The sequence below is a fragment of the Dendropsophus ebraccatus genome, chromosome 9 (genome assembly GCF_027789765.1).
Source record: "Dendropsophus ebraccatus isolate aDenEbr1 chromosome 9, aDenEbr1.pat, whole genome shotgun sequence".
In the NCBI taxonomy this organism is placed as follows: domain Eukaryota; kingdom Metazoa; phylum Chordata; class Amphibia; order Anura; family Hylidae; genus Dendropsophus; species Dendropsophus ebraccatus.
The window spans coordinates 53,402,315-53,507,675 of record NC_091462.1 but is presented as its reverse complement, the minus strand read 5'-3'; the positions used below and the strand labels follow the sequence as shown (position 1 = coordinate 53,507,675).

General features: G+C 43.5%; 3 protein-coding genes across 5 annotated transcripts in view; 1 reads left to right on the top strand and 2 right to left on the bottom strand.

Moving 5' to 3' along the window:
- Positions 1-18,122: 18,122 nt before the first annotated feature.
- TMEM237 (transmembrane protein 237) lies at positions 18,123-35,250 on the bottom strand. The gene is made up of 13 exons (XM_069984868.1): positions 35,218-35,250; positions 34,697-34,728; positions 34,567-34,577; positions 33,829-33,891; positions 30,809-30,901; positions 29,170-29,287; positions 28,375-28,535; positions 23,078-23,204; positions 22,804-22,995; positions 22,654-22,727; positions 20,388-20,481; positions 18,762-18,883; positions 18,123-18,327 (listed from the first exon to the last, which is right to left on the bottom strand). Exons 1-13 carry the CDS (start codon positions 35,233-35,235, stop codon positions 18,266-18,268), a joined length of 1,167 nt encoding a protein of 388 aa, XP_069840969.1. The 5' UTR covers positions 35,236-35,250; the 3' UTR covers positions 18,123-18,265.
- Positions 35,251-40,825: 5,575 nt separating this feature from the next.
- Positions 40,826-83,507, top strand: ICA1L (islet cell autoantigen 1 like). Of its 2 annotated transcripts, none has more exons than XM_069983308.1 (14): positions 40,826-40,844; positions 45,159-45,293; positions 55,950-56,118; positions 57,215-57,287; positions 58,061-58,184; positions 60,880-61,078; positions 62,846-62,971; positions 66,671-66,769; positions 69,613-69,692; positions 77,005-77,054; positions 77,191-77,247; positions 80,942-81,166; positions 81,903-81,983; positions 82,990-83,507. In XM_069983308.1, exons 3-14 carry the CDS (start codon positions 55,957-55,959, stop codon positions 83,103-83,105), a joined length of 1,392 nt encoding a protein of 463 aa, XP_069839409.1. In that variant the 5' UTR covers positions 40,826-40,844; positions 45,159-45,293; positions 55,950-55,956; the 3' UTR covers positions 83,106-83,507. The 2 variants fall into 2 exon arrangements, with proteins under 2 accessions (XP_069839409.1, XP_069839408.1); XM_069983307.1 differs by lacking the exon at positions 40,826-40,844 and adding an exon at positions 41,431-42,036.
- Positions 83,508-90,784: 7,277 nt separating this feature from the next.
- FAM117B (family with sequence similarity 117 member B) overlaps positions 90,785-105,361 on the bottom strand; it is a 42,008-nt gene continuing 27,431 nt past the window's right edge. Inside the window, exons 5-9 of one of the 2 annotated variants that reach the window (XM_069983305.1) lie at positions 101,451-101,597; positions 101,153-101,224; positions 96,764-96,974; positions 93,568-93,688; positions 90,785-92,799 (exon numbers count right to left, since the gene is read on the bottom strand). In XM_069983305.1, coding sequence (XP_069839406.1) covers positions 92,481-92,799; positions 93,568-93,688; positions 96,764-96,974; positions 101,153-101,224; positions 101,451-101,597 — 870 coding nt within the window. In that variant the 3' untranslated portion in view covers positions 90,785-92,480. The remainder of the gene's footprint in view (positions 92,800-93,567; positions 93,689-96,763; positions 96,975-101,152; positions 101,225-101,450; positions 101,598-105,361) is intronic. The other variant, XM_069983306.1, reaches the window with a different exon arrangement.

Genomic DNA, 105,361 nt, shown 5'->3' with positions numbered 1-105,361 from the left:
GCTTGGTGAAGCCTTACATGGGGTTACATGATGCTGAGATCCCGCAGGTGGAGTATAGTGACATGACACTGCTCAGTAGAGGCTCTTAGGTTATTTTAAAGGATACGCACAGGCCAGCAGAACCCTTTTGATCTTGTGAATACTATGACTTTAGTAGAGGAATCCATGTAGAACTGCTAAAAAAGAAAAAAACCTGCATATTTGTTTTCTGGATAAATGTGAATAACTTTATAAGTTTTGCTGGATTCAGTTCTGTTGTTTAGAAAGGGCCCAATGGTTGGGATTTTAGTTTCTGGTTATGAAAATCCCTTGTATTATCCCCTCTTTGTTCTTATTTGGACCCCCACCCCCTTTACTAGCTAAAGTCCAGCTCTGAGTTAGCACTGAGTATAGTCCCATAGAACTGAATGGAGAAGCAGCATATATCTCTGCCCCAATTCTGTTCAACCAAAGAGACACAGGATCCCCTTACCTGTCCCATTGATGACTTTAATAAGAAAAATCCTTTAAGCTCAGCTGCAGTTTACATCTAGTGATATCAGGGGTGTCTAGTTTATTACAGTGTTCCAACCTACATACAAGGAAAATTAGCATTAATATTCCTTTTTTTAAAGGAACAACAGTGGGTAGCCGAGCCCCCTTGCCCTTCAGCAGCAGGGCTCCTGTGAGCAGCATTTTTCGGGAAGAACTGACATTAAGGGTAGCTTCACACACACCGTATCGCAGCGGATTTTCTGCTGCAGATCTGCAGCTGATTTGATCTAAATAACTGAACACAGCATCAAATCTGCACCATCAAATCTGCTGCGGATCTGCTGCTGATTCGGTGTGTGTGAAGGCACCCTAAACTGGATATTTCTAACATACTATTTGCAAATATACAGATCTCAGGACCATAACCTGTGGTTGCTTGAGACTTCCATACAGACTCCTGGCTACATACCTCTGGATCAGAACTTATTGATTCAGTTTACAGATTATTAAAGGGATTGTCCAGTCTTCTGTAAATAAAAAATAGTCATTTTATAATGAACAGCTATGTACCTTTCCTGTATACTGTGTTTCTTTTTTCCGCTATTCACAAAATATCTATTGTCAGTGTAACTGGAAGCTGAAAATCAATTTAATCCTAATATCTTCTTTAGGCTATGTTCACACTGCGTATGATTCCATCCATAGTGCGAACTGCGAATATACGCAGGTAGTTTTGAGGTTGATGCGTTTGTTGAAAGTATACGATATACGCCCGCACAGTGCACACTACGTATGAGCTTACGGCCGGATCGTATACGGCGCAGTGAAAAAATGAACAAGACCATTGTTTGAGGACGGAAATTTTGAAACTCACGGCCGTGGATTTCCATGCGGTCCCGTACGAAGTACTTATTTCAGCCAAATCGAACTTGATTTTTCGATCCAAAAGGTTCTGTGAGTTTTATTGGGCTGGGCGAAGATTTCCAAGTAAATGACCTGTTTCAGATCGCTTCGAAACAAGCTAGGGAAGCATAACTGTACTACGGGCGTATGTTCGCGGTTCGTATGCATCCGGCCGCATGTCTATTTTTCCCACGCCCGTAGTTTCAGACACACATGTACGGCGGCGTACGAAATGCGGCCGGACTCATACGCAGTGTGAACATAGCCTAAAGGTGGGATTACCCAAAATCAAAAGGTAACCCTTGAATGAATGGAGCAACAGTGTGTATATGCAACTTCTGAACATTGCCCCATATAGAATTTATGAATTATTGGCCGCTCATACATGCTGCTGCTCTATTCATTTAATTAAAAGTCATTTAACACTAGAATTTTTATTACTCATCAGAGTCAGGTACTGGAATGTGTTATGTTTTTAAATCTGTTTCTAGTTTGTAATCATAATTTTTTGTACATTACATTACAGCAAGCCATAGACACAATAGACAGGACCTGAACAATTCATAGTTCTTTGTGCATGGGATCCTGGCCGAAGCGTATACAATGTGTATACGCTCCGTCCGGGATCCCATAGAACAAGAGGCAATGTTCCACACTTCATTAAGTACGCCCGTTGTTGCCAATGGCAACAAGGGCCGTACTTTTATGTAGTGGGAACTTAGTCATATACTAGATACAGTTGTGGCAGATCCTCAAAATTCTGGATACATGAAAAAATGTTTTCATGACTGCAAACAAGGTAAAAACTGATAGCGATTGTGACATTCTCAGTAGTCTTTATTATACATTTCCTACCATTTAGCTGCTATTCACAGAAAGAGAAGTCTGTCAGGGTTTCTGCTAACTCAGTATTAGAGATATAATTGGCTGTAGAAGATACTTACTCAAGTAAGGTACATACATAAGTAAACATTTTTAATGAAGCCACATGGAGGAAATGTTTTGTACTCCATTATAAGTACAAAGCAAAAGTTTCCAAGGTGTCAATGGCATTTAAGCATTATACTTTTAGGCCAGGTTTACACTGTGCATATTAGGCTACTGTATGTTCCTATTTCGTGAACATATCAGGGAAACGGGGCTGTCATGTTAAACAGATGGCTACTAAGGATGATCTTTATTAGCTGCCATCCTTTTTAAAAGAGAGCCACATTCCCCTGATATGTTACCAAAGTGGGAACATAGCCAAAGCATTTTCTGTTAAGTTAGTGAACTCCCATATCTCTTGAGTAGGGATGGTCGGAAACTGCCGAGGTTCGGGTTCATATAAATCCGAACGCTCGGCATCAGATTCCCGCTGTCTGCCCGCTCCGTGCAGCGGGTGGATACAGCAGGAGGACTGCCTGGAAAACTGGGATACAGCCTATGGCTATGGCTGTATCCCAGTTTTCCAGGCGGTCCTCCGGCTGTATCCACCCTCTCCACGGAGCGGGCAGACAGCAGGAATCATTGCCAAGAGTTTGGGTTTATATGAACCCGAACCGAACTCTGTTCGGACCATCCCCACTCTTGAGTTAAAACAAAAATGCAGATGGAACAGGGTTGAGAATTTGGTCAGAACTGATTAACTGGATAAATGAATGTGAAATGTGATACCAAAAAATAATGTGTTCTTGTTTGAAGTGAAGGGAAACCACTAGTCCTTTTGTGCCTTATATCCATAAGCTTTAAAAAAAATATGAACTATACTCCTGTTTGTAATGTGTTTTTTTTGTTTGTTTTATTGTACATCTGGTGTATTGTAATGAAAAGCATATGTATAGAAAATACTGGTTTTATTTGTATGCATGCTTGATCAGAAAATTAAATGTGATCCGAAGGTTGTTGTATGTTATTACTTTTCACACCTGAAAATACATTTAAAAACAGAAAACCATGAACTGCATCTCCCTAGTTATATTGTCTATAGATTATCCCAGGCAGCCTGAAATTCACATCCTGTTTAATCAAAGGCAGATTGTCTGTTTATAGTACTTTTTATATGACTTGATTACAGGGTACTAGGCATAGACACATTGAGAAACACTAATATATGACTTATTAACTAAAGATGGGAATCCCCTTTAAGGTCATAATTAAATACTTGCTGATTGTCTCCTGACATCACACTTAAAGTAACTCTGTACCCACAATCTGACCCCCCCCCCCCCCCTGCTGCTTTTAATCCAAGATCTGTCCTGGGGTCCGTTCGGAAGGTGATTCAGTTATTGTCCTAAAAAACAACAGATCTTGGATTGGAAGCAGCTATCTGAAGGTACAAGTGGTTTGGGGGGGGGGACAGATTGTGGGTACAGAGTTGCTTTAAGGCCCTACTGCACAGGTTCTGGAGGAGCAAACTCCAGTAAACTTCAGGAAAGGAGAGGCAGCCCCTCTTATAAATTGCATCTGTTATTATGTATGTTTTCCTAATCAGCGGGCAATCGCTCCTGTCAGAAGAAAACCTGATAACCATGGATACTTCCATACAGGGCGAGTTCAGTGTATGAGCCCTATTCTGATTCAGTAGGGCTCATGCATGGAACTCACCCAGCAAGCACATATTCGTGGCTTCCAGTGAGCGGCTGCACGACAGTCTGGAAAACCTGCATAATAACAGGTATGCTTTAAAAAAAACACTGATGGGGAAGGCACAGGAACTATGCCAGGTGTATCAGCTGTAAGTGCTAGCTTTATTATACAGGTATCACCACAATGTAAACCCTTCGATTTCCATGGCAGCCATAGGTCTCACCACAGACATAATACATTGCAATACAGAAGTCTTCCAATATATTATAGAAGTGATCAGAGAAGTACATTTACTGAAACTATAGAAAAAGGTTTTTATAAAAGCAAATCTGAAAACCCTATACATATCATTTTGCAAGATCATCTTAGAAAAACACCAATAAAAGCTACAAATTGTCCCTAAAAAATATGCCATCATGAAGCGTCATCATTATTTACAAAAAAGTTTTTATTATCTCAAAGTAACAAAACATAGAAGGAAACAATTTATTTGGTATTACAAAAATACAGTAGTAACAATATTAGCCTGTCATATACTGTACAGTCAATAAAACATGGCTTATAGAGAACAACATATTTAAAACTGAGAAACAAACATACCTCATTAAGCACAATAACAATATCAATCATTTATCACATGCATCTTCTATGATCTGAATTCAGTAAACGTTTAGTTATATTTCCAATGGTGCTAGGATCCTTTGGTTTCCCGCAAACACAAATATTGCACTGAGGGGTTTTTTTTTGGCTGCAAAAAACACCACAAAAAACTGCCAGCAGTTTTTCCGCATTTGGTGTATTTATTTTGCCATTATTTTTTCATTTTAGTGTAAACAACTATATGTGTTTATGTCATTTGATTCTTTATCATGTGATTCCAGGTTTTCTATTGAATCATTGGGGAAAAAAACTTGAATATGCCTATAGGCATGCTGTTTTTACCCCCTTATAGAAGTCTACAGGGGAAAAAAAACTGAAGTCCAGCTGCAATTTCACAAAACTTGAAAAACGTTACTGCACTAAAAAAATACATTAGCAAAAAACGACTTGTGGGTATTGCGTTTCGTTTTTACCCATTGATTCTCACCTAACCCCCGTAAGGACAGAGCCAACTTGCATTTTTGCACTTCCGTTTTTTCCGCCTTGTGCTTAAAAGGCCATAGCACTTGCATATTTCACCTAGAGACCCACATGAGCCCTTATTCTTTGCGCCACTAATTGTACTTTGCAATGACAGGCTGAATTTTTTTATACAGTACACTGCAAAACCAGAAAAAAAATTCAATGTGGTGAAATTGAAAAAAAAAAAAAAACGCGTTTTGTTTGGGGGGTATGTGTTTTTGCGCTGTTCGCCCTGGGGTAAAACTGATTTGTTATACATGTTCCTCAAGTCGTTACGTTTACAAAGATATGTAACATGTATAACTTTTATATTATGTGATGGCTTGTAAAAAATTCAAACCATTGTTAACAAAAATATGTTCCTTAAAATCGCTCTATTCCCAGGCTTATAGCGCTTTTATCCTTTGGTCTATGGGGCTGTGTGAGGTGTCATTTTTTGCGCCATGATGTGTTCTTTCTATCGGTACCTTGATTGCACATATGCGACTTTTTGATCGCTTTTTATTACAATTTTTCTGGATTTGATGTGACCAAAAATGCGCAAATTTGCACTTTGGGATTTTTTTGCGCTTATGCTGTGCGAGATTAGGAATGTGATTAATTAATAGTTCGGGCGATTACGCAGGCGGCGATACCAAACATGTTTATTTTTTTATATTATTTTTATTTATCACATGGGAAAAGGGGGGTGATTCAAACTTTTATTAGGGTAGGGTTTTTTTTTTTACTTTTAAAAATATACTAGAAGCCCCCCTGGGGGGGATATCATGGAGGTTTAGCAGAAACAAGGTGGGAGATTTAGTGAGATCATGCACATGGGGATTTAGAAGTCATACACCATTGGACACTGCAAAAATACATAAAGGTTTGTGCTTGGTTCACCGCTGCATCTCCATCAAAGAGGAAAAACAGCTGGCATCTTTTTTTTCTTTTTTTTTTTTTTTACAAAGGAGCATCTTGCACTATTTGTGTTCCTATTGTATCTCTCCCTGTTAAAAAATTTTCAAGTTACCCAATACATTTTCCATACCCCAATATTGATTCCCGCACATAGCGTTGGTCTATTACCGAGCACGGGTTTACAGAGAAAGCAGTAATGTGATTGATTGACACATTGACATTCTGACTTCATGTGTTTAGTCAACCAGCACAAGACTAAAAAGCTGCCTTTAGGAGCCTGGACCTGGATTTCTGATAAGTATAGCTTTGTTTTACAGCATGATAACGGAAAAAAAATAACAAATGTAAACTGCAACATGCATGCTGCTGATTTACAATGCACAAGCCTGGAGAACACAGAAATGGCTGCACATCGCACCCATGGTTCATACTAAAGCTTGTTCAGCTACATTAAAAACCAACATCAGAAGTTAGTATATAATTTGATCAAACCATATTGCCTTATGTACCACATGCAGGTCTTCTGATACACATGAGTCCTTACTCTAGCCATGCTGCAGCGTTCGCCAGCGACCACTACTGCTGCAAAGCCAGTGCCCACAGAGGGGAGCAGCCCAGTGGTCCAGCCACCCCAGTGTCACAGAACCAAGCCCCTGGGGCCAGAGCAGACACGGCCAATTAGTATATAATTTGATCAGACCATATTGCCTCGTGTACCATGTGGTACATAAGGCAATATGGTTTGATCAAATTATATACTAACTTCAGATGTTGGTTTTTAATGTAGCTGAACAAGCTTTAGTATCAACCGTGGGTGTGATGTGCAGCCATTTCTGTGTTCTCCAGGCTTGTGCATTTTATGTATTCTGTCCCTTTTTCTTGTGCTTTTGCACTCCTCCTACCCATAGGTGACCAATTAGTAGGAAGTGATGTGCATGGTAAGTACCTCCTCTTTCCCAGTCTAGCTGGGAGTGGGCTTTTAGATGCACACTAGGTGCTGGCTGCCAGCCATTGCCTCTGCAAGCCGTGCCTGCGGGGTGGAGCGGCTCTGGCCCCGGGGGCTTGCTTCTGCGACACTGGGGTGCTCCCTCCTTTAGGCACAGGCTTTGCGGCAGTGATGGTCGCCAGCAACTCATGTGTATCAGAGACCTGCACGTGGTACATGAAGCAATTATATTCTAACTTCTGATGTTGGTTTTTAATGTAGCTGAACAAGCTTTAGTATCAACCATGGGTGCCATGTGCTGTGTTCTCCAAACTTGTGTATGCTGCTGATTTAGATTTTGAAAGTTATAACGACAGTGACACTTTCAAGAGCTATCCAGCCTTACAAACAGGTCACCAATATTAGATGGTAGGGGTCTGAATTATTTGCTGGAGTGTCTTCAGCATTTACGTTACTTGTATTTACTATAGGTAGCAGCAATGTGATGTGTTGTCCTGCTCCTTTATTCAATCCACAGCCAAATATCCAGACCCTTTTCTTATGTTAAATTAGATATATATATATTGTAGGGATCTTCCCGGGGGATGGTGTGTTTGGACACAGTTCACAGCAGACTTGGACTTGTAAAATAACAGCTTGGCGTTTATTTGCAGCATAAACAGTCCAGAAAACATAAATACAGCAACCCCGTGCTTTTAAGAACAAAACAAAAAGGTCTTGCCCGTCTAGGCACTTACTAACTGTTGGAGCCAACATGGAAGATGCCCCATATAAGGATAATAAACTTAATTTAATATATGGTATCATGGACTGAGATTCTGGGGGAAAGCTACCATTCTACAGAGGGCTCCTGTCATAAACCTGGAGTAGCCCCTGGGTGTGTACGGAGCTGTTGTGGTTAAACGATTCCTATCAAGATGCTATTGAATGGACTGTTGTTTGTGGTTAAACAGATGCTATCGAATGGACTGTTGTTATAAACATCACACCCGGGGATAACCTGCAAGTCATCCTGGAGCTCTATTGTTACTGGGACCATTTACTGCCCCTGCGTAAGGCAGATAAACAGCCCTGCGGAGCTGGGAACAATGGATCAAAGGCAGCTGTTATCACCCCTGAGGGACAATGCAGCTTAGTCCCAGAGGATCAACAAGGACTGATTTAAAGAGCGAGAGCGCCATCTGCAGGAGGATGACAAGCAGCCCACCAGAATGTGGGAGATCGCATTACTGCCCGCTGATTGGAGAAACTGTCATAAAGAAGGACGGATGTTACCGGAGTCAGGGGTGGAACTGTGGGTGTGTGTTGGTGTGGATGTGGGTTCTTTCCATATAAATATAGGACCTTTTTGAATGGTGGATAGCACTTAGGGTTGTATGCTTTGTATTAATGCTTGTATTTTTCCAGTATAGGACATTGAAGGAAGGTTTTGCTATTAGCTATTCATTCTGTTTGTTATTGTGTATTTTACCTTTATTGTATTAAACCCTTATTCCTTTTAAAGCCTTGGCGCCTTATTGGCAAGAGATCATAGGCTAGGAGAGGTAGCAGAAACAGGATTCTACACTAACAAGCAGGTCACCTGTCTGACACTTCAATCAGCGGTATCGCACGGTGTGAATAAGCTTCAGCAGCGGCTGTATTCCCAAGCTCCCACCAAACACAGCATCCAGGCTGTTCACTCCTGGCTGAGAGCCCTCACCTGCATCTCTGTGGAGCTCTTACTTTCTCAGGCTGATTGCTCACCTGATGGCAAAACCCAAACTGGATCGGGGGGAGGGAATGGCAAGTCCCACTACCAAAACCTACCTGCCATTCCATGTAAATCCAGGCCCGGTAAAAATAAATAATAACTCAGCAGCATAGCACTGCTGAGCAACAGATCCCTCCTGGACTTACCATCTCACCGTGCGCATCAACCTAGGTGAGATGTACACCCCCTCGAACACATCTCCTGTGACCTGTCTACATATCCCCCCCTCTTTTTCAGACCGGAGGGCTGAGCGTATTGTCCCCACAGACAGTGTACCCTTGATAGGGCATCAGCATTCGCCTGTAATTTCCCTGGCCTGTGTTCCACAGTGAAATTGAAGTTTTGTAGGGACAGAAACCATCTAGTCACCCTTGCGTTTTTCTCCTTGTTTAGCTTCATCCACTTTAGGGGGGCATGGTCTGTCACTAACTTGAATCTCCTGCCTAGTAAGTAGTACCTCAGGGACTCTAGGGCCCACTTCACTGCCAGACATTCTCGCTCAACAATGGCGTAGTTTTTCTCGGCCGGGGATAGCTTTCTACTCAAGTACATCACCGGGTGCTCCTCGCCATGCACGACCTGTGAGAGGACAGCACCTAACCCTGTGTTAGAGGCATCTGTCGGTACTAGAAACTCTCGCCTAAAGTCAGGGGTAACTAGCACAGGCTGTTGGCACAGGGCAGACTTAAGGCTTTGAAAAGCCTTCTCGGCCTCTGGAGTCCATGTCACCATTGCGGACTTCGCACCCTTTGTCAGGTCAGTTAGTGGGGATGCAACTGAAGCAAAATTCGGCACAAACCTTCGGTAATAGCCCGTAATACCCAGGAAAGCTCTGACCTGTTTCTTTGTGAGGGGTTGAGGCCAATTCTGTATTGCCTCAATTTTATTTAGTTGTGGTTTCACTAACCCCCTCCCAATAATGTAGCCCAAGTATTTGGCCTCCTCTAAGGCTAGTGCACACTTCTCTGCATTGATGGTTAACCCCGCATCACTTATGGCATCTAACACCGCCTGGACCTTACAGAGGTGACTTTCCCAATCCGGGCTAAAAATGACCACATCATCGAGGTAGGCAGCGGAGTAATCACGATGTGGTCGCAAAATCAAGTCCATCAACCTCTGAAAAGTGGCAGGGGCTCCATGTAACCCGAATGGCATCACTACGTATTGGAAGAGCCCATCAGGGGTGGAGAATGCAGTCTTCTCTCTAGCCTCAGGAGTGAGGGGGATCTGCCAGTAGCTCTTAGTGAGATCGAGGGTAGTTATGTACCTGGCATTACCCATCCTTTCTATCAACTCATCTACCCTGGGCATGGGGTAGGCATCGAACTTGGAAATCTCATTTAACTTTCTAAAGTCATTACAGAACCTCCAAGTTCCATTGGGCTTTGGGATTAACACAATCGGGCTGGACCACTCGCTCTGGGACACCTCAATGACTCCTAGGTCAAGCATACGTTTTACCTCGGATGATACCGCCTCCCTCCGTGCTTCTGGTATCCTATAGGGCAGGGGTACTCAACAACTTTTAGTGAAGGTCCACTTACCGGGGTCTATTGTCAGGTGAAGGTCCGAGCTGAACATCAGTAGGAAACGTGTTTTGCTACTTTGTCACAAACGTTCAACTATTTATATACAGAATTGCTGCTTAGGCTAGGTTCACACTGCGTTTTCAGCATCCGTTTAACGGATCCGTTTTTTTTAACGTCCAGAAAAATAGGGTCAGCAACGTTTTTTGGTCCGTTTTGGTCCGCCAAAAAAAACAGATCCGTTTTTTTTTTTAATGGAAGTCAATGGAAAAACGGATGCACACAAATGAATCAGTTTTTTGCAATCCGTTTTTCATACGTTTTTTTTGCAAAAAACGGATGCGTTAAACTGATGCTGAAAATGCAGTGTGAACCTAGCCTTATTAGCGGGAAAACTGGCATTTTTTTCTCTCTCACCAGGCCTTTGATATTAGGTACAAAGGGGGTGACTGCCCTGGTAGTATATAGCCCCCCTGTTGCTCCCCCAGTAGTGTATAGCCCCCCCCTGTGCGCTCTCCCTCAGTAGTATATAGCCCCCTGTTGCTCCCCCAGTAGTATATAGCCCCCCTGTGCGCTCTCCCCCTGTAGTATATAGCCCCCTGTGAGCTCTCCCCAGTAGTATATAGCCTCCCCGTGCGCTCTCCCCCTGTAGAATATAGCCCCCTGTGAGCTCCCCCCAGTAGTATATAGCCCCCCTGTGCGCTTTCCCCCTGTAGTATATAGCCCCCTATGCACTGTCCCCCAGTAGTATATAGCCCCCTGTGAGCTCCCCCCAGTAGTATATAGTCCCCCTGTGCTCTCCCCCTGTAGTATATAGCCCCCTGTGAGCTCCCCCCAGTAGTATATAGCCCCCGTGAGCTCCCCCCAAGTAGTATATAGCCCCCCTGTGAGCTCCCCCTGTAGTATATAGCCCCCCCGTGCGCTGTCCCCCTGTAGTATATAGCCCCCTGTGAGCTCCCCCCAGTAGTATATAGCGCCCCTGTGCTCTCCCCCCAGTAGTATATAGCCCCCTGTGAGGTCCCCCCCAGTAGTATATAGCCCCCCTTGTGCTTTCCCCCTGTAGTATATAGCCCCTGTGAGGTCCCCCCTGTAGTATATAGCCCCCTGTGCGCTCCCCCCAGTAGTATATAGCCCCCTCAGTAGTATATAGCCCCCTGTGAGGTCCCCCCTGTAGTATATAGCCCCCTGTGCGCTCCCCCCAGTAGTATATAGCCCCCTCAGTAGTATATAGCCCCCTGTATGGTCCCCCCTGTAGTATATAGCCCCCTGTGCGCTCCCCCCAGTAGTATATAGCCCCCTCAGTAGTATATAGCCCCCTGTGAGGTCCCCCCTGTAGTATATAGCCCCCTGTGTGCTCCCCCCAGTAGTATATAGCCCCCTCAGTAGTATATAGCCCCCTGTGAAGTCCCCCCTGTAGTATATAGTCCACCTGTGCGCTCTCCCCTTGTAGATGCCCCCCAGACAGAAAAAAAAAAATAACAAAAACAACTCACCTAGCACCTCGTTCCCCGCTGCGGCTGTCTTCTTCTCTTCCCGTCGGTCCGGCCCCCGGCTGATACGCGCTCTGTAGGGATGTCCCGGGGATTCCCCAGCAGAGCGCGCATCAGTGACCTCAGCGTACGCCGCCGGCCTGCACTTCCGGGAAGGACAGGCCGGCAGCGTACACTGAGGTCTGTGGTGCGCGCTCTGCTGGGGAATCCCCGGGACATCCCCAGAGAGCGCGTATCAGCCGGGGGCCGGACCGACACTGCCCCCAGCCCCACAGGCGTACTGACATCTAAGGACAGTACGCCTATGGGACGGGAGGCAGTGCGGTGGGGAGCGGGACGGACCGGATCCGGGGCGCTTAGGAGGTCTGACCAGGGGTCCGGACAGCTGGCCTCCGCGGTCCGGGTTCGGACCGCGGTCCGCCAGTTGAGGACCCCTGCTATAGGGCTTAAGGTTTACTCTGCTTCTAGGCTCAGTTTCAATATGATGACTAATGAGATGCGTACGCCCTGGGAGGTCAGAAAACTTGTCTTTATTTTTCTGCAGGAACTCCTTAGCTTCCTGCTTCTGTGACACTGATAGGGTGTCACCAGTCTTGACCGGAGGGATTGGTGGTGACAGATGACCAACAGGCTTTGTCGCCACCAAGGATTCCCTGTCTTTCCAGGGCTTGATCAAGTTTATGTGATAAACTTGAAAAGGCTTCCTTCTACCTGGTTGGTGTATCTTGTAGTTGACCTCACTGACCTTCTCTACAATTTCATAGGGACCCTGCCACTTTGCTAAGAATTTGTTTTCTACTGTGGGAACAAGTATGAATACCCGGTCACCTGGGCTAAATGTCCTGATTCTTGCAGAACGATTGTAAATTCTGCTTTGGCCCTCTTGCGCCCTCTGGAGGTGTTCCCTTACTAGGGGCATTACAGTGGCTATACGGTCCTGCATTTGTGCTACATGCTCTATAACACTCTTGTATGGGGTGGACTCACTTTCCCATGTCTCTTTCGCTATATCCAATAAACCCCTAGGGTGACGACCATAGACCAATTCGAAGGGAGAGAACCCTGTGGATGATTGGGGCACTTCCCTAACAGAAAACATCAGGTAAGGTAGTAAGTGATCCCAATCACGACCATCCTTTTCCACCACTTTCTTTAACATATGTTTCAGGGTTTTATTAAACCTCTCCACTAACCTGTCTGTCTGTGGGTGATATACAGAGGTACGTAGGTGTGAGATTTTAAACAGTTTGCATAGCTCTTGCATGCATCACCTTTGACATAAATGGTGTACCTTGGTCAGTCAAGATTTCCTTGGGGATCCCCACCCTGGAAAACATATAAAACAATTCCCGTGCAATTGTTTTAGAGGCAGTGTTTCTTAGGGGTACAGCCTCAGGATAGCGGGTCGTGTAGTCTAATACAACTAGAATGTACTGGTGTCCCCTAGCCGACTTTACAATGGGACCCACCAAGTCCATTGCGATCCGGTCAAAAGGTACCTCTATGATGGGGAGTGGGACCAAAGGACTGCGGAAATGCGACACTGGAGCGCTAAGCTGACATGTGGGGCATGACTCACAGTATTTTTTTATGTCAGCATAAATCGCAGGCCAATAAAACCTCTGGAGGACTCTCTCCTGCGTTTTATCCATCCCCAAGTGGCCCCCAAGGACATGATTATGGGCCATGTCGAGTACCTGACGCCGGTACGACTTAGGCACCAGAAGCTGTTCCACAACCTCATCATTAATTTTAGTGACTCTATAGTAGAGATCGTTAGTCACAGAAAAATGTGGAAACTTTTTCTCAGCTTCTGGTTCCTGAGGTACCCCATTCATAACAGTGACCTGCTCTCTCGCATTTCTGAGAGTGGGGTCCTGTAATTGTGCAGTACCAAAATTATCCCTAGACGCCTCTAAGTCTGGAACATTCTGGTCAGTGGGAGGAGCCTCTTCCTCACCAGCCAGGACCTGCAAAGGAAAAGCATCATTTTCATCCTGTACATTTTTATCATTTACAGTGGGTAACTCAATAGACTTAGAGGTCTCCTCACTCCTTTCAGGGGATTGTTGTTTTCCCCATAGAGCCCAGAACAATGGAAAATCACGCCCCAATATTACATTATGAATAAGGTTTTTAACTACACCCACTTCATATTGTACAGCGCCTAGTTCAGTCCCGACATTAGCCAGTACTATAGGGTAAACCTTTGTATCACCATGTATGCACACCACACTCATATGTTTGTTGGACACAAAGTCCCCAGTCACCAGACTGGCATGCACCAAGGTGACAAGGCTTCCTGAGTCCAGCAACGCCTTAACAGGGAAGTCATTGACAGTTATGTGGCAGACTTGCGGTTCAGTCTCTAGTCCAGTGACCGCAACAAAAGACGGTTCCGCAAATAGCGACTGACGCCGGCTAGCGTCACACTCCATGGGCTCAGTGGTAAGAGGGCAATAGGCAGACATATGTCCCGTTTCATGGCATCTCCAGCACTGGATAGGGCCTGGTCTCCTTGGCAGGGAGTCCTTTTTAGGGCCACTTAGCCACCGGGGACCATCACCAGTCTTTTGCCCCTGAGACACCTCCTGAGCGCTCTTCCCTCTATAAGCACCCTTCCACACTCCCCCAATAGATGGAAGTCTTTTACCAGCTGACGGCACAGGTCTGGCACTCCGGGGAGGTGAAGGTGCTGCAGGAACATCACGGAGGTAGTCCTCAGTCGCCTGGAACCTCTCCACAAGGTTGACAAGTTCGTCGGCACTCTTAGGGTCGCCTTGTCCCACCAAGCGTTGCAGATCAGCAGGAAGTGCGCGGAGGTAGCGATCCATCACGACCCTCTCTAGGATCTGTGCAGGAGTAGAGGTGTCTGGCTCCAACCATTTTCTTGCCAGATGAATCAGGTCATACATCTGGGACCTCGCTGACTTGTCCAGACTGTAGCTCCAGTTGCGGACCCTCCGGGCACGGACAGCAGCAGTAACTCCTAGTCGGGCAAGTATCTCTGCTCTTAGCCGAGGGTAGTCCTTGACCTCTTGCTCACTAAGGTCATAGTAGGCCTTTTGAGGTTCGCCTGTTAAATAGGGAGCAATGACCTCTGCCCACTCAGTGGAGGGTAGCTTTTCTCGCTCAGCCACATGCTCAAAGACAGTTAAGTAGGCCTCAACATCGTCATCAGCAGTCATCTTTTGCAGCGCCCGTTGCACAGCTCTTCTCACAGACAAAGTCTCTGGCGCGGCTGCTGCCACCAGCTGGGGATTAGCACCTGCAGACGCCTCTTGCTTTGCTATCAGGTGCTCAATAAGTTTCTGTTGTTGAGCCATCGCTTGCTGATGTGCAGCCATTGCCTGTTCATGGCGCAGATTAGCCTCTGTCAGAGCCTGTTGTTGCTGCCGATTAGCCTGCTCATGGCGAAGGTTAGCGTCTGTCAGAGCCTGTTGTTGCTGCCGATTAGCCTGCTCATTGCGAAGGTTAGCGGCCGCCTGATCCTGTTTAGCAGCTGCCTGAGCCTGTTGTTGTTGCAAACTCACTTGCATTAGCTGCTTCATCATCTCCTCCATGTTGCTTGTCTGTTTTTGGAGTGAAGCAGCAGCCTTCACCCAGGACATAAGCAGCTGTAGCCAAGTTGATGCACACCGTTGCCCCTAGCAACCGTTTTGCCCGCTCCGCAGCACCAATTGTAGGGATCTTCCCGGGGGATGGTGTGTTTGGACACAGTTCACAGCAGACTTGGACTTAAAACGTAAAATAACAGCTTGGCGTTTATTTGCAGCATAAACAGTCCAGAAAACATAAATACAGCAACCCCGTGCTTTTAAGAACAAAACAAAAAGGTCTTGCCCGTCTAGGCACTTACTAACAAGCAGGTCACCTGTCTGACACTTCAATCAGCGGTATCGCACGGTGTGAATAAGCTTCAGCAGCGGCTGTATTCCCAAGCTCCCACCAAACACAGCATCCAGGCTGTTCACTCCTGGCTGAGAGCCCTCACCTGCATCTCTGTGGAGCTCTTACCTTCTCAGGCTGATTGCTCACCTGATGGCAAAACCCAAACTGGATCGGGGGGAGGGAATGGCAAGTCCCACTACCAAAACCTACCTGCCATTCCATGTAAATCCAGGCCCGGTAAAAATAAATAATAACTCAGCAGCATAGCACTGCTGAGCAACAGATCCCTCCTGGACTTACCATCTCACCGTGCGCCTCAACCTAGGTGAGATGTACACCCCCTCGAACACATCTCCTGTGACCTGTCTACAATATATATATATATATATATATTTATATTATCCTGTATATTAGCAATGGGATAACCATGTATGTATACAACAGCACAGGTAATAACCACCAAACCTGGCCCAAGGCTGGTAAAATCATCCAAAAATGAGGAGACAGCACATCCAAAGCAAGTGGGTGGTTTAATATCACACCAGTGCACAATGGGATATGTGCAGCAAAACTGAAAGTTGAAAAGGAACTGCACCTGCTTAGGAGTTGAGAGCAAGAAGAACAGAGTTAATAATATTACCTGTATTGGATTTGCAGAATCTACTTTTGGGTGAAGTTTGGAAACTTTCAAAACTTTTTGTTATGGAAAACACAGCACTTCCTGTGTTTAGACTTTTTTTTTTTTGAGAGTAAACACAGAAAGTCCCTGTGTCCCTGTCATCCACGCACACAGAGAAAGCAGGAATTTAATTGACTGACACACTGAGCCATGACACTGTACTGGCAGGTGTTAAAGCGACTCTGTACCCACAATCTGAACCCCCAAACCACTTGTACCTTCGGATAGCTGCTTTTAATTCAAGATCTGTCCTGGGGTCCGTTCGGCAGGTGATGCAGTTATTGTCCTAAAAAAATACTCTTAAACTCAAAGCGCGTACCAAACTGGAGTATCTGTGCCCTAACTTTGCACCACCCCTCCGTCCCTCCTCCCCACCCTCTTCATCATTAGGAATACTCCAGGCAGATTGCCTCCTTTTCCCCACCTGTGTCCGCCCAGCACATGGGCTGGATCGTTAAGGACCTGTGCAATGTTCAGCATGGAGAAAATGTTTCAGTGGCATTCCTTATGATGAAGAGGGTGGGGAGGAGGGACGGAGGGGTGGTGCAAAGTTAGGGCACAGATACTCCCGTTTGACACAGGGCTTTAAGTTTAAAAGTTGTTTTTTAGGACAATAACTGCATCACCTGCTGAACGGACCCCAGGACAGGTCTTGGATTAAAAGCAGCTATTCGAAGGTACAAGTGGTTTGGGGGGGGCGGGGTCAGATTGTGGGTACAGAGTCACCTTAAGTCTCTTTTTTTCAACCAGGACAAGACTAAAAAGCTGCCTTCAGGAGACTGGACCTGGATTTTAGATAAGTATAGCTTTGTTTTACAGCATGATAACTGGAAAGAAAAAAAAAATTATGACGAAACTGGGTAGCCTGTGTCCCATTTTTAAGAATCCCTGGCAGCCTTTCAACTTATCCTTTCTTAAACCAGACTGTGAGGTGTAGCCTCTTACTGCACTGGTAATACCAGCCCTGCGTTTTCTGTGTATTTTCCATGTTCAGAATAGGTAAAGGACTTGTGTTGATGCCATGGTCACATTAGGATGAGCTTACAGACTCTTCAACCACTCAGTACAGCTAATTGCAGAGAGTGCAGGAAAACTACAGAGTAGCTGCAGCAGAGGTGAGAAGAGCTCCTGTCCCCAATCCTTTACTTCCAGCGTCTTTCCTACTGTCCACCAAAGCTGCTTTTTGTGGGAGAGGGATAGGAAAGGGTGAAAACTGACAGGTGGGAATGGAGACAGGACTGCTACACTGTGATGTTGGTTTGTAGTTGATGAAGTATTTATTGCTGCCCTGTGGTGTGGCTTTGTTGCTGGTGGAGAAGTATGCTGTGCTGCACTGCAGTGTTGGTTTGGTGCTGCTACGGTATATTATGTCCACTGCGTGGTGGTATTTGGTTGAAGCTTGTTTAGAACAATGTAAGTGCTGCACAGCGTTATGTGTTTGTCAGTGAGGCTCCAGCATCAGCATGAATTGGCCAGTGGAACTCGAGTTGAGAAAGTCTGGTTTATATACAATACAATAGACTTGTTCACAGTTAATGGGTTAGCCAGTAAAATAGCAACATGCAGCCAACTTAAAGTGGACAAAAAACCGATACAACCTTGCTGCAACCTTCACTTTAAATGTTGAACTGGGATGCAGTGTTGTATTGTGATTCACATGTGTGCTATATAAGCATCATGATAGTCTAATAAAAAAACATGCAAGTTTATATGGTGAGTGCCGCCTATTCACTACTATGCATTTATATCTTAATGGATTCAAATACCTCTTTTACATTTTGGCAAATAAGAATTACTAACCTGTAGATTTATATTAAATGTATATGAATTTATATTAAAAACAACATCATTAAAGAAATATGTTTAATTTACAATTCTGAATGTACATTTGAAAAAAAATATATTATTTTCTAAAAGTATAAAATAATACAAACAGAATATAAAAGGTGTATAAAAGAGGTATACAAAAGATATAAAAACAAAGGCATCATTTGTGTGTCAGAACACAAGTCACGCTTGGATTTTCATCCCCTTCTCCATATCTGGGTAGTCTTCTGGGATAAACATGGATTCTAAGAATAAAAATGAAAATGCATTCAGTAAGAAACCAAAAACATATAGAAAATATGACATCATAATACTATATAATATGTTTTCTGGGCCTACAATCAATTAGCAAGATATGCTGTCACCTGCTGCTGGAATACCCCTTTCAAAAAGCCCTAAAATAGACTGAAAAACAATAACCATCACCCTCCTTCCCTCCCACTACACGGTTTCTGGATCTCTTGCTGCTCTATTATGAATGAACCTTTGCGACGAGCTACAGATATTATAAACACCCTTGGTGTGACCGATGCCATGACTCTATTCTAAATGAAGGTATGTTGCACAAGGTATGTTGCATTTCTCGTTACAGACCAGAAATGTTCTTGCCTTCATAAATGCAGCACAGAAACATCACAAGTAGATAACTTGTTCCTTAGATATATTAAAGAGACAGTACCTTCACTGTGATCTAGGTCTGGCCGGCATGATAAGAATAGCCAGGAAAGGCCAACCAGCAAAGTTACAACCAAATTGATAACAACCCAAGGCTGAAGAATCTGACTCTCTGTAGCTTCTTGCCTGGAAATATAAAGAAAATAATAGAGGCATTTTATCCATCCGTATTTATTTGTACTACAGACTACAAAAAAAATTAAAGATTGCAGCATTAGGTGGCTGTCGAACAGGTGCAATAGCAGGGTGCCAATTAGTTAATAAGGTGTTAGAGTGTGTACATATATTTTTGCACATAAATAGACTGGCGCCAACGTGGGGAAGGCGGTGCTGCAGTCCCTTTTTTGAGCCTTGGCCCGGTTACCCCGTACGGCGCTGGTCTATTACGGAGCACCGGCCTGGGCTGAAGCACTGGAGGCGGGCCGGCCTTCAGTGCTATAAGTGTGAAAATTTTATAGTTCGGACGATTCTGCTTGCGGCAGAATGGAAATGGGGGGGGGGGGTGTATTTAATATTTTATTATTGGATGGTATTTTTTTGGTTAATAAAAATACTTTTTTTTTTGTTAACTGTAATTTTAAATCCCCCTAGCGGACTTCTATGCTAACTACACTGATCTCTACTAGAGATCAATGCAGTACATATGTACTGTATTGATCTATGAGATCAGTGCTCAATTACTATGGGGCTGCTGGAGAACATACTAATTGAGCACTGAGTCAGGCTCAGGCACTGAGGCATAGCTGCTTTTAATCCAAGATCTGTCCTGGGGTCCTTTCGGCAGGGGATGCAGTTATTGTCAGAAAAACAACTTTTAATCCGGAAGCGCTGTGTCTAACGGCCGGGGCTTACATTAGTATATGCATTAGGCTGGCACAACCTCTCTGCCAGCCTAATGCATATACAAATGTAAGCCCCGGCCGTTAGACACAGCGCTGCAAGATTAAAAGTTGTTTGTAGGACAATAACTGCATACCCTGCCGAACGGACCCCAGGACAGATCTTGGATTAAAAGCAGCTATCCGAAGGTACAAGTGGTTTGCGGGGGTCAGATTGTGGGTACAGACTCGCTTTAAATGATTAATTAGCAAGGCACAGCGATCGGGCACAGCGGCTTATAGCAGCCAGGACTGGCGTAGCTCAGAGCTTTTTGTACATTGTTATGGGGACTGCCAACTTGACTGAGCTATTTTTAACGGCATTTAGTGACATGCTTTACAGCAAGACTCATGGACATAGATGACAATCTATTCATAGATGAGTCTGTTCCCTTGAGATGAATGTGAAACATTACTGAGCATACTCTGCGACTTTTGAAGACAACATTCCACAGGAAGCTGCTATTGTCTTGCATTGATGCTATCTATCTACTGGTGTCACATGTTGCTGCAATGCTGTACAGATCACACAACTGCAGCCATCACATATCACTACAGATCGACCAGGAAGTCTCAGCTTAATTTTATGCCCAGTGGTGGGAATGTAAACGGAAAGATTTTAGGATTATTTTATAATGTAGATAGAAAAATTGAAAATTCGGAAAAAAACACCAAAAATTCTTAAAAAATATGTTTAAAATAAAAACATTCCCTTTAGGGTTTACTTGTTATCAGAGTGAGAAGGATCTTACCACAAGCTGCCATTCTGGGTTGGAGGTGTGTAGAAGTTTATCCTGTCGCTTGTCATTTGCTGACTCAAGGCAAGAAAGAGAGCGACAAAATACACTGAAAAAAGAGAGTGTTTTATTTAGGAGGAAACCACAAAAACATCATAGCCATCATATAAAGTTACTGCATAAAAGGACAGTTACTGTTTTATTCTTTTACCAGTGTCTACTATAGGTTTACAAAAACAATGGAAAAGGCTAACTCAGAATAACAACTATCTGCAGATAATTACTGAAGGCTAAATTTGTTACAGATCCTTACTAGTAAGGATACTGCAAGTGTATTTAACCTCCTAATGTCAGCAATAGATATACTTTCCTGCTGCACATACCAAGTGCAGCAGGAACGTATATGCACACTCCTGACTGAAGGGGCTGTAGATGTGTGCAGGACTGCTGCACATCAGTGTCCGGGGATCCCAGCATAATGACAGGCAGCTGTGATCCTGCAGCTGCCTGTCATTAACCCCTTAAACGTCGCAATCTTTAGTGATCACGGCGTTTAAGGTACTCCGTAACAGGACATGCTCCTGTCACTGAGTGACGGGGACCCCTGCAACATGGTCCCTTATCGCTTGGACCGGCGGGCGGGGTAAGTTACTTACCTCCATCCTGTTGGATTGGCATTGATCGCCTATAACACTGATCTATGCTATGCTATGGCATAGCATAGATCAGTATATGCAATCTATTGATTGCGTGTTTTAAAGTGTTTAAGAGTGTTAAAAAAAAGTGTAATTAAAAAAAAAACCTTTTTAAAAGTTATAAAAACCCCTTATAATATAAACCCTCAATAAAAGTTTAAAATACCCCCTTGCCAATTATGAAAATAAAAATATTAAAAAAAATAAAAATAAAAAATTAACATATTATATATCGTAGCATGTGGAATTTTCTGATCTATTAAAATATAGCATTATTGTTCCTGTACAGTGAGCACGTAAAAGGAAAATAACACACACACCAGGATTGCTGATTTTTAAAAAAATTATATATCAGAACAAAATTAATAAAAAGCAATCAAAATTTTTCTTTTACACCAATATGATATTAATAAAAACTAGAGATCACGGCACAAAAAATGACACCCCAACCAGCCCTGTAGGTGGAAAAATAAAAGCGCTATGGCTCTTAGAAGGCGGGGAGGAACATTGCATTAATTCGACCCGAACATCTGTGCATCAATGGGCTCGGTCTTGAAGGGGTTAAAGTGATATTCCCATCTCATTAAGTAAGTCTCTTTCCTTGTGATAGAAGATAACACGCTATTCAGTGGAGGTCTGACTGCTGGGACCCCCACCAACGCCAATAATAGAAATATAATCATCCCCACACACATCCCCAGTGCATCACACATGTGCATTCATCGCTTCATTTGTTCTTAGTGCTGAACTCAGAAATGTTTGACGGTCCAATAGAGAATGAACGGAGTGGTGGCTTCTCATGTGCAGCGCAGTGCACTCCATCCATTGTAGGGCTTGATGAACTCACAGTGGTCAGACCCCCACCAATCAGCTTGTTATAACTTAGTAAGGGTATATGCACACAATTTTTCTCACGGGTTCAGCTGCTCTATAGTGCTCTGTTGCACTATGCTACAGAACTGACACAGCCGTGTCAGTTCAGTTCAGTAGCATACTGCGCTAGCCATTCGGGAGCTCACTGTATTAGAAAGAATTATGATGCTAGGAGTCCCTTACAGTTTTGTCCATGATATAGAATGAGCATATGGACTGTATATGTTCTAGGAGAGCCGACCAATTTTGTCCTTTTTTTCTGTGTTCCAGTTGGGTAAGTGGCTGCCTCTACTTGGTCGAGCACTCCACCTGTCCCACCCAGGTGGTGCAATTTTTTTGCAGGTATTACACAGATCTTGCATGCCCAGAGCATAGGCGTATTACACGCCATGGAGAGGTCATGGTACAGTGTAGGGTCTGCCTCGATATGAGTCCACCTTACTGTGGTGGGGCAGTTTACACTGTTTGCAAACAATAACCAAGAGACTCATTATTTTTGTGGGAGTTTTTTTTTGGCAGTTGGGGGGCTGCTTTTAACTATTTTCATGTCTATGGTGGGTCTGTATCCTGCTGTTGCGGTGAGCTGTTGCATTTTTCTGTGTTTTTTGAGTTTAAGCAAGATTGTGTGACCATTGGAGAGCGTAGGGGGTGTGGTTTTAGATGCATGTAGGAACACAGCCTTAAAAATGTACTTTATTCCAAATTTTACTTACAAAATGATGCCACAGCAGCTGGGTCCAATGTAACAAGACCACGAAACGCATTTGACACACTGGCCAGGTCAATCCTAGAAACAAGGAAAACTACTAAATCATTTGCAATATAAGTAAAGCTAACTACAAAGGATCTATTTAATAAAGTACCTGTCAAAGGCAGAAACTGTGCTAAGCGCCAACAGGAAGTACAAGAAACACTGAGATGGATATGCCAAAACTTTGTATATTTCAAGCAACGTCGGTAGAGTAGTAAATTGACTCCCGGCAAGAACATAAATCACCACAATGTTCCATACTGTGTATCCAGATAGGAATCCACTGCAGAACAGCCCTATCACCCTAAAAATAGAGGAGACTATTAGAAACGAATGGATAGTGAATCAAAAACATCTCCATGTTGTATACAAGCTTGTGTGCGTACCTAAAGCTGCGGTGCACAGTGAGTGACACATCCATACTGCTCCATGTAGGTTTAATATCTAGAAAATCATCCACATGTTCTGTGGTTTTGACGATACCAGAACGAAGATCAGCAGCTTGAAATTTTCCTGAAATTTAAAATAAAAGACAATAGAAAAAAGCCTCAAACACCGATAGAACTCACATCATCATTTACAAGTTTTGTCCCTGTACAGCAAAAGAATAAATATATGTGCCATGCATAGCTCTCAATGAACCCAGATCCAGCAAGACAGTCCCAAATTTCAGGTGCTGTTCTATGAGGTCTGCAGCATAACCCACTGCTGTCACCATGCCCATATTGCCTTATATTGAAACTGTGCTGCCACTGCAAGCAGGATGTGTTGTGCAGCACATATTCCCAGTAGCTGCCTGCTCCTGCATCTGACACCACCAGCAGTTTTGAGTTTAAAGGGGTATTCCCCCCAAGAGCAAAAAAAATGTAATTCTTCCAAACCTAGCTGGCCTTACTCACCAAGCCTCCCTGAGTATTTTGAGCAGTCTCCCGTCTTTCTAGCTTCTGCCGTTCCTGAGTTACAAGTTTTTCTAACAGCGATCTATATCCAAGAAAGGAAACTACATTTCCCATCATGCAATGCTTCTGCCTGATGATCCTTATGACAGTCTGTGGAACTACTGCTCCCAGCCATCCCATAAGTGTCTTCCACTCTGTCCTAGATTACAGGGGATGATGCAACACATAGGGCACAGTGGAAGACACTTATGGGATGGCTGGGAGCAGTAGTTCCACAGACTGGCATCACGCAAACATGATGTCCCCCGCTCTATCTCATCCCCCGGTGGCCGCCCGCGTCACATCCACCCCCTGCCCCCCCCTCCCAAATCCCAGCAGCAGATGAGATACAGCGGGGGGACGTCATATTAGTGTGATGCCAGTCTGTGGAACTACTGCTCCCAGCCATCCCATTAGTGTCTTCCACTTCCACAGGGGATGCCATATCATCCCCTGTAATCTAGGACAGAGTGGAAGACACTTATGGGATGGCTGGGAGCAGTAGTTCCACAGACTGGCATTACACGAACATGATGTCCCCTGCTGTATCTCATCCCCCCGGTGGCCGCCCGCGACACGTCCACCCCCCGCCCCCCTTGCATATCATCTCCCGGTGGCTGCCCGTGGCACCCGTCCCCCCCCCCCCTGCATGTCACCTCCCGGTGCCGGCAACGTCCACCACCCCCCGGATCTCACCTCAGGTACCGGCAACGTCCACCATCTCCCACCCCACAGATCTCACCTCCCGGTGCCGGCAACGTCCACCACCCGCCACCCCCCGGATCTCACCTCCCGGTGCCGGCAACATCCACCACCCGCCACCCCCCGGATCTCACCTCCTGGTGCCGGCAACGTCCACCACCCCCCAGATCTCACCTACTGGTGGCACGCCGCCGCATCTCAACAACCCCCCCCCCACCCCCATCCGCGGGCGGCCACCAAGAGGTAAGATACAGCGGGGGACATCATGTTCGTGTGAAGCCAGTCTGAGGAACTACTGCTCCCAGCCAAGTGTCTTCCACTCTGTCCTAGGATATGGCAGAGTGGAAGACACTTATGGGATGGCTGGGAGCGGTAGTTCCACAGACTGGCATCACACGAACATGATGTCCCCCCGCCATATCTCACCTGAGATCCGGGGGGTGGTGGACGTTGCCGGCACCGGGAGGTGACATCCGGGGGGTGGGAGGTGGTGGACGTTGCCGCGGCCGTCACGGTGAGATGCGGGGGGGTGGGGAGTGGCGGACGTTGCCGCGGGCGGCCCCAAGGAGGTGATATGCGAGGGGGGCGGTGGGTGGACGTGCCACGGGCGGCCACCGGGAGGTGAGATCTGGGGGTTGGGGGGTGGCGGGAGGTGATATGCGAGGGGGGCGGGGCAGTGAACGTTGCCGCAGGCGGCCACCGGGAGGTCATATGCGAGGGGGGCGGGGGGTGGACGTGCTGCGGGCGGCCACTGGGGGGGATGAGATGCGGGGTGGGCACAGCCGGCTCCGGGAGGTTAGATGTGAGGGGGGCGGGGGGTGGACATGCCGCGGGATGAGATGGGGGGCGGCCACCTGGAGGTGAATTCGGGATGGACGGCCACCGGGTTGTGAAATGCAGGGGGACGGGGGAGCTGCTGTCAGAGAGGGAGACAGTGATCATCATCAGCAGCAGTCACTGTCTCAGTGTCCTCCCTCCCTTCAGTGGACTGGGTGAGAAGCGCTAACCCGCCCATTGAAGAGATGGAGGACACGTGATGCCGTCTTGGAGGGTGCGGGCCAGGAGCAGGGAGCGTGTCGGTGTGGACTGAGGTCTGATGATTCTATGCATTTGGTGGGGGTGAATGCAGCTGGATAACAGCAAAACTGTGCAGAATCCATAATAGCTTTATATTGGAAAGATGGAAAGCTAGGGGTGGGCAATGTATTAATGCAAAAATAATTTTGGGGGGAATACCCCTTTAAGGGGTTATCCAGTGCTACAAAAACGTGGCTACTTTCCCCCTCTCTTGTCTCAAGATTGGGTGGGGTTTCAAACTCAGTTCCATTGAAGTAAATGGAGCTTAATTGCAAACCACACCTGAACTGGAGACAAGAGAGGGGGAAAGTAGCCATGTTTTTGTACCGCTGGATAACCCCTTTAAGGTCCGTACTAGATGGTGGCAGTGCTCTATATGGATGTTTTACATACGTATGTCCGAGGAGACTGGATAAGATTGAGTGTGTCTAGGTGGGGAGTGAACACTGCTTGGGGGCCCCTTTGACGGGCCAATTATAGGCAATGAGTGTTGCTAACAACGCTCATTCGGCCAATGATCAACCAGTGTAAAAGTGTCAGCCAAAGAGATAAACAACACACTCCCTTATCTACTACTATGACATCTCCACAGTCGACAACGACATCCTTAATCTTAAAAACAGGGCAACATACATGACACGGGATGACATGAACACCAATCCGAGACCGATCTTTTTGTATTGACAAGACTGTACTTTTTGTTACTAGTTACTTGTTAATGGTTACTTGTTATTTGTTATGTATTACTTGGTATTTGGTACTTGTTATGTTTAACAAAATGTGTACTAAGTGGAAGCCGAAGATTGTAGGCTTATTGTCTGTATGTAAATATATCTGAAAAAACTATTGAATAAAAATTTATAATCAAAAAAAAAAAAAAAAAGAGATAAACAACACCAGCTCATCAGCTGATCGCATCTTTTGATCAGGTGTATAAATCAATGATTACCAGCTGCACATGTGACTGTGTAAAAAGAGATGTGCGCGTAATAGTAATACATTTAAATGGCCGCATGAACAATACAGGGATCGTTTGTGCTGCCCGGCTGCTCTATAAGAAGTGCCACATAAAGGCACTGCAAACTAATGCCATTCTTGCTGATCAATGCAGGTTTGTGGCTGCAGACAGCTGGAAATCTTTACACGTTGAAGGACCTTATCTTTCTGCAGTACACACCAGGTAATGTGTTGATCTTTCCTATAAATGTTACAAGGCAGGACTAAAGGGGCACTCTGATCCAATTCTGCATTCTTATGCATTTTATATACTAATTTATATAATGTTGACATATTACGCACCACTGTTCAGAGATTATCATAATGGTCCAGTGCGGCTCACAACCTAACTTCACTGTCATTTTGGAGTGTGAAAAGAGAAATCCTAAGCAAACATGGACAGAACATACAGAACAGTGAAATCTCTCCAAAAGACCACCCTCTAGAACAGATTTTTTCTGACAGATTTAGTCACACCATTTTACATGTTAGCCATCTTCTTTGAGAAAACAGGTCTCTTAGAAGACGACTTTTCCTATTCACTTTTGGAGTGAACGAGATTTCACTGCTTATTATTTATGAAACTGCAAAGACATACAGGTAAGGAGGCCACATGCTGTATTTAAGGGGTAGTGTGGCGCTAAAAAATTATTCACAGAATAACACACATTACAAAGTTATACAACTTTGTAATGTATGTTATGTCTGTGAATCGCCCCCTTCCCTGTGTCCCACCACCCCTGCCCGTGTACCCGGAAGTGTGTGGTGCATTATACATTACCTGATTCGTGTCGAGCCCGTCCGCCATCTTGTGCCAAACGTCATCTTTGGACGGACGCGGCCGCGTCATCAGCTGCTCAGCCACGATTGGCTGAGCATAACTGTGCTCAGCCAATCGTGGCTGAGCACAGTTATGACGCGGCAGAGGGGGGACGGCGGCAGGGATTCGGCCTTCCGTCCGAAGATGACGTTTGGCACAAGATGGCGGACGGGCTCGACACGGATCAGGTAATGTATAATGCACCACACACTTCCGGGTACACGGGTGGGTGGGGGGGGGGACACGGGGAAGGGGGCGATTCACAGATATAACATACATTACAAAGTTGTATAACTTTGTAATGTGTGTTATTCTGTGAATAATTTTTTTAGCGCCGCACTACCCCTTTAAAGAGAAACTATCAGCAGTTAGAAGAATCTAACATGCTAATATGTCCCTACAGCGCAAGGGGCACTGAAGAAGAAGTGCTGTTTCCATGATATTAGCAGTTTATTACCTAAGCTAAGTCATTTTGGTGCACTGAGGATGGGACTACCACCCCTAGTGCACTGAACAACCCCGGCTGGCCTGCCCACTTTGCTGATATTCTTTAGATGGCAGTAGCCCAGCCCCCAATGCACCAAAATGCCCTATTAGCATAGGGAATAAACTAATATCACAAAAACAGCACTGAGGTTGAAGGTAAAAAGCACCCTATGCACTATAGGGACATATCAGCAGGTTAGCTGCTTCTAAACCTGCTGTTTCCCTTTAAGTTAAGTAATAATACTGGTCTCTACTGTCTATTAGATCACATGTAGGAGGCTATGCTACTTCTTATCCAGTGATTAGTTGATTGGTACAGTGGTAATGGACTTTTTTTAGACCTAAGAATCAGGAGGTATAGCTATTCCCCAAATCAAGAATGATATATAAAAAAAACTTATACTAGAGTCCTCCATTGTTGGTGTCTGTCCCTGGGAAAGTTACTGTGATATCTAAAATGTGTTTCTGTAAACAAAAGAAAAAATGAGTTTTGACAGTCAGAGATCCTGCAGTTTAGTAAAGCGCTGCAGTGTAAGATCAGAAATTGCCACATATAACAGGTTCTGGCTCACAGTGATATCAGAAGAGGATTTCAGAATATATTTCACATTTATTTCCCTAACAGATCTTCTTTCGAAGAAATGTACTTTTTAATATAACTTACTGTTTTTCTCTACAAATAATTTGCCCACAGGTTGGCTTGTTAAGGAGGGAACTATGAAAGCAGGATGCTGTTCTGGGAGTTTTATCTGCCCATCAGTAATGATGTCTTCTTCTTCTACGCCCAAGTCATTAGGAAATCCATGCTCTGCAGGCCTAGTTTTCCTAGTAGAAAAGTTTTATGAAGAAGAATTGAATGCAAATGGTTCAGAATGTATTTTATAGTTCAGCCGTAAAAGCCTTTTGCTAAATATGGTTCGGATGAGAAAATATTTTTTTTAGAAGATTTCATAACTTTAAAGGAGACCTGTCACCCCCCCGTGCCGGGGTGACAGGCTCCCGACCCCCCGTTACAGCCCCCTATACTCTCCGCCGGGTCCCGCTTTTGGATCCGGTCGGGTCACGGAGATATCAGCTCCCGAAGCCCGGCGCGCGTGCTGACAGGAGAGTCCGGCGCTCGTAGAGAATGAATGGGGAGTCCGATGCTCCGTCATTCTCTATGGGCATCGGACTCTCCTGTCAGTGCACGCGCCGGGCTTTGGACAGGAGAGTCCGATGCCCATAGAGAATGACAGAGCATCGGACTCCCCATTCATTCTCTACGAGCGCCGGACTCTCCTGTCAGCGCGCGCCGGGCTTCGGGAGCTGATATCTCCGTGACCCGACCGGATCCAAAAGCGGGACCCGGCGGGATCAGGAGCCTGTCACCCCGGCACAAGGGGTGGCAGGTCCTCTTTAAGCCCATCTACGTAGTATTTATATTTAGCCACATATTGTATTACACTACAGTAAACCTTACTTTGCTCTTCTACGAGGTTTACGGACAGTCCCCTCATCAGAAGGCTGGGAGTCTACATCATTACCATTCTGGATAACTGAAGTATTTAGGTTCTGCTGAGTGAAAGAAGTTTCAACTTCTACAATGAAAGGAAAAGCAATATTAAAAATCTGAATTGTAGGAAGAAGTTTAACAAATAGTAATAATGATAATAATACCAGTGTCAAATAATATATTCATATCAACAACGTTTGTAAATCTCGCTACAAGTAATGCTCTGTTTCTGAGTATAATGTGGCTCCTGACCATCATTCACAATTTGACATGGCTTAAAATTGTGGGGTTCTCTGACATAAGACATACACAAGGCATAAGGCACAATTGTCAACTAGATGTAGTCCAGTTCTAAATGGTCCCCCGCACCACAAGTCTGCTGATAGCCGCTGCTAAGAGACAGCCACTGTGGGAAAGGCCTGTGTACCCCTACTAATTTATAGCACATCCAATAGCTGAAATATCCAGCACTCCAGCACTTCTCCAGTACTTCTATTAAAAAAGTCTCCCAGTACTTATCAGTTGCTGTATGTCCTGCTGGAAGTGGTGTTTTCTTTCCAGTCTGGAGAGCAGGAGAGGTTTGCTACAACTCTGGACAGTTCCTGTCATGGACAGAGGTGGCAGCAGAGAGAACTGTGTCAGATTGGAAAGAATACACTACTACCTGGAGGACATACAGCAGCAAGTACTGGAAAGATCGAGATCTTTTTTAATAGAACTAAATTACAAATATCTGGTAACCAGTTGATTTGAAAGAAAAATGTTTTCATCTTTAACAAGATGTTGTTGGACAAGAGATTAAAATAAAAACCAATATAAAGGCCAGTTCACACCAGCACATCAGCGAGGAAAGTGTTCCGGACAAAACGTGTTCTTACGGTATTCCACAAGGAAAGCGTTCTGCCCATAATCACCTCTGGCGGAATTCCACACAAATTAATTTTTCATTTAATCAAATTAATTCTTTTTTCCCCAATTCTGCGTTGAAAAATTTTAGAGCAGCGACTCTTTACCCACAATCTGACCCCACCAAACCCTGTGTCAAATTGGCGTGGCCTAGAGTACCCGTGCTCTAGGATTGCGACACCTCTCCCTCCCTCCTGCCCGCCCTCTTCATTATTAGGAATGCCCCTAGAACAATTTCTCCTGTTCATCACCTGTGTGAACGCTGCACATGAGCTGTAGGCCACGCCAATAACTGCATCACCTGCCGAACGGACCCCAGGACAGATCTCGGATTAAAAGCAGCTGTCTGACGGTACAGTCGGTTTTGGGGGGGTCAGATTGTGGGTACAGAGTCACTTTAATTCATTTCAATGGGATTCTTCCAGTGGAATCCGCCAGAAGAATTGACATGTCAATTCTTCTGGCGGAAGGCGGATCAGCCGCAAAAAATTCAATGTGTAAATTCTACTGTGTGAATTGCAGAGCGCAAATTCCATTGAACTCAATGGAATTTGGCTCTGCACTATATTTTCCGGCGGAATTTTCAGTGAGGAATCAGCACTGATTCCTCAGTGTGAACTGGCCCTTAGCTAAAAGGTTTAAAATGGAAAATTCAAATGACATGTTCTGGTATCTGGTAACTTTATACAGTTCAGTTTACCTGCAGACTTCTTTTTTTTCCTTTTCCGCCTTTCTGGTGTAAGAGGTTCTTTACTTTCTGAGTTTTTAAAAACTGTGTCCTGTACAATATCCTCTACAAAAACAACAAACTATTAAAAACATTTCTCAAAATGAATATCTACTTGCAAAGCATGTCAATGCTGGATAATATAACTAAGCTGTTAGTAAGAGTAAAACACCTATAATAAAGCATTAGTAATTGCTAGATATACAGAATCAAGAAAAGTAACTATAAGGGTAGCTTCACACATACTGGATCCACAGCGGATTTCACGCTGCGATTTTTCAGTGAAATCCGCTGTGGATCCTGGTAGTATAAAGGTCTATGGGGTTACATATCCGCAGCAAAATTTTCATTGCACTGTGGATACGTAATCCGGCCCCTTTAACCCCCGCCGTCCACAGCCCCTGGCCCGGAGCACACATTAACTGCTTGGTGCCGCCGCTGTATGTGAGGCTTCCCTCGCTCCCCATCAGCCAATCAGTGCTGCCACTTAAGTAAATAGTATCTATACTGAGGTTTTACCAAAGAAAACTTAAAAAACCATATGGTGCAAGAAGGTAAGTTTCCCACGGAGTGCTGCGTGCAGGAAATAGATTTCATCATGACTGATATTGTTGTCCTAGGTGATGTGATCATATGTATCTGGCAGCGTTCACCTCTTTATGAAAGATATACACTCTCTAAGACAGTGCTTCTCAATTCCAGTCCTCAGGCCTCACCAACAGGTCATGTTTTGACGATATCCCATACAAAGAACACCTGTGATAATACCGGATGCACTGAGTATAAATTATATTACCTGTGCAATACTAAGGAAATCCTCAAAACATGACCTGTTGGTGAGGCCCGAGGACTGGAATTGAGATGCACTGCTCTAAGAGATGCTCTCTGTGCAGTCACAACTGATATTCTCCAAGGTTTTATGGGATCCCTGCACCATCAGCTCAATCTATATATTACAATTCATAAGATGCACTGATCATAAGAAAGCTTTGTTGTCTATAGCGTTCTTTCATAGCTTTCACCTTCTAAACACTTGAGGCACATTTTTATAAACCATTCATCTATGATGGGTCCCATGACAACTGATTTTAGTTTGGCTTTTAAAGCCATGTTAATTAAAATGAAAGGGTTTCTGTTTGGAGGATTACTGTGATTCTAGCAATAGAACATCCTGCTAATACCCACAAGCCGGGGTTCACATACGTTTTGAAAGTCAGAGATAAAAACTGCATTAAATCATCACATGAATTTTTTAAGTGCATGACAGCTGTGCTGCAATAAAGTTTTTAAAGCCGTAATCTTATCAGTTGAAAGATTTTTCTTAAAAAATAATGCATTTTACCTGTTAAACTGTAGTGTTACCAAACTACAACATCGAACTGCAAAGATTAATGGTAAAAGTGCATGCAATTTTTAAATGCATTATTTTTCCCCTTCAAATTTGATAAAGATGCACAAAAACAGAAGAACGTGAACCCAGTCTTATAGGTATTAACAGTGGTTTATTTTGCTAGGAAACACCAATATTTTTCCCTCATCTTTTTATCCTGACGTTATATTTTTGCCTGTCCATGCAAAGCTTAGTTAAAAGGCTCTCAGCTGCCCATGTACAGGCTACATAGACAGTGCACAGCCATGGCTCCACTCATGTCATTTTCCCCACCGCCCCTAGCTACACACTCTTCTGTGCAGGTGATGCAGTCACTGAACATGTCCCACGCATGCAGATACAGGTAGTAGAATGACATTTACAGTACATTTATGTACCTCTAAAAACAAGGTCTAAGGAACTATATTTATAAATCCTCTTTAATCTTGAAGGATACCACTACTTGGTCAGCTTTTCACAATTGGCGTGCTGTCACTCCAGCTACCAGAAGATCAGGTAACCTTTGATACAACCACGCTAGAGGAAGTTCTGTGCACAAGCCCTATTGGATCAGAATACGGCTCCTCCACAGAACTCTCCCGCTGTGGTCATTTCCACCGTTATCCAATCTTTGGTTGTGAGGAGCGACTGGACACTGATGGGGAAAAAGCTGTCTAATGACTATAATTCCTGTCATTATAAAAATTATTTTGCAATGTTGCAGAGACATGTCCAACATTTTAATAGGTAAAGGTCATAGTGTTCTGATCTTCATTAATATCTGAATATAGTCGGGAGAGACATGTGGCTGAGTGCTTCTCTCTCCAGTTCCCTGTGATCTCACTGCACAGAATGAGCTCCATTGTCTATGGAGCGTGTCTCATGCAGAAAAACAGATCACAGGAAACCAAAGAGAGAAGCACTCTGGCTACAGCTGGAGAATGGTGCTGGTCTGAACTGTGCAAGAAAGGGGTCCATGAAGCCTTAGGTGCAAGTCTCAAAACACAAGAATAGCCAGATATCCCTCTAATAAATTAAACCTGTTGCCAAGGGGTGCCTCCCAGTGGAGAATTCACCAAACCACCCTGATACATAACCCCTTAAGTCCCACTCGGTTGCGAGTATTGGGACACAAATAGGAACATACCAGGGTGGCCCCTTTTGCATCAAAGTCTAACTCAGTTGCGAGTATTGCGATGTGACAAGGGTTTACTAAGGTCAGGCATCTATCCACAGACAGTTGTTTCGGGGTATTGCCCCTCATCAGTGTGAAGTAGGATTCTGGCTAATTGGGGCAATAAAAAATAGCGGGCAATGTATCACTGGAGGCTCTTGAATAAGTACTCCATTAAATTTTTTTTTTGCTGATCTCCCTGAGCGTTTAGAGATTGTTGTGTTCTGTTAGTCTTCTGGCATGCAACTCTCTACCAAAGGCATAATGGACTATACTTGCTGGTGGTATCCTATATTGTAAGTGATTTTTCTGCAGCATGCCAAAATATTTTTACAATGTCAGGGACATGTAAGGATTCTGTAGCACGTAAACACACAGTAAAAATAAGTATTTCTATATACATGAAAATATTATCTGAAAAACTAGGCAGGAGTTAAACACTGCATTTACCTAATGCCCCACTGGATGGCTTGGACTTTTTCTTTTTTGGGCGGCTGATCGGAATTTCATTCTCTGGAAAAAAAAATGTCAGTTTAGGAATAGAGATGAGCGAACCTGGAGCATGCTCGAGACGATCCGAACCCGAACTTTCGGCATTTGATTAGCGGTGGCTGCTGAACTTGGATAAAGCTCTAAGGCTATGTGGAAATCATGGATATAGTCACTGGCTGTATCCATGTTTTCCAGACAACCTTAGAGCTTTATCCAAGTTCAGCAGCCCCAGATAATCAAATACCGAACGTTCGGGTTTGGATCGACTTGAACCCGAACCCGGTTCGCTCATCTCTATTTAGGAACAAACGTAATTAAACATATTTAGGCTGGGTTCACACTACGTATATTTCAGTCAGTATTGTGGTCCTCATATTGCAACCAAAACCAGGAGTGGATTGAAAACACAGAAAGGCTCTGTCCACACAATGTTGAAATTGAGCGGATGGCTGCCATATAACAGTAAATAACTGCCATTATTTTAATACAATGGCCGTTGTTTTAAAATAACAGCAAATATTTGCCATTAAATGACGGCCATCCACTTAATTTCAACATTGTGTGAACAGATCCTTTCTGTGTTTTTAATCCACCCCTGGTTTTGGTTGCAATATGAGGGCCACAATACTGACTGAAATATACGTAGTGTGAACCCAGCCTCATACTGTGTGTAAATTCAACAAATTATCTACATACCTTGATATGTGCTTAAATGCCAAAAGAATGTCCAAGAAAATGCATAAAAAAAATAAAAAATAAAATAAAGTTAAACAAAATCAGGGCCAATACATCAAGAGAGCATCAAGAGATATAAAATTCTATTTACCTTGGCATTGGTGGGAGAGCACGTGGTGGTGCCTAGAATAGGGGGGAAAAAATATTATATGTTAGGAGAAAGTATTTTATATGTACAAAAGCATACTGACATGGCTTCCCCACACTGCACACATAGTAAACTGAAGTTACTGGAGAGATTAAAAGGGCACTGAAAGATCACCAGTTGTGTGTCCATGCCCTGAACACAAAGGGATTCCCTACCGTCCCTGTCATATATCCAGTCTAATCTGCTACTGAATGTAAGTACGGCCTCAGTCACCACTGACATCTGATGTAAGACACTAATACACAAATCAATGCAATACTGTATTGTAGTCACACTATACAAGTACAATACCTGCCTTATCACACAACATATCATCAACCTCTGTGCTTTCAATGTGTGACAGTGACAGGTTTTACTTATACAACTATTATTTCACAACAACAAAGAATGTAATATCAGGATACTGGGAGTGCTGGGACTACCACATCTGTGTGATAGCTACCAGACAAAATATACATACTTACCACCTGCCTTTTTGCCATAGTCAAAAGTCAGTGTTCATGCAGGATGCCGGACAGGTCCTTTACACAACACCGCTAACGCAGATCTCCTTAATTCCCCCACAGAAATATCCCTCCAGATAAACTCTCGGATTATAAAGGTTAGAACCTTCTGTCCTTCGTGAACGGGTCACAGCCTTTATACAACGCAGAGACTTGGCTACAGGTGACACAACAGCATGTGGACCATATTAGACTGTAAGGGTATGTTACCTTATGCACATTACTAGGAAACTAATAGGTGTCTAAGCTCATTTGATACTTTCATCTTAATAAGACTTAATAAATGTCAATTGTAAAACAATTTACAGTAGTAGCTGCCAGACCTGACAGTGAGTGTAAGAAGCAATAAATACAATACAACACAAGAGCTACTAAAGGGCTGGGGACTATTCTAACCACTCCACTAATACATGGATTGTTCCTAAGCATAACAACAGGCAAACTGCAGGGAGGTGAGACACCTAGTGGCCAAGACTTGGAGGCTTATTTCTTAGGAAAGGATTCATTTTAAGTAAATAACGTGATTTACAATAGGTTATTACATGGAGGGAAGTTGTTGAAAATAACTCTAAGCTAAATGTATAAGAGAAGAAGCACCGTCACATCTATATAAAAGACATGCTGGTAGTGGCACTGCATCATGATATATTAGAAAAGTCTGGTTTATATACAGTGGTACCTTGGTTGAAGAATAACTTGGTTTAAGAGCTCAGAGTTTTTAAAAATTGTGACTTGGTTTAAGGGCATTGCTTTGGTTTAAGAGCTCCCTGTACTGGATGTACATGGCGTACATAGCGGGGTCTACAGCACTGTACTCTGACCCAGGAAGTCTTCCTCACCTTCCAAATAGGGATGGTCCGAACCCGCCGAGGTTCGGGTTCGGCTGAACCCGAACGCTCGGCATCGGATTACCGCTGTCTGGCCGCTCTGTGCAACGAGCGGATACAGCGGGAGGACCGCCTAGAAAACTGGGATACAGCCTATGGCTATATCCCAGTTTTCCAGGCGTTCCTCCCGCTGGATCCGCCCGCTGCACGGAGCGGGCAGACAGCGGTAATCATTGCGGATGGTTCGGGTTCATACGAACTCCGTACGAACTCGGTTCGGACCATCCCTACTTCCAAATCATAGCAGAGCCAGGGGACAGGACTGTGGAGTTAATCTCTTCATAGCTGTAACCCCTCTCTCCCCAGACAGAAAGCGATGCATGTATGTGCCCACATCTGCCCTGCTCATTCCTTCCTGCTCCCTGCAGTCTCTGTCAGCCCTTGTGTTTCCCATCCTCTCCATTACTGTATAGTAAATTATAATGTCACATATTACTGTGCAGTATAGCGTTGGTCTGTGCTGTCCTCTAGTGATTATACTGGGCACATTTCAATGAATAATGAGTATTGTAGGTAATTATTGGTGGGTGCTGGAACCAATAAAACACAATTACATTATTTCCTATGGGAAAACACTGCTTGGTTCTCCTGAACAAATTAAAGGGAAGTCACCTCCAACCCACCCTCCTCAAAACTCTCAACTACAGTCATCTGTTAGTAGGATAAACAATGCTGATTCCAAATCTGTAGTTTGTAGCTTTCTACTCCTTTGTATTTCACCGTTGTAAGCCTACAAACTGGGCATGCTGATGCCTAGAGAGGACTACTTAGCTCAAGAATATAATGTAGATATTACCTCTAAAGTAAGGAGACACAGCAGCTCCCACTCACACTCACAGCATCCTCCTTCCACTCAGATGGGCTTGACTGACAGCTTGAGTGCAGTAAGAAGCCCTGCGATCATGCAAGTGACAAAGCCTGACTAGTGTGAGGAGGCTGCGGCTGTACGACTGGGGCTGCCACGTCCACTCCCCCATGACTTGATAGTGGTCACTTGTATAAGCTATTCATGATAGTGGTCACTTGTATATGGTATTAAATGTTATTTTATGTCTATTTGAAGCATCACTTACAAAGGAGGAGAACCTGTCAGGTCGCTGGTGCCTCGCACATGGACCACAGGAACTGTCAGTTTCTCTTTAAAGGGAACCTGTCAGCCAGGATGCCGTGGCGGAGCCCGCCCAATACCCCGGTGAAGCCCGGTATACGTAACCCTCCCGAGGGTTACGTATTCCGGGCTCCACCGGGGGGTCGGGCGGGCTCCGCTACAACGTCCCAGCTAACAGGTCCTTTTCAAAGGGAAACTATCAGCAGTTTAGACAAATCTAACTGCTGATAGCCCCCTATAGACGAATCTAACCTGCTGATAGCCCCCGGCACACTGAGGAGGAAGGTATGTGTCATAATAATCAATGAAACAAGAAAGGCCGGATGACGGCAGTACTTCTAACAGTGCTCTGGGCTAAAGATTACGCCAACTAACAGCATGGGACCGACACTGAGGAGGAAAGTAAGAGGCAAACCTTCCTCCTCAGCGTCCCGGGCGCTATAGGGGGCTATCAGCAGGTTAGATTCGTCTAACCTGCTCATAGTTCCCTTTTAAATTTATACCTATTTGTCTACGGCACAGAGATGCTCTATAATATAGAATTTTAGCAGATCAGAAGCAGAAAAATGAGCAAGGAAACTCCTGTAAAAGTGCACAAAGCTGATCCTGGGAATGGTCTATAATGGTTTGCCTTCCTGATAGTTTTACATACTCTACTATCATTGTGACTTCTAGGTATTGGTTAGATCGATCAATCATTAGTGTTTTAAGACCAAATTTAAACTTGTGTAAGGTAATGCAAATTACCTTTAAAGGGCATTTTCCAATTAAAGATTCCCAGATTTTTAATTCATTACACAGCTAGTCAGCTAATATATATATATATATATATATATATATATATATATATTTATTTTTTTTTACTTAAAATTCCTAGAATCTTATCCTCCAGTTACATTATGTGATCTCAGGATGACCCCCCTCCCCTGTAGAAACTATATGTGCCCTGGGCACTTTATGGGTCACCATCTCAGCCAGCAGAACTTCCTATATGTAGGAAGCTGCATGAACCTGGCCAGAAATTCCCATCACTTTTACTGATGATGATTATACAGCCCCTGTCACACCGTTATATTTGATTGCAGTTCAGCCTCCCTGACTGTACACTCACCGGCAACTTTAATAGGTACACCATGCTAGTAATGGGTTAGAGCCCCTTTTGCCTTCAGAACTGCCTCAATTCTTTGTGGCATAGATACAACAAGGTGCTGGAAGCATTCCTCAGAGATTTTGGTCCATATTGACATGATGGCATCACACAGTTGCCGCAGATTTGTCGGCTGCACATCCATGATGCGAATCTCCCGTTCCACCACATCCCAAAGATGCTCTATTGGATTGAGATCTGGTGACTGTGGAGGCCATTTGAGTACAGTGAACTCATTGTCATGTTCAAGAAACCAGTCTGAGATGATTCTAGCTTTATGACATGGCGCATTATCCTGCTGAAAGTAGCCATCAGATGTTGGGTACATTGTGGTCATAAAGGGATGGACATGGTCAGCAACAATACTCAGGTAGGCTGTGGCGTTACAACGATGCTCAATTGGGACCAAGGGGCCCAAAGAGTGCCAAGAAAATATTCCCCACACCATGACACCACCACCAGCCTGAACCGTTGATACAAGGCAGCATGGATCCATGCTTTCATGTTGTTGACGCCAAATTCTGACCCTACCATCCAAATGTCGCAGCAGAAATCGAGACTCATCAGACCAGGCAACGTTTTTCCAATCTTCTACTGTCCAATTTCGATGAGCTTGTGCAAATTGTAGCCTCAGTTTCCTGTTCTTAGCTGAAAGGAGTGGCACCTGGTGTGGTCTTCTGCTGCTGTAGCCCATCTGCCTCAAAATTCGACGTACTGTGCGTTCAGAGATGCTCTTCTGCCTACCTTGGTTGTAACGGTTGGCTATTTGAGTCACTGTTGCCTTTCTATCAGCTTGAACTAGTCTGCCCATTCTCCTCTGACCTCTGGCATCAACAAGGCATTTCCGCCCACAGAACTGCCGCTCACTGGATGTTTTTTCTTTTTCGGACCATTCTCTGTAAACCCTAGAGATGGTTGTGCGTGAAAATCCCAGTAGATCAGCAGTTTCTGAAATACTCAGACCAGCCCTTCTGGCACCAACAACCATGCCTTGTTCAAAGGCACTCAAATCACCTTTCTTCCCCATACTGATGCTCGGTTTGAACTGCAGGAGATTGTCTTGACCATGTCTACATGCCTAAATGCACTGAGTTGCCGCCATGTGATTGGCTGATTAGAAATTAAGTGGTAACGTGCAGTTGGACAGGTGTACCTAATAAAGTGGCCGGTGAGTGTATATGGGCAGCCTCTTGGCATATTTAGAGATAAATATCGAGATGAGAATTATTACACTGTCCTCCCAGAAGGCAGAGATAGTACTATCTGTAGCTGCCCATGTAGTGCATTATGGGAATTACAGCAGATTTAAAAGGGAGAGAATGAAGTTTTAGGCTATGTTCCCACACAGTATTTTGCAACCAATACCAGGAGTGGATTGAAAACACAAACGACTGTTGAAATTGAGTGGATGGACTTTATTTAATGACAATTAAAAAAAAACAAACAAAAAAAAAAAACCGTCGTTATTTGCCTTTAAATGGCGTCCATCCTCTAAATTTCAACAGCATCGGAACATAGCCTTTCTGTGTTTTCAATCCACTCCTGGTTTTGGATGCAAAATACTGAGCATAAATACCCAGTGTGAACAAAGCCTGAAGATGGTGGCTGATCAGAAGTCACATGACCCTAATAGAGTATTACGCTATGTTCACACAACGTATTTGTTGTAGAAATCCCGGCTGTAGCAACAACGATCATGATTTATACAGCACACACGTTGTATGTGAAAGCATAGAATCCCAGCCAAAGTATATACTGACATGTCAATTTTCTGCAGAGTGTAAACTGACATGTCAATTTTCTGTGGCCGCTATTTAGTAAATAGCGTCCGCAGAAAACCCTGTCAGTTCACATAGTGGAGCCTGCGGCTCCAGTTGCAAGCTCCATTTTGAACAGGGGGGAATTCGGATGCGGGCATGCACGGATGCACCCGCCATCTTGTATACTGTCCATCTACCATGATCTAGTCTAGTGCTTCTCATTTGGACTTATTACATTACAGTAGATCAGAAGACTACAGTGATGTATGTAGTGATGGCCATGACACAGCTTTCTCTACAACAGAAGAGGAATTTTATTTAAAGGGATGTCATGGAACAGCATCCAGGTCAAGGAACATCCGGTGTCTTACACTGTGAGAACACTGTATGGATGCAACAGAGCTGGGATAAAACAAATGACACTGCAGCAATAGTGAATATGAGTGTAATAATACATATACTACAGCAAACTGGGTGAGCGCTCTGGTCCACCCTAATACCAGTGCTTGCTTACACTGATGCGGCACTGTCCCTGCCCCCCTGATGTTGTTCCACACCCACTGCGGCCAATCAGTGAAGATGCAAGCTGCTCAGAACCTCTTCAGATGAGCTGGAACATAATGTTATCAGGGGAAGTAAACAACGGGAATATGGTGGACCAGTGCACCAGTGCCGGACATGGGGAGGTAAGTATGCTCTGATTTATCATTTACAGCCCTAGCAGACTGCAGTATAGCTTTTAAATATACTAGGACATCCCTTTAGATAAAATTCCTCTTCTGTTTCAGAGAAAGCTGTGTCATGGCCATCACTGTATTCTTCTGATCTACTGTAACGTAATAAGTCCAGATGGGAAGCACTAGACCATGGTAGATGGACAGTATACAAGATGGCGGACACAATTACCATTGTCTTTTATGTATAGATTTCCTACAACCAGATATCAATAGGAAATACCTGACTGGAATTGCTCTAGTCTGGCAGGATCAATAAGGAGCTTCTATTATACTATTTTATAATGGGGGACTGTAACCAGCTGAGTGCCGGCTACTCCTGTACGGGCCCGCCCCCTACTATAGCAGTACAGAGAGCAGCCGCCGCTCTATGGGGCAGATATAGCGCTCACCCGGGGCCCGTCCATGGTGCGGCGTCTGCCCTATACCCGATCACACGCTGCAGCAGAGGAGCATTTATCCGGTTGTCATGAGAACCTAGGCTCGGCAGCTACTTCCGGCGGTATCACACGTGACTTCCGCTCACAGCTAGGAGGGAGTGTGATTGGTCGGCGTTGTATGTCATTGCTGGTAGCGTGTGCCTCACAGTTGTAGTAGAGATGGGGAACCTGCGCTCCTCCAGTTGTAGTGAAACTACAATTGTCGTTACACCACGATAACCAAAGCTTTGACTGGCCGGGCATGCTGGGAATTGTAGTCCTGCATCAGCTAGAGGGCTGCAGGGTTGACCGCTGCGCTATAGTAACGCCATTCCAGAACGTTTATTAGTGATGTGACAGGAATGGCGCTGCGTGACCGATCCACCCATATTAACTGCCTTGTAGTAGACCCACTAGAGGACACAACAAGCTAGCGTGGGCTTACTCCAGGGATGAGACCCATATGTACATATCAGACAGGTTTCCTCACTGTATGGAGACGATTTCATAGCCCTGAGGCCCCTTGGTTACCCGCCCTCCCTCACAGCTCCGGGTTGCTATGGACTAGAGCTCAGACACTTCCTGTTACTGGACGGTGGCCGACTGGGAACTGGGGCGCATGCGTACTCGGCTTCCCGGCGCTCTCCTTCATCCCGTATGACTGCTCTTGGACCGGTGTTGTGTTATCGCAGGAGCTCAGCCTCTCTCGCCTGGAGACCGCCCCGGTAAGATCCCTGTCGCCTGTTCCTCTGGACGTTTCATTGCTGCCAGTGCGCTGCCAACCATGTCCAAGGCTGGTACCCGGGATGGTTGTCATGGCAACTGAGGAGAGCTGCGGGCTGTGATGGAGGAAGGGTTCCCTTCCCCCCAACACACAGTCACCTTTATTGCAAGGACTCAGCTAGAAGTGAATATGGCTGTAGTGTGCATAGTCCTGGTGTGCAGACCTGTACAGTGTGAATACGACCCTGACCCCTCCTAGTTCTCTGCGTGTTCAGGATCCATATACTGGACCCATAGCAAACATGGCTTTTATTGCTGGAGCCCTCACAAAGCAGAGAGATGCCGAATACATGTATGCAGAGGCGTAACTACCATCATAGCAGCTATAGCAACTGCTATGGGGCCCGCTGCATCAGGGGGCCCCCTGGCCAGCTTCTGCAATACACTGGGCCCCCTGAGCTGTCATCATTTGCAGCACAAGGTGGCCAAGCGGTTCTGCAAATGTCCCTTTAACTGCAAGCACTCCTGATCAGCGCTTACAGCTACGAAGTTATGACTAGACTTGACGGCTTAGTGGTCAGTCTGGGGGGGGGCAATCAAAACTTAGCTATAGGAACAGTCCGCCCGAGGCGTACGCCAGGGAGAGGGTGCAGAATCACCCCTTCTCCCTAGCGTACGCCTGCTGTATGCCCCGCTCGCTCGATGGGCAGGCTGGGGAGCTTGAGGGGGTGTGACATGATCCAAATCTACACCTCTTAGTGAATTCTGCTGGTGAAAAGGGGGCGGGGCTGAATATAAGACCAACGTACTTGTACGCTGGTCTATATAAATTCCCCCCAAGGAGTACAGAATAGACCATGGGTAGTATGGCTCATCATTATAGATGTCTTTGCAGCCACTCATTATATTGTGGGTTTGTGATCAAGGGGGAAGATCCACAGTGATTCTGCAACAAATACCTCATGTAATGTATACAGTTTTTGCTGTGTATTTCTGAGAGATTTGATAAAAAATTTTTCAAGCAGGTGGGATGGCCCCGGCGTGTAATCAGTGTGAGTGGCTTGGGTAGCATCAGCTCTAAATACAACCACAGGTACTCAAGTTATCTGCAGGTAATTTCTGGGTATTGTCCCTTGGTTGAATCAGTCAGAGTGTTCAGGTTCTGTTCTGTTTTGTTTTGTATTTGCAATAAAAAACCTGATCACTCTGTTGATAGATACATCTGGTAACATCCTAGGTGCGGACACCTTTTTTAGGACCAGCTGTACACTAGGGAGCAGAAGTTTAATCTGCATGTCAAGACTTTTAGCTCTAGAGGAAACTGGACAGCAGCCATAGGGGATTTGACATCCCCAGAGCTTCTCCACTGGGGAAGTTGTGCATTTAGTTATGCAGGTATGTCACATACAGATATGCAAATGATTAGAGGTTTGGTTGGATTTCACACTAGGTCCTCCCACAAAGCTGTGTAAAGCCTAGTGGATGTAAGTCGAACAACTAGAAGAAGAGAGCACAGGGGTGTTGTAGGGAAGTGCTAGGATTTTCATGGCTTGGCTTTTGCATCCAGGGGGAGCATCCCCTGAACTTTTGGATCTAAGTTACATAATAATAAAAATAGAGTGACAGGTCTGCTTTAACCCTTTGAGGACCAGGCCCAAAATGACCCAGTGGACCGCGCAAATTTTGATCTTAGTGTTTTCGTTTTTCCCTCCCCCCCCTTCTAAGAGCTCTAGCATTCTTAGTTTTCTATCTACAAGCCATGTAAGTGCTTGTTTTTTACAGGAGTAGTTGTACTGTGTGATGGCGTCTTTCATTTTACCATAACATGTATGATGGAATTCCAAATAAATTATTTATGAAGATATAAATAGGTGAAATCGTAAAAAAGAATGCAATATGGTAACGTTTGGGGGGTTCCTGTGTCTGCGTAATACACTTCATGGTAACAGCGACATGATACTTTTATTCTATAGGTCAGTCCGAACACAACCATATGCAGGTTACACAGATTATCTAATGTTATATATATATATATTTTTTTTATGAAATCCTTTTTTTTTGCAATTAAATATTAATAAAATGGGCCTATTGTGACGCTTATAACAGTTTTATTTTTTCACCTACGGGGCTGTATGGGGTGTCATTTTTTCTGCCATGATCTCGTTTTTATTAATACCATATTTGTGAAGATCGGACGTTTTGATCACTTTTTATTGATTTTTTTTAAAATATATAATGTAACATAAAATCGGTAATCTGCGCATTTTTTCCCCTCTTTTCGTGTACGCCGTTCACCGATCACAATGACGCTTGTTATATTTTAATCGGACAATTACGCACGCTACGGTATATTATATGTTTATCTATTTATTTATTTTTATATGTTTTATTTATATAATAGGATAGGGGGGGTTATTTCAACTTTTATTGGGGGAGGGGTTTTGGGGTAGTGTAATAGTGTTTTGAACTTTTTTTTTTTTTTTTACACATTTGAAGTCCCTTTGGGGAATTGTACATACACTACTTTGATTTCTACACTGATGATTGCTATGCCATAGGCATAGCATTGATCAGTGTTATCGGCGATCTGCTCATTGAGCCTGCCTGTGCAGGCTTAGTGCAGCAGATCGCCGATCGGACCGCACGAAGGAAGGTGAGAGACCTCCGGCGGTCCGTTTCAACAATCGGGACCCCCGCAGTCACACTGCGGGGGTCCCGATCGGTAAGTGACAGGGGACTCCCCCTGTCACTTACACTTAAACGCCATGGTCGCGCCGCAATTGCGGCGTTTAAGGGGTTAATGACACGCGGCAGCGCGACCGCTTCAGCGTGTCATTACCGGTGAGGTCCCGGCTGCTCAGTGAGCAGCCGGCCCCCACCTCCTATGAAGCGCGCTCCGCTCCGGAGCGCGCTTCATAGCGGGAGAAACATCCAGGACGTAGAGTTACGTCCAGGGTCGTCTGGGGACAGACTTCCATGACGTAACTCTACGTCCTGGGTCGTCTAGGGGTTAAAGTTACTCTGTATGCTTTAAATAAGCCGGGTCCCTAAATTGTTCATAACTACCAATGTGTTGTAGGCTAAAAGCTATAAATCTAATTGAAAATATTTTTTGTGTCTGCAGCACTTTAAGGTGAATTCAGCAATATCAATTCAAGGACAAGCACAGTTACAAGGAATGTCAAGAAAAATATAAATAGTTAAATCCATTGTAACAGGATTTGTTGGACTTTGGAAATATATATATACACATATAAAGGTTTGTACTTCTAAGAATCTCATCCGTCTTGCACTCCACATGTCTCTGTAGATTTATGGGTCACTGCATCTGTTGTATGTCCTTCATCTACTTGTAGGAAATTTTTTGTGGCAGACTGCAACGAGCACAAGAATAATATTGTATAATTTATAGAGCAAAATGGGAGAGCGCGAGAGTAAGGGTACTATTACACTAAGTGATTTTTCAACAATTTACCATAAACAATCTCCAACAATCGCTATGGCAACTACCTGAAATCGTTCACCCAATTACATGATTGTTCTTGCGGTCGTCTTGTCGTCGCTATTGCGAACAACGTCTTATTCCATGCAAATGATAAAAAGAGGTCCAAATTCTCTCAAACGACCAACAATTTCTCGTTGGTCGTTTAATCATTGTCTGCTATTACACTAAACGATTATCACAAGACCAGGGTGTAGCTACATGTGTCTATTCTCATAAAAAAGGAGAGAGAAATTGAACTGCACTCACCGTAGAAAATGTCTTTATCTTTATTTTTCCATCATTGTTAAAAACACTGGACAAAAAGTGCTGGACAAGGTGCAGATAGTGCGGCGGCAGACGCCATGGAGGTAAGGTGACAGGCTGTTTCACGCCTCTTTTCCGGCGCTTCTACGGACCACCCTCCTTTCCACGTCATCACGTTATTTAAATATCTTAATTTACTACGACGTCAGAATCATGTGACAGTGATTAGTGAAAACAAACAAGTATACATAATATTTATAAAACCACAGATCCATTGTAGATATTGCACATCGATACTACAGGAGGTTACGATCTACTCTTTCATTTAGACCTCCGGGGCCCTCCGCCTCTGTACGTATGATCCACAGTAGTTCAGTTCTTAAAAGCGAGCGTTGTCTGTCTTGCCCTATCTTACCGGGGACTCTTTCTATGCCGGCCTATCTTAGAACTGAAAAATCATTATCATGGCTCTCCTTCATATGATTAATTAGTCTTGTAGCTCCTATACCCGTTTTCAGGGAGTAAATATGCTCCCTGAAACGGGTACACATGGCTCTTCTAGTTTGGCCGATGTAAAATCGGCCACACGGACAGAGGATACAGTATACCACAAAGGTGGTTTTGCAACAGATGAAGTCCTTTATGGTAATATCAACACCATTTAGGCAGAGGTATCTGCCTTTTATCATAGCTGGGCACCACTTACAGGAACCGCACTTATAGTTCCCTACTAAGTCATTTTTTAACCAGATATCTTTTTTAGAAGTAAATTTACTCCGGACTAGATTGTCCTTTAAATTTGTACTTCTTCTAAAGGTGACATACGGTTTTTTATTTACCCATTCCCCCAACGTGGGATCTCCTTCCAACATACCCCAATATTTATTTATTACGCTGCGGATTTGGGGGGCCATAGGTGATAATTTGAAAGAAAACGCAAATCTATCACTCTTCTCTTTCTTTTTTCTGTTAGTTGCTCCTTTTAACAATGTGAGTCTATTCTTTAATTTGGCTTTATTACATGCTTCATCTAACAGCGATTTAGGATATCCTCTCTGGAGCAGGCGTTGAGTAAGATCGTCCGCCTGCCGCAGAAAGGACTCCATATCGCTGTTGATGCGGCGCAATCTCAAGTATTGGCCGTAAGGGACTGCCTTCTTTGTAGACTCCGTATGATAGCTGTTGTAATGAAGTAATGTATTGGAGGATGTCGGTTTACGGTAGCCTTCTGTTTTAAGACCCCCGTTGTCCTTACGCACCAGAACATCCAGGAATTCTAATTGGTCAGTATCTGTTTTAGAAGTGAATAGCATGTTCATATCATTTGTGGTATTAAGCATTTCCACAAATAATTCAAAATCTTGTGCTGAACCCAACCAGATTATGAACACATCGTCCACATAGCGTACGTATTTGTATATATATTTACCAAACCTGTTAGTGGAAGAGAAAATATACTTAATTTCAAAAGCAGCCAAAAACAGATTTGCTACACTACAGGCCACCGGAGTGCCCATGGCAACTCCGGAGACCTGTAGGTACCACGTTCCGTCAAACTGGAAGACATTATTAGATAGAATAAGATCTAGTGCTTCACAGACAAATTGTATATACTCAATACTTTTATCCGTTTTTTCCAGTAACATTCGTATATTGTTTATTGCCAAGGCTTGGGGAATGCGAGTATATAGCGACTCGACATCTATCGAGGCTAAAAGAGAAGATTCCCCACATGCACAGTCCCCCAACACGTCCAAAAATTAGTGCCACCATGCCACCATGAACCTCTATTTTTTGATTTACTATTGACTTTATCTTTTTGGTTGAGCACACATTAATTATCCAGTGTACAAGAGCCCTATTTGGTTTATTAAACATGGAGATACAAGAAACTCCAATGGAGGAACCAGCAGCTGTTACCAATATGGACATAGTTTTAGGTGCAGGGCGAGCAGACGCCAATGATTTTTTTAAAACATGTGATCTCAGTGATCCATTGCAGCTTATGAGCACAAAACAACTAGAATACAAGATACAGACTCTGGCGGAGAAGGAGATACGTCTTTTTTGGACAATTCACTCCCTCAGGTCCTATATGGAATGTAACAGAGTCCCAAGAGGTTTGAGATGCTATAAAGAAGCCTCACAGTTCACAGAGGATTCAGAATTCATGGCTGAATGGACCAAATTACATCTGGAACATTCAATGAAAATTATGATACTGGTCAAAACAAGGAATGAGAAGGAGTACATCACAATAACCAATGATTTAAGTCGAGCAAAAATGGAATTAAAAACACGAATGACAGAGGAACAACAAAGTCTTTTTTACAAAACTGGAGAAACGGCTTATGACCCTGCAAGTCACTATAAAGGAACAAAAAAGAGACAAATATTTAAGAGACAAAACAGACTACGATATGGACAGAATATTTGAAAAGAAGAGGACCAATAGGAAACAACGGAGAAATAAATCCAATAACAAATCACGTAGTGAATTCTGGACAACAGACTCGGACTCTAGTGTCTCGGATCCAGGAACAACCCAACGCAACCCGCCATCAGGAGGAAACCATCAAAATTCCCAAAATCCCCCTTTAGGTGCAAAACCCGAAGGGGAGGAAGAAAGAAGAAAAAGACAGTATGGGGGACAAAGGGGGAAGAGAAAAAATGTGTCGTGGAGGAATTGACATATGAGTATAACCCCATTAATATTGTTAATTTAACCAATATTCCTTTGGACAATGCCATGACTGCCGTCCTATCAAAGGGCTTGAACTTTTGCGTTCCGGAGCCCTTTGATTTTACGGCATTTGAAAGAGATCTCTTTCAATCAATACGCAAACTTAACCTAAAAAAGTTTTTTTCTTGTAAAACAGGTACTCCTAGAGAGAATCTAGTGGGAGAGGTGCAGTCCACTATTGGCCCTTTGGGGTTTATTGCACCTGAAATAGAGAGCGAACAAGAGAAAGATTGTGTAATTATGTTGGCAGAGTTGGCAGGTGAAAATGTATCCAAAATTTCTGACGCACCAGATACCAATGAAGTATTCACACGAGGAGTCAAATCCACTTTCTCCCCCCCCCCTTGTTATCAGGTAGCACCTTAGATGTTTTCCATAAAAGAGTAATAGCAGATATAAAAGCTTTGATATACCCTGATATTCCACATAATCTAAACAGAGAGGAATGGAAAGCACTACAAGTTTTAAAAAAACGGGAGGATATAGTAATAAAAGGTGCAGACAAGGGGGGTGGGATTGTGTTGATGACAACGGAATATTATGTAAATGAAGCATTGCGACAATTAAGTAACACCACAAATTATCAACGTTTGTCTGCAGATCCCACCAGTAAGATTAGCGGTAAACTGCAAACATTTCTTAGGTTATATGTGGAGAGAAAGGTCATTTCGGAAGGTACAGCTCGTAAGTTGCTACCACCTGCTCCAAAACCCCCTTGTTGGTACTTTTTGCCTAAGATCCACAAAAGCATGCGCAGTCCCCCAGGACGTCCGATAGTGTCTGGGGTGGGCTCTATATTAGAGCCTTTGTCCCGTTATATTGATTGGCTACTTAGCCCCTTGCTAGAAAATGTTCCTTCCTTGGTTATAGACACAAATCAATTTTTGGACGTGTTGGGGGACTGTGCATGTGGGGAATCTTCTCTTTTAGCCTCGATAGATGTCGAGTCGCTATATACTCGCATTCCCCAAGCCTTGGCAATAAACAATATACGAATGTTACTGGAAAAAACGGATAAAAGTATTGAGTATATACAATTTGTCTGTGAAGCACTAGATCTTATTCTATCTAATAATGTCTTCCAGTTTGACGGAACGTGGTACCTACAGGTCTCCGGAGTTGCCATGGGCACTCCGGTGGCCTGTAGTGTAGCAAATCTGTTTTTGGCTGCTTTTGAAATGAAGTATATTTTCTCTTCCACTAACAGGTTTGGTAAATATATATACAAATACGTACGCTATGTGGACGATGTGTTCATAATCTGGTTGGGTTCAGCACAAGATTTTGAATTATTTGTGGAAATGCTTAATACCACAAATGATATGAACATGCTATTCACTTCTAAAACAGATACTGACCAATTAGAATTCCTGGATGTTCTGGTGCGTAAGGACAACGGGGGTCTTAAAACAGAAGGCTACCGTAAACCGACATCCTCCAATACATTACTTCATTACAACAGCTATCATACGGAGTCTACAAAGAAGGCAGTCCCTTACGGCCAATACTTGAGATTGCGCCGCATCAACAGCGATATGGAGTCCTTTCTGCGGCAGGCGGACGATCTTACTCAACGCCTGCTCCAGAGAGGATATCCTAAATCGCTGTTAGATGAAGCATGTAATAAAGCCAAATTAAAGAATAGACTCACATTGTTAAAAGGAGCAACTAACAGAAAAAAGAAAGAGAAGAGTGATAGATTTGCGTTTTCTTTCAAATTATCACCTATGGCCCCCCAAATCCGCAGCGTAATAAATAAATATTGGGGTATGTTGGAAGGAGATCCCACGTTGGGGGAATGGGTAAATAAAAAACCGTATGTCACCTTTAGAAGAAGTACAAATTTAAAGGACAATCTAGTCCGGAGTAAATTTACTTCTAAAAAAGATATCTGGTTAAAAAATGACTTAGTAGGGAACTATAAGTGCGGTTCCTGTAAGTGGTGCCCAGCTATGATAAAAGGCAGATACCTCTGCCTAAATGGTGTTGATATTACCATAAAGGACTTCATCTGTTGCAAAACCACCTTTGTGGTATACTGTATCCTCTGTCCGTGTGGCCGATTTTACATCGGCCAAACTAGAAGAGCCATGTGTACCCGTTTCAGGGAGCATATTTACTCCCTGAAAACGGGTATAGGAGCTACAAGACTAATTAATCATATGAAGGAGAGCCATGATAATGATTTTTCAGTTCTAAGATAGGCCGGCATAGAAAGAGTCCCCGGTAAGATAGGGCAAGACAGACAACGCTCGCTTTTAAGAACTGAACTACTGTGGATCATACGTACAGAGGCGGAGGGCCCCGGAGGTCTAAATGAAAGAGTAGATCGTAACCTCCTGTAGTATCGATGTGCAATATCTACAATGGATCTGTGGTTTTATAAATATTATGTATACTTGTTTGTTTTCACTAATCACTGTCACATGATTCTGACGTCGTAGTAAATTAAGATATTTAAATAACGTGATGACGTGGAAAGGAGGGTGGTCCGTAGAAGCGCCGGAAAAGAGGCGTGAAACAGCCTGTCACCTTACCTCCATGGCGTCTGCCGCCGCACTATCTGCACCTTGTCCAGCACTTTTTGTTCAGTGTTTTTAACAATGATGGAAAAATAAAGATAAAGACATTTTCTACGGTGAGTGCAGTTCAATTTCTCTCTCCTTTTTTATGATATTGCACTGTCTTATCTGATTTGAACTAGCACCGCCGTTTGATTGCTGCTCCACATTTGCCATTGTAGGGCTGGGATTAGTAGTGCCACCATGAACCTCTATTTTTTGATTTACATGTGTCTATTCTGTCTATTGAATTTCCAACTGCAACCAAGAGCCAAAGAGGAGTTGAAGTGAGGCGCTTGTGTCGCACTCCTTCCTCCTCCTTCTTCTCCACCAATGTTCTGAACTGCCCTGCCTCCTGCATGATCACTTCATCTTACTGGTCTGTACATGTACTGCATGGCTCAGCGGTGCATGCACAGACCAGAAGGATGGCGTAATCATGCAGGAGGCTGGGCAGTTCAGAATATTCATGGAGGAGGGAGTGGTGAGGCGTGCCAGCGTCTCACCACGGCTCCTCTTTGACTCTTGATTACAGTTGGAAAATCAAAATTATACAGCCACCCCTCCTACGACAGAATAGCCACAGGTAACCGGCTAACTGATGTTATACCACCTACAGCACACTGTCAGCACCTTGGTTTGGGTCAGAGTCGTGACAGATTCCCTGTTAAGTATTTTAATCAATGTGAAAGTAGCTTTGTGTTGGAAAAAGGAGTGCTTTGGATATTTTAAAAGATAGTTTAGATGAATGGGAGACATAGCTATTGACCAACAACAATTGAAGCTGTATGGGCTACTCTAGTATAAGATCTTTTAGGTTCTGTAAGTTGTGAGGGTGAACTTCATGGGTCAGTCATTTTGCTCAGTCGGATTAAGACAGTATGGATTAGTCAACACCTTCTCTTCTCATCTCTTTGTCATGTTTCTCCAACTATTTCTGATTTTTATATTGTTTTTTACAGCACTGCCGTTAGAGAATGTTGTTGCCCAGAAGGGGGTTGTACTTGGTCCATACAATGTTTAGGTAGGGTAGTACCTGTAAAAGTATTGTCCACATCAGTACTCAGACCTCAGGCGCCTGTTAACCTATCAGACTGCATCTAGAGTGTTAGAGTAAACCAGAGCACCCAGAGAACATACAAACTCATATGTTTTCCTTGAGGGTTCGTTATTTTCCTTATTTAATAACCATCTAGAATAGAAACCCAACTCTCCCAGGTTAATAAAGTAGCAGTGGGCATGCATGACTCCCTCTCCATTTATTATGGCAGACACCTAGGTTAGCCAAGTACAGCACTCTGCTATCTCCAACAGCACCCATAGAGAGAGGCAGTGGCCATGTATGACAGCTGTTCCATTCAGCTTTTAGAAATGCAAAAAAACGGGTTGCAAAAGCAAAAAGTGTGACTAATCCCTAATGGTTAGCGCTGCCCAAAGACCTCCAACTGTTGAAAACAGATAAAAAGTTTAAAGTTTTTACATTTACATGTTTCACAATTTACATGTTACACGGATCAGGTCATCTTCATCAGAATAGCAGTACATGTACTGTAAAAGTACCTGTAAACTTTTTATCTGTTTTCAACTGTTGGAGTTCTTTGGGCAGCGCTGACCGTTCTGGATTAGTCACACTTTTTGCTGTTGCACCCTGTTTTTTGCATTTCTCTATGGGCCCCTACCTGGGAGTATCCTGTTCAGACTTTCATAGTTGGCTTGCAGCCCCTAATTCTCCACTGGAAATATCAGCATCTTGCCATTTTAAAAATCTGATACCCACTTGGGTGATATGCATAAAGCCCAAGTGGCTTAAAGGTGAGCACCCCATGAGCTCTCTGCATAGTAATCTGACTTGTTTGTACACGAGGTGCTGCTGCCTTACTTTTTTCTCTCCCTCTCCTCTATTCATCTCGTAGAGTCATTTCCTTGTTCTCGAGATTGCTGGTTTCATGGATAGGGAGTAAATAACTTTTCATTGAACAATCACTTTAAGACTATAGTTTTTTTTATTATTCACTATGCAGCTAGTTAGCATAAAAAATTTCAGCTAGTATTACCTAATTTAGTTGTTTCCTTCTGTCTAAAAACTCCTTGAATCCTTCCTTTCATTTTGGTCATGTGATCTCATGGTGACCCATTGGAAATTACATGTGTTTCTGGACTCTCAATGGGGGTCACAATCTTATTCTGCAGAATTTCCTATATGACGGAGCAGCATGGACAATTACACACAAGCTCTTACTCATAGCAACCAATCACGGCTCAGATTCCTGGTTATGTCTCTTAGCTAATTTACAGGTATATAGAGATGAAAATTATTACAATGTCCTCCCAGCAGGAAGAAAGATTGTACTGGCTCTAGCTGTCCATGTGATGCTGTGCTGATGTGTCAGTAGATTGATAGGAGATTTGTAAAGGGAGAGGATGCAGTTTAAAATATAAAAGAAAAGATGGTGGCTAATCAGAAGTCACTTGACTTGGATACAGTAGTAAAATGTTGCAGCAGAGCTGGAATTAAACAGATAACACTGTAGGAATAGTGATGGTGAGTGTGCAATATATGGGCAAAAAAATCAATTATTATTATTATTTTTTTTAATCAAGGGGTATCTTTAAAAGCCATGTTCAGGTGGGATTCTCCTTTTTTTTTTTGCCTAACTTTGCTGTTTGATTTCTTTTGAGTAGAAACTTTAGATTTAGCTTGTATTTATATAGCATCAAAACCTTCAGTAATAATGTACACAGAATGTTTTGCAGATGAGGGACGGAAGAATGTATGAAACTGTTTCCACCAGTTTTATGGTGTAGAAAAGTCATTTGTAGAGCACAGCATGTTTCCCCTAGACATTGTGCCTTTTCTTACTTCTTTCTTCAGGGTTATCCAGGAGGAGGGGTCCAGCATCACTACAAGAAATCCATTATTACTTCAGACCGAAAATTACATGAATCTTACCACAGATCAATTTCATTTTTTGTCTGCAGATTTGTAGACGTGCCACATCTATTAATAGGTGCACTTTACTGTATGAAGCGCCAGTACTAGAATATCACTCCCATAGAGTTTTTTTCTGTTATGTCTGCAAAATCTGACAGAAAAATAAAATTGTGGCATGCTCCATTGTATGCTGTATTATAGAGCTGTTCTGTACTAGAAGCACTGTAATATGGTGCCGAATGTCTGCTCACCTTAACACGTGGCATATGCATGGAGGGATCAGAATGAACAAACATTTAGCTGTAAGATATCCTATGTGCAAGTGTGCCCTTAGGGTGGGCTCAAAGGACGCCTATCTTTTTTACAAACTTCTGACCTCCACCAATTGCCCAAATAGAATAGGCTGAGGTGCTTGGCTTAGGCTGGGTTCACACTACGTTTTTGCAATCCGTTTTTTTTCATCAGTTTTTTTGCAAAAAAAAAAAGGATAAAAAACGGATGCATGTGTGTGCATCCGTTTTGACCAGTTTTTCCATTGAATTCCATTATAAGAAAAAACAGATCAAAAGGGATCAGTTTTTTTTAACGTACACAAAAATGTAGTCAACCTCATTTTTGTGTCCGTTAATAAAAACGGATCCATTTTGATCTGTTTTTTTTTTTATCATGGAATTCAATGGAAAAATGGATCAAAACGGATGCACACACACAAATCAGTTTTTTCCATCCGTTTTTCATCCGTTTTTTGTAAAAACAGATGGAAAAAAACTGATTGCTAAAACGTAGTGTGAACCCAGCCTTAGAGTTACACTCTCTGTTTCTGCTCAACTCCTCTTGGAGATTAGAGTGAACATATTACAGTCATAGAAAGCTGTGGTGGCCTCAGCACCAGACTAACCCCAATCTAAACTGTGACTTGCCAGAAGTTTGCATTAGAGATGGGTATAATTTAGATGTATGTGGCAAAGAACTAAACAGCTATGTAGTGTATTTATTTATTGATATATGCCCATTCTTGAATTGTTTAATGGGGTTGTGTCATTAAAGCTTATATTCTGGATATTCCATATCTTACTCTATAAAAGATCTCTTGGTGGTCTCTCCGGTCAAAAATGTATGTGATCCTTGCTGAACAGTGCCATCTGGGCAAGGCTTTACGGCTTTCACGCCCGTAAAGCCCCGTCTACATCGGTGTCATGTTCCTCGCCCTCCCTGTGATGCCAATCTGGAGGGTTAGTCCCCGCTCCCTTCTGATGACGTCACAGAGGGGCCAGGGATTAGGCTTCTTTAAAGAGGTTGTGTAGTATAAACTATTAATTTATGCAGCTGCAGGGGGACATATATTAGTGCCGTATTCTTATCTGTCCCACTCTGCCGCTGCTGCTGTCCGGCCGCCCAGTGTCAGCTGCTCTATGTTGCAGTCGTCAATTTCACTGCATCCTCTGATGTGCTGTTCTGACAGGAAAGGGCCGCTAAGCATAGACAGTATAGTGATGTCTTCCCTTAATCCTCAGCGCCCCATGTGCTTTAAGGTGATATCAGCAGCTTAGATGCATCTTTCCCTTTAACAGGTATATGTATAGTGACTGGTAATCATATTTTACAGCTGTGTACTACAGATCATATTCTTATAAATACACTGAGCAATTATCTTTCATTGCCTTTCTCCCAGGTCATTTCTAGATATAATACCCATTTAGCAGAGCTTATTGTGGCTCCTGATCACATTGCATTACAAGAGTAAACTGTCACATGTTTTATTTATTTGCCTCTGACCACAATCTGCTACTTGATGAGCTTCTTATTTATTCATGAAGGTTACTTGGTGACATCAGAAAGACAGGAGTGCATGCAGTGTTCAGTGGTCTTAATGTAAGCAGAAAGAGATGCCCTGGGGAGGAAGATATAACTCGCTCTCTGATTCCTTGCAGCTCTTCCATGTACAGCAGCGGGCAGCTATGGGCAGGAGAGGACCGATCAATGGTCAGCCGCATGCAGAAGAAGTTTTGGGAAACAAAACAAGTGTTAATCAAGGTTACAGGGAAGAAAGAGGATGAACATGTGGTTGCATCAGACGCCGAGCTGGATGCCAAACTTGAGGTAGTGAATGATTATAGTTATACATAATCTGTCAGTAGGACCACAGTGCTTCCAAGACTCATTAAGGCATGAGACATTAGTCTTAGTGCTGACTGCATTTGAATCATGTTCAGAGAGGTGTGATTACAACTGATTTCAGTCTACTCACAGTGACTACTTGAAAGCCCAGATGACCAGTTGAACATCATTTGCATACTGTGCAGGACGTAATAAAAGTATTTTGTCGGACGATAGCTGGCCTGGGCGAACAGATGAAATATATGTTAGCAATGATTGTAGGAGGTTGTATTAGGTATGATTTTTAGCTATATACCCGTATATGCCCTGATTGGTTCCCTTTAAGGTTATGGACACAATTTGAATTCACATTTTTATTCTTGCTTTGTAATTAGCATGGTGTAAAATAATTTTCTCTATAGGGTTTTATTAAAAATTCTGCTTATTTTCACTTATCCATGCTGTTTGTTTTGACATAGCAGGTCTGTCTGGAATGTATCCAGCCATGTAATACGAAAAATAGATACATCTATTAAATAAGATACAAGAAACATTGCACATATTACAATGTCACCTCAATCCTCTTCAAATCTGTCTGTTAAAGAGGAACCACACTGTTCCTGAAAAGTAAACAGAGGCTTCCTTCTCAACCCTAAAATGGAAAGAACGGAGGGATGTCTCAGGAACAGTGAGAGCACTAGAATCACCTTGTCGCCACTCTAAAGCATTCGTCTTTGAAAATCATACAGTTTTATAAAAATCGTTTGAAACAATAGGTGCGCTTCATCTTATAATGTAACTGTGACAAGAATAAATACCATATACTGATTAAGTAAATAAGGCATTTTAATAGACATGTTGCTAGAGAGCGCTTTCCACTCAATATATCAAATAATATGACTTTGGACTTAGTTTACTCAAACCTATTTAACGTCATGAAGACATTTTCATAATGCTGAATAATTTTCTCCCCACGTTCCGCTTCTGTGTACTAGATGTCTCCTATGGTTTCTGCCTAATGTAATATATGTTCTTTTGTTATGTACTGGGGTTTTGTGTCTTTGTAGTTTTAATATAAGCATTTCTTTATAATTTCCAGATATTTCATTCAATTCAAACGACAGGATCAGAATTGCTTAAAATAATTGAAAAATATCATCAAGCGCTCAACGGTATGTATAGATAATTCACATTTTAGTGAAAACAGTATACTGCAGCCTCGGCTACTATTCTCTTCTATAGATTAAAGATTGGCAGGGGTGATGGTTGTCAGGACTCCAGAAATCAACCATTAAAAGCCTGTCTTGGGGTACTATTACACGGGCCGATTAAGGCCCGATAATGTAAACGAACGCCGATTTGCTAGATCGGCGCTTGTTTACTGGGCCTATTACACGGCCCGATAATCGTTTAACAAGGGCTGCAGGGACATTGTTACCGATGTCCTTGCAGCCCACGTTTAAACTTTATACATTACCTGTCCAGGCTGCAGGGCTCCTCTTGCTCTGTGCTTCTCCCCAGGTCCGCGCGCTCCAGCTTCAGAACAGCCTGTCTCAGCTGACAGGCTGCTCAGCCAATCACTGGCCGCAGCCGTCCCAGCCAGTGATGGCTGAGCGGCCTGTCAGCTGAGACAAGCCGCTCTGAAGCGGGGAGAAGCACAGAGCAAGAGGAGCCCTGCAGCCTGGATAGGTAATGTATTCTTCTTTGCTAATCGTCAGCGCCGGCTGGGCACCGCTATTACACGTAGCGATGCACGGTCGGCGCTCGACAATTAAAGGTCATATCAACGATCAGCCGATGACAACGATCATCGACTGATCGTTGTCTTTATTACACGGAACGATATTCGGACGATTTTCATTCCGTGTAATAGTACCCTTATTAAATACGCTATAAATTTTTTTTTCCCAGGCAATCCCTTTAAATGCTGTCTTGTCTTTTCTAGCACTGTCCTTAGAAGAAAATGATTTTGGTTTGCACTTGAAAGTACATGCTCAACAAAACAGCACCCGAGCTGGGAAAATGATGAAAGTTACTGGCAATGCTTTGTGCTCATCTGCAGGCCAGAGGTATACTATTATCCTTATTCACTCTTTAAGAATAGTTTAGTCATAAAACTTTGCAAATTCTAGTAAAATAACCAAACAAAACAAAAAACTGAATACTTACCACTAGTGTTCCAGTATTTGTGAAGCCATAGAAATGATGGCAATAAGTAGGCCATGTGACTACTGAGGAGAATGATTGGCTACAGCAGTTATGTGCCAGAATGGTGCGTCATTGCTCAAAGTGTGTAAACAGAAACTGTTAGGGGACCATTGGACCCTCTGGGCTCAGGCAACAGAGGGATCTAACATGTTAGCATTATGGGAAAAATTTACTTAGACTTTGGGCCATATCTGAATGCCCTGGTTTCTTGCAAAGGAGCTCTGATCTCAGGTGATTGACGCAGATCTACTGAACCTTGATCAGTCATGTGCCTGAGCAGCAGAAGCGTTTTTTGGGTCGTTTGGGCATCTTTTTCCTGCTGTCAGTTTTCAACCAGTCATCCTCTATTACAAAGGGACATATGCAGGTCAGAACAGCCCAATCTGCCGTAGAACAAGCATTGCTAGCCTTTAAGGGGATATCTAGGATTAGAAAAAAAACAGAGCTACTAAAAAAAGCACCACCCGTGTCTTCAGGTTTTATCTGGTATTACAATCCTTTCACTTCAATTGAACTGAGCTGCAAAACCACACCCAAACTGAGGACAAAAGAAATTCTGTTTCTGGAATAAAATGGCCATACTTTGTGGCCCATGTGTTGGAGGCGTACTGGTGTCAGTAGAAGGGGAGACAAATCTATTGGACTTAAGGAGGGACCCACAACCTTTGGCATCCAGGTCAGGAATAAGAGATTTCCATTTTTCCAATGTAGGTAGTTGGTTCTTGGCTCTGATAAGATAGGAGTATAGAGAGTACACTAGGCCACCAGGGCCTTAAAATCTTATGATACCTATTAGGGGAAAGGAAGAAATTCATTTGGAAGGAGCAGGGAACTGTGAGTTTACTGCATTGTGGAGAAAAATACCAGGGAGTCCTTTACATATAAGTCTGAGAAATAATGGTCTCCCTGAAGATGCCAGTAACGTGTGTGTGTGTGTGTGTGTGTGGGGGGGGGGGGGGTCTGAATAAACCAAATAGTCGACTTAAGAGAGACTTTTAAAGTCCATGATTATTTGGATGCTAACCATATTTTCTTAATGAGCAGGGGTAATGGAATGTGAGGGAAGGTGGGAGACTAAAGTAAGAACCATAGGGTCAATGGCTTGTTGAAGTCAAATGTATATTTCAGAGAAGCCGGGAGTTTGGGCCTGTGTCCAGAGGCCTAGATATTAAAGCTATCCCACTAAATAGTACATACCAGCACCATCTTTGGCGTATTGAAGTTTGGCCTACTGTAATTTAGATCTAGAGGTACCCCAGATAAACCTAATCATGTTGGTGTCCAAATCAGAGAAGAAAATGTTGCGGATTGGTACAAACACATGCTAAAGTATATACAGACACTTAGGTAATGCAACCATTTTAAAGTAACTCTGTACCCACAATCTAACCCCCCCAAACCACTTCTACCTTCGGATAGCTGCTTTTAATCCAAGATCTGTCCTGGGGTCCGTTCGGCAGGTGATGCAGTTATTGTCCCAAAAAAATACTTTTAAACTTGAAGCCCCGTGCCAAACAGGAGTATCTGTGCCCTAACTTTGCACATCCTCTCTGTCCCTCCTCCCCACCATCCTCATCATTAGGAATGCTCCAGGCAGATTGCCTCCTATTCCCCACCTGTGGCAGCCCAGCACATGGGCTGGATCATTAAGGACCTGTGCAATGTTCAGCATGGAGAAAATGTTTCATTGGCATTCCTAATGATGAAGAGGGTGGGGAGGAGGGACGGAGGGGTGGTGCAAAGTTAGGGCACAGATACTCCTGTTTGGCACGGGCTTAAAGGGAACCTGTCACCCCCTGTGCCGGGGTGACAGGCTCCCGACCCCCCGTTAGAGCCCCCTATACTCACCTGATCCCGCCGGGTCCCGCTTCTGGAGATGGTCGGGTCACGGAGATCTCAGCCGCTGCAGCCCAGCGCGCGCGCTGAGAGATGAGTCCGACGCTCATAGAGAATGACGGAGCGCTGGACTCTCCTGTCATTCTCTATGAGTGTTGGACTCATCTGAGGAGCGAGCGCGCCAGGCTTCGGGCGCCGGTATCTCCGTGACCCGACCATCTCCAGAAGCGGGACCCGGCGGGATCACGTGAGTATAGGGGGCTCTAACGGGGGGTCAGGAGCCTGTCACCCCGTCACCGGGGGTGACAGGTCCTCTTTAAAGTTTAAAAGTATTTTTTTAGGACAATAACTGCATCACCTGCCGAACGGACCACAGGACAGATCTTGGATTAAATGCAGCTATCCGAAGGTAGAAGTGGTTAGGGTGGTCAGATTGTGGGTACAGAGTCGCTTTACTTAAATTGATTTGCCCAGCCATCAACAAGAGCAGAGAGGACCACAGCCTAAATTTCTTCTTGAAGTGACGTAGTAGTGGTTCTATGTTCAGAGCCAGTACATATGGCTTTACTCATAATGAAGACCTCTAGATATTTCAAGTGGTCCACCATTCTCAACTTTTGTATGTTTAAGTATATTCCCTCACATGTCTATTGTATTATATTTGCTGTTACTTTTAGACTTATGCCATATTTTGTATACATTTTTTGTTTGTTTTTTCAGATTAGCCCTGTGTGCACCACTTTCACGGCTTCAGCAAGAAATGGCCACCTTTACTAACCGAGCAGTCTCAGACACATTACTGACCATCAACCAAATGGAAAAGGCGCGGACTGAATACAGAGGAGCCCTGCTGTGGATGAAGGATGTCTCCCAAGAGTTAGACCCTGACACCTACAAACAGATGGAGAAATTTAGAAAGGTCAGAAAAGTATAAAAGTGTTGCTTCCGAAATACAATGCATATAATGCATGTGAGGGAGTTGTTTTATGCCCATTCATTCTGGAAAAAAATCAATCTGATTATTGTTTTTCAGTCAATAACATATTGACATAACACATATATTTATTATTTTTTGTGGATCCACAAATTACAATTTAAATCTGCAACAGCAATCCCAAATTTAGGTCACTAAAATTTGCTGTTAATTTTGCAAGTCCTCAGTGAGTGAATGGGGCCTTTTACTTGCAGTTAGTAATGTTCTGATTGCAGCTGAACGATTGGTCATTGTTAATCTAAATAACTGTTCAATTTCTGGGTCCTGTTGCTTTTGCAACTTTTTGTAGCACTCTAAGGGTACAAACCCACACACCGTATACGCAGCAAATACGCAACAAATACGCAACAAATATGCAGCAAATACGCAGCAGTTTGATGGTGAAGATTTAATGCTGAGTTCAGTTATTTAGATCTAATCTGCTGCGTTTTTGTTGCGTATTTGTTGCGTTTTTGCTGCGTATTCGCTGCGTATCGCAGCAGTAAATACGCTGTGTATACGGTGTGTGGGTTTATACCCTAAGATTGATTTCAAACAGGTTGTCTGGGCAGGACTCTTCCAAGCTGTATTCCCGCGGACGGGTGAGTGAAAAAAATAACATTTACCTCCATTGCTCCTGTGCTGCCATTGGTACAATACCGCTTTAGTCCCAATTGTGTGGCTGCTTGCGAGTTTAGGGTTGGGACATACCGGGCCCACTCATCCAATCAATGGCTCAGGAGGGACACCGCTACAGCCGCTGAATGGCTGAACACACTTGCCACGCCATGTCCTTGAACCTGGCACAACAGGGACAGGAGTGGCAATGTGTTATTATTTTAGCTTAGTACTTGATATACAGCTTAGGGGAGTCCTACCCCAACAACCCCTTTAACTATTAAGTGATAGCTGTTGTCTGCAAAATAGCATGCAGTCCAGTGTGTTGCTTTTGCTGCAGCTGTAGCTTGATAGTTAAAATCAATCTTGTAATGCTACAAAAAGTCACAGGGTAGCGCAGGCCTCAAAGGGGCATTCCACTCAAATATAACTTTTTATATGTTGCTGCCCATAGTGAGGTAAATAATTTATTCCATACTTGTTACTATCTTTTTAGACTCCTTCCCCCAGTTCTCAGCTGCTGCTTTCTGCTGAAGACACAAAATACTATGTGCGAGCTTTTCTCCCCCCCCCCCCCCCCCCCCTCGCTTCAGAGATGGCTGATGTAAACAAGTCCCTTCACCATAGGCAGCAATATACAAAAACTTATGTTTGAGTGTAATAACCCTTAAAGGTGGCTATATACCTTCAAGAACTTTTGTCCGACAGTTATCACTCCTGTTCTATGCATGTTCTCTGGCAACAGCTTATCTGGGGCAGTGAAATTCCATCATTCCCAACCCCTACCTCCACTGACACCATCTACCGTCTGTCAGTGGAGTCTGGGTAACCCTGGGTTTGGTTGACATCAGTATGAAGTGAATGGGGACCTTTAGGTGCACCATTGACTGTGACCAGAGTGTGTATATGGTTGTTGGGTGTTTACAGATGTGACTGCCTATAGAGACACTGTCACTTCACAACTAAATAATACTATGCAGCTGTCACAGAAATCAAGTATATCAAAGCTTATTACAACATTTCAGAAACTTTGTAACACATGCCAGTATTCATCCTAAGAAGATCTGGCGTCAAAGTAATGATCATTTTTCCCAGGTGCAACTACAAGTAAGAAATACTAAGAGCCATTTCGACAAGACAAAAATGGATGTGTGCCAGAAAGTAGATCTCCTCGGAGCTAGCCGCTGCAACCTGCTATCACATTCACTTGCTTCCTATCAGGTATGAAAGGAACAACATTTTAAAGGAAATGTGCCATCAGGAAATTATGTTTTTATTTTAAACCTAATTTTTAAGAATTTTGGTATTTTCTTTTAATTTTCCATCTTACTATTTACAGTCATGGCCAAAAGTTTTGAGAATGATACAAATAATAATTTTTACAAAGTCTACTGCTACAGTTTTTAAAATGGCAATTTTCATATACTCCAGAATGTTATAAACAGTGATCAGCTTAACAGCAATTACTTGCAAAGTCAATATTTGCCTAGAAAATGAACTTTATCTCCCAAAACATATTTCAACATCATTGCAGCCCTGCCTTAAAAGAACCAGCTAACATCGTTTCAGTGATTGCTCTATTAACACAGGTGTGGGTGTTGATGAGGACAGGGCTGGAGATCAATCTGTCATGATTAAGTAAGAATGACACCACTGGACACTTTAAAAGGAGGCTGGTGCTTGGCATCATTGTTTCTCTTCTGTTAACCATGCTTATCTCTAAAGAAACACGTGCAGTCATCATTGCACTGCACAAAAATGTCCTAACAGGGAAGAGTATCGCAGCTAGAAAGATTGAACCTCAGTCAACAATCTATTGCATCATCTAGAACTTCAAGGAGAGAGGTTCCATTGTGGCCAAAAAGGCTCCATGGCACTTAAGAAAGAACACCTGCACGCACTGTGAGGGGGAGACTCTTGGAGCAAGGCCTGGTCTCAAGGAGGGCAGCAAAGAAGCCACTTCTCTCCAGAAAAAAACATCAGGGAAAGACTGATATTCTGCAACAGGTACAGGGAGTGGACTGCTGAGGACTGGGGTAAAGTCATTTTCTCTGATGAATCCCCTTTCCAATTTGGGACATCTGGAAAACAGCGTATTCGGAGAAGACGAGGTCAGCATCCTGAAACCATTCATGTGTGGGGTTGCTTCTCAGCCAAGGGAATCGGCTCTTTCACAGTCTTGCCTAAAAACACAGCCATGAATAAAGAATGGTACCAGAATATCCTTCAAGAGCAACTTCTCCCAACCGTCCAAGAGCAGTTTGGCGATCAACAATGCCTTTTCCAGCATGATGGAGCACCTTCCATAAAGCAAAGTTGATAACTAAATGGCTCAGGGAACAAAACATAGAGATTTTGGGTTCATGGCCTGGAAACTCCCCAGATCTTAATTCCATTGAGAACTTGTGGTCAATCATCAAGAGACGAGTGGACAAACAAAAACCAACAAATTCTGACAAAATGCAAGCATTGATTGTGCAAGAATGGACTGCTGTCAGTCAGGATTTGGTCCAGAAGTTGATTGAGAGCGGCCAGGGAGAATTGCAGAGGTCCTGAAGAAGAGGGGTCAACACTGCAAATATTATTGCTGCATTAACTCATTCTAACTGTCAATATAAGCTTTTGTTACTCATAATATGATTGCAATTATATTACTGTATGTGATAAAAACATCTGACAAACACACATAAAAACCAAAGGGCAGCAGATCATGTGAAAATATAATATTTGTGTCATTCTCAAAACATTTGGCCATGGCTGTATATTATAACATAATCCTGAAATATTGCAATTTTCATTCTCATCACTAGGCCTCTTCAAAGGTCACAGAATATGCTCAGTACAGGTCAAGGGTAGGAAGTTACTTTACTCCTGTGTCACCAAGCCTTTGGCCATGTTTCCAGATCTGGCTCTAATCTTGGTGATACATCCATTAACCCCTTAGCGACCCATGACGTATCTGATACGTCATGGTGCCGCTTGGGGTGTTCAGAGCGGGGTCCCGCCGGGACCGCGCTCTGAACGGCGCTGATCCCGGCTGACACGTGCAGCCGGGCAGTGCCTCTATTAGCCGACGCGGGTCCCGTTGCCGCTCCGGCTAATTAAGCCTCTAAGTGCAGCTGTCAAACCTGACAGCTGCACTTAGAGGCTTCAGACCTCACGTCCCTGGTGTCTAGTGGGACGGATCTCCCCCCCGCGATGCGATCGCGGGGGGGGGAGATCCGTTCTTCTGCCCGTGCCGGGCCTCAGCGTCGGAATGACGCTGATCCCGGCTCGGCAATAGATTGCTATGGCCTGCAGCAGGCCATAGTAATCTATGACCGATCTAATTGATCTTTGCTGTGTATATACACAGCATTGATCTCTATGAGAGATCAGTGCTGTCTATATACAAGCCCCCCAGGGGGGCTTCTAGTTACAGTAAAAAAAAAAGTAAAAAAGTGTTTTCATTAATAAAAAATCCCCTCCCCTAATAAAAGTCCAAATCACCCCCCTTTTCCCATTTTATAAATATAAATTAATAAATAAATAAATAAATAAACATATTTAGTATCACCGCACACGTAATCGCCCGAACTATTAATTAATCACATTCCTGATCTCGCACGGTAAACGGCGTCAGCGCAAAAAAATTCCAAAGTGCAAAATTGCGCATTTTTGGTCGCATCAAATCCAGAAAAAATGTAATAAAAAACGATCAAAAAGTCGTATATGCGCAATCAAGGTACCGATAGAAAGAACACATCATGGCGCAAAAACTGACACCTCACACAGCCCCATAGACCAAAGGATAAAAGCGCTATAAGCCTGGGAATGGAGCGATTTTAAGGAACGTATATTTGTTAACAATGGTTTGAATTTTTTACAGGCCATCAGATACAATATAAGTTATACATGTTATATATCATAGTAATCGTAACGACTTGAGGAACATGCATAACAAGTCAGTTTTACCATAGGACGGACGGCGTAAATGCAAAACTCCCCGAAATCAAAACAAATTCGTTTTTTTTTTCAATTTGACAGCGCAAATGATTTTTTTCCGGTTTCGCAGCATATGTTATGGAAAAATAATGCCTGTCATTACAAAGTACAATTGGTTTCGCAAAAAATAAGCGCTCATATACGTCTCTAGGTGAAAAAATGCAAGCGCTATGGACTTTTAAACTTAAAATGGAATAAGCAAAAGCGCAAAAACGAAAATAGGCTTTGACCTTAAGGGGTTAAAGAAGTGCAATGAAAAGAAGGGACATAGGCAGTATTCTGTGAAGCTAATTCATACCCACCTAGGTTGAATTGATGGTGGGACCAGGGGAAAATGAAACCCTGATATCTGTGCCATTTTTTTTTAAATCGTTTACTCCATCAGAAATACACGGATGAACTAGACTGTGCATATAACACATACATACTTAATTGGAGGGTTACCAAATAGTAGCTTTACCGATATGACACTGACCTAATTCTAGAATCAATTATGACTTTGTTACCAGCAATTCTATCATGTAAAATACAGCCTAGTGCTCTCTAATTTGTATTTATATAATAATTAAAAAATCTGCGTGTTCATCATTTGGAAAACACGTATAAAAAAAAGAAGTGATTCTGCCATTCATTTTATGTGACCACAGTTCATTATTAGAGATGAGCGAACCGTGTTCGGGTTCGAGTCAATCCGAACCCGAACGTTCGGCATTTGATTAGCTGGGGCTGCTGAATTTGGATAAAGCTCTAAGGTTGTCTGGAAAACATGGATACAGCCAATGACTATATCCATGTTTTTTACATAGCCTTAGGGCCTTATCCAAGTTCAGCAGCCAATCGCTAATCAAATGCCGAAAGTTCGGGTTCGGATCGACTTAAACATACTCGAGGTTTGCTCATCTCTATTCATTATTTAAATGTTTTCTGTTTTTACAGACAACACTTTTGCACTTTTGGAAGAAGACAGCGCATCTAATGGCTGAAATACAGGAGGAATTTCAAGAAATGCTTCCATATACCCCATCCTACCTGAAGGTTTATTGTATTGTTTTCTCTTTAGCTGAATCTTAAATTTGCGTCATTATTTTCTATATTTAGTGTCTATTGTAAAAACTTTGTCAGCAGTTTAGCTTGCTCTGGGTCCTATTAGTTATAGCTGGGCGAAGCACTCTGCTGCAAACTTCACTCTCCAAATGACCACTTGATCCAGCTTGTTACAGAAAATAGGCTCTATTTTAAAGCTCTTTTACATGGGCCGATTATCGTTAATGAGCTTTCCTAGGAATGGTAATTTACCCGATAATTGGGCCATGTAAAAGGGCCAGCGATCAGCTGACAAGCAAACAAAATAATTGTTTTGGACTGCACATCTCTCTAAACAGGTGATGTGCGGCCTATAACAATACATTTAAATGGTTGCACAAACGACACAGATTGTTCATGTGGCCCTGACACTCAATTAATTATGCGTAGTAAAGGCACTTCAAATGAACAGCGATCTCACTGCATCATTTCATTGCAGTACTGCATAATTTCTGTGAGGACTCTGCTGTACCGCAACAGTACTACAATAAAACTCAGCCTAAGGGCCCTTAGTCTGTAGAGTCCGACACCTGTAATCAGATTGGGTAACCAGCCGGGTACTTCACCCAGCTACAACTAATGATTGCAGTGGGTGTTAGGTCTGAAACCCAGTGCGATCTGTCTTTTCAAATGAAAAGAAAACCTAAAGCTAGAACTGAATGTATTGAGAACATCTCACGGAAATATGGTTTCCATGTACTTTAGAATTAATATGTGTAATCTGCCACAGTGCTACCTGCTGCCACCTCTGTTCATGTCAGAAACTTTCCAGAGCAGTTTGCTCTGGGTATTTGCTACAGCAATGGACAGTTGTCAGCAGGTAGAATTCTAATGGGTTAGAAAGAACTACACATCTTCCTCTAGGGCATACAACAGTTGAAAAGTGCTGAAAGGCTTGAGCTTTTTCAAGGCAACCTAATATTCTGCTCACATAGCAGGACAACCTGTCAAAACTCGGCCAGGTACATGATCCTCTTTGAAAGCAAGTGGTCAACAGAACAGCTGGAAGCACCATAGACTGCATTGAAACACACTTCCATGAAAGTGGAATGATAGCTACTATTTAATTGAAGTTCTTCACAAATCTACAACTTAAAGGAGACCTGTCACCCCCCCGTGCCGGAGTGACAGGCTCCCGACCCCGTTACAGCCCCCTATACTCAACTGGTCCCGCTTCTTGATCCGGTCGGGTCACGGAGATATGAGCGACTGAAGCCCGGCGCGCGCGCACGCGCTCACAGGAGAGTCCGACGCTCATAGAGAATGAATGGGGAGTCCGATGCTCCGTCATTCTCTATGGGCATCGGACTCTCCTGTGAGCGCGCGCGCCGGGCTTCAGTCGCTCATATCTCCGTGACCCGACCGGATCAGGAAGCGGGATCAGGTGAGTATAGGGGGCTCTAACGGGGGGTCGGGAGCCTGTCACCCCGGCACGGGGGGTGACAGGTCCTCTTTAATGGCACCAGTTGATATAAAGAATGTTTTTAATCTCCAAAATACCCCTATAATAAGCAACAAGTTTTTTTTTTTTATATATAATTATGTACATAGCGCCACCTCTGTCAAGTCTGGAGATTGGTCAGTTGAAAAAACATGGCTGCTTACTTTTACAAAAGGAGCCACACCTGTCTACATATAGCTAGCTTCATCAATCTGTATGTGAAAAAAATAAACATTTTTGTTTCAAATGAAAACCAATCACAGCTCGGATTTCTCAAAACGGATTGTGATTGATTGACATCTGTCATCTGACAAAACTGTGTCTAAACATTTGTCTTAGGGTGCGTTTACACAGAAAGATTTATCTGACAGATTTTGGAAGCCAAAGCCAGGAATGGATTTGAAAAGAGGATAAATCCCAGTCTTTCCCTGGGACTGTTTATAGTCTGTTACTGGTTTTGGCTTCAAAGATCTGTCAGATAAATCTGTCTGTGTAAACGCACCATTAGAGAGATTGATAGATTTGGGCTATGCTGGGTTTACACAAAACGATAATTGGCCCAATCGTACGGTTAACGATGTCGGAGTAACGATTTTTTTTCATAACGATCAGCGTTTAGACTGTACGATATATCGTATGGAAAAATCTTTTTGCGATCGCCCGCCCGCAGCCCGGCCCCCGCTCATCCGCAGCCTGGCCCCACGGTCAACCGCAGCCCCCTGCGCCGCCCCGATCGCCACCAGTGGCGGGGGGAAGGGGGGTTGGGAGCGAGCGGAGCGAGCGGGGGTGGCGATCGGAGCGGCGGCGGGGGTGACGATCGGGGCGGGGGGGGGGGTGGCAATCGACCCGGCGCAGGGGGCTGCGGTTGAGTGGAGGGCAGGCTGCGAGCGGCATGCGGCCGGACTTTCGCGCGACGACTGTTTACACGGAACGATCAGCAAATTTTTTGCAAACAACGATCGATGATTTAAGAACAACATAAAAGATCAAAATGAACGATTTCTCGCTCGTCGTTCGATCGTTTGCTGCATTTACACGTACGATTATCGTTTGAATTCGATAGTTATCATGCAAATTCGAACTATAATCGTTCCGTGTAAACCCAGCGCTAGTGTGTGGTATTTGCGAGGAAACCCAGTGGAGCAGTGTGGTGCTGTTTCTGTAAGAAAGCTGGCTAGTTCTGACATGTTTAATGCACTATGATTCTTTTTTATAAATACCTTATGACATGTTTTTGTATGCACTTTTTGAGATGTTCTTTGACTGTCCCTAAACTCTTCTTTAAAAAATTTTTTATAAAAAGAAAGCTGCCTTTTTTTATCAACAGCTTTAATTTGTAAATATTCTTTTACAGGCTCCCAAACAAACCATTGAACAGGATAATGTGGAAAAGACAGACAGCAGTGGGGATGATCAGTTGGTGGATAATCACATGTGAGTACAAATTACCAGTATTTGTAACACTTACCTGGAGAGCTGTTAAATATATAGAGTAGTGTTGAGTGACCTTGCTGGACTGACTCCCGAAATGTTCGCCACTTAACTCCCGGTGGCTGGAGAAGTTGAATGCCGCCCTGTTTTCCAGGACTCCCTAGGGCAGCATACAACTTCTCTAGCTGCTGGCAGTCAAGTGCCAAGCGTTCGGGTTCAGATAACGTTGCCAAACCGAAACAATTCGACAAGTTTACTCAACACTAATACAAAGGCCTCATCATATTTACTTGGTAGTATTTGGCTGCATTGATCACATGGCAGGATGTAAACTAAAGGCTTTCTTACATGGCCAGAGATGTGGTGTAAATGAGTGCTCGCATGGCCTTTTACATGGTTCGATGATTGCATAGCCAGGGCTAGCTTGTGATGTTCATGCAAACCTTCTCTTTAATCAGGTGTTTACTGTATGTTTTCTATTACATGGAGAGATGTGTGGGCACCGGTAGATTATTTTTTTATAGGTTTAAAGCGAACTATTAGTTATGAATGTTCGCTCGTTGGCTGCTTGCTGGCTCTTTTACACAGGACGATGACTGCCTCGTTTGGCAGATAATCGCTGCGTTTAATAGGACCTTAAGGGTGCGTTCACACCTACCGCATCCGCAGCTTATTTTCTCCTCTCGCCCTATGACGGCACCCCTGGAGAGGACCGCCTCCTCCCATTGGACAGGAAACAGGACCACTGGGCCTTTAAAAGAAGCATCTCGCCCCATTCACGCCAGTTTCTGTTTCCTGTCCATGGGAGCAGGACATGCAGGAGAGTATTTCCTCCTGCTCGCTGGTTTTTCTCTTTTTAAAGAAGTTTTTAAGACTGGGGCACCCGGCGTACCTATGTTGCCGTCATCCCGGCTGTTTAAGTCTCCGCTGTAGGAGCCGCGGCCAAGTCTGTCCTCCGCCCCAGCACCTCCTGGAGAGGGTCCCCGTGTGACCCCGGCGCCTCCAGTCCCGAGCTGCGCTGTCTCCTCTGGGTGTTGGGTCCTGCGTGCGTGGCGCGCTTACGTCACGACGCAGGACGCTGGCGCCCTGGGATGACGTCACGCGCTTGGGCCTGTGAGTGGGATATCCTGCGGCCTTGCCGGCAGCATCCGGGCTTCGGCCTGTCGGGGGTGGGAGTTCCACACACACGGGAGGGTGTGCCACATCAGCGCCGCGGCAGGGGGCGGAGCCAGCCGGTCTTCTGTCAGCAGGTGCCAGAGATAAAAGCTGGATTCTGTCTCTGAGGCAGTGTACATCCAGGAAAGCTTGCTGCTAGTACAGGTGTACTCAGCCACTGTTTGGTGGTTTTTTTCTCTTTTCAACTCCTTAAAATTCCAATAAGAAGAATATCATGGAGTCACAAGGCGCTGAACCATCGGATAATCCTCAACCTGAGACCATTGCGGTATGGTGTGGGTAAGAGGGGTTCCCCCCAATGGAGACTTGTTTCTTAATAGAGTCTAAAGTAGGTTTTTTTTTTTCTCTCTCTCTCTCTCTGTATATTAATCTAGGAGGTTGCTAGGAAAGCCAGAGCTAAACCTAGGGATTGCCCTATATGTAAGAAGAGACTAAGTAGTTCCTACACAAAGACCTTATGTGGTGGCTGTATGAATAGAGTGTTGGATGACCAGGGGCCCGCATTCTTGAGAAGTATGAAAGGGTTAATTAAGAGGCAAATTCGGGTAGGTGTATTAATTCTTATTTTTTCCTTAAAAAAAAAAAAAAAGGGGAGAGAGAGGAGGATATTTTATGGTGGATTTTTTGTGTATTACAGGCCTCTCTTCCTTCCACATCCACTTCTACTCTTCCTTCAGTAGATCCCGTGGTGGAGATTCCTCCTAGGGAGATCCCAGGTCCTAGTGGGGAAGCTCCGAGTATTCCCTATGAGGAGGTGGAGGATGAGGAGGAGGAAGAGGCTGAAGGGGATGAACAGCTATCTGGCCTGGAGGAACCAGGAGAGCTTTTACAGACCATAGAAACCCAAGGGGAGGATACGGCAAAAAAGCTCATGCCAGTTGAGCTGGTTGACAACATTGTAAAGGCTGTCAGGCAGACCATGGCCATAGAGGACAATCCACAGCCTAAGTCCATTCAGGACATCATGTTCGAGGGTCTGGCCCCCAGACAGCGCCCGGTCTTTCCTATACATCAGAGTTTAAAGACATTGATTGCAAACGAATGGGCTCGCCCGGACAGAAAATTCTTTGTTCCTCGGGCTGTAAGTTCCACAAATTGTGGGTTTTTTTTTTACAAAGAATGCCTTATATTGTTCCTCGTACTTATTTAGATTTTTTCCTTCCTTAGCATAAGAGAAAATATCCGTTTAACGCTGAAGAGGTATTAACGTGGGAGGCAGCGCCAAAAATTGATCCTCCGGTGGCAAAATTGACAAGGAAGGATGCTTTGCCCTTTGAGGATTCCGCTTCCATGAAAGACCCTATGGATAAAAGAGCAGAGGTCTATTTAAGGAAAAATTGGGAAGCAACAACTGCCACATTTAAACCTCTCATAGCTACTACCTCGGTAGCTAGGGCCACAGAAATCTGGGTGACACAACTAAAAGAACAGATTAGATCTGGGGCCACTAGAGAGGAATTACTGAACAAATTTCCCATCATAGAGGGTTCAATTTCCTTCATGGCGGAGGCCTCTGCGGACGCTTTAAGATTATCGGCTAGGTCGGCAGCCCTTTCCAATTCTGCGAGGAGGACCCTATGGCTTAGGGACTGGAAGGGAGATGTTACATCCAGAGCTAAGCTCTGTGCGGTCCCTTGTGAGGGCAATCTCTTATTTGGCTCGGCCTTAGAGAAGGTGCTAGAGAAGGCCTCAGATAAGAAGAAAAGCTTCCCACTAGTCTCTACACAAACATCCAGGCCTTCTAGAGGTAGAGGCAGAAGAGGCAGAGGTGGCGCCCAAGTAGGAAGAAAGGAGTGGAGGCCCCCTAAGAAAGGTAGAGGTCTCATGTTTTCAGGAGGGGATACCTCTAAGAAACTATCACAATGACGCCAGATTCCTGTGGGAGGGCGATTACAATTTTTCTGTTCAGAATGGTTTGCTATTTCGAACAGTTCCTTTGTGTGTGACATAATAAAGTCTGGACTTAAGATTTCTTTTGTGTCCTCCCCAGGAGAAAGATTTATTATTACTAATGTTACCCCTAATCCTGAGAGACATACGGCCATGGTGACTGAGGTCAGGTCCCTCATAGAGAAACGGGTTTTAGTTCCGGTACCGGAAGACCAGAAAGGTAGGGGGTTTTATTCGTCCCTCTTTTTGGTTAAGAAACCCAATGGCTCCTTTCGGACCATTATCAATCTCAAACCCCTTAACCAGGTTCTCTCCTATGAAAAATTTAGAATGGAGTCCATCTCCACGGCTATTCTAAACTTGTCCCATAATTGCTATATGGCCACAATTGATCTTAGGGACGCGTATTACCACATCCCCGTTCATCCAGATCACCAGAAATTCCTGAGAGTAGCAGTGAATATAGAGGGATCGGTGTTTCACTATCAGTACACGGCCATGCCGTTTGGTATTTCCCAAGCGCCCAGGATTTTCACCAAAGTTATGGCTGAGGTTATGGCCCATGTCAGAGAAAGAGACATTATTATTATCCCATATCTTGACGATTTTCTTATGGTCGGTGAGTCCATGGCCTCAGTGACAGCAAACATCTCCATAGTGGAAGAGGTGTTCTCCAGGCTGGGATGGGAAGTAAATGATGAAAAATCTAATAAGACCCCATCACAGTATTGTAAATTTCTTGGAATCTGCCTAGATTCGGTTGCTCAGAGATCCTTTCTGCCTGAATATAAGATACTGTTGGTCATCCAAAAGGTCCAGGAACTAATAGACCACCCGGAAGTTGCTATTAGGAGAGCAATGTCAGTGTTGGGACTTTTTACCTCCTGCATCCCGGCAGTTCAATGGGCCCAGTATCATTCAAGGACCTTACAATTACAGATATTAGAGGTATGGAATAGAGATACTGACAATCTAGACGATGTGTTTGTTTTATCTCCACAGACTCTCAGGTCGCTCTCTTGGTGGACAGAACGACGCAACTTGAACAAGGGTATGCCTTGGAACGTACAGGAGTTACTAACGATAACTACAGACGCAAGCCCGTACGGTTGGGGGGCTCACTCAGACTCACTGGTTCTTCAGGGGGTATGGAACCCGGAGCACTCCAGACAGTCACAAAATGTGAGAGAACTAAGGGCAGTGTTTCTGGCACTATCACAAGCACTTCCAGTCATCAGGGGAAGAAATGTAAGAATCCTCACGGACAATGCAACAGCAGTAGCCTACCTAAACCACCAGGGGGGCACCAGGTCAGTGGAACTAATGAAGATTTCCCACTTTATATTCAAGCTGGCAGAACTTCATCTTCTCTCCCTGTCAGCTCTGCATCTCAAGGGGGTAGACAATTGCAGAGCAGACTTCCTAAGCCGACATCAACTGCACCAGGGGGAGTGGGAATTAAATCACGAGGTATTCCAGCAGATTTGCCTTCTATGGGGCTATCCGCAGATAGACCTGTTCGCCTCCCGTCAGAACAAGAAGACCAAAGCATTCTATTCCCTATGCCAGTCGGACAAACCACTAGCACTGGACGCTCTGGCACAGTCATGGCAGAAGGGTCTACTCTACGCCTTCCCGCCTATTCGACTCCTACCACGAGTCATCAGGAAGATCAGGCAGGACAAGGCACATATAATATTAATTGCTCCATTTTGGCCCAGGAGGGTATGGTTCACTTGGCTCCGCAAGATGTCTCTGGCGGATCCCTGGGTTCTACCCGAACGAATGGATCTCCTGAACCAGGGCCCAGTATACCATCCAGAAATAAAGAGCCTCCATCTGACAGCCTGGCTTTTGAAAGGCAGTTACTGAGAGACCGGGGACTCTCGAACGAAGTAATATCTACTATGCTGGCTAGCAGGAAAAAGGTCACTTCAGACATTTACTTCAGAACCTGGAGGACCTTTCTCCGATTTGTTGGTCATCCCATTAATGTCCTGGAACCACCCAACATCCCTCTGGTTCTAGATTTCCTACAAGAAGGTCTCAAAAAACACCTCAGGCCAAGTACTATTAAGGTACAGATTTCTGCCCTCAGTGTACTATATGACTTTAAATTAGCAGAGCATCCTTGGGTCAAGCGCTTCGTTAACGCAGCAAGGCTCCAACCGTCAGTAAGAAACAAGCTGCCGCCATGGGATTTAAATCTGGTGCTCTCAGGATTAACGACATCCCCTTTCGAGCCAATTGCAGAGATACAGATCAAATTTCTTTCCTGGAAGGTGGCATTCCTTCTAGCAATCACTTCCGCTAGAAGAGTTGGAGAGATCAGAGCTTTCTCCATCACTCAGCCTTACATGGTTATTAGAGATGATAGAATCACACTCTCCCCTGATCCAGCCTTTCTTCCTAAGGTAGTGTCAGAATTTCACAGATCTCAGGAAGTGATCCTTCCTTCCTTTTGTGTAGATGCATCTAATGATATGGAGGCTTCATTTCACTCGTTAGACGTTAGACGTGCTATAATACACTACCTTGAAGTTACCAGGGAATGGAGAATAGATAACAACATCCTGATAGCCTTCCAGGGGAAGAATAGAGGTAGGGCAGCCTCCTCACAGACTATATCTAGGTGGATTAGGCAGGCCATCAAGGAATGTTACAGAAGTAGTAATAAGGAACTCCCTACCTCTATAACAGCACACTCTACTAGAGCAGTCTCTACTTCATGGGCTGAGAGGGCCACAGTATCTATAGAAGAGATATGTAGAGCAGCTACCTGGAGTTCCCCGCATACATTCTTCAGACATTACAGGTTACAACTTTCTCCTTCGGAGGATCTTAGCTTTGGCCGTAGAGTACTACAGGCGGTAGTCCCTCCCTAGGCGGATATTCCTAGTCTACTCTCCAGGGGTGCCGTCATAGGGCGAGAGGAGAAAATATAAAATTACTAACCGGTAATTTCTTTTCTTTGAGCCTATGACGGCACCCCGCCTATACCCACCCATTAGAAATTATTACACTTAATTAAGGTTATGCACATAGAAAGATAGTTATATATTCTGAGATACTTTCACTTTCCTTGCACACATGTGTTACACTTGTTGCTGTGTGTCCTTTTCTACATGTATGTTTGTTAAGCCTTCGCTCCTAGGTTCTTGCTAACAGACTGGCGTGAATGGGGCGAGATGCTTCTTTTAAAGGCCCAGTGGTCCTGTTTCCTGTCCAATGGGAGGAGGCGGTCCTCTCCAGGGGTGCCGTCATAGGCTCAAAGAAAAGAAATTACCGGTTAGTAATTTTATATTTTTCTGCGGAAATCCGCAGGTCTGGAAGTGCAGATTTCAACCTGCGAGAAATCCGCGTATGCGTGCGTTTTGCGGTTTTTCTGCAGCAAGTTCATCGCTACTGAAATGTCCGTTTAAAATGTCTCTCATTCTAAACGGACATTTCAGTTGCGATAAACTTGCTGCAGAAAAACCGCAAAACGCACACATACGTGGATTTCTCGCAGGTTGAAATCTGCACTACCAGACCTGCGGATTTCTGCGGAAAAATAAGCTGCGGATGCGGTAGGTGTGAACGCACCCTAAGACTGTGAGGGAGGACATCGATTGACTCTGGAGTGGCAGTATTCTTTTGTATGTGTATTCTCCTCCAGAAGGAAGGCGATTGTCTATTCATCACCGAAGACCCTCTAAAGTAAATCTCCAGTGCCTTAAATGGGTACTTCTATCTCAGACCTTTATGGTATAGGTACAGGATAGGAGTGTCGGTCTTACCTCCAAGTACTTCACCTATTGATCCTGCAACCCCTATTTGTCCATTTAACGTGAACGTCAATGAACACAATCAGTTGAGATTTAAGGGTTTTATACAGGTCAAGAGCCTTGAATACAGCAGTAGTCAGTAGGATCTCACACCTTTCATGTATTTATGGAATATTCTGCTGAGTTGCAACAAAAGCCCATGAGAGGAAAACTCCTTTAATAGTCTTTGAAACATGACCAAGGTTTTTAGCCAAACTAAAGACATCCATGTTTAGACCAAACCAAGTACCTTACTGCAAATACTACACAAGGGGGTATTTCTACCAAATGTGGGATTGTGTGTCTTGCCTGCTGACAGTTCAGAGGCATTCAGATATAAAATGTTATATTGTACATCAGTGTGATTGGTCTCCTGTAATTTGCTGGCCATAGATCCATTTCATATAATCTATATTTACCTTTTACTTCCTTATTACCTTTAGACTGCTTACATTACAAGGAGAAAGACTAAACAACCCAGAAGCAATATCTGGTGGGTGTATTTTATTTACTGTCTTTTTGCTAATCTTAATCATGTAGGGCGATGGGCAATGGCATTTACATTGTGTTGTTTTATTGCTTGGCTTCTTAAAATACAGTACTATCCTCTAACAAATGTTCTTCTACAGATAATATGAATAGCAACCTATTTGACTTGGAGGATCCAGAAAAAAATACTAAGAAGGGTAAGTGTTCTTATCAGCTGGTAATAATACTGTATAAATTACATTTATTACATTGCAATAAAATAATGATACCAGCACACTTATGTGTAACATGGAAAAACTTTTGATGTGTCACACAGACATAAACATAAGAGTGCAACAGCATGCTAAGACATACTGTATACATAATATAGATATTTAGAATGTCAAAACTACTCTAGAAAAATTTGAAGAAACTGAGGTTCTTAGCACATTTGACAAAATAGTATGTACCTCATAACGTTAAGGTAACCCCAGAGAAATGGTCTTACACTGACACTGGCTTCTCTTGAGCGAATACTAAGGCTACACACTGGGCATGCAGGATCCTAATGAATTATGGTGCATGGAGTTCCATTGGAGAAGAGTTCAGTCGTGAGATAGTCAGCTTACAGACGGTATATCACGGATTTGTGAATGTGGCCTAAATCTAGCTGCTTTTTCCTGCTATATCTAGAGGTCGGACAGGGTCTGAACGTTTAGACCCAGAGTGCTCATAACTTTTGATATGTCATACAAAGACACTTTAACCCCCTTCTCGACATAAGACGTATCGGTACATCGCGGAAGTCAGTGACTTCCCGCAGTATGTTGTACTGGTACGCCATAATACCAGGGGCTCTATGAAGCGATCCAAGAACAGATTTTAGGAGGTGTAATACTTACCTCTGCAGTCGGATTGTCAGTCTGGTCATAGAGTCAGACATGATGGGTGAAGACTAGCTGCAGCCACTGCATACACAGGAAGAAAAGGAGAATTTGCTTTGTATCTTTGCCCTATTTATTCAGAAATAGCCCCAGGATCTTGTGGGACATTACACTGAAATATACTTACATGATAATGATAAAAAACTAAAAAGGTTGTCCAGGGTAAATTAACTTACCATACCCCCGGTTTCTTTGTTATGAATACAGCTGCAGGTACGGCACATGATCCACGTCTGTATTCATTACTATAGAGCCACCAGAAAAAGCAGAGTAAGCTGAAAAGTGCTTACTCGGCTCTTTCTGGCAGCCACATAGGAATAAGTAGAGTCGCGGCTGTACTCATAACAAAGAAGCCGGGGGTATGGAGGTCGGAAACCCCGTGATCTCTTACTTCTCTCCCCTAACCTGTAGATAAGTTGATTTTTCCTGGACAACCTCTTTAGTGTTAAAATTTTACTGCAGAAATTTGTTGTTACTAATTGTCCATTTTTGAAGGAGTCGGAGGTGTGGCTTACGGACTCCACAGGCCTGGATAAAACGCGGTTAGGGTTGATGGAGATCGAGCATGTCACTACCCAAATTTATCCAGATCATCACAAATACATTTTTAAGCCATTAATCTTTTTCATTGGTTAGAAAGACTTTGCATGTAAAGATGTCAGGCTGTGGGAAACTAGAGAAGAGGCTCCATTAGGAGTGCATTTATGTTCCCTCGGGATATACTGTGTATGTGCCTCCATACCAGCCACCCATAGACTGTATCTTTTCTACCAGATCATTTGTTATTTTTCACTTTTAAATTGCAAGAATTTCACTTACTCTGCTGAGAAGAACACATTCATCTCTTTGTACAGTAATCCCTGTGTTTTCACAGCAAACGCTTAAACCTATCCTCCAGCATGCCTGGGACTAATTCAAGCATTATTACCTCTATTAAGTGAAGCACCAGACCGATTGCAGACATGGGAATATGAAACCAGCCACTGTAACCACAGCCTGGACTGGCTTTATTGCCTTCTCATCAGTTTTTTTTTCATCATTTTTTTTTTATTACGGAAAAGTGCTTTCTCACATTAACGTTTATTTAACAAATAAGCATTGCCTGTCTGATAAGGAGATGCAGATTGCTACGTCAGGAATATTAAATACTAGTTGGATTGATCAGAATTTATTGAGGGAGTGAGAGTAAATTAATCAGAGGTTGCAAGCAGTAAGGGCCCGTTCACATTACAGTTATGTTTTTGAATGGGAGGGCTCGCGCGCAGAATCTCCTCGCCGAGTCCGTAGTGGGAACGGGCCACAAGGGGCTCCATTCCATATGTGACAGAGCTGTAATATGGTACAGAAGTTGTGGGAGGGAGCTGATGGATCCCAATATATCGAGTGATTGATTTGATGTAGACCGAGAAGGTTATAATCTAGTGCAGTAGCTGAAATAATATCCTACATACCTTACATTGTGTGTCTGTAGGGAGAACTTGCTAATAAACAAAGTCCTGAGATTACAGCAGCCTCTGCTCAGCTTCAAGTGAGCAGTTTTCTGCAGGATTAAAGTGTTAATGCCCTATTACACCAAGCAATTATTTGGACGATTATCGGCCGTAACTTGGTGTAACAGCTACTATTAAAAGGCAATGATCAGCCAACATGCACAGCCAACATGCACAATGTCGGCTGATCCTTGTCTTTCAACATGTTGAAAAAAAATAGAACGATAGCGATGGTCTGCGATTGCGATTGTGACAGGTCAACGCTCGCTTGCTCCTACAGATCGGCCTGTGTAATAGGGCCCTTACTGTCATTATAAAAACTTTTATAAGCACAACAACCCTGGACTCGAGGATAATAATAATGCTAACAAATGAAAAAACTTAGCTTAAATTTCTGCATACTGTAGGTCTAAAAGCTGCTTCGCTGCTTGGAAGTAGAGGTGGTATAGAGAAGATGGTAAATATGGAGGAAGTTATAAACAGGCAATTAAAGCAAGGACACCAGTCACTTTGTGCTACAGCTGTGTCTACCCTCTCTGGTAGCTCAATGTGCAGAATCATTTCTTAGCAAGAGACAAACTTTCAGACATTATCGCTGTTGCAGGAGTGGCTGCTAGACACAGACATGAATGACTGCTACTGTTTTGTGCGCATGTGCCACAGTCTGTAACAGCGTTGATATCTGAATGTTTGTCTCACCCTAAGGGCCCTATTCAACCAGACTATTATCGTTCACATAATCATTAACGATCTCAACCGACCGCTATTGCGAAAGACCTGAAAACGTTCACTCATTTCCATGGAACGATAATTGTTACTTATGATCGTATTTGCGATAGTTTTTTCTTCGCTATTTCTTCGCAATTGCGTTCATATCTACTGCGAACGACGTCTTATTCAATGCGAACGATTTGCGAACGTTTTGCGAACAAGCAACGATAAAAATAGGTCCAGGCATTAAATAAAAATTGGCAACATACTGGCAAGTGCCCTTTACGTATTTCTTTCTGGACTGAACTGTTTATTTGCTTATGCTACTACTTGAGCACTACTGTAATGATGTTTGACAAGTTACACTATAATTGGGCTGGTAAACTGTGTAATTTTTTTTTTCTGTAGTGGCCCAGCAGGAAATGGAACACTTTCCCCACAGATTATAGCTGATCAGTTGAGGTCCTAGAATTAGGAAACCTTGTGATGTATTTACCCAATGTGAACACCTTTAATCTTGAGCTATTAGTTTTCAAAAAGATGCATGTTCATGGTACCAACCTGTATTGGTCTACCTATGTGGTGTTTCTATAAAGGGACTGTGTTTTGTTGAGGCAACGTTTCTGTAGAGTACCTTAGTGATACTACATGCTGTGTGACATGTCACACTCCATGACAGAAAACTTGTTATAGGATACAAATAATTGCTTCAAAGAAAGGCAGAGTTGTTGCTTTTTTTTTACATCCAGTAACTTGTTTATTTTCAGACCCAAAGCACCTACTGTTGGACAATATAGAGGGGGAGGATTTTGATCAGGAGTTCTCCTTTCTGAGTTTGCAGCCTCCAATGTCTCCAGCGTTTTCTCAGGAAGAACAGGATATTTTTGAGTGTGGTGAATCAAGCTCATGGACAAAACAGTCAGAGAGCTTGTCCGGATATCTTCCTTCACACCTCCTCGATATGGGCCTTCAGTCTGCCGGGGGACTCAGCAGTAAGTGAAAGTACTAATAGAATAATGCTTTATATGTGTCCCAGGAGATCATTAGTTTCTATAATCCTGATAAACCTCAGATCAGATTTGTCTCTTGCTGTAAAGCAGCTGGATGCATCAGTAGCACTCTCCTCTATTGCCCAGTTTGCAGTATCCTAAACCACTCTGCACTAAGGATCTATCCTTCATCAGATGTTCAAAATGGGCAGGACTAAGAAGAAATGGGTTTCCTACTAGGTAGTCCTAGGAGCAAAAAAAAAAAAAATACTGTAGACAGACCAGCATGGTGGCTTAGTGGTTAGCAATAGTGCCTTGAAGCAACGGGGTCCTGGGTTCAAATGACAAGATATGCATAGACTTTGTATTTCATCCTGGTATGCCATACTGATTAATACCAGTTAATTGGGTATTTAGATTGTGGCCCCAAAGGGGGACAGGGGCAGATGTGCATGATTACAAGCAATGTGTAATATGTGAGTGATGAGGTCTATCGTCAATGGGGTTTCATGAGCTTGGACCCCTACTTGTTTTAAAAAGGAAGATGCTGCAACAGATAGAAAACTAAATATCCATATAAATTTATTTGTATTGTGATTAGAGGCGTTGGGGTCTCAAGGTGGTCTAGAAAGGCATGTCAGGTATATTGTAATACAGTGCGTTGTTTTTTTTTTTGTTTAGTAGCGTACTTCTATTTTAAATAACATATAGCAGGTAATATTTTCTTGTTTAATCTTAGACTGGACAATTCCAGGTTTGTCTTCAGATGGCAGCAAGTCTGACTGTTCTGTACAGAAAACTTCAGGCCCTACGGCCCAAAGTAAGTTCAAGTTTCTACTTCTAAAAAGAAAGTCCCTTCACAGTATGATTGAGCTTTAGTACTTCCTTGCATAGAAATGGATGAGGAAACATTCTAAAGCCAAGTGTGTCCAGATGAAAGAGGTTGATGTAAGAAACCTTTTTCTGTAATAGACGCAATTGGTGCTTCCACAAACCTTTGTAAAGAGGGGATACACTTGCCAATAAAGAATTAAAAATAACGTTCCCCAAAATGTAGCACTCCTTGTGTTACTGTATAGTGGGTATGTACAGCACCCTACTATTTGCCGCACAATTCTTCTGTGCTGTATCAGCTTTGTACTGCCCTCAGCAAATTGGTGAACACAGGAAGTTAAGCTGTTTTCTGTACACCATTAATCTAGTTTGTGTTTGTAATCTAGTTCAGTTTGTGGCGAACTCTTTAGGTAAGGGGGGGAAATAAAATGTTTAGTGAAGCATGTTAATTTTTGTGCAAATACCTTTTGCTGTCTGTGCCACTTATGCCAGGTAAGGGTAGTGGTAGCAGCACGATGGGCTAGGCAACACATTGAGGAGCATGCTCTCTGCTCGCACCATATTTAATCGCGATTTATGCCTGTGCATGTAAATAGTTTTTAATTGTTGCTCTGGGCTGGTGTAAATTACAGTAAGGGCATATGAGCAGCTCCAATGTGCTGGGATATATATGCATAGGCATGCCCATGGCAAATACAGCCATAAGTGAAATGTCACTTATGCAATAAGTGACAATAAATCGCAATAAAAGCTCTATAATTTACTCCTATTGAATACAATGAGGTGTGCATTAAATGTGTCTTTAGGCAATTATTTTGGCACACGATCCATGCCAAATTAAACATTAAAAAACACAATGTGAACCCAGCTTTTCTGCTCTGCTGTCTCCATTTACTGGTTTAGAATTTCTAGACAGAGGAAGCTGCAGGAAACCAACAATTGTTTGCCCATTTCCCATAGTTACAGTTAATTTTGATTGTGTTTTTCTACAGACCCTAAAGCAGGAAATTCAGACATGTCAGCATGGTTAAACATGTTTGCAGATCTTGACCCGCTTGCAAGCCTTGGTGCCACCAGCCACTCAGACGATAAGCTTTTCAGTGCGTGACAGAAGACGGGATGAAGTGTGACGTGAAAGGATCGCTGTTGTGGAGCCTTGTAATCCAACATAAGAGAATAGTTTTGAACTCTGCAGGAGATTAACACATTCTTCAAGTGCTTTCAGTGAAGTTCCCATCCCTCTCTGGTTATCAGTATTGTAGTTTGATTACATCTTACAAGAAGGGAGGTTTTATTTTACAGGGGAACTTCCTCAAGTATTGCTATAGATTTGCAAATTAATTTCACAGACCTAGCCATTTCCAATACTTTACATTTGTAAAATTGACATCCATTATTGATCACTTATTTAACATTTGGTATCAGAATGTTTATATGACCACAGTATAGTTAAATGATTAATTCTTTGTTAACTCCAAAAAATGAGAAACAAAGTCTGGAACTCACTGTACTAGATGATCTCTTTTGTCATCATTGCTTGTACTGTACTGTACCGATCATGACATATACATGTATATGGCTGAAAATCCTTGCTAAAACAGCTTCCTGCACTCAGTCCTAACATATATTTTATCAGTTTGCACAGGCCAATTATTGGGCAAAAAAAACACATGGGGGGAGATTTATCAAACATGATGTCAAGTGAAACTGGCTTAGTTGCCCCTAGCAACCAATCAGATTCCACCTCTCGTTTTCCAAAGAGTCTGTGAGGAATGAAAAGTGGAATCTGATTGGTTGCTAGGGGCAACTGCGCTAGTTTCAATTTACACCATGTTTGATAAATCTTCCCCATACTTTTATGAGGTCCTACGTCATAACAGGGCCGTCTTTTCCAAGTAGTCGCCGCTGGTAAACTGTAATCATGCCTCTCTGGGTGTGATTCACAATGCTGACAGCGCTGATATGGGCCAGCCACTTTGGGTCCTATTACATCAAGTGATTTTTAACGATTAATGACTAATGAGAAACGATCGCAAACGAGATTGTTTATCGTTAACCTGAAATCGTTCACCATATTACACAGAACGATGGTCATTAGTTACGATCGTTACTATGATCGTTTATTCCTTCTGATTTCAGCGAACCAATGAACAATGTGCAATTACACTTAGCGATTAGTGAAAAAATGCAGAACTTGAGCGAACAAATGTGGAATTACAGCGAACGATTAATGTTAATTTTAGATTCAGATCTAAATCAATGACATACAAACAATTTTTCGATGGTTGCCTGCAATTACACAGAACGATTATCATTTAAATTCGAACGATCTAACAATTTTTCGCACGTTAAGCGGCCCTTTCTGATGCAGGTAGTAACTGCACTATGAATCACTCCCAAAAAGGCACGATTACAGCCCACCAGCCGTGACTCTACTTAGAAAACAAAGACCACCTCGGTGGCTAGATGAAGAAAATTGGCATACAATGTGGGGACATAATAAAAGTACACTGCTCAAAAAAATAAAAGGGACACTAAAAGACCATATTCTACATCTCAATAAAGCAGATCTTTATTGATTACATTACATTGCTCCAGGTGCTTGGATAAGATGGAAGAAGTCCTGGGAGAAGTTTCCCAGGACTGCATTCAGCTTTTTCTGGCACCTGGAGCAGAGTTCAAAGGAAGCTGACTGACAAGCCGATGGCCGGTGTAAAAAAGTGCTTTACTTTGTTAATACTGTAGATGTGCTCTTCTGTAAGCACAACACTGACTTCTGGATGTCGGACTCTCATACCGCCTTCATGGAGTCTGTTTCTGACAGTTTGAGCAGACACATGGATATGCTGGAGGTCATTTTGCAGGGATCTCTCACTGCTTCTCCTTGTACAAAAGGAGAAGGTAGCGGTCCTAATGCCGGGTTGTTGCCCTGCTACAGCCTCCTCCACCTCTCCTGGTATCTTCACCATGCTCTGAATACTGTGTTGACAGACACAACTAACCTTCCTTGCCACAACTTGCATTGATGTGCCACCCTGGATGAGCTGTGCTACCTGAGCAACTTCTGTGGGTTGTAGACACTGCCTCATGCTACCTCTAGGGGTTAGAGCAATGACCAAATACAAAAGTGGAAGAGTCTCAGTGGAGCCTCAGCTGAGAGAGACAAAACGGCCAAAAAGGATGAAAATAGGGAAATGGTCAGTGGTTACCACCTGCAGAATCACTCCTTTATAGGGGGTTGTCTTAAACTGCCTATTTCTACCTGTTTCTGTTTCACTTGCACAATAGCAGAAGACATTTGGGGAGATTTATCAAACATGGTGTAAAGTAAAACTGGCTCAGTTGCCCCTAGCAACCAATCACATTCCACCTTTCATTCCTCACTTTTTTGTAAATAAAAGGTGGAATCTGATTGGTTGCTAGGGGCAACTGAGCCAGTGTCACTTTACACCATATTTGATAAATCTCCCCCATTGATTCACATTCAGTGTTGCTTCATAACTGGACAGGTTGCTTTCACAGTACTGTACAGTACAAATTCAGGTTTGTGCAAACCCGTTTAGGGGGGGGGGGGGGGGCACTTTTCCGCTGGGACCGGAGACGAGGTGGCTGAGGGAAAAGACGTCCACTAACCTCCCTGATTCCAGCGGCGGGTCCTGCGTCACGGCGCTCCGGTTCCCGGACGCTTCCTGGTGTCTGACGCGGGCCCGAGACGTGACGTCTCAGGTCCGCTCAGCCAGTCAGTGAAGGAGGCGGGATCTGAGCGGACTTGAAACGGATCCCGCCTCCTTCACTGACTGGCTTAGCGGACCTGAGGCGTCACGTCTCGGGCCCGCGTCAGACACCAGGAAGCGGCCGGGAACTGGGCACCGGAGCACCGCGATGCGGGACCCGACGCTGGTAAAAGTGCCCCCCTGCTGGAGTACCCCTTTAATACCGCTATCTCCTATGAACTTACTGTAAGTTTGCTCATCTATATTGACAAGTTATTCCATATGCGGCGCATAGAGCATAAGTAAAAGATTGCAAGGGGTCCAACAGCTAAGGCCCTCCAGTCTCAAGAACAGGGACCCCAAAATCTGAGCACTGGGCTATCACTTCACTCATTCTCTACAGAGCCACTAAATACAGACAAATGCAGGTTTTGGCCATCTTCGCCAGCTCTGTAGGGAATGTGGGGAAGTGGCTGCATGTACTGTATGATCTACAACTTCATCCGGGATTTTGCAATTCCTGGCGCTCAATATCCTCCTAATCAGATTGGTAGGAGCAACATGTCCACAGTGTAAAATCTGGTTGTCTTTTTTAAATGAGACTTTCCCTCAAAGCAGTTAGATGTGTACCCCAAATATATGCATGTGTGGGAGCACAGATGTGCTTTTTTTTCCTAGGTAAAATGAATAGAGATGAGCGAACCGGGTTCGAGTCGATCCGAACCCGAACGATCGGCATTTGATTAGCGGGGGCTGCTGAACTTGGATAAAGCTCTAAGGTTGTCTGGAAAACATGGATAATGACTATATCCATGTTTTCCACATAGCCTTAGGGCTTTATCCAACTTCAGCAGCCACCGCTAATCAAATGCCGAAAGTTCGGGTTCAGATCGACTCGAGCATGCTCGAGATTCGCTCATCTCTAAAAATTAACTATATAACTATTTTTTTTTATTTAATGTAATATTTATGTAATAGGGCCAGTGTCCTATTAGAATGTTGCTCATAATATATATTCATGAGCAAAACTTGGAAAATTTATATCAAAATTTAATTCTACATTTTTTAAAGATTTTTTTTAAAGCTGGAGAATTTTTTTCAACTCCAGCCAAAGCTAGCTCCGACTCCAACCAAACGAGCTCATAGTATGACTCCACAGCCCTGCTTTTAACACCAAACAGCCGAGGCTACTGAGAGACAAGCTGGCCTTTGTTGGAGTGGATCTCCATCTCTCAAACTGGATCCTAGACTACCTCTCAAATCGACCTCAGTATGAGAGAGAGCCAGGGACCGTGTGTCAGATACTGTCATCTGTAATACGGGGGCACCTTAGGGTACAGTTCTTGCTTCCTTCCTCTTCACACTGTACACTTCAGGTACAACTCACCTACATGCTACTTACAAAAGTACTCTCATGACTCTACAATAGTAGGCCTCATCACAGGTGAAGACGACAGGGAGTACAGAGAGGTGAACAGGGATTTTGTTGATTGGTGCCAGCGGAACCACCTGAGGATTAATGCTGGAAAGACCAAGGAGATGGTGGTGGATTTCCGCAAGCGAAAATTTCCTCCATGTCCGGTGGACATCCAGGGGACGGACATTGAGACAGTGAACACGTATAAATATCTGGGTGTGGTCCTCAATAATAAGCTTGACTGGGCTGATCACATGGACACAGTGTACAGAAAGGGCCACAGCAGGCTCTACCTGCTCAAGAGGCTGAGAGCCTTTGGAGTCCAGGGGGCACTTCTTAGGACCACCTTTAACTCTGTAGTAGCATTAGCCATCTTCTTCGGAGTGGCCTGCTAGGGGAGCGGCATATCAACCAGCGATAGGAACAAACTGGACAAGCTGATCAGAAGGGCCAGCTTTGTCCTTGGAAGCCCCCTGGAACCGGTGCAGGTGGTGGGGGAGCGAAGGATTTTGTCAGTGGTCAGCTCCATATGGGAGAATGACTCCCATCCTATGCATGAGACCGTGACAGCACTGGGCAGTACTATCAGTGACCGTTGAATTCACCCAAAGTGCGAGAAGGAGCGATATCGGAAGTCCTTCTTTCCTGCAGGGGTTAGGCTGTACAACCAACACCGACCTATGCAGAGATCACTCCATAAAATGAACAAATAGTGTAATGTTTTTATTGAATCTTTTTTACCTTTTTCTTCTCTTTGTCTACTTTAATCGTAATGCCTTTACTTTACCTTTTTATGTGTAATATCTATGCTGCTGTAACACAATTGAATTTCCCCATGGTGGGACTATTAAAGGATTATCTTATATATCATACGTCAAGGTGCTTGTTCCAGTAAAAATAAAAAAAAAGTGATCTTTTATCACCTGGGGATTGTGCACCTGGGCGGGGCTTCACGGGCAAAGGGTCAATTAACCCCACTCACATCGCCAGTCTGCCCCACCCCCTGACATCATCAGCACATAACGCCCCCCCCCCCCCCTCGAAGGCCATTGGAACAGGCCAGCCTAAAGGTCTAGGCCCCACCCCCTCTAGGTTGGCCCATACCAATGGCTGCTGAGGGAGCAAGGCCTATGCGCCGAAGACGTGATGGGGCAGGGCCTACAGTGGTGATGTGGGTGGGATAAGTGGCGCTTTGGCCATGAAGCCCAAGATGAAATAAGATTACTTTTTACTGGAACAAGCACCATGACGTATGATATAAATAAGGTTTGAAAACTGCAAAATTTATCCTTTACACCTGTATAGAGAAGTCATAATGCAAAAAGGGGGTGAGTCACTTTAAAGGACCTTCAGTGATGTCAAAATCTCATGATTAGTCAGTGACAATCTGCAGGTCCTTCAGCTCCCGGGTAACTTCTCCACGGATTTTATATGTAGAAATCTGTAGGTAATGCACATCCTCTCCTGCATAGCTCATCCAGCCATCGGGCATAGGGCTGAATTGGCACTGTGCCCAACCATCAGAGGAGGAGTCAGGGCAGTCTGACAATGTTTCTGGAATATAAGACACAGGCACTTTTTAGCAAGTTATTTTCTTACAAAAAAAAAAAAAGCTATAGCCACTAGCAGGTGAAGGGGCTTAATTCTTTTGTTTTTATACGTCTCCTATTGAGGGCAAATAATTTGCATGCCTTAAGATCCACCTACTCACATCTGTAGGCCACTTAGCTCAATGTAATGCAGGGAGAGAAAGAGGAAGCTGGTCAAAACTAAATTTTCCACCTAAAATGCAGTTTATAGGTACACACTGTAGTAATAAAATAAAGAACAAAGACACACGTCACACTTTCAAGTAGAGTTTTATTAACTTAACTCCGAAACTCACATTTCACCATGTTTGATACATAGTGACAAACACAAACTGCTCATTCCGTGCTTGGGCTACAGTGTAAAAAGATTTTTTTTTTTACTGATGCTTTAAAGGCTGGTGCAGTTTATTCACTCTTGAATCAAGAGTTATTGCTATAAAATAAAATGTTAAAGGGCACCGTCTAGAACAGAATCATGAGGCTAGATATAATAATGCATACAGATTTGCTGATACTTCCTCTTAACCAGGTGAAGAAGTCCTAACCAAAAGCCGTGGCAATATTTGTGTAAACAGCATAAGCCTGGCATAGGTCTGAGAAGCAGGCCGATCTCCATCCTGCAAATTAGGCACAGGAGTAAAGTTTTCATAACTTTTTAACACTCTTTGGAATTGGAATGACAGAAATAAGTCAACAATGGCAGCAGATTTCACATTACCACATGTACAGGTCATCTAAATGCTTTGGCTTTCTATAGAGTTTTAAGACCACAGCAATTTCGCTTCTATAGTTTTACATTGTGACACCAGTGTCACATTGTGGTGAATGTGATTTCTGTACCATAGCATTCCCTATCCCTGATTCCTTTCTCCACCACAAGTTTTCCAGAACTGCAAGAGAAGGGCACAGACAATGACACGTAACTAAGATGTAACAAAACAACATATTTATCAGTTTTCCACATCTGAGAGTGGTGCAGCTTTCTGCTGGACCACCACCAGGACATGTGAACGTACCCAAAGAACATAAAATGGGTGAAACAATTGGCCAGCCTGCCAATAATATATATTGGCATACATATCATATATTCCTTAAACCCTACTGGTAAGACAGAAGCTCTCTATGATATCCACAGAACAATCATTGCCAGTTCCTTCTATGCTGAAGAATGGGCTGGATAAAATCCTGGAGTAGAAACCCTCAAGCACCTCAGCTACAATGGCCAAGAATAGATCCTGGTGAGCCAAAGACAATTAGATTACCATGTGAAATCCATTATGCTTACAACTGGAGCAGTGAACTACTGGCTGACAGCTGATCAATGGAAATATGTGTTTTATAATGTATCATGGGGTAAGTGCAGTGTATACCTAATACTACCCATGTAGCGTAGAGCTAAGGGTGGATTTGCAACACAGTGATTATATTTCCTTTTTCGTCACTGTATTGGGTTTCCAGAGCATACAACATTTCTGCTTTAAGCTCTGTGCTTTTTCTCTTTCTGGGCCTAGTTGTATTTTTCTCACCATTTTGGGGTACATATAAATGTACAAAAAAGTCTTTCCAATCTCCCATTACCCCAATTAAAATTTAGCAATTTTGGGTGGTTGGGTGGTGCTAGTGTAACCGCTAAGCCCTCGCTGATGAAGGATATATATGTCATGTAGCATGCAGGGGTTAAAGCGTACCTGTCCTTCAGGAATCTTCACCTGATCACCTTGCAGTCGTTGTTGCTGCTGGAAGATCTGGTAACCATGGATTCAACAGGTGAGTTGAATCAGAATAGAGCTTGTGCACAGAACCCACCCAGTGTGGCTGTATCCATATTTACCCAATTTTCCAGTGTAAGGCCCCGTTCCCACTGAGCAAAACTAGCGGAATTCCGCGGCGGAATTGTCCATCGCGGAATGCCGTTAGCCTCCCGCTCATAATGGGAGTCTATGGGAGGTGCGCGCTCCTGCTCTGTCCGTGCTGAAGAATGACATGTTCATTCTTCAGTGCGGACAGGGCAGGAGCACGCACCTCCCATAGACTCCCATTATGAGCGGGAGGCTAACGGCATTCCGCGGCGGACAATTCCGCCACAGAATTCCGCTAGTTTTGCTCAGTGGGAACGGGGCCTAAGGAGCTACTACACCCTAATCGAGTGAAGATTCCAAATGAAAGTTACACTTTAAAGTGCAAGTGCAGAATTAGTCTCCCATCCATTCTGCAAAGACAGGTGCAGGAAACACACAAAAAAAGGCTTGCATGCAGAACCTGCTGGGCGTCACAAGGTTGCCTTGGCAACCCAGAGTAAGATAAGTTTCTCTGTATCACTCTTTGCAGAAGGGTCAGGAGTGGAGCATTGCACTGTAAATCAGATGATCTTTTATAGACCCATATCACTCATGTCAGCAGGGCTGAGCTAATATAGTCCCAGCCAATTTGTGTAACAGAAAATGCCATGCCAAATAGCATAGAATCGACTGTAAAATGATGACACTCCAGTTATATTCGAAGGTGTGGAGAGTGAGTTCCTGACCCGGATTTGCAAATATGAGCTTGCGCACACGTATTTTTCACACTTCAACATACATTCTTCATTTCTGTGTAGTTGTAGCAGATCAGAAAAGCAATGACGTGTTGGTTCCTGCATTTCCACAAGCACAGCTACAATCTTTGTGTGTGTTCTGATCAGGCCAAGAGGACCATAAATCTGATCTGCTGGTATTCTACAGAAATTGAGAATTTTTTACTGAAATGTTAAAAAGAATTTTGGGCAAGTTTATTTTATTAGGATACATAATCTAGAACTGGCTGAGGTGCTTGTAATAAAAAATAAAGTCTCCTTGGCATAAAAAAATGATCTGTAAACTTTTAAACACCACATCTGAATGAAAGGCGTCTTAATATGGTAAAAAAAAAATAAAAAAAAAATATCAGTGTATGAATATAGGCTTCCAACACCGATAATGCAGCAGCCACTTACAATGCCATATATCACGAATACTATTCTAGTGAGCTCCACGTCTCTGTCGTTTATTTACACTTTACCATTACTAACAAAAGGGCATTTCACCCCTAGAGGTTATACCATGTTTGGTCCCTACAGCTGGAAATCAGCTGAAGTGAATAGGAAATACCACTGCCACTGAAATATGTTTCCTCACTTTCTTAAAACATTCAGTATTTATACCCATGCATGATAAAAAAAAAAAAAAAAAAAGAAACGGATCTGACTCCACCTTTATGTATTTGCCATAATTACAATGATGTGTTTCATTTACTTTACTACGTGGGATGAGTAGACTCCAACATACCAATCCTTCCAGATTCTTACCTTTAACAAGATACAGCCAGCCTTGTATGTGTTCCACAAGTTAGCTAGATCGGAAATGTAAGCTGCAAAGTAAGCTGAAAGCCGCCCATCCCTGGACGTTTACACATTAGCCTTATCACAATGGTTGAACAAAAGTCCAATAATTGATTTATAACAGCAAATTGGCCATATCTTGGGAATACAGGTAGTATACCCATCTAGCTATCCATTTACAACTGCAGAAGCAGTTCCTTAAATACGGATAAAAATGTGTAATGAGCTAAAACTGAAAGCCCTTTCTAGGATCATCAAAGAGCAGATGAATTACCAATATCGATACCAACAATGGTAAGGCATGCTGTCCATTTGCAGCAGAATAATAATATGGTCAGCTTATGACAATACTGCATCTAGAGTCTCTAAATATAAGTGCAGATCTCCATGAGAGCATCGATACTGGCGCTCAGTCCTCCTCTTCCTCAATCTGACCAGTAGGGTGCAGCAGAGACATTGGAGAGACCAAAGTGTTAGTACCACGAGAATTACGTTCTTGTTCTAGGCTTGATGATATGGAGGTCATGCTAAAATTCTGAACTAATGCAGGAGGGATACCAGAAGGAACAGTCAGGCTGTGGTTGGAGCCTTTAAAAGCAATTTCCTGATTTGGCAGAAGAGGCTTGAGGATGCTGACAAGGCAGAAGGCAGATCCACTCTTTGGGATAAAGTTCACTTTGTTCTTGTCAGGGCAGTAGAAAGGAGGGATTTCGTGTAACGGCTTTGGCCTGCAGTAAATAGGGGCAGATGTTATTCTGAATGTAATACAAACAGCACATGAGCAGGAAGAATGAATATACTGAGCTCCTTTTTATTTTTCAAGACTTTGCAAGTCTAGAAATCAACTTTATTACTGTAAGTGCTACTGATTTATTAAACAATCCAAAGTGATCAATTGAGAATCTGTTTCCATGACAACTCTGGATCGGCCCCGGCATTGGCACACATTTAGCTAATCACTGGGTAAACTAAGCCGAAAGATGGCCATAAGTTAGATTATAGTCTGTAGTGTTATTACACATAGGAGCATCTAAGGACAATAAAGAACACTAGATTTAAACATGTGCAATCATGTATTCCACGTGGAGACAGGACGCTACCAGATGTCTGGCAGCCTTTTTACCATCTTTCCCTTAAGGCAATAAACGTGCATGGTTGGCCGATAGGTGTACAAGTTTATAGGGAAGTACGGCAGCTCTATTATGTGTTTGGGCAGATGAATCTCAAAGCTTTGGCAATGAACATGAAGGAATGTGAACATTTTGTAAACTGGTGCTTGTAGGTCAACTACTGTTAAATGTACAAGAATAGATATGGTTTGGTGAATGTACAATCAATAAAAAATAAATGGTCACTGCTACACTAGAACCATGGACTGTGCTGTGAGGCCCTGCCTGATGTGTGACTCAAAGTAGCCATTTACAATAAAAATAAATACATCCTACAATTATTAAAAACATATAAAGTCAGCACACTGTATTACAGATGATACTTACGCGCTTTCTTCAAATACTTTAACCCTTTCACAACCCTCAGGCGGCTCTCTCTTGAACATGTAGCTATTGTTCGGCTTTGGAGATGTAGCATACTTGGGAAAGGGAGAGTGGTTTCCATTCTCTGCAGGAAAGAAATGATTGTCATTGATAACGTAAAAAAGGTTGAATGTGCCTAACAGATCGAGACAATTCGAGATGTTAAAAAAAAGAATCGATTTATATTGTTAAAGGCATTTCAAATATAAAAAAAAAATAAAAAATACTACCATCTCTACCCTACCATGAAGCTGTCAGTAAGAGCCCTACCTTCCTGCTATAGGAAACCAGACATAGCACCCTATTGTCTGGCTGTCAGTGTCAGATCATAAGAAATTCTACAAGATTGGTACATATATGTTTCCATAGCATTATGGAAATCCTACAAAATGACAGTGCATCTCCTCGAGTATTCTTCATTTCAGGTTTAGTGCCCCTTCAGCTTCGCAGCTACAGACTTGTGCACATAACTACATTTTTTTTTTCTTTCTGTAATATACTGAGTTGAAGGACAAATAAAAGGTAAACTCAGCCATATGTTGACAAAGTCCACTGCAGAAGCCCAGAAATTATTATTTGGATCTTGGGGCCCCTACTTTAACTGATAGAACAGCCCAATATTAGTGTGGTAGGGTAGTTACACGTACCATGTTCTCACCTGCATGTTTTGTCTCTTTGGAAATAATAATAATAACAAAAATATGTAGGAGTAAAGCCAAAAATATGCAGGAGTAAAGCCAAAAATATGCAGCATGTGTGTGACCCTACTCCTGTCTTGTGGCTTTTGTGCTTTAAAGGGAATCTGTCGCATGCAACTCACATTTCAAATTGCTGACACTGTTAGATTGCTGTTAGGTAAAGGAGACACATGGTGCCTTTCATACATCCATCTGTGCTTTCAAAATGTATTTTCTCCCCCAATGCAAAGTATCAAAAAGGTTTTCCCATGTTTCTGAAGTATTGAAGCCTGTAACACCTTCTTGCTCCCCCTCCCAGACACTACTTGATTGACAGTCAGAGCTCAGCGTCTAGCCGACTGTCACTCAAGCCTTCAGCAGCTTGGGAAAGCCGCTGATACTTTGCATTGGAAAATGAAAAACAAATTTGCACAGAAAACACAGATGGATGTATGATAGGTACCATGTGTCTCTTTCACCTAACAACTCATTAACCTAAATGGCAACTGACAGATTCAACTTAAAGGGAATCTATCAAGTAGTTTTGGTTACACCATCACTAGACCACTGGATATTTCTTGAGGAAACCAATGTAATCATCCCCTTTGTGACTCATCATACTATTTAAGATCTCTTATGCAACACCAACTAATGAGCTGCAAGATGTCTACTGCGTGTTCCTGAACCAGGGATTTGTCCTGGCTCCTCGGCTGCAAATCCTTTACAACCCCTTTATACACTACAAACTATAGTTCCGCCTAGATATCAGTCCCCCCCCCCCCCAAGAAAGAGGCCCTATATTGTACAAGCACCCCTTCAACACATCAATCCTTCCAGCACCAATAGATTACCATATTTTCCAGCATATAAGACAACTATTTAACCCCGAAAAATCTTGTCAGAAGTCGGGGGTCGTCTTATACGCAGGGTATGGTCGCCCCATACGGTGGGGGGCTCAAAAATGGCCCGCATCCCCACCGTAAGGGGCGACCATTAAAGGACAACTCCGGCGGGACCCCCCCCCCAAAAAAAAAAACACAGACACACACAGACACCATACTCACCATCCCTCCGGTGACGATCGCCACTCCATTCGCCCGCCGTTCGCCTCACAGTCACCTGCCTCCGCCGTCCAGCGATGTTTCTTGCTTCCGGGTCCATTAGAGAGAAAAGGCTGCCAGTACGCTTGCGCACCGGCAGCCTTTTCATTGGCTGGAGCGCATCACATGGCTTCCAGCAAGCTCAGCCAATTAGGGCTGAGCAAGCTGGAAGCCATGTGATGCGCTCCAGCCAATGAAAAGGCTGCTGGTGCGCATGTGCACCAGCAGCCTTTTCTCTCCCATTCACTCTCAATGAAGACGCCGAAGAGGAAGAAGACCCGGACCGCCCCCAGCTCTGACGTCACCCGACACCAGAGAAGAGGACCGTGACGACCGTAATAGGTAATGTATACATTCTTTAACTTCCGGGGTGGGGGGTCGGGGGTCGGAAAGTGGGGGAAGGGGGCCAGACCGGGTATTTAACCACATTACAAAGTTATATAACTTTGTAATGTGTGTTAAATAAGCCAAAAAAAAATTTCGCCGGAGTTGTCCTTTAAAAAAAACAAATAGTTAACTCACCCGGGCCCCTTCCCGGCCTCCGCGCATATTCACATCCGCTACCGTTGCTGGCGTACATGTTGTTACGTACACTCACTGCGCCGGGGATGCCCAAAGCTCTCCCGAGCAGCCTAGTGTCTAATCAGAGGCGCTCGGCTACTCGGGAGAGCTTCGGAAGAATGACAGAGGCTTCAGGAGGCTCTGGAAGTACCCGAAGCCTCTGTCATTCTTCCGAAGCTCTCCCGAGTAGCGGAGAGTCTCCGATTAGACGATCGGCTGCTGGGGAGTGTTTCGGGCATCCCCGGCAACAGGAGCGGAGGAGAAGACGCACGGAGGCTGGGAACGGGACCGGGTGGGTAAACTGTTTTTTTTTTCTTTTTCATTAGTTTAGCTGCAGTTAACCCCTGCCTGACCGCAGCAGAGCTGCGGTCAGGCAAGGGTTAACACTTTCCAGCGTATAAGGCGAATCCCCGACAATCTGATTAAAAGTCTTATACGTCCAGTCGCCTTATACGCCGGAAAATACGGTACTATGATGCAAAGGTGAGCAATATTCAGTATATACACTGCACTAATTAGGGCTACACAAGTAAAGCTCTGCAGAGATAGGTAGAGCACTTCTTTAATTTCCCTTGTGGTGGCGATGCAGTGGAAACTGGCCCAGGGTAAAAACTTATTTAATTCTCTCACATCTCTTTCCTGTATACTTTTGAAGCATTTTTATATGCCATTAGATCTGATATATAGCCAATATTTCACTGTTGCTTATTTGCCGTGGTAATTGTCTAGTGAAACGCTTATGAAAAATCAACCTAAAATTGACAGTAAATCTCATGCTGTCCAATGTGATCATTGGGGATGTAATAGGCCATGTAATAATACCTTTGTCTCTGGGATCTGCATGTGTGTCATCGACTGAACAAGGGCTCTCCTCGCTGCACTCATTAGAAATGGTTATGAAGGAAGCAGGAGATATGGATTGGGAGCGGCTGCTGTTGTTGCTTCCACGGTCATTCCCTCCAGGTGTCTGGGTATCTACACTCCTTAGAGCAAGAGGTGGGGGGGCACGGTGTCCATCTGGAATATCTTGTGGCTATAAAATATAAAAACATGTACAAAACAAAAGAAAAGAAGAGAAACATTACGCGGATAATTTTCTTTGCTAAGTAAAAATAGTAGTGGATAGAATAGATATAAAAATTTACAAGCGATAAACAGTGACAACCAGCTAATCTCTAGCCACTTCTCCCACTAAATCCTCCTATTGGCTCATATGCCCATTCTTCTTCCTGCTTCTAAAATCTGGGCCAAAGCTTTACGGAAAAAATTAACATAACTTTCAGTATTATGCATCAAAATTTTTCAGTCAAAACTAGGACAAGAACATAGGAGAAAAAAAACTAATATATTCCTATTCCTGTGCTTTGGATCCACTCATAGTTTTGGTTTAAGAATACTAAAATACTGACAAAAAAAAAACCTCTTTGGCAAGTTATCACGCAATGAGTTTTAGATTACATCTGATGTTATGCTGTATGAGGGGCCAGGGGCTCTAGAGGAGACATGCCAGAAACACTATGTACATGAAAAAACTGAAAAAAATAAAAATAAAGATCTTTTAGGATATGTTTACACACAGTTGTGGAGATTTATCAAACATGGTGTAAAGTGAAACTGGCTCAGTTGCCCCTAGCAACCAATCAGATTTCACCTTACATTTTCCAAAAAATCTGTGAGGAATGAAAGGTGGAATCTGATTGGTTGCTAGGGGCAACTGAGCCTGTTCCACTTTTACACTATGTTTGATGAATCTCCCCCAGTATTTCCATCAGTCTTTTGGTCAGTATTTTTTCATTTACCCAGTTGAACGGACAGGGAAAATTTATACTGGAAAGATTTACACAGCTTCTGTGTTTTCAACCCACTCCTGGTTTTGGTTGAAAAAAAAAAAAAAAACACTGGCTATAAAACTGATAGAAATACTATGGGGGTGGTTCATCAAAGGGTGTAAAATTTAGACTGGTGTAAACTGCCCACAGCAACCAATTACAGCTCCTCTTTTGTTTTACCTGAGCTGGAAGCGGAGCTGTGATTGGTTGCTGTGGCCAGTTTGCACCAGTCTAAATTTTACACCCTTTAATAAATCTCCATATATGTATATAGCCAAGTGTTCTGGCCTTGTTCAGCCTCCTTGGAAAAGCAACAATGGTGCACTGCACATGCTTTTAGAGAATTTTCACTTACAGCCAACATCTGACAAGTGAGCTTCTGACAAGTCATGGCAAAGTCTATAAGCAGAGACCACCCCTAATTTCTAGAAGAAAATGGCAGCCTCTGATACTAGAATGCATCTTATCTAAATTGCCTTTTCAGAATGTGTCAGAAATATCCAGGTGATATCAAATACATGCTCTAAAATTTGGGAAGTCTGCAAAAACCCATGTTTACAGAATTCCCAGTCTACGACTTGTCTGAAGATTACTTCTCGGTATATTTTCCCTTTCAAGACCTATACTATGCCATTAAAAGCTGGCTGGAAAGAAAAGAGGTCAAGATACATAGTAAAAATGAAAATCTAGGAATATTATGATTAAATGACACATTCTTGTTAGGCACAACTAAAAGCGTCCATCCAGAAAGAACGTAACAGTTACTGACTGGACTGATGAACTAATGTCCATCGATATTAGAGTAACGGCTAGAATACATAAAAGGAAATAACCACTGGAGATAAGAAAACATATATTGTTATAGTAGGTTTTTACCCAAAACATAAAAATGGCCATTTATTAGCAAGTCACAGGTTAGTGCAGTGATCACATCTGTAAAACTAGTGACAAGAGAATAGCCATATTGCTGTACATTATATACTAAATTCTGAGGAAAGATCTACAGTGTCAGCATTTGTATTTGTAGCAGTTCTGGGAAGCAGAGGCAACAAGACATATGGCTGCACCCCCTGTTGTCAATTATGCACAAACCTCCAATTTGTCTGCAAATAAAAGCAATAGAGGTATAAAAATCTGACTTTCTAGTATGTGGCCAACCTATGGTCTGGGCAAAAGAACTGGTGGCACTCCAATATACTGAGTTTTAAAATATTTTAATAGCTCTGGGTTCCCTTCAGTATACCAGTGTTAATATTTTATTGATAACCCCCATCCTCTTTCAGAGAAACCAGGATTTTACTGTCTGACAATTCAGACAATAGTCAGATGAGTGGAAACTGTATGTGGTTTGGCTAAGTAGCATACAGGGTGTCAGATAAGACATGTAGGAGGGTCAGGCTTGTTGTAAGATGTATGACATCCCCAAGATGTGACTGGTGCGTGTTTACATTACTGATCGGTCCAAACTATAAAAACTGGTAGACTGAGAGCACCCTAAGCTATTAAAAGAAAATTGTCCACAACACAAATTCTGGCACGGTATTAGTTTAGCATTTTTAGCAGCTCACTTTATTTTTTTACTTTGGTAGAGAATTTTTAAACTGGTGAAATATGAAAGGGGAAGGGTTGCCACAGCAAGCCACTACTACTTTACAAGGGTTGTCCAGCCGTGTTGTTTTGTGGAAATAGACTTGCAGTGGACCCAGACAGCATAGAGGCAATTAAGGGAGATTGGTGAGAAGTGATTTTTATTACATTACAATATTCTGAGCAATTTTTAGAATATTATAAATGACCAGACAACCCTTTGGAGCTAGAAACCACCTACTATGGTCATCTCTTCAACCTTTCATTTTCACTAGTTTTCATCTTTTCTAATGTGTTACAGAAGACTTTCTTACAATGGATACTGATCTAAAAGTATAGACAGTCATACAACTGATGGCCATTTCTCACCCATGGCTACTAACACATGTCCTATCACTGGCACCCAACTACTGACAGGCTTCAACCATACTGAGAGTTAGTCTGAAATATCCATATCAAGAGAAGTCTGCAATAATTATCTAAAAGGAGAAGTCTGGCGAGTATTTTTAATTAAAGTATAGTATAGCCCCCCCCCCAAAAAAAAAAGTTATACAAATCACCAATATACACCTATTACGGGAAATGCACATAAAGTGTTTTTTTTCCCCTGCACTTACTACTGCATCAAAGATTCACTTCCAACTCCCAGAGCTGTGCGGGCTGTGACTGCTGGAGAGGATGATGGCAGGGGACACTAGGGGGCACAGGGCAGTGGAGGGACAATAAGCATCGCTCTGCCATCATCCTCTCCAGCAGCCACAGCCCGCACAGCTCTGGGAGTCGGGTCGTGACATCACCATTTTATCCAGGAATTGAAGCCTTAATGCAGTAGTAAGTGCAGGGAAAAAAAGCAGTTTATAAGAATTTCCTGTAATAAGTGTATATTGGGGATTTGTATAACTTTTGGGGGGCATTAATAGAAAATTTTCGCCAGACTTCTCCTTTAACTATAAAGTGACTAGTCATTATGGACCAGTACTGACCAAACTATTAGCCAAACACAGGCCATTAGCTGACAGCAAAATACCTTTCCTCAGTAAGTGTTTCATGCAGTAAGGTATAACAAGCTTTGCATTAGAAGAAAATCCATATTTTTATAGTAGACTCTGATCCTTCTTTTTGCCTGTAACTAATGTATAAGTCTTTTTGACACTTAAATAAGGAGCAGCAAGGACAGTGGAAAGATGTCCTGTTGTAAAAGGGCTGCAAACATATGTAGATGATAAGACAAAAAGTGCAATGGTGATTATGCCATAATAAACTATTGTATGACAACATAAAGACCAACTCCAGCACTGATGATTCCTGGGGATCTCAACCTTTATAAACCTGGCTGCAAAAACTCCCTTTTCTAACACTGGCTATCTAATTCTAAAAGCATATTGCAATATATTTATGTTGCCATATTTCCCTCCTGCTGCTCCCAGAAGGAACTGATACAAAGCAGGATACATATAAACCATTGTGCAAAGGAAAAGCAACTAACATGGGAGGTGGCTGGTAAAGCAAATAAAAGTTAAGACCTAATTGAAAGCTATGGCCAACTCATTGCAGCCATAAAGGCTATGCAGGCAACACTTTCAAGTAGATGATGGAAGGGATTTATCAATCCATCCAATGTCCTTTCCGACCCGAGGCTGCTATGACTGAATATGCTACACAATTTTAATATATCACATAAAGTACACAACAATATATTAGTATAAAAGCACTTAGCTCTCCAATGTTATAAAACAAAACAATATATTAGAATGTATACACAAAAAGTAAGATACCACACACAGCAACAACTTACCTCAGGGTGCAGATGCTGGAAACTCATTGTAATGTTCCCATTGACATCAGGAAGGCCTGAACAGTCTCCATGCTGGGAAACCACAAGGATATATGCTTCAAGATGAATATTGGAGCAACCCACCCTCCTTAATAAACCCATAATATGGAGGGTGAAAACTTAAAAAAATAAAAATGCTTCTTGATTCCATGTGCAGCGGAGAAAAGTGAATAGAGCCTTCTCAATGGTAAGTCATAAATTACCATCAAGAACCAGTAACTGGGTTATGGCTCCGTAGTGGAAAGGAATATGCACTTACCATGAGTTGCTCTTCCTTCTCTCCAGTTTCCTTAATGATGATTTCAATCTCTTGGTTCAGCCCTTCCACACTGTTCCGAAATCTTGAACCAGATGATTTAGTGATGGGTATGGTCATTGGAGTAAGTACATTCTTAGACATGGAGGTCTGCACAAGCAAAGAAGTGCACAGAAAAGTTACCAGACTGTTCAAAAGGACAGAGAATAAAGCTTTGGTCACAAGAAAGCTACACAGTGAGGGTGTTAGAAGCTTTACTGGTTATAAAACACTATAGGAGGAATTTATCACCTGCGTTGTGCTATAAAATTGGCTAATTGTGCACTTTTATTAATGTTCGCTTAGTCAGTGACATTTATGAATGCCTCTGCATTTGCTTTTTGCAGAGTGAGTGTTGAAAGTAGTCAGGACTTGCTTTGCGCACAGTGCTGCTGACAGAGCGCCTCCCTTGGTGTAGTATATGTTCTACGTATAAGGGGGTTTGTACTAGCGCTGTTCTGCCAGCGGCAGCGCTTGATCACAGCAGGGACAAGGGCTTGGGCAGCCATGCAGTTCCTGGCATGAATGTTGGGTGGCAGCAGCGAGGCCTGTGTTGCCACTTTACTGCTGCAGCTCAATGTATATTAGTATATAAATACAGTGGTACCTTGGTTTAAGAGCGTTTTGGTTTAAGAGCTCACAGTTTTTCAAAAATGTGACTTTGTTTAAGAGCATTGTTTTGGTTTAAGAGCTCCCTGTACTGGAATGGAGGGGGGAAAGGGGATGGGCATGGTCTGCATAGCAGGGTCTACAGCATTGTACTCTGAGCCAGGAAGTCTCCCTCACCTTCCAAATCATAGCAGATCCACTTCAGGCTGGGGCTTGCATCAGGGGACAGGACTGTGGAGGTAATCTCTCCATACCTGTAACCAGGGCCGTTTCTGCCATGAGGCGGAATGAGTATTCCGCCTCAGGCGGCAGATTCTGCGCCTCTGCAGGGGGCGGCAGACAGCAGCCCTGCAGCCGCTCACCTGTCCTGCCGCAGCTGTCCCGTCGCCAACGCTCACCGCTGTCCCGCACCGTCAGCCAGCAGCTGACCCCGGGCACTCACGACTCGCTGAAGGGCGATGACAGCTGCTGGCTGACGGCGCGGGAGCACGGAAGGGAACAGCGGTGAGCGTTGGAGGCAGGACAACCCATCGGCGGCAGGACAGGTGAGCGGTTGCAGGGCCGGGAAGACAGCGGTGAGCGTTGGCGGCGATGACAGCTGCTGACTGACGGCGCGGGACAGCGGTGAGCGTTGGCGGCGGGACCGGACGGCTGCTGCAGGACAGGTGAGTGGCTGCAGGGCCGGCCGGGGAGGGGGGGGGGTTGTGCAGGCGCGGGTGATTCAGTTACGGCGGGGGAGGGAGGGGGTTATTGCTAGTGAGGGGGCGGCCGCCTGAGGTTTGCCTCAGGCGGCCGCCTGAGGTTTGCCTCAGGCGGCAGAGACCCCAGAATCGGCCCTGCCTGTAACCACTCTTTTCCCGGGCAGAGACCGATGCATTTATGTGCCCACAAATTCCTTTATGCTCCCTGCAGTCTCTGTCAGTCCTGATTGGTCCATGCTGAACACCCCCCCTTCCCCATTGCAGTCATGTGACCACACAGACCTCTGACAGCAGGCCTGCTTCTCTATTCTAGCCTGTTGTACTACACTACTGCATTGTGGGGATCTGCAGTTCCATTCTGTATCTACAAACTGCTGCTGTTTTTCAGGTTTATGCTCTTACTATACATTATACTCCACATGCTGATTGCTATACTGTACAGTAACTTATAATATCACATATTCAGCTGTTTTTAAATGTTTCTTTTATTTGTTTTACATGTTATTCAGAATATAAATTATTGTTGGGGCGTGGAACCAATTGTCTGCATTTCAATGATTTCTTATGGGAAAATTTGCTTTGGTTTAAGAGTGGATTTGGGTTACAAATACAGTCCCGGAACTAAATTATGCTCGTAATCCAAGGCACCACTGTAATTAAATTACATACCTATATTAATAACATAACTTTGGCCAAATTTATATTTTTTCTCTCTCTTTAGGGACCTCCCTTTAGGGTGCCTTCACACGTACCTTATCCGCAGTGGAATTCGCAGCGAAATCCACTATGGATCCAGTGCCATTCATCCCCATTAGAGCATATACTCGTAGCAGGATTGACATCCTGCTGTGAGTTAACCCCCCCGCTACCGAGAGCATACATAGCCGACTCAGCGCCGCAGCTGCATGTGAGGTTCCCGGGAGCTTCACATGCAACTGCAGCACCGAGCCGGTTATGTATGCTCTCGGCGGCGGGGGGTTAACTCAAAGCGGGATGTCAATCCTGCTACGAGTATATGCTCTAATGGGGATGAATGGCACTGGATCCGTAGCGGATTTCGCTGCAAATTTGTGTGTGGTGTGAAGGCACCCTTAGGGTCCTCTTTGGATGGCACATTCCCTTTAAGTTGCTAAAGGATTGTTGGCCAGGACTGGATAGGTGATCGGTGTCAGACTGCTGGCAGTCCTACTGCTAGCACTGTCACCAATTACAAAAACACTTGTCTTATATTACCCATGAATGGAGCTGTGGTCGAGCATGTCTGGTGCTGCTCCATTTAATCCCTATGGGGCTGATAGACATAGCTTTCAGCTATAAAAAACTTAATTTGTTTTTACAGTTTAATGACAAATTGCACAAAGGTGCCCATAAAGGTAAAGTGCTATATGGCATTTTCACAACATGTCAGGTTCCTACTTTAGGTGTGAACATAGTCCTAAAAACCTATGGTAGCATAATAGTTCACAAAAAGCACTATATATACAAAAAAAAAAAAAAAAAAAAAACAGCAGGGTGATTCAATTTCTTTACAATACAAAACAGTTCCCAATGCAGTAAAAAATGGCTTCACATCTACATAATACTGTAAATATTCAGTACGCTGAAAGGAAATACTTGAAGCCTACTGCATGTAACTGGCTAAAAAAGGGCCAAGAAGGCAGATTGGGCTTTACACAAGCGGCAGCTGGTAACCTGCATTTAGGGCTTATGTGTGTGGTAAATCTGTGGCACCCAGCAGGGGGGTAAGCGCTTTCAGAATACAAAGCAGAAGGGACAAACATCTCTAGGGGCCCACTGCCTCTGCTAGGGGAGCAGAAAGACACAGAGGTTACAATATATGCATATGGTAGAGGACACAGACACAGAGCACAAAACTGAATCTGTGCTTTGGTAAAAGGGCAGAATAGTAAATGTTGTACATTCCCTTCTGGGTAGAAGCATCTGTACATAGTTACAACTTCACACTGAACAACTTCTGAGTGAATAATTCAGGACACAAGGTACATCTGGCATTAAACAATGAGGTGGACTTTTATACTTACATGGAGTAGTTAAGTATAAAAAAAACACATGAACAAAATATGGACACAAACTACAATTGAGCACAGTGGTTTATAAATGATTCCATTTTATAGGGTTAAATTAAATTGTAGCTGCAAACTAATATTTATAAGGTGTTCCCCGGGACTAAAAGAAGCGTAAAAAATGCAGAAGCTTTATTGTGGTCCAGAGGCTAAAATCCTGGTGACCATACTGTATGTAATCTTCACCCAGGCAAATCTTCTATGCAAATTCAGTGTGGTCATCGCACCTCACCAAGTGCTGTGAACAACACCTTCAGTCCCCTGTGCCACCAAAGGGCTCCTCCATCCATACATGGCTGCCTATGACAATAGACCGGGCCTCCTCCATAGCAGCACTTAGCTCAAGCAAGCAGTGCAGAGGCAGTACAGAGTGATGTGTACTCTTATATGCTCCTCCATAAGCAGCCACGTATGAACAGAGGAGTTATCCGACGCCACAAAGGACAGTGCTGCATCATTACAACTAGGCCACAGAGAGGGA

What these genes read in the sequence shown, in the direction of transcription:
- ICA1L (XM_069983308.1), top strand. Translation starts at nt 55,957, where the DNA reads ATGTACAGCAGCGGGCAGCTATGGGCAGGAGAGGACCGATCAATGGTC. An exon ending in TGCTCATCTGCAGGCCAGAG is followed by an intron (nt 58,185 to 60,879) that starts GTATACTATTAT and finishes TTGTTTTTTCAG; the next exon opens with ATTAGCCCTGTGTGCACCAC. An exon ending in CAGTTGGTGGATAATCACAT is followed by an intron (nt 69,693 to 77,004) that starts GTGAGTACAAAT and finishes TATTACCTTTAG; the next exon opens with ACTGCTTACATTACAAGGAG.
- TMEM237 (XM_069984868.1), bottom strand. An exon ending in ACAGTTTCTGCCTTTGACAG is followed by an intron (nt 22,728 to 22,803) that starts GTACTTTATTAA and finishes CCTTGTTTCTAG; the next exon opens with GATTGACCTGGCCAGTGTGT. An exon ending in ACCCAGAATGGCAGCTTGTG is followed by an intron (nt 18,884 to 20,387) that starts GTAAGATCCTTC and finishes TTATATTTCCAG; the next exon opens with GCAAGAAGCTACAGAGAGTC.